We start from the raw sequence: 144,179 nt of genomic DNA, 5'->3' as shown, positions 1-144,179 counted from the left end.
ACTGTTTAATAAACATATAAATACTTACTGTAATTCAGTTTTATTTTCTCTATATTTATTTATCATGTATTTTATCGTGCTGCTGCCGTAAAGTCAATGAACTTCATAACATATGCCAGTGATATTAAACCTGATTCTGATTAAAATTCACCCTGAAGAATTGTGTGTATTTTTGGCCATGAGGAGAGGATGCAGGAGGACAATATTTCATCTCAGATGTTGGATTTGTACAGAAAAACCAAGAAAAGTTGGGGTTTTTCATCTGAAAGAAGGTAACCAAGAACAAATTTCATTGAATGCAGATAGTCATGTGCGTAGTAAAAGGAAATAGAGAAATACATCTTGTTCAGCTGGATGGACACACATTTCATTAGGCAAACTGCACCGAGGCTTTAATTACATTCAGTCAGCCCCGACGGTAAAGTGCAAATATCGATGCCATGAAGATCTTTCCATATAACTGATCGATGTCTGTTCAATGTTGAAATTTTTTGTATGCTGACATTTGGAATTGTAAACATTAGAGACATATACCTAAGCAAACATATGGTAATGTGATATAAATGTTTTAAAGCTTAGCTTTATTTGTCATAAGTACATTAGCACATTGAAACATACAGTGAAATGCGTCGATGGTGTAATTTTCGGCCTACATAGTTCAATGCAGCCCATAAGCATCGCCACTCTTCTGGTGCCACTATAACATGCCCACAACTTACTAACCCCAAACTGTACATCTTTGCAATCCGAGTGGGAAACTGGAGCACTTGGAGAAAACCCATGCAGTCTCAGGGAGAACGTGCAAACTCCTTACAGACAGCAGCGGGAGGAACCGCAGGTTTATTGTGGATGAATATTGTTGCTTTGTAACTTCAAAACATTAAACTAATTCACAGGAAGACACAGGAGTCTGAAAAGCAGATCTAACTTAGAGTTTACTTTAAGCAAGGTGCTCATGTAGTAGGTGGTAGCGTGATGACATACACAATTCATGTATTTATACAGGTAACCCGTAATGAATTGTTTTAATGAGAAAGAATGCTCAATCAAACAACATATATACAAGATTACTCAAATATTATCAAAATATAAAATACACAACAAAACACTAGGATCAAATGAATAGACTCTATTTAAATTAGTTTTTACTATACCTTTATCTGAATTAAATAAATCTCTTTGGACCTCTCTGAATTACCTTCTTGATATCTGACTTGTCCTAATTTTCACATGTCACACTCCTTCAATGGTGGGTCAAGTTGTGGGTGATTCTGCTGTAGGCCAATGTTCTACCAAAAGGCTACAGTTTCTTAGTCCTCTCTCTAGCTGGGTGGAATTTTAGCAGTCTCACTCCTGCAGAATTCAAATGCAAACTTCTTATTGTGATTATTGCCACTGAAACAACTATGTATTTTTGCCATCATCTGACATTTTGAATGTGTAGATAGGCATTTTTTATTTACAGTCCTGAGTTATTGTACTCCCTCAGGAAACTTGGTGCCGGTGATACCTTTCAACAGATTCAGAACATGTTCTCAGTGACAGTGTTATATTATTGCTCTAAATCATTTTCTTCAGGGTCTATGGTCATTACCATTCCTCAGGTTCCTGTATCTGTCTTGAATGAATGATCACCTAAGGGTCACTAGTAAACACAATAGTTGAAAAAAAAACATTTTACCACTGATTTTAATGTCAATCTGCAATTTTCAATCTCACAGTTATAGGAAACTTCAGCAGTCCCACAGAGATGAGCTGGTGCTTCTGAGCAGTGTTGTAATCTTGGCAATTTCTGCAATTCATTTTAGCCTCTTCATTTTTATTGGAAAATATATTTGTTTGGATTGACATCTACTAGTCTTGATTTGGTTGCACTTTCAATTTTTTTAACCATCTCTTGGATATAGTTAAATCAATTGCTGCTCCCGGAACTGGAAAGTCACCCTGATACTGGATGCAATATCCAGTATCTCATAATATTTATTTCTATTTTTTGACTTGTAATGTTAGGTACAGTGGCACAGCTGGTAGAGCTATCATCTCATTGCTCTGGTAACCCGTGTTCAGTCCTGACTTACAACACTTTTGGCGTGGAGTTTGCACCTTCTCTCTGTGACAGAATGCGTTTTCCCTCGCTGCTCCGGCATCCTGGCACATCCTAAAAGTTGAGAGGTTAACACTTTCGTTCATTATGTGCCGAGTCATATGATGTGGGTGATCATAGTCTTATCCATAACCATGATTGCTCTTGGCAAATTTTTGTACAGAAGTGCTTTGCCATTGCCTTTTTCAGGGCAGTGTCTTCACAAGATGGGTGACCCTAGTCATTCTCAATACTCTTTAGAGTATGTCTGCCTGGTGTCATTGGCCACATAACCAGGACTTGTGGACGTGATACGCTCCAACTGCTGATAGGACCATCCACCACCTGCTCCGACGGCTTTACGTGACCCTGATCAGGGGTGGGGGGTGGTTAGGCAGGTGCTACACCTTGCTGAAGGGTGACCTGCAGACTAGCGGATGGATGGAGTGCCTTATACCACCTTTGCTAGAGACCTATCTCTACCCCGCCACCCGAGGAAGTTTAACTGACCACTTTAAATGGTCCCTAATGGTAGAATTGGAAGGGAGCCAATTGAATAATGGGGCGATTTCAGATTCACTTGCGATTTATTGATCACACATACACCGAAACATAGTAAAACATGTTGTTTGTGTTAACAGCTGACACCCCCAAGCATGCGTTGGTGGCAGTCTGCAAGGATCGCCACACATTCTAGTGTCAATATGTGTCAACATGCCTATAATGTTCATCAGAGCAAAGCAAACCAAGATAACAGTAAAACATTTGTGTTTCCCACCCTCCCACCCATCCATCCAATTAGGCAGGCCACCAACCCCAGGACAGACCATCTCCAAACCTTCAGTCTTGGCTTGGACTCATATGTTGTGGTTTGGGATCTATTCTTTTCTAAAACTGCAGTATGTTTTCATTTTGTATTTGTGATGTCACTCTCAAAATATTAGGCATCCTTTTTCATATACAAAATTAGACTGATGATAATAAGGGATGTTATTTATGAAAAATATTATCTTTTTAACATATACAGTTTTCCCCCACTATCTGAAAGTAGAGCATTCCTATGAAACCTTTCATAAGCCGAAATGGCGTAAAGTGAAGAAGCAATTACCATTAATTCTCATGGGAAAAATTTTTGAACGTTCCCAGACCCAAGAAATAACCTACCAAATCATACAAAATAACTCATAAAACCTAAAATAACACTAACATATAGTAAAAGCAGGAATGATATGATAAATACACAGCCTGTATAAAGCAGAAATAATGTACGTACAGTGTAGTTTCACTTACCAGAATTGGGAAGACTGCGAGCACACTGGAAGGTTCACGCATTTTTCTATCATACAGTTCTTTGTAAGCACTGAGAACATCCTGCAAACCTGCCCTAAACCTACGTGCGCCTTTAAAAGTAAAGTCATACCTTTCTGTAATCATTGCAGCACTGTCAATCATAGTGAAAATCTCACGCAGTTCAAAGCTATGGCAGCTTGATGTTGAGTGTTTCGCTGAGAGCAAAACAAACGCTGAACGCTATTTTCACTTTTTGCCACTCTCGCTGCTCTGGGTGCACGCTGCCTCTATAACGGCTCGCTGCAAAACAAACGCTGAACGCTATTTTCACTTTTCACCTTTTCTTGTAAAAGCCAAAATCCTCTTCGGATATCTTTCAGTTAGCGAAAACAGGTACTAAAGTAGGTATTTTGTAAAAGCGAAGTGACATAAAGCGAACTTTCGTAAAGCGGGGGATACCTGTACCTTCTATTTTGCCTTTTCCTAGGTTATGTCTATTTTTCATATGTCAGGTTATTTTGTCAGAAGGATAGGATTGTTTGGTCAAAGACCATCCCCACAGATCTATTAACGCAAATTCCCTAGGGGAATTATTGAGCATAATGAAACAAGTTGTTCCTCCCACCCGCAAATGGCCTACTTAAAAGTGGCAAACCCTGGGGAAGCCCAAATATGAATCGATTGAGTCTGAGACATCCATTTCTTAATTCAATATCCTGGGAGTAGTGTTGTGATGAAAAGCTGAGGCCCTGCAAATTCAATAACATTAGAGACTGATACTAATACTTCTGCTGAATTTTTATGGCTATACAATTATTCATAAGAAAGGTTTTGATTAATATGAAGAGAACAACATACATAATAAAACTAAGAATATTTCTGATGTTTTTTTGTATTTGAAGCATAACAAACTATCGCCTGCAATTAGTGCAAAGTGAGAAACAGGCAGAAATCTTTGCAGGATAAACTCCAGTTCTTGCTCTACCCAATGGGTAGAGCAGTTGATGGTTAGGCCCAGAAATCTAACTACAAAATATCCAAGGCCACAACTGTCGGTCTCCTTGTGGCATGCTGTGGCACTGGAGGACTGTGTGACAGATTATTCTTCAAAGGAAGCAGAAAGAACAGGGAAAATCATCAAAATACAATTCTTTGTTTTCTGGAAATAACCTCCAAAAATGATAACATGCATGTTTTGTCAGAATCAGAATCGGGTTTATTATCATTTGCTTGCGTCATAAAGGTTGTTGCTTTGTGGCAGTGGTACAGTGCACTTCATAAAATATCATTCTAAGTTACAATAGAAAATATTTTAAAAATGAACAGTGCAATAAAAGAGCAAAATAGTGGATCAGACAAAAATCTGATGGCAGTGGGAAAGAAAGTATTCCTAAAACATAGAGTGTCAGTCTTCAGATACCTGTATCTCCTCCCCGACGGTAGTAATGAAAAGAGAGCACATCCGAGATGGTGAGGGTCCTTTAATAATGGATGCCACCTTCTTGAGGCGCCGCCCTTTGAAAATATCCTCGATGCTGGAGAGGCTAGTGCCCCTGATGGAGCTGGCTGGGGCTACAATCCTCTACTACTGATCCTGTGCATTGGAGCCTCCACACCAGGCAGTGGTGCAACCAATTAGAAGGCTCTCCATGGTACATCTGTAGAAATTTGCTAGAGTCTTTGGTGACTGAGCAGATCTCAAACTCCTAGTGAAGTATAGCCAATGGGGTGCCTTCTTCCTGATTGCATCAATGTGTTGGGCCAAGGATAGATCCTCTGAGAAGCAGGCACTGTTTGATGCTGCACATTCCTTCCTCTGCCGACCCCTCGAAGAGGGCAGCTGAGTGCCCTCCCGAATTCTGTTTGTAGTACTGATGATTATGGTCACAGATAACTAAGTCTCTATTGGGCAAAGCAATGACATAACAATTACTTAGGCCTTACAGCTTCTATAAAAGGACACAGAGGGAGACAGGGAAGAGGACCATTGTGAAATGGATGTAATCTCTACAGTCATGAAATATCACAGAATGGGGAGAGACAGATTTAGTGAACCTGGTTCTCCTTCATCCAGTTCATTCCTTTCCCTAAGCTTGTGTTGAGCAGTGACGCACCACCACTCAGGCTGAACTCTGGCAGGGCAGACAGCTTTGCTCTACTCTCTATGCAGATATGGCTTTGTGGCCGAGCACAGCCCCAACGGCATCTTCAAATGTGTCAGCAGCACTACTTCTGCTGGATAAAATCACAGGTGGCGAAGAGCCAGATTACCGGAGTAAGAAAGGTCACCTGGTTGAGTCATGCCATAAAAACAACTACTTTGACATCAGCAAAACTAAAGAGCTGATTGTTGACTTCAGAAAGGGGAAGGAGGACAAATGTTGTTCTTTGTCATCTATATCAACAATCTGCATGTTAATATGGTAAACTGGATCAGCAAATTTACAGAAGAGTGGGGGTGTAGTGGACAGTGAGGATGGCTATAATAGTTTACAGCAGGATCTGGACCAGCGGGAAAAATGGGCTGAAAAACGGCAGAAGGAACTTAAGCCAGACAAGTGTGAGGTATTGCACTTTGGGAGGACCAACCAGGGTAAGTCTTACCCAATGATCAGTAAGACACTGGGGAGTATGGTGAAACAGAAAGATCTACAGATACAGATTCATAATTCCTTAAAAGTGGCATCACAGGTACATAGGGTCATAAAGAAAGCATTTGGTACTGGCTGCCATCAATCAATGTATTGAATACAAGAGCAAACATGAGGAAATCTGCGGGTGCTGGAAATTCAAACAACAACACACACAAAATGCTGGTGGAACACAGCAGGACAGGCAGCATCTATAGGGAGAAGCGCTGTCGACATTTCGGTCAGGACGAAGGGTCTCTGCCCAAAACGTCGACAGCGCTTCTCCCTATAGATGCTGCCTGGCCTGCTGTGTTCCACCAGCATTGAATACAAGAGTTGGGATGTTATGTTGAAATTGTATAAGACATTGGTGTAGCCTAATTTGGAGTATTGTGTGCAGTTTTGGTCACCTACCTACAAATAAGATTGAAAGAGTGCAGAAAAGATTTACAAGGATGTTACCTGAGATTTGATAGAGGTATTCAAAGTTATGAGGGGTATAGATAAAGTGAATGCAAGCAGGCTTTTTCCACTGAGGTTGGGTGAGACTAGAACTAGAGAGCATGGGTTAAGTGTGAAAGGTGAAATGTTTAAAGGGAATGTGGGGGGGAGGGGGATCTCCTTCATTCAGAAGGTGGTGAGAGTGTGGAATGAGCTGCCAGCGCAAGCGGTAGACGTGGTGTCAATTTGGATAGGTATGTGAATGGATGGGTATGGAGGGCTATGGTCCTGGTGCAGGATGATGGGGCTAGGCAGTTTAATGGTTCACCAGAGACTAGATGGGTCCAAGGGCGTATTTCTGTGTTGTAGTGTTCTATGATTATGACCAATCCACATTGAGGAATCGACAACGGAGCTTTAAATTAATTTCCCAGGCCCAGCACATAAGGAAAGCACAACAGCCTCTTTCTTAGGAGGTTATGGAGGTTTGGCTTATCTCCTAACACTCAAACTTTCACAAATGTCCTGTTGAAAGTCTTCTGACTGGTTGCATTATGGTCTAGTACAGTAATTCAAATGCACAGGAGTGCAAGAAGCTGCAGTGCATTGTGGACTCTGCCCAATATATATCACGGGCACCTTCCTCCTCACCATTCTAATCAAAGGTCTTTACCACGCGGGCTATGCCATCTTTCTGCAGTGACCCTCAGGCAGATGCACCATGCTACCAGGCCCAAAAACAGCTACTTTCTTTCAACTATTTGGTTCTTGACCAACCTGGCAAAATCCTAATCACTACAGTTTAGATAGAAGTTTTGACTACTTTGCACTAAAACGGATTTTTTTTTGCTCTTATTGTGTTCTTATTGTAAAAAAAAGTGTATACATTATGTTTAATTTAGGTTTTCCTTGGGAATGTTAATTATTTGATGCTGCTGCGGTTAAGAGTTTCATTGCACCTGTGCACGCAGGTGCTTGTACACATGGCAATACAGTTGAAGTTGCCCATTGTTTAAATGACCAAGGTTTAGTCAGTGGATCATGAAACCATTGCCCCAGAATATCCTGGTGACCTTTTCATAGCTTTTCAAAGTCAAAAGCCCTTGAACTATTTTAAATGTCTTTCAGAATCAAGTAACTTTAAATCAGTTTAAACCAATTTAAGTGATTAAAACATGTTTTTAAAAAAGTGAAAATGCCGCATTTATTGAAATCATTTGAAATTCTAAAAATTCATTGGAAACTTAGAAACTAAGGAAAATTAAACACGTTATATACCTGCTTTTACACTTTCCGTCCAGGTTGATATCTCATTCAAATTAAGAAAGTCACATTCCGATGGTCAGAATGGACTCCTTGGGTTTCCATGCTTGAGCTTTTTCTGGTTCTGAAACATCTGATGTTTCAACCATGGCTGGTATGAAGCCAAGGGCTCAAATGTGAAATGTATCTATGCTCTTAGCTTAAGGTACTCGTAAATTGATTTGGACTCAATGGTGATTCCATTTGTGGAACAAGATATCACTTATCCCATGGAGCTACTGGAAAAAAGGTTGAGTGTATTTCGGCTCAAAATTCATGAGACACTGGAGGAGATCCTACAGATTGGAGGGTGACAAATATATGTCCACTGTTCAAAAAAAAAGGGCGAAGAGAGAAAAGTAAACAGAGAAAAATGATGTAATAAGAGACACCTGAAAAGCATTAACAGGATTAACAAAGTCAGCATTGGTTAATGAAATGGAAATCTTGAGGTTTTTTTTTGTCAGTCTAATTGTAGAATAAATGAGGTAGAAATTTTGAATGTGGTGTATTTGGACCATTGCAAAAGGTTTTTGATGTAAAAAAATACTGGTGATCAAAATTAAAGCATGTGGGATTAGGAATTATATATTGGCATGGATTGAAAACTGCTGGTGAGAAAGAAGAATGAACAATTTTTTTTGATGACAGGTGTGGGTTTACTCAGAGGTTAGTTCATTTCCCCTGTTATTCACTTTATTTATCAATGATCTGGATAGGGTAAGTAAATGTAACATCTCTTATGTTTGCTGATGACACAGAGCTGAAAGGAATGGATGGATAGGGGTCACAACCTAAGCTGTGAAGGGGGTGCAAAGAGGTTCCAACGTGCTTTAGGAAAATTGGGTGCGTGAGCAGGCAAATATATGACAGATGTGGGTAAGTGTGAAGTTATCCACTTTGGTTCTGAAAATAGAAAGTTCATTTGAATAATGATGGATTTGGGAAAGGGAAAGTACAACCAACTCAGCTTGATTCTGAAAGGAAGCATTCGGATGCAACAAACAGTTAGGAAGGCAAATGATATGTTGGCTTTCATTACAATGTGATTTGGTTGCAAGAGTATAGTTTTTTTTACAATGGTGAGTCCATAGCTTGACTGTTGTATATAATTTGATCTCCCAGTCTATAAAAGGCTATTGAGGCATAGGTTCATAGTCTAGTTTCTCATAAACCGAAATAGTGCAGAAATACTAGTCCATTGCAGACCCATTCCGGAGCTGAGTGTGCAGATTTGAATCAAAATCAGAATCTGGTTTATTATCACCGACACATGTGGAGAAGGATTTGTGGCAACTGTATTGTGTAAAACATAAATTACTCTAAATTACAAAAACAAATGAATAATGCAAGAGAGGAATAAAGAGGTAGTGTTGATGAGTTTATGGACCATTCAGAAATCTGATGGCAGAGGGAAAGAAGTTGTTACTAAAATGCTGTGTGTGGGTTGTCAGGCTCCTGTGACTCCTTCCTCATGGTAATGAGAAGAGGACATGTCCCAGATGGTGAGGGTCCTTAGTGATTTATGCCACCTTCTTGAGGCACTGCCTGTTGAAGATGTCCTCCATGGTGGAGAAGGTTATGCCTCTGATAGATCTTGTTGTGTCTACAAACCTCTGCAACAGGGTCCCTGAGCTGGGGTCCACAGATCCTTGGGTTAAAGGTAAGACTCCAAGGCAGGGAACACCTGCTCTATAGCCCTTATCTATACTGCACATTGAAGCCTCCATACCTGACATTAACCATATAACAATCACAGCACGGAAACAGGCCATCTCGGCCCTTCTAGTCCGTGCCGAACTCTTAATCTCACCTAGTCCCACCTACCCGCACTCAGCCCATAACCCTCCACTCCTTTCCTGTCCACATACCTATCCAATTTTACCTTAAATGACACAACTGAACTGGCCTCTACTACTTCTACAGGAAGCTCATTCCACACAGCTATCACTCTCTGAGTAAAGAAATACCCCCTCGTGTTTCCCTTAAACTTTTGCCCCCTAACTCTCAAATCATGTCCTCTCGTTTGAATCTCCCCTACTCTCAATGGAAACAGCCTATTCACGTCAACTCTATCTATCCCTCTCAACATTTTAAATACCTCGATCAAATCCCCCCTCAACCTTCTACGCTCCAATGAATAGAGACCTAACTTGTTCAACCTTTCTCTGTAACTTAAGTGCTGAAACCCAGGTAACATCCTAGTAAATCGTCTCTGCACTCTCTCTAATTTATTGATATCTTTCCTATAATTCGGTGACCAGAACTGTACACAATATTCCAAATTTGGCCTTACCAATGCCTTGTACAATTTTAACATTACATCCCAACTTCTGTACTCAATGCTCTATTGATGCATTGATGCAACAAGTCAGAATATTCTCCACTGAGCCTCTTGTAGAAATCTGTAGAGCTCTCCATTTTCAAAGGAAAATGTTCTTGCCATGGAGAGAGTGCAACAAAAGCTATCAACCTGACTTCTGGGATAGCAGGGCCGGTAAGCATGAGGACCAGTTAGGCATTGCAGTATTGGAAATGAGGGAAATATCTTTAAAACTTATAGAATTCTAGCAAATGCTGACTATGTACAGGGGACTCTCCAGATGTTGACGGCTGGAGAGTCCTGAACCAGAGGTCATAATTTCAAGATATGGGCTGTTGCATTTAGATCTAAGACCACATGAGTTTTCTTCAGCCAAAGAATGGTGAATCTGTTGAATCATCTTCTTAAGATGGCAGCAGTGGCCAGGAAGTTTGTAGCTTCAAATCCCTATACATTCATTGCTGCATAAACCATAATCACACAATTAAGAGTGTAAAATGATCAAGGAGTGAATTAGAAGATGACGTGTAATCAGTAGTAATGTCAAAGTAATAATAAAAACAGAAAATACTGGAAATATTTACCAGGTCAGATGGTAGACAAATTAAATTTTTAGAAGATAATTCGATTATTTTGTATCAAAAGTTCACATGGATTAGATGGGCCAAAGGGACTGCTTTATGCTGTATGGCTCTATAACCCTGTGAAATGTTAATCTTGTCTAGTCTCTCTATGTAAAATGCTCAAGATATTTTCTTTAAAGAAAATGAAAACTTTAGTTTGCAGGAAAGGAGAACAATATAATGAGGCAATTAACAAGGTATATAATGTTGGATTTGTAGTGTAAGCTGCAGAGGAAGGAAATTTCCATACTTCATAACAGCACATCTCTTCCTAATAAGCTTTAGGCATTCAATGCATGTTTTGAAGAGAAGGGGATTAGAACATCATCATCCTCCCCGACAGCCTCCAATGAACTTGCACCCACAGTCCCTGCTGCCGTCATCATAGAATGAAACCATGGAAGGCATCCCAGCCATTCCTTCAATCCTGCACTGTTGGACTGGTGTGGGTATTTGCCCAAACTTTTTAACCTCACCATACTTCGTTCTGAAGTTCCCACCTACTTTAGGTAGACAACTATCATTCCAGTCCCAAAGGAAAGCAAGGTAATGTTCCTTAATTGACTAATACCCGATGGCTTTGACTAACCATCATGAAGTGCTTCGAGAGATTGGTCATCTATATACAGCTACAGCATCCCAGCCAAGCTTGACCCACTGTAATTTGCCTACCACCAAAACAGGTCTACAATGGACACCATCTTCCTGGCCCTGCACATTTCTGTAGCACCTGGATAGCAAGGTCACATACATTAGATTACTATTTATAGACTACCAATCTGCCTCCAAAGTTATAATTCCAAGCAAACTCATTTCCAAACTTCTACACCTGGGACTCAACACATCCCTTTGCAGCTGGATCCTTGAATTCCTGACCAATCAGTAAAGTTGGACAACCAAACCTCTGCCATACTTAACACTTGTGTCCCACAAGGTTGCTTCCTCAGCCCCCTAAAACTCCCTATAAACTCATTGCTATGTGAACAGGTTCTCCTCCAGCTCCATCTACAAGTTTGCAGATGACAGAGCTGTGTGGTGCTGATTTTCAAATAACAATGAATTGGTACACAGGAAGGAGATAGACACCCCAGTGGCATGGTGTCATGACAACAACTTTTCTCTCAGTGTCAGCAAAACTAAAGAGTGGGGGTAGTGAGGGGTAGTGCACATGCTCCTGTTCACATCGGTGGTGTTGAGGGTGAGGGGATTGAGAACTTCATGTTCCCAAGAGTAAACATCGCCAGCAGCCTGTCTTGGTCTAACCAAGATGACACCATAGACAAGAAAGCTCTCCAGCATCTTGGCTTCCTCAGGAGGCTAAAGAAATTCGACATGTCCCCTGTGACCCTCGCCAACTTTTATCGATTCACCTATCTGGATGTGTCACAGCTTGGCAGGGCAATGCTCCGCCTGAGTTTGCAAGAAACTGCAAAGAATTGTGGACACATCACGAAAATCAGCCGCCCCTCCCTGGACCCAGTCTACACTTCCTGCTGCCTTGACAAAGACCTTCCTCCCCCCCCCGGACATTCTCTCTTCTTCCTTCTGCCATCAGGCAGAAGGTAGAAAAGCCTGAAAATGCATGCCAACAAGCTCGAGGACAGCTTCTATCCCCACTGTTATAAAACTATTGAATGGTACCCCGGTATGAGAGATGGACTTATGAGCTTACTGTCTTCTTCATAATGGCCTCTTCTTGTCTTTTTGTGCTGCATTGTCTCAATAATTGTGTTCCCTTAGTACTATCTCATTTCACCAATGTGATGAAAGGATTTGTATGGATGGCATGCCAAACAAAGTTTTTCACTGTACCTTGTTAGATGTGGCAATAATAAAGCTACTGATCAATCTTAATTTACCCGTTTTTCTGCTTGTCCCAAAGCATTTTGCAGTGTGTTTCTTAATCTGAAGCACATGAGTTATTACAATATAGAAAATGTGCAGTAAATATACTCATGGCAAGGCCCTGCAGATAGACAGTAATGAAATAATGGCCATATAATTTGTCCCAGTAACTGTGATTTAAAGATAAAGAATTGGTCACGGTATCAGGGATAACTTGCCTTCACTTTAGAATAATAGTTTGTGACATTTACCTGGAGAGAGTAGTCAGACCCTTAAGTCCAACATCTAATTCAAAAAATAGTATTGCACCCCTTGATAATGAGTTGGAGTTCCATCAGAAAAAATTGTGCTAATATCCCCAGAAAAGGAATTGAACCCGTGACCTTCTAACCTTCCAACTCTAAAGTGCAACTGAACCACAGCTAATGTGGTCATATTATGTTGGCAGTAACACAGACGTATTACAGTGCTGTAGTTATCCCATATCTTGAAACAAGTATAACGTATATATATTGATACAGTAAACAAGAAGAAATGTGTTGGGAAATTGATTTAAGGACAAATCTAGCTTTGAAAGAATTTAGGGCAAGAGAGAGGGAGGTTCCAGAAAGGATATAAATGTTAAATGACATGAATATTGTAAATCCAAAATATTAATCTAAAGTAATGCTGATGAACAGTTTCAGAAAACATAAAAATAGATTGGAGACAATTAAATTCAAATCAAATATTGGAAACAACTTCAGTCTAATCTGAATGCAATAAATACTGAAAACTATCAGGGCATCAAAGTACAATTGTTTGTTTATCCACAAGACTCTAAGTGATTGAATTTTGTCTGAAGTAAATAATGTTTCTCATGTCTTATTTTTCAAATAGTCTTATACATAAAACATTTTAAACACAAAAATGCTTTCTACATTGCTGCAAAAATAGCAAGCTGTAATTCCAACGTTCTAATCCCTGTATTTTTTTGCCTAAAAATCAATTAGAGTAAAAGGTCAGGAACCCAGAAAGCAAATTGACTTTCTCAAAAAAATGAAAAAAGTGGGAAACAGTTAAAAGAAATTATATATATGATAGAATCAAAGGTTGGTGGAACAATGGGTTTTATACAGGACGTTGCAGACTGGAGTACAAGAGGGTAGAATGAGGTTTTACAAAGCCTTTCTGAGCTCTGGTGTAATCACATCTGGAAATATTGGGAGTATCCCTGGAAAAGCACCTTTTGAAAGTTATAGTGTCCTCACGGGGAGTGTGTAATGGAATGATACTTTGACTTCATAAGCTAACTCACAAGCTGGGTTTACATTGGCTCCTTTTCCTATTCCCTGGATTTGAAAAGAAGTGATTTTGAAGTTTTCATGATATTAAACTGGATAGGGAGATATTATTTCCACTGGTTAGGGAATGCAGGGCCATATACCAAATGTAAGACCAAGTGTTCAACGGGGATGTTTTGAAATATTTACATATGCTAAAGCTGGTGGAGGTCTGGTACACCTTCCCTGAATAATAATTGATGTCCATAGCCTGTTAATTTTAAATCTGGGGGAAAAATGTTGATGAAATGAAATGAGGTTTAAAAAAAGGACAGCGCTGTATAAATGAAATTAAATCAGAGATCTAGCGTAAACGTGCTTGAAGGGCTAATATTCTGTTCCTGATCTCATATTCCTATACAATTACTTCGATTCTGAATCTACAGAAATGAAGAACAGAATTGGCACAGAATCAAATTAGTACATCCAGTATGCATTTTAAACATAACTGCTTCTCTCTAGTATTGTATTGAAAAATAACAATTAGCTGATAATATAATTTTAAAATATTTGTATTTATGGATTAATACTGTTAGTAGTATCAAATTGTTCTTGATTATCTTCAATTGAGATCTCCCTTCAGTATGTTTCAATTTTATCAAGGTCACTGTTTTAGCGTCAGTCATGTATGTGACATTCACAAAATGATACTATTTTACTGCGCCAAGATGGGTGTAATTAAATCTGCATGCTGAAATATAGATTTGCAATGTATGAATTTGGTCAAAAATTATCCATTAGTACCATCTTTCAGTGAATTTTCTTTCTGTTACTGTCAGATCTTTGTGTAACTCAGACAGCAACTGTAACATGAAACAGTGATGGAAATGTTTCATAAAGCACATACTACTTATTGAAAGCAAAATCTGCTAAGACCAAAAAAAGACCGTGACATCTCTGTAAAATATGCTAATACAATTTTCTCTTCAGTGGACTTGTCATGGTTTTATAACCATATAACCATATAACAATTACAGCATGGAAACAGGCCATCTCAGCCCTTCTAGTCCGTTCCAAATTCTTACTCTCACCTAGTCCAACTGACCCGCACTCAGCCCATAACCCTCCATTCCTTTCCTGTCCATATACCTATCCAATTTTACTTTAAATGACAATACCAAACCTGCCTCTACCATTTCTATTGGAAGCTCATTCCACACAGCTGCTTAAATAAGTAATTACTCTTCTCTATCAGTTGCCTCTGTTAGCTAGTCAGGTGTGGTGTTAAATTTTGCTGTTAGAAATGACAACATCAGGGAAGGCCTGAACTATGTGGTGCAGCTCTGTCCCTACACATCAGCCTGCAGAGTAGGTGAGGATCCAAGCCAAGGACTGGACATTTGCCCCATAGTGAAAATGCACCATTTAGTTTTCTTGATACTGATGCTTTGTTGTTTGAGAATTTGATGATCTTGGAGCTTTGAACATTCTCCTCAAGATAAGAATAAATTATTTTGCCTTTACCCATAAACCAGCCTGATCCCATTGTGCATAAATTATGACTTTCTTTACAGGTTCGGAATGATTTCAATTTAAAATGTGGTCATGTTGGAATTGATTAAAAGATAATGAAATATATTCCCCAAAGAAAATTAAGCTCCTGAAAGTAGTTAACATGCCTTTTCCCTGTTAGTAGAAATTCAGTAACATCCTTCTGTTTTATAAACAGAAAGGTGACCAGTATAGGTTTCTCCTTTTCCCATATAAAAAGGCAGGCAGTCTCTCTTGTCATTTTCAACAGCGCACAATGGAAGCTTCGATCGGCAAAATGGAGTTGAACATTGGCTTGCAGCCTTCTCTGCTACAGAGAGGGGAGACTGCCTTTTATCACTGGTGCGATCGCTCTGCTACAGAGAGGGGAGACTGCCTTTTATCACTGGTGCGATCGCTCTGCTACAGAGAGGGGAGACTGCCTTTTATCACAGGTGCGATCGCTCTGCTACAGAGAGGGGAGACTGCCTTTTATCACAGGTGCAATCGCTCTGCTACAGAGAGGGGAGACTGCCTTTTATCGCTGGTGAGATCGCTCTGCTACAGAGAGGGGAGACTGCCTTTTATCACTGGTGAGATCACTCTGCTACAGAGAGGGGAGACTGCCTTTTATCACTGGTGCGATCGCTCTGCTACAGAGAGGGGAGACTGCCTTTTATCGCTGGTGAGATCGCTCTGCTACAGAGAGGGGAGACTGCCTTTTATCACTGGTGAGATCACTCTGCTACAGAGAGGGGAGACTGCCTTTTATCACTGGTGCGATCGCTCTGCTACAGAGAGGGGAGACTGCCTTTTATCACTGGTGCGATCGCTCTGCTACAGAGAGGGGAGACTGCCTTTTATCGCTGGTGAGATCGCTCTGCTTGTGGTGAACTACATATACCTGTCTGGACATGCCCCCTGCTGACTGCTCCTGTGGCTCCTCCCACAGACCCCGGTATAAAGGTGATTGAGGCCTGAGCCCGGCCTCATTCTCCAGGATGTAGTATGGTGGTCAACTACTGCTTGTTCTTTCTTCCAGTCAATAAAAGCCAATATCTCGACTTCACGTCTCAGAGAGAGTTATTGATGGTGCATCAATTTTATTGACTGGAAGTTTTAAAACATGGAAAGTGTTTTACGTCCGGAAAGATTGGATTTGGACCCCCGAGACCCTGAAGCAGCTCTTGCCTTTGAACTCTGGCTTGCATGCTTCCACTCATACTTGGAGGAGGTTCGTGCAACTGAACCCGCTGTTATGCACCGAATTCTCCTCTCGAGGGTCACCCCGAAAGTTTACTCACTTATCAGAGGCCTGCCGACCTACGAAGGGGAAATGGATGCCCTCAAAAGACAGTACCTGCGGCCGGTGAACACCGTCTACACAAGACATCGCTTAGCTATGTGATGACAGCGGCCTGCAGAGTCGAGCACCCAGTTTCTCCGAGCCCTACAGACACTCGTGCGGACTTGCAATTGCAAAACACTCACGGCGGAACAGCATGCGGAGCTGCTAATACGAGATGCCTTTGTTACAGGAATCAGGTCAGTGTACGTGCGCCAGCGGCTGCTGGAAAATGCCGATCTTACCTTACGCTCGACGATCGAGACGGTCGACACGCTGGAGGCTTCTCTGCACAACGCTGACGCTGTCCCCCGCCGGTTCTGTGGACACCACAGACCCCACCATCGCTGGTTCCCGCGAGCGAATTCGCCAACGCCGCTGCCAGTCACGATTCCACGAACTCCCCGAACTCGACCACAGCTGCTGTCAGTCGCAAGCCCACGCAGTGTTACTTCTGTGGACTCGAAAAGCACCCCCGAAAACGCTGCCCGGCCCAAGAAGCGACCTGCTCCAGCTGTGGGAAGAAGGGCCATTTCGCCAAGGTCTGTAAGTCTAAACCACGAGCGGGGTCGGGCAGCGCTGCGTGTGAGGCATGGGGGCCGCCATCTTGCCTGCCCGCCTCGTGCGAGGCATGGGGGCCGCCATCTTGGCTGCCCGGATGGGGGCGGCCATCTTTGTCGGCGCCACCTCGCCCCGCCCCCGACCCACCAGTGCTTACCAAGATAGCAGTTCAACTCTGGCCACCGTAACCCTCGACCAAAGCGCCCCACACCAGCTTGCAAGGTCAATGATGGACATCCTGGTGGAGGGGCACAGGACAAGCTGCCTGTTTGACACGGGCAGCACTGAGAGTTTTATTGACCCGGACACAGTGCAACGCTGCGGACTCGTGACACGGCCGGTAAGCCAGAGGGTCACCTTGGCTTCTGGGTCGTATTCCACAGACATCCGGGTGGGTTGTGTAGCGACATTGGTGGTGCAGGGCACAGAATATCAGAACTTTGCGCTACTGGTCATGCCTCAACTGTGCGCGCCTGTGCTATTGGGGCTGGACTTCCAGAGCCACCTTGAAAGTGTGACTATGGCATATGAGAGGCCCCTCCCACCACTCACTGTCAGGAATCCTCAGTTTTGTGGGACCTCGCCATATACCCCGCTACTGACCACACACACACACCGACCCGCACATCCCACCCAGCACCATGCCGACAGCTGCGCCACTGACACCACTTGCAGCCTCTCCACCCTCAAGATCCCTCCCCCACCGCTGTTCGCCAACCTGACCCCCGACTGTAAACCTGTGGCAACTAAAAGCAGGAGGTACAGCGCAGGGGACAGGGCCTTTATTCATTCAGAGGTGCAGCGGCTGCTCAGGGAGGGGATCATTGAGCCAAGCACAAGCCCTTGGAGGGCCCAGGTGGTCGTTGTTCGGACCGGGCAGAAAAATAGGATGGTCGTGGACTATAGCCAGATCATCAATAGGTTCACGCAGCTTGACGCGTACCCCCTACCCCGCATCGCAGATATGGTCAACCAGATAGCTCAGTACAAGGTGTACCCGACAATAGATCTGAAATCCGCTTATCACCAGCTCCCCATCCGCCCAGAGGACCACCCCTACACCGCCTTCGAGGCAGGCGGCAGGCTCTATCACTTCCTGCGCGTCCCATTCGGTGTCACAAATGGTGTCTCGGTCTTCCAGAGGGAAATGGACCGGATGGTGGACCAGTGCCAACTGAAGGCCACATTTCCCTATCTGGATAACATCACCATCTGTGGTCACGACTGGCCGGATCACAACACCAACCTCCAAAGATTCTTCCAAGCAGCCAAAGCTCTTAACCTCACCTATAACAGGGACAAGTGTGTGTTCGGAACCACCCAACTCACTATCCTTGGGTATGTCGTGGAAAACGGGGTCATTGCCCTGATCCCGACCGTATGCACCCCCTGTTAGAACTCCCTCTTCCCACCACTCTCAAAGCCCTCAGACGGTGCCTGGGCTTCTTTTCCTATTACACCCAATGGGTCCCCCATTACGCAGACAAGGCCCGCCCCCTGGTCAAGTCTACCACTTTTCCCCTCTCTGCCGAGGCCTGCGCAGCCTTCAGCCACATTAAAGGGGACATTGCCAAAGCAACGATGCATGCGGTGGACGAGACCATTCCCTTCCAAGTAGAGAGTGACGCCTCCGATTTCGCGCTTGCCGCTACCCTCAATCAGACAGTAGCATTCTTTTCTCGTACCCTTCAAGGCTCTGAACTTCGGCACTCGGCGGTGGAGAAAGAAGCCCAGGCCATAGTGAAAGCTATTAGGCACTGGAGGCACTATCTCGCCGGCAAAAGGTTCACCTTGCTGACCGACCAGCGCTCAGTTGCGTTCATGTTCAGCAACCAACAGCGGGGCAAAATCAAAAATGATAAAATTTTGCGGTGGAGAATAGAACACTCCACCTACAACTATGATATCCTGTACCGGCCTGGAAGGCTCAATGAGCCCCCTGATGCCCTATCCCGGGGAGCGTGTGCCTGCGCACAGCTCGACCAGCTATATGCCCTCCATGCACATCTTTGCCATCCGGGGGTCACCCGATTTTACCATTTCGTGAAAGCCCGGAACCTGCCGTACTCCCTTGAGGATATCAGGACGATGACCAGGGACTGCCAAATCTGCGCTGAGTGCAAACCGCACTTCTACCGTCCTGAAAAGGCGCAACTTATCAAGGCCACCCGCCCCTTTGAGCGACTGAGTGTTGACTTTAAGGGCCCCCTTCCCTCCACCGATCGCAATGTCTACTTTCTCAATATTATCGACGAGTACTCGCGGTTCCCCTTTGCCATCCCCTGCCCCGACACCACTACCACGTCCGTCATAAAAGTCCTGCGCCAGCTCTTCACTCTGTTCGGATATCCCTGCTATATCCACAGTGATAGAGGGTCCTCCTTTATGAGTGACGAGCTGCGCCAGTACCTGCTGGGTAGGGGCATTGCTACTAGTCGGACCACGAGCTATAATCCCCGGGGAAATGGATAGGTGGAGAGGGAGAATGCCACAGTGTGGAAGGCCACACTTTTAGCCCTTAATTCAAAAAGGTTGCCGGTCTCTCGATGGCAGGAGGTCCTCCCTGAGGCACTCCACTCTATGCGCTCCCTGTTATGTACGTCCACCAATGCCACCCCTCACGAGCGCCTATTCTCTTTTCCCAGGAAGTCTGTCACTGGGACCACCCTACCAGCTTGGCTGACGTCCCCAGGGCCAGTGCTGCTCTGGAAACATGTGAGGAGCAATAAATACTCCCTGCTGGTCGAGAGGGTTCACCTTCTACATGCAAACCCCCAGTATGCCTACGTGGTCTAACCTGATGGGCGGGAGGACACGGTCTCCATCCGCGACCTGGCGCCCGCAGGAGCAGCAGACCACTACCCCGAACACTCCACGGTAATTAAGAACCCTGTACCCTGTACACCGCGCACACCGAGCCTGACACAGACTCCTCACGACACTCCTATACCAGGTGCCTCGCACACGCATGAGGGATCACTGACGCCTAGTGGGCTGACACCTCCAGTTAGGCTGGAACCAGCACAACCTCCGTCTCCAGTGCAAGCACCACCGGCACCTGTGCAATCACCACCACCGGCACCTGTGCAATCACCACCGGCATCTGTGCAATCACCACCACCGGCACCTGTGCAATCACCACCGGCATCTGTGCAATCACCACCGGCACCTGTGCAATCACCACCACCGGCACCTGTGCAATCACCACCACCGGCACCTGTGCAAGCACCACCGGCACCTGTGCAATCACCACCACCAGCATCTGTGCAATCACCACCACCGGCATCTGTGCAAGCACCACCGGCACCTGTGCAATCACCACCGGCACCTGTGCAATCACCACCTCCGGCATCTGTGCAATCACCACCACCGGCACCTGTGCAAGCACCACCGGCACCTGTGCAATCACCACCGGCACCTGTGCAATCACCACCGGCATCTGTGCAATCACCACCACCGGCACCTGTGCAAGCACCACCGGCACCTGTGCAATCACCACCTCCGGCACCTGTGCAATCACCACCTCCGGCACCTGTGCAATCACCACCACCGGCACCTGTGCAATCACCACCGGCACCTGTGCAATCACCACCACCGGCATCTGTGCAATCACCACCACCGGCATCTGTGCAATCACCACCTCCGGCACCTGTGCAATCACCACCACCGGCATCTGTGCAATCACCACCACCGGCACCTGTGCAATCACCACCACCGGCACCTGTGCAATCACCACCACTGATACCTGTGCAATCACCACCAACACCTGTGCAATCACCACCACCGGCACCTGTGCAATCACCACCACCGGCACCTGTGCAATCACCACCACCGGCATCTGTGCAATCACCACCACCGGCACCTGTGCAATCACCACCACCGGCACCTGTGCAATCACCACCACCGGCATCTGTGCAATCACCACCACCGGCATCTGTGCAATCACCACCACCGGCACCTGTGCAATCACCACCACCGGCATCTGTGCAATCACCAACACCAGCATCTGTGCAATCACCACCACCGGCACCTGTGCAATCACCACCACCGACATCTGTGCAATCACCACCACCGGCATCTGTGCAATCACCACCACCGGCACCTGTGCAATCTCCACCACCGGCATCTGTGCAATCACCACCACCGGCACCTGTGCAATCACCACCACCGGCATCTGTGCAATCACCACCACCGGCACCTGTGCAATCACCACCACCGGCACCTGTGCAATCACCAACACCGGCATCTGTGCAATCACCAACACCGGCATCTGTGCAATCACCACCACCGGCACCTGTGCAATCACCACCACCGACATCTGTGCAATCACCACCACCGGCATCTGTGCAATCACCACCACCGGCACCTGTGCAATCTCCACCACCGGCACCTGTGCAATCACCACCACCGGCACCTGTGCAATCACCACCACCGGCATCTGTGCAATCACCACCACCGGCATCTGTGCAATCACCACCGACATCTGTGCAATCACCACCACCGACATCTGTGCAATCACCACCTCCGGCACCTGTGCAATCACCACCACCGGCACCTGTGCAATCACCACCTCCGGCACCTGTGCAATCACCACCGGCACCTGTGCAATCACCACCTCCGGCACCTGTGCAATCACCACCGGCACCTGTGCAATCACCACCACCGGCACCTGTGCAATCACCACCACCGGCATCTGTGCAATCACCACCACCGGCATCTGTGCAATCACCACCGACATCTGTGCAATCACCACCACCGACATCTGTGCAATCACCACCGGCACCTGTGCAATCACCACCACCGGCACCTGTGCAATCACCACCTCCGGCACCTGTGCAATCACCACCGGCACCTGTGCAATCACCACCTCCGGCACCTGTGGAATCACCACCGGCATCTGTGCAATCACAGCCGGTGCTACGTAGATCGCAGCGACAGATTCGACCACCTGATAGACTTAACCTGTAAATATACTTGTAAGAAACTTCGCCCCATGGGGACTCTCTTTTAAAACAAAGGGGGGGGGGGTTGAATGTGGCAACTACTGCTTGTTCTTTCTTTCAGTCAATAAAAGCCAATATCTTGACTTCATGTCTCAGAGAGTTATTGATGGTGCATCACTGCTACAGAGAGGGGAGACTCTCTTTTTATCACTGGTGAGATCGCTCTGCTACAGAGAGGGAGAATGTTGCCCAGGTTTTCTTCAATTTGGATGTGGTCTCGTACTGTGGACTTCTTTTTAGCCTTACAGTTTTTTTGTATCCTGTGTTTTTTGCCTGATCTTTCTCTGTTTTTTTCCGTGTGCAGGGGAGTGTACTCCCGCACGCTGCCTTTGCCTCTCGGAATCCCAGCGGAGACTGCAGAGCACTGAAAACATGCAAACGAGCTCCAAAATGCAAATCCCGGGCTCCAACAGTTTCAGAATCACATTCAAGATGAAAAACAAATGTAAAAGACATAAAAGAAGTGAAATATCTAGTTTTATGATCTATCCAGATGTCGACCAAAAGAGCATTGCACACCGACGCAGATTTTAAGTGTGGTGTACCCATTGAACAACAGCTGAATGTTGCCCTGACTGAGTGAGTGGGGGCAATACAGCTGAACCCCAGCCTCTTGCATGGGTGCAACATGCATATCAAAGCATGTGTATAATATCATATTAAGATCATATCAAGAGACAACATGATAGAGGTGTACAAGATGATCAGGGGCATAGATCGAGTGAGTAGCCATAGACATTTTCCCAGGGAAGATATGGCTAATAAGTTTGTTTGTTATGTGCCCTGCTGTATGGCATGGGTGATCATGGTCTTTCCATGACCATCATTGTTCTTGGCAAATTTTTTTTCTACAGAAGTGGTTTGTCATTGCCCTCTTCTGGAAAGCGTCTTTACAGGACAGGTGACCCCAGCCATTATCAATATGCTTCAGAGAATGTCTGTCTGGCATCAGTGGTCAGATAATCGGGACTTCTGAAACGCATCAGCAGCTGATACGCCCATCCACCTCTGCTTCTATGACTTCATATGGCCCTGATCAGGGAGCTAAGCAAGTGCTCCACCTTGCCCCAGGGTGACCTGCAGTTTAGCAGAGGGAAGGAGCGCCTTACACCTCCTTTGGTAAAAGTGTATCTCCACCCAGCCACCCAAGGCTAATAGGAGGGAGCAACACATATAGGGGTAGGGTTTCAGAGATAGGTTTCAGTGGTACAGATAGATACATGAGGGACTTTTAAGAAACTCTTAGATAGGCATGTGGATGATAGAAAAATGAAGGGCTATGCAGGAGGAAAGGGTTAGGTTAATCTTAGGTTGATAGGTGGGCCCATCTTTGTGGATCTAGGACTTGTACTGTGCTGTAGAGTTCAATGTTATATATTAACCACAAACACAAGGCATGGTTTGGTTAGAAACTCTAACAATACCTTATGGAAAGATAAGTTGCTCTAGAGGTAGCTGAGTGCTGGGTACAGCAGAAAACCCATTGTCTAAAGAGCAGGAGGTGGGTTCAAACACTTCAAAAGTTTAGAAGTAAAATTATTATCAAAATGCATAAATGTCTCCATATACTAATCTGACATTCATTTTCTTGCAGGCATTCACCTTAGAACAAAGAAATACAATATAATCAATGAAAAAACTACATACAGCAAAGACTGAAACACAACCAATGTGCAAAAGGAGACAATTTGTACAAATAAAAAAGGAAAAGAAAATAATAATAACAAATAAGTAAGAAATCATTTTGAGATCTTCCATTGTAGAGTCCTTGAAAGTGAGCTTACAGGTTGTGGGATCAGTTGGAGCGAGTTATTCACTCTGGTTCCGGTTCCTGAACTGGGTGGTGTGGGACCTAAGTCTCCCGAACCGCATTCCCAATAACAGCAGCGAGAAGAGAGCAAGGCCTGGACAGCGGAGGCCCTTGATGTCGGATGCTAGTTCTCTGCAACAACAAGAGTCAAAGACTGGGAAGAATTCAGGTGATGAGCAACATGTATGGATTCTCCAGTTCCACCAAGACCATCTGCAGCTGAGACCAGTCTTACTGAAGTGTAGAACAGATGAGAGATTATCAGAGATAAAGGCAGTCGACTCTCACTGGAATGAACAATGTGCTGAACTATTCAAGCATAACTCTATCTTTGACATGAATGTCCTTGACTCCATCGCACAGCACTATATTCAGTCCACTCTCACTACCCCCTTAGTCTGACCACAAATTGCAAAGGACATTTGTCAATGAAAAGCAGGCCAGTTCGCTGTATAAATTCTAAACTTAGCAACAAGTTTAATTGCTGCCAAAAGAGCAATTTTTCACGCTCATTTGGAATTACAGCTGAAAGAAACAGCAGGTTAGTCTGGACCTGCATCCCCATTCCCACCTCTATTTCTTTCCTTGATACTCGAGTTAACCTAAGGAGCTAAGCCACAGAGTTGCAGGAATGAACTTGTTGTCTTAAGCTGAGATGTAAGAAGCCCATGTTATCATAGAAAAGGCTCACAAACTAATTTATTATGGTCCCCTTGCCCTCTACTTCAGTTACAGATGGATGCCTGGCACAAGATCTGAAAATGAGGTTAGCCCCTTATCTATTAACTTCAGGTCAGTTAGTTATCTCAGTCCAATAGGAAATGTACACGTGAGGAACTCAGCATTTTTTAAACCATTATTTGTTTGAATGATTACCCAGGCAGTTCCTCCAATCTCGACAAATATCTTAATCACCACCAACAAAAAATCATGGTATTTAAAAATATATTTGTATTTCTTAGATGTTATAATTCACTGGTAACTACCTCTGCTGTGCCCATTAATCATGATTATAATGGAAAACTATCAGGCTGGACTATAATTGGTGTTTTGCAAATACCACATAATAAACCTAGTGGGTCTTTTCTTGTAAAAATTCTATGTAATGAGGTCTATTTTTTTTTAAAACAGTACTTATGTTTTATGTCAAACAATAATCATTCTTTCTTTGATTAAAAACAAGCAGTGATATTATATATTTTAGATATCCATAAATGGCATGAGTCATTTAGGGCAGCAATTACCATTTGGAATAAAGTGAATTAATATTTATGTTTGCTTGCATAGAAGAAAGCATTAGTGCTTGTTTGAACATTACCTTACCAGCTAAACCTAAATTTTAATGCAAAACAACAGCCATTTTAAAGATTAGATTAGATTATCCTTATTTGTCACGTGTACATCAAGACATGAATACATATCACAGAATGAAACTTGTTGCTTGTGTCAATGACAAACACTGACCAATGATGAGCTGGGGGCAGCCCATAAGTGTCTGGCACAAACGTAGCATGTTCACAACTTACAAACCCTTACTGACCTGTACAACTTTGGAATTTGGGAGGAAACTGCAGCACCTGGAGGGAAACCATGTGGCTATGGGCAGAAGTACAAACACCTTACAGACAGTGGAAGGAATTGAATTCCGATTGCTGGCACTATCAGACGTTATGCTAGCTGTCAAGCTACCTTGCCAACCGTGCTTCTTCAATAGCTATGAACAATTAATCTACAAAGGAAGTAGCTAAATTTGACATATCTTTCCAAATTGACTTTTCAAGCAGTGGTATTTTGTAAAACTTAAGACATTTTGACAGTTCTAGTCCATGCTCTATCAGTTTAGAAAGTTCATTAATTTGAATTGTTTTTGTCTTTAGTGATGTGTTTTGAGTCAAGTTCCTAAAACATAGAAACATAGAAAACCTTTGGCCCACAAAGCAGTGCAGAACATGTACTTAACTTAGAAATTATCTAGGGTTACCCATAGCCCTCTATTTTTCTAAGTTCCATGTACATATGCAGGAGTCTCTTAAAAGACCCCATCGTATCCACCTCCACCACAGTCGCCAGCAGCCCATTCCATGCACTCATCATTCTCTGCATAAAAAATTTACCCCGACATCCTCTCTGTACCTACTTTGAAGCACCTTAAAACTGTGCCCTCTTGTGTTAGCCATTTCAGCCTTGGGAAAAAGCCTCTGACTATCCACACGATCAACGCCTCTCATCATCTTGTACACCTCTATCAGGTCACCTCTCATCCTCCGTTGCTCCAAGGAGAAAAGGCCGAGTTCACTCAAACTATTCTCATAAGGCATGCTCCCCAATCCATTGTAACATCCTTGTATATCTCCTCTGCACCCTGCTTCTCTGATGCCTGCACTACAAATGTGGGATATCCAGGAGAATCCTAGCCTCGATGAAACCACCAAAGAAAATAAAATGTGGTACTTATTATTCCTGACATACTATAGGTATGTTCGAGGCTGCAAGAAATGAAGAATAAAATGTCACTGGTACATTAAAACATGCTGGCGACTGTGGTGGAGGTGGATACAATAGGGTCTTTTAAGAGACTCCTGCATATGTACATGGAACTTAGAAAGAAAGAAAGAAAGAAAGAAAGAAAGAAAGAAAGAAAGAAAGAAAGAAAGAAAGAAAGAAAGAAGGAACGAAAGAAGGAAAGAAAGAAAGAGAAAGAAAGAAAGAAAGAAGGAAAGAAGGAAAGAAGGAAAGAAAGAAAGAAAGAAAGAAGAGGTTTCATTGAGGCACAACTGCGCAGGTGCGTGGATGTCAGTGAGTTAGACTGGCGGGAAGAACAGCTTTATAGTGCAGGCGTCAGCGTAGGAGGGCTTCAGCGATAATGGGTCAAGGCAAGGTAAGTTACTGTGAGGCCAGTTTTCTACAATGGGTGTCAGATGTGGGACTAACCATCATGAAGAATAAAAACTAAAGAATACAGGTATTCTATTCAGCCCATCCGCCATTCAATCAAATTCTATATCAAACTCACTTGCTGGCCTTTGCTCAATTTCCTTTGAGACTTACTCTCAAATCTCCCAATTTCAAACTTCAAAGGCACTTACGTTTATATGCTGTTCCTTCACTGATTCCATTGAAGAAGCTCAATACTTGGATTAAACACTATGTCTTTGCTCTTGTAAAATCTTGACTCTACATAATCTAATTGTGCTCATGCCAATTTATCCAAGTCCTCCTTGCATAAGACACTTTTTGTTGTATGTTTTAATGTACCAGTGACAAATAAAAAGCTAATCTTCCCAGGCTTATGAGTACAAGTCCCAACACTCTTCAGAATCATTGAAGTTCCAAACAGCAAGATAAATTAAAGCGCTGTCCTGTTGCTGGATCCCAACAAGTCTAAAGTAAGTAACGACATTGTCTTGCTGAAATCTGTTTCCCTGTCCTTGCTCCAGACTTTGGATCAGCCTGTTTAGTCAGGAGTCAGTTATGGACTGTGCAATGAATGACCTTACCCCAGCAGTCTTTGGATTGTATATTTGGCACATCCAGATGCAAAGATGGATTCTTTTGATATGCACGTGTTACACCGTACTCTGCCAGCTCATTCTGAGAGTTATTGGATGCATGAACTAGGGCCAATAGTATGTAGAGCTCCCATGCTATGTGATAGAATTTCTAGGCCACAGCTCTCTTGTTTATCGGGCCAATATCTAAAATTTAACTTCCTTTTTCACAGCAGTCTCTAAGCACCATTCTAACAGGTCTGATGGGCTACGACCTTACTCCAAAGGCATCTGTGATGGCTTATTCAGACAGCATTGGCAGATACCACATTTTCTTATCAGTTGCAGTTTCCTGTAATTGTTTCCTTTCAGTTCTTTCTGTGTATTCTGTTATAGAAAAATGGATTTTATTGGGATAGTTGTTGCTGAAAATTGCTTAAAGTGGACTTTGATCTGTCATGACTGTAAGGAACATGTCAGGATAGGAAGTCTTGTCTCCCAAAACCATTCTAAGTGCTTCCTTCTTGATGTGCATAGCCTGGCCATTCCTTGCAAGAGTGAAAGAAGCTGAATTAATAGCTTTCTCATTCTGTGATTCATTAAGGCACGTATACCATTTCTGATATAATACATGCCAACTCATGCATAGAATTGTAAAGAAGAGCTTCTATTGCTGATTCTTTTCTTGTATTTAGATGGACTTAATAAACACAAAGTATTCTGCTGAGGCTGGACATCTAGAATAACACACACAAAATGCTGGTGAAACTCAGCAGGTCAGCCAGCAACTGTGAAGAGAAATAAATAGCTGATGTTTCTGGCCATCATCCTTCATCAGAGTCAGGTCCTGATGAAGGGTCTTGACCCAGAATGTCAGCTCTTCGTTCCTCTCCATAGATGCTGCCAAGCCTTCTCATTTCCTCCAGCATTTTGTGTACGTGTAGTTGTTCTTATCTCCACATCCATTTCATTTATTTTTCCACAACTGATATCATGTAATTGTGGGGAAGATGGCATCATCGCAGGATCAACATTTGCTCTGCTACTTTTCTGACCTTAGCAAATTTGTGATCATCTCTTTTTTTCCCTTGCTAATTTTAGAGCAATAGCATCTCTCTTCAACAAAAGTACTCTAGTTCCTATCGCAAAGAGACGTATTTGCTTTGCTTCATTTTCACATTATGCTATCTCCTGTACACTCCATCTAAAACAGACATTTTTTGCTCGATATTGGTTACTCAAATAGTGATCCACTCCTTCCAAATTTCATCTGGTGTGGCCCAGAAACCTTTGGGCTTATGTTGGCTCCAAAGGATAACTACAGTCTGAGTAGATTCCACTGTGTGAGTTGAATGGTAAGTACTTCTGACAATCTTCATGCTATTTACTTGCACTCTGCAGACATGTGGGAGATCTAGTTTTGATTTTGTTAACACGAAATACAATTATTGCAAAGTAGAGAGCAGACTAGTTTCAATAGTTACAGTCGATTTTATATAACCACAAAACTCCACAGTTTTCCTTATCAGCCATAACTACAGTTTGTACTCTCTCATGTAGCTTCACCTATCACCTTCTTGTCTGTACTCCTCCCCGTCCCCCCTCCTTACTCCGGCTTCTTCCCCCTTTCTTTCCAGCCCCAATAAACGGTCTTAGTGCAAACATCAGCTGTTCCTCTCCAGAGATACTTCCTGGCCTGCTAAGTTGCTCCAACGTTTGGTATGTGTTCGTCTGGATTCCCAGCATCTGCAGAATCTTCTGCATTTACTGTTCATAATTTTCTAAAATAATATGTACCCACTCTAGCTGTCTATTATCTTTTTCCCCATTTGTGTTAATGTCTATCAACCTCAGCAGAGAAAATGTCCAGCTTAAAGATGTTTTCTATCAATGGGATCTAGTTAAATTTGTTCAAAATAGTGTATTGATTCATTATCAAATATTCAGAGTTCACACATCAACACATTGCTTGTTAATAAATATCGTTACAGAAATTTCTGTTTCTGTTCATACTACTTATAGATACTGTAAAATTCTAATACTTCTTCATCTGAAAGAACTATCAAATCATGAAGTCCTTCATTCTGCTGATATTTTGAATTGGCACAAAAATTATTCCTTATTTCCTTATTTTGTGGATCTGAAGTTTGTCAAATTGTGACTTTACTTTTGGCTTCTGAAACATTTGGCTTTTCTAGGTTGACCTGTCTGAGATGAATAATTCCAATTGATATGATAGAAACTGACTGAGCAGATTTCACCTGTATGATTTGACTTGGTCTTATAAAGTTTAAAAAAAGTTTAAAGATGAGTTTGTTGTCATGTGCACAAGTACACTAATGCACAGGTGTAATGAAAATCTTGCAGCAACATCACAGACACAGAGAATCATACCAGCAGCTATCACAAGAAAAACATAAATTAAACATAAAAACACTATTTTTACAAGAAAGGACACAATTAGAAAAAAAAATGAAGCCCATTTTAATGCAAAGTAGTCAAAGCGGTCAAAGTTTTCCTAACCTCTCATGACTTAGGTTGTGTCAGTTGGTTCAAGCACTGAATGATTGAAGGGCAGAAGCCGTTCTTGAACCTGGTGGCGTGAGACTTCAGGCTTCTGTACCTCCCATGGTGGAAATGGAGGAACTTATTTCCTCAGTCTCTGCTGTATCTGCTCTCAGGATGAAGCTTTCCATTTCTGAACTACTGAGACGTCCTCCTTCTTCAAAGAAAGGGACTTCCCTTCCTCAACCATCAACGCTGCCCTCACCCACATCTCTTCCACTTTGCACACAACTGCCCACACACCACACCAGGGATGGGGTTCCTCTTTTCCTCACATACCACCCCACTAGCCTCTATGTCCTGGAACTTCTGCCATCTCTGGTGGGATCCCACCACCATGCACATCCATCTTTCCCTCCCTCCTAGTTTGCACTTTCCACAGGAATTGCTCCTCACATGATTTGTCCCTCATCCCTCTTGGTACTTATCCTTGCAAGCAGAACAAGTGCAACACCTGGCCCTCCACCTCCTCCCTCACTAACATTCAGGGCTCCAAACATTTCTTTCAGGTGAGGCAACACTTCACTTGCGAGTCTGTTGGAGTCATCTGCTGAACCTGGTGCTCCCGGTGTGGCCTCCTGTATATCGGTGAGACCCGACATAGGTTGGGAAGCTCCTTCGCTCTGTCCACCACCAAATGTGGGATCTCCCGGTGGCCGCCCATTTCAATTCTACTTCCCATTCCCATTCCAGCATATCAATCCATGGCCTCCTCTACTGCCACAATGAGACCACACTCAGGTTGGAGGAGCAACACCTTATGTTTAGTGGTATGAACATCGATGTCTCAAACTTCTGGTAATTGCACTCCCTCCAGCTCACTATTCCCCACTCCTGTTTCCCTCACTCAACTTCTTACTTACCTATCGCCTCCCGCTGGTGATCCTCCATTTCTTCCACGGTCTTCTGTCTTCTCACATCAGATTCCCCCTTCTCCAGCCCTTTATCTCTTTCATCAATTAACTACCCAGCTCTGAGCTTCACCTCCTCCTCACTCCCAGTTTCACCTGTCACCTATCAGCTTGTACTTCTTCCTCGCCTCCCCCACCGTCTTACGCTGGCTTCTGCTCTTCCTTTCCAATCCTGATGAAGGACCTCAGCCAAAATCGTCAACAGTTTACTCTTCTTCATAGATGCCGCCTGGCCTGCTGAGTTCCTCCAGCAAGTTGTGTGTGTTGCTTCTGTACTTCCTGCCTGATACGTACTTACTTACTGCCTGTTACGCTGGTGGTGTTTAGGGTAGCAATAAGTTCCCTCCAGCTCTGTCTGTATAGAAGGATTCCTCATCACAGTTTCCGTAACAATTGTTTTTTTTTGATCAGTCAGGGCTGTTGGCCCTGAGCAGCACCCCGAAACCCGGAGGACTGGTGGACCACTCTTAGTCTGGCCTCTACCCTTTGACCTGTTTGGTATGGGTGAACTCACCAAGAACCAAGGCACAAGGCCCTGACTCCACCCAACATTGCTCTGAGACATGCAAGCCTCCAACCCCTATGTCAATGTTGTCGTTCTCTCGGTGGTCATGCAAAAAGACAGCATGCTTGGATGGTGGAGATCTTTGATGATTGATGTCACCTTCTTCAGCCAGCTTTTCTTATAGAGAGTACCAGTCACGGGAAGGGATGTGCCCATGATGTCCACTAATGTCTGTGCATTCAAATTGCCGTACCTGACCGTGATGTATCAAGTCAAGATTTTTTAGCGCTAAATATAGATTCCTCTCTGTTGCTTGGAGTTATGATGATCACCACATCAGGCAGCGTGTTTGCAAGTAATTCCCAATGATGTAGCAGATTAATACTCAAGTTTCAATGTCTGGTTTTATGTATTCAATTGATGACTGAATTAGTTTATCTACCAGTGTATATGCAAATCTATGGTGTAAAGCACAATCTACTATATGAACCCACCAACCATACAATGTTATGTTCCTTAATGAGCCGACTTATTGACTAATTGTCTCATTCTGCTTCTACTCTGTGCCCCAAATACAGTAGTGTGCAAAAATCTTAGGCACCTATATTTAGCTAGGATAGCTAACACTTTTGCACAGTACTGTAGTAATTTTATGTTTTGTACTGTACTGCTGCCAGAAAAAAACAGAAAAAAATCATAACGTATGTGAGTGAAGATAAAACTGATTCTGATACGGTCTCTAATGTGGACTGAGAGGGGAAAGGGGTAGGAAGAGGGGAACCACGGTTGGGAACATGGGAAGAGGGAGGGAGGGAGTGGGAGGCACCAGAGAAGCATTCTGTAACGATCAATAAACCTATTGTTTGGAATCAAATGTTCTTGCCTGGTATCTTAAGGGTAGGTGTGTCTGCACTCACAACACCCCCACCCCTGACACTCCTTCTCAGCCACTTGTCTCACACCTGCCCCGGGACACTACACCCTCACCATTCCCAATATCCTTTGCTCCCACCAGATAACAAACTCGCTCTCTGCTCCAAATTGACAAATACAATACTGTGCAAAAGACTTTTGCATCCTAGCTATAAATAAATGAATATATATATATATATATATATATTTATATATATATTCTATTTGTAATGTTTTGCAGCATGGTCATCAATAACAAACTGATGAATAACATAATAACATTCCATTTGATTAAACAGAGATTTTTAAATCAAAAGCAGGTTTCACTTAAAGCTATTTAAAACTATTTTTTAGTCAATATCATTTGTGCATAATCTGTGCTCTTCTAGTGTGTCATGAGTTATATACTGGAAGGACGATTTATATATGGAAAATAGCTGACCATGTTATAAGGCAAGGTCAATTAAACGGTCTGTAGCCAAAACCACAGCTCCAGAGCAGTATGACATTGGAATCACATTAACAGCTCCACTGTGTCAATACTGGACCAGGAACAAGAGTAGTCAGGGAAATATAGCCAATTAGAGAATGTCAAAGAAACTCATACTTTGCAATATAAAGCATCATGAAAAGACATCGTTTTTTTGTTCAACAAAAAAGCTCAAGAGCCTGGTTGCTATAGCCACGTCTGACAAATGTGGTATGTCTGAAGGAGAAAGGAGACTAAATCTGTCACTCCAAATGCACCTTAGAAAGACAGAATTCAGCATTTATGAATGAAGAAACAGACAAGCTATTGAAACACAAACCACAGAAAAAAACTTAAGCATTTTTGCAAATATGTAATGATAAAATTGGGAGAGGCAAACTAATCCTATCATTGCTGAATAATTTTTGCTGAATTCTAAGCTGCAAAATGGAACCACATGGCAAAATGACCAATCCTGCGCTCCAATGAATTTGGGTAAGATTAGTAGAAAGGCTTTTGTGCAGGTGTATCCTGCCAGTTGTGCTGGCAGTGAAAACCTCACCAGACAGATTTTAGGTCTCATGAATATTTAATTCTGGTCTGTTGACTAAACTAACATAACCTGGAGTTCCAAGTGAAGTAAGAGTGACATTCAGAGTGAAGCAATTTTCAAAACATTCATGCACATGTAAAATTTCCAAAATCATCCAGTATTTCAGAGCCGTAACAACAAGTAGCAGTCTTAATAAGCTACAATGAGTAACCTTAAAAGGAACATGAATACCGGTAGTTTGAACAGGAGAGATTAAGGATTCATTGTGACAGTAGAGATTTGGTTTGTAAAGTGAACAGACAGGATATATTTTCATTTGTTCCCCAAGCAAACTTTAATCAGACATTAGCAAATTATTGCTAGGCAAAACTTCATAAAATGTAATATTGTTTCCATAACAACAATTTCATATAAATTATTCATAGTACCATTGTAATACCATGTTTGCACTTTTTTACGCTGTCAGTCTTTGGTGTGCTGACACTAAATGTCTTGGCCTTTAACTGAGTCTTGATGATTACTTTGCATTATGCGACTTACACTTTACATGTCCTATCCAGAAAGCTTCAGAATCTTTAAGGCACAGAATGTTCCACCATCCAGTTTGCATTCGAAGTAATCATGGACAAAACTGGATGTTTGTTGTGTCTCCCCGCCTGCTTTGCATTTTGTCTGAAATGGATACAGTGTAGCTTCCTGGTGGCATCCTAGGCTATTTTAATCCAAGAGGGAATTGGTTGGGAAGAACTTGCATCTTAGCAAGTTCTTAGTGCCTTTTAGCACTTGAGGATGTCCTAAAATGTTTCAGTTCTGACGATCTTTTAATTTTCCCTATCACTTTTTCTGCAGAGGAATGCAACAACCTCACAAATAACACTGAGATAAATGATGCTTATCTGCACATTTAATAGCATTGGTTGAACTCCCTTATGCAATTTCAAGCTGTATCGTGGGATTTTACCTCTTATTGAAAGGATTGTTGACTCCCTATTTTAATGTCTTAGCTGAAGGGAGGAATCCCTTGCAATGCAGATTCCATCATTCCTGCTCTAGGGACCCATTCTGGATTATGTGCTCTTGCAGGTGATTCACATGACCAGTTTAGTGTTCGACTGAAGAAGGTTACAATTACCCTCTTGGAAAATTAGGCTAGTTATATGTATTGGTGGAAATGATTCAATCGCCTCTCTTATTACATGAACAATTCCCTATGGTGTGATTCAGAAAATAACAGAAGAAATGCTTTAAGCTTTAACTTAAATATTAAAAATCTTGCAGAGCAAGATTTGAATTGGAGCCTTTCCAGTTTCAACTCATAAGTCCAGCGTCAAGACTTGCAGATGGTAGTAATGGTCACATTGACTATTCTTTAAAAAAATTCATATTTAAGGTCCACACTACAGCAAAAAAAGATAGAATTTAAGGAATATAGAACAAAAATGCTTTAAAATTTTTCTAAAGGGAAATTTCCAAATATAGCTTGTTTTCAAACTATTTTGAACAGCCATATGCAAAGGTAGCATATTTGTTCCTGGAAAAGTAAATGGAAAAAGAAGACTTGAGGTTCAGGAATATTATAAGGTACCCAATTAATTAATCTATTCAGAGAAGTGGAAGGATTCTCCCATTTAAGGAACTGGGTTCTCTGTTTAGTTACTGGGATCTCGGTAACTTTACCTTTGAAGTATGCAGATAATTGCAAATCCTGGGCCATATCGGTGGGACAAGGCAAATTTAGGAATAAGAAGGAAATGAGGTGAACTTCGGGTCCACTGGCACTAGGAAGATGATTGGGGATGCTGCATCTTGTTTTGTTTCCTAAGGGTCGACCCATACCTTTTGAATGAGAAAACAGCATTTTAATCTCATCAGCAAAGGTTGCCCAACCAGCTGCCCAAGTTTATCTCCAGTGGACCCAAAAATCATAACTCCCTCTGAGCACTAAGTTTTCCTTAGTTCCCTATTATGAGAAGCTGGACTCTTGGCCTCACAATCTAAAGTATTATGGCATTGTTATTGTTTTGTCTTGTTCTACCTCAATGCACTGTGTAATGATTTGATCTTTATAAACAGTATACAAGAAAAGCTTTTTAATACATCTCGGTATACCTGGCAATAATAAACCAATTCCAATGCCCTGTCGAAATGGACAAATATATATATATATGTGTGTGTGTGTGTGTGTGTGTGTGTGTGTGTGTGTGTGTGTGTGTGTGTGTGTGTGTGTGTGTGTGTGTGTGTGTGTGTGTGTGTGTGTGTGTGTGTGTGTGTGTGTGTGTGTGTACAATTTATAACCCAAGTCCCTGAGCGACATGTCCCGCAATTTGATAGTGCAGTTCCCAGAAGTGCACAACAAACAGATGCGCACAATCCAGCCTGTCATTCCATTGATCGAACACTGGAGAGCAGCACCGACAGGAGAGGCCAACACCCAACCAGGCATGGACGCCATGTTACACCGCCTCCAGTGTGACCTCTCTTGGACTGCAGCAGCAGGCTAGTCCACGGCTTGAGGCCTAGTCCTCACTACAACCAAGGCCATGCAGCTCCCATGCCATCTGTCATCCCACCAAGCAAGGGAAGCAGGTCTGTGGCGTCTTGCATGGCTGATCTACACTGGCCTCTAATCCTCTTCTGAGCCATTTCTTCATACCATTCTATTTCTCCATCTAACAAATATTTATCCACTTCCACTTTAAATATTTCCAATGGTCAAGCTTCCACCATCTGCTGTGGCAGAGAATTCTGAAGGTTCACCACCCCATCAAAAGAAATTTCTATATATCTCATTTTTAAATGACTAGTCCCTTATCTTGTAGTTTTGTTCTCTTTCAAAACTTTTCCACGTCATCCTGTTCATCACCCCATCCTCTCCATCTGCCTGTCACTCACTCACTCCTCCCACCAGTTCGTCTCCTTGCCTCTACTACTGGTTGCCTTCATCTTCAGTTCCAAGTCACTTCCACCTATCACCTTCCAGTTTCTGACATCATCCCCTCCCTCTTACCCTCCCTCATCTACCTATCACCTCCTTCACCTGGATCCACCTGCCAGTAAATACTCCACCCTTTACTCCCACCTTTTCATCCCCATTATCACCAGTCCAGATGAAAGGCCTCAACCCAAAAATTTGGCTGGCCATTTCCCTTCTGATGCTGCCTGGCGCATTGAATTCCTTCAGCAATTTGTGAGCTATTGCTATTGTCAGCTAAGTCTCTTTTGGCAATGGAAATTTATGATTGAAACGAAAGGCAAATAAAGAATTTAATAGGAATTTCTTTGCTCAAATTACTGAGAATGTGAAAATCATTTTAATGTGACATTGATGAAACAGACAGAGTAGATCTATTTAAAAGTTGGTTTGATGCATATATAAAGCAGATGGTAATAAAGAGAAGTGACAAGATGGATATAAGTACTTAGAATTGGTGGAGGCTATTATTAACTATAAAAACCTTCATTGATCAGTTTGGCTAAATGGATTGTCAATGTATTTTCAATACTATGTAGAATGAAAGTAGTCTTCATACTTTTCCCATTGGAGCATCATGCTATTAGGAAATTTAATAGGCTAAAAGGAATAATGAATATTCAATATGAGTTATGAATTAGAACAATGGAAAATGAAGAAAATCATTAACCCTGATTTAGGAATTGGGAGGAAAGATTATCAGTTTAAAGTTTAAAATGACCATTAGAGGAAGGAGAGGAGTGAGGTGAAATTTAATTGCATGTATTATAATTGGAAAATATAATGTTTTTCTTGAGGAAGTGGTCAAGGCGGGCATTATTACTTCTTAATGGGGAAATGGTCCATATGTGAAACAAGGAAATATAAATGCTTATGAAAGAAGAGAAGTCTCAAGAATTAATTTTGATTGGTCCAGATAAAGCCTGCACAGGAGCAAGGGAGAGTCTAGTATATCTTGTTGCAAAGTCTTATGATCCCAGTGATTTGGCAAAAGTTTAAATTATAGTAAAATAAGGGAAAGCTGCAGATTAATAGAAACATAGATTGGCTCACCTGATTTCATAACTTAGAACCAATTTAAACAGTATATTAATTATAAAGTATCTGCTTCTTTTTAATTACTAGCCAATTAAAAGAAAAGTAATTGTCATATCTGTTCCTTATTATATCCCCTTCCATCTTCTACCTATTTTGACACTATTCCCTGTAGTTTCCAACTGCTCTTTTAATTACCTGTGAGGTGATGGTCATGCATAGTGATGCTATTGTAATTACACAGGTACATGATAAAATTTATGTAATTTGGCATGATTAATTGATGAAAATATAGCTGGAAATAAAAGTTAATAGTGTTAAAATAGGTCATTAATAATGCAAACATTATTTGATTTAAAAGATGACATATATTCAACTTGGTAATAATGGCTGAGCGCTGAATTCAGTCATGCACTTTCCTAGCTCAGTCCATTGTGTGGAGTTTGTCATTGTAGAATCATGTATAGATCAGTAATTTGCTTCCCAATAAATACTCATGTCCTCCGTGCTCGTGTGTTGTCTGACTTAGCATGTTGATGTCAATGAATTTGAAGAGAAAAGTCCTGGATAAATTATCTGCTTGGAGCAGAACATTATTTTAAATGCCTGGTATTAGACATTGTCGAAAGATAATAAACCAGAAGACATAGGTGCAGTATGAGGACATTTGGCCCCATCTAGTCTGCTCCATTATTCCATCATGGCTGATTAATTATCCTTCTCAACCCCATTTTCCTGCCTTTTCCCTATAACTTTTGACACCCTTGCTAATCAAGAAGCTTTCAACCTCCACTTTAAATATACCCAATGACTTGGCCTTCGCAGCTGTCCGTGGCAATAAATTGCACAGATTTACCACTGTCTGCCTAAAGGAAATTCCTCCTCATCTCTGTCCTAAAGGTATTCCTGTATTTGGAGGCTGTGCCTTCTGGTTCTAGACTCCCCATGATAGGAAACATTCTCTCCACATCCACTCTGTCTAGGCTTTTCATAGCTATTGATGAAATCCTCCATTATTCTTTTAAACTCTAGTGAGTACAGGCCCAGAGCCATCAAACACTCCTCATATGTTAACCTTTTTATTTCTGGGATCATTCTCATGAACCTCCATTGGACCCTTAACAAGGCCAGCACATCCTTTCTTAGATAAGGGGCCCAAACCGCTCACAATATGTCTGACCAATGCCTTATAAAGCATCAGCATTATATCCTTGCTTTTATATTCTGGTCCTCTTGAAATAACTGCTAACATTGTATTTACTTTCTGTATTACTGACTCAACGTACAAGTTAACCTGTAGGAAAACCTGCACGAGGACTCCCAAGTCCCTTTGCATCTCTGATTTCTGAATGTGCTGCCTGTTTAGAAATAAGTATTACTTCACATGAAATCAAGTTAATAGGGAAATCTAATGTTGCAGGGCACATCTTCTTAAAATATATACTGTATATATCTAAATCTATTAGCTCTCCTCAAATCTATGCGGTTTCACTGGACAATTGAAGAACAAGAATTCAGATAAATTTTGGTTACCTGTGCAAGCTTACTCATAAATTTCTTATTAATCTTCCACCCTGGCCTGTGCTGTATAGAGAGAAATATTATCCTCTTAGGCATTCAAAATATTTAAGGCAAGGCACAAAGTCTGCTGAAAATGAAAACTAAATTGTTCATATCTTGTACTGTTGTGCATTAAAATCTTGCCTTTAATTTTGAAATGAACATTTTGGGACAAAATTGCTGACTTCATAAAATTATAACAGAAAGTTTCCAGGGATCAGAGAGATTCAAATATAAAGAGAAAAATATGAAGACAAGCTTAAAAGAGAAATTAATGGAGAATTAATAATAAATTTCTGAACACAAATGTTGTTCGGAATGTGGACCTACTCTGCAGAAGTCGTCGTGAAGCAGGTCACACTAATTAAAAGGAAATTAGATTGAAAGAAAGGAATCCTAGTGAATCGTTTTCAAGACTGTTCACATTGATGACGATTGAAATGATGGGAGGAGAGAAGGAATTTGAGGCAAGTAGAAAAGTAAGTTCACAATATTAATAAAAAGTGAAAATCTACCTGGAAGAGACATACCAGTAACAGTGAATGAATGTGCTATGTTAGTCTACTACTGGAGTCAAACCAAAGTTCCCTAGATCAGGAGGAGAGTCTTTCAGTTCCATTGCACAACATTATGAACATGTCAAGAACTTTGCACAGATCATTGCAAGTTGCCAATTTTGTGTATCTAAGGGATGGTGCTTCCCCTTACCCCTCTATAAAAATGGGGTGCAGGCCTCTCAGCAGTTCTCACCCTTTATAATAAACATTTTATTTAAAAAGAATAATTTGATTGTTACTTAGGAATGCAGGCTAAGGATATCACAATCACTAGTCATCAACATAGTAAATTTTGCCTCATTAAGTCCCATGCCACCAATCAAATGCTGTAAGGACATTGCAACAAAGGTACTTGCTCTGTTGAGAGTTCCTGAGTCCCACAGCTTCTTCCCTGGGATACACACACAGCAGCTACTTTATTAGATACAGCTGAACATCTGCTCCTTAATGCAACATCTATCCAGCCAATCTTGTGGCAGCAAGTCAATACATAAAAGCATGCCGACGTGGTCAAGAGGATCAATTGTTGTTCAGACCAAACGTCAGACTGCGGAAGAAAGATGACCTAAGCAGATTTGACCATGGAATGAATGTTAGTGTCAGATGGGGTGGTTTGAGTATATCAGAAACTGCTGATCATCCAGGATTTTCATGTTCAACAGTTTCCTAGAGTTTATAGAGAATAGTGTGAAAAACAAAAAAAAATCTAGTGAGCAGCAGTTCAGTGGATGAAAACAACTTGCTGATGAGAGAGGTCTGAGGGGAAGGGCCAGACTGGTTCAAACTGAGAGGAAAATGACACTAACTCAAATGACAATGTATTACAACAGTGGTGTGCAGAAGTGTATCTTTGAACACATAGTACATCAAACCTTGAAGGGGATGGGCTACAACATCAGAAGACTGCAAACATATACACAGTGGCCACCAAGTGTACAGTATGTCAGAGAAGAAAATAATGTTTGATAATTTTCAATATGGAAAACAAAACAAACATGTGCTGCAGGAATAGGAAAGTCCGCCTCCAGAGGAGAACCATACATCAGAAATGGTGAAAAAGAGGAGTACAAGAAAGAGGATGATGGCAAGCCATTATATTTAATAAGAAATGCTGGAGCAAAGTGGAACTCATATTTGGCTGAAAGAAATAGTACATATTAAAGATAATAGCAAGAAACTAGAAATCTGAATTCAAAATGGAAAATACTGGACACAAGAGATTCTACAGATGCTGGAAATCTTGAGTAACATACACAAAATACACATCCTGGCAAAGTGTTTCAATTAAAACTATTGACTGTTTATTCCTCTTCATGGATGCTGCCTGACTTGTTGAGTTCCTCTAGCATTTTTGTGCGTTGTGCAAATACTGAAAACATTTAGTAGGCTAGGTAGCATGACTCTGAGACAAATGTTTACTTTACAGATGTGGACAGATCAGTAACTCAGCAGAATCTGTAGCCAAAACATTCACTCGTTTATTCCTCCTGTAGATGCTGCTTGATATGAGGAGTGTTTCCAGCAGTTTCTAGTTTTGTTGCATTTTACTGAGGTGAACTATAGGCTGAGGGGAAGCACAAAGAACCATGGATGGTCAAAATGTGTTCAAAGTTTAAAGTTCAAAATTCAAAGTAAATAATACAAACAAATCAGTGAAAAACTACTCATGAGGAGTGACAATCAATGCGCAAAAGAAGACAAATTGCGCAAATACAAAAATAGATAAATGGATAAAGACATAAATAAATAAAGAATGAATAAATAAAAAGAAGACAATATGAGCAAATGCAAAAAAAAGTATATAAATAATACTGAGAACATGAGTTGAAAAATCCTTGAAAGTTAATCCATAGGTAGTGGAATCAGTTCAGAATTTAGATGAGTGACATTATTCATGCTGGTTGAGAAGCCTGAAGGTTCAAGGGCAGTAACTGTTCCTGAACCTGGTGGTGTGGGACCTAAGGTTTCTATACCTCCTTCTCAATGGTAACAGCAGCAAGAAGTGTGCCTGGCCAAGATGGTGAGGATGATGCAGTGATGATGGTTGCTGCTTTCTTGTGCCAGTTTTCCTTGTAGATGTGAACAGTGGTGGGAAAGGCTTTTCTGTAATGGACTGTGCAGTGCAGTGATCATGGAACCTCCTCAACAAAAAAAATAGCATTGTGGCATCAGAGGTGGCTGAAAATGAACAATTGTGGTAAAATCTCCAGGATTTAGTATGTTATCTGGAGAAAGGGAAAAATACAGAAATAAAAAGACTTTCTGACAATAAAAGAAGCGTGCATGTATAATGAACCAAATGATTGTCTCATTAATAGTATCACGATTGCCACGAAACAACAAATTTCACCTCACACCGTATGTCAATGATAATGACGTGATTCTGGTTCTGATTCTATGCTATAAAAACGTTATTCCTTGGACAGGACCCAAAAAAATCCTCAGTAATCTCAGTATTAAACCTTTTTAAAATCCCCCAGTTTACATTATATTATGTTAGTGCAATTACAATTATGAGGAAATGATGTAATCAGTCATCTCCGGATATAAACCACAGCCTTTTAAGATTTAAGTTATGTTCCATGTCAGTTTTCTTCAAAGGTGCATGACCCAATCATTTTTATCACTGAAGTAATTATTACTTCCAGAGTTATTTGTATTCAAAAGAATGTCTAAATTATACTTTTGAAATCAATTGAATAATATGAGTTTTGTTCTTAGACATGCATTTTATTTTTGGGAAATTTGGGAGGATAACCTATAATGTGCACCGCATGGTTTATAAAAATGAGGACTAAGTTTTTAAATCTCCACAAGTATACTGCTAATTCCATATACTGTATGTGAAAAAGGAAGAGGAAGAAAAGAAGATTGATATTAAAGCAAGATTTAGCACAGACCCCAGCCACAGCATATACAGAGTGGTTAACCACAAGAGAGTTATTTTTGAATCCTTGGATGCTATGGTCTGATCTGAATGACTGAATAAACACCAGTGGAAAAGTAACTTTTGTGTGCATCAGAAGATTACAGGCAGCTGCACATCGTTTGCTTTCCATTGACAGAAAATTGCAATATCGCACCCGGGACTTGCTGGTACATTCCAGCAACGTGGAGTATCCTTGACCTGGTACGCACACACAAAGTTTACTCCTACCCGACCAAAAAGAAGATATGCCTAATCCCTGAGGAATATGAGATTAAAGATCAAGCACTTAAGGAAATGCTTGAAGGATTACTTTAAATACAACGGTATTAATGCCAAAAGCATCAGGGTTATCCTTTGGAATTTAATGGAACCATTGAATCAAAAACTTAGTTTTGAGAAATGGTGAAGATTTGCTACAAAAAAGGGAGGCAGAGCAAGATATCATTGTTCTGTTTGACAAAATGATGCATTTATGCTTGTGAGGAATCATTTATTGATTTATTTTTCATGCTGCTCACAGCACACATGGGATTAATATCGGAGATTGCCAGTTATATCTGCAGGCTGCACAGACAACACATGAGCAGACTGTTATGCTCTCGGCATCAATATGGGTGTGAAGATTTTGCAATAGAACAAAAGCCAGGTTTAATATGTTAATGTATGTTTGACTACAGAGACATCGCATCATTATTGTCAGTGTGTCTGAGCTGGTGTTAACTTTTTACAATCTACAATAGGTCTAGAAATTCAATCACACTACACTGCTTTTTCAGCACTAAGTGGATGAAAATTGACGTGAGCCAGAGTGAAACACAATAATGACAATTTCCAGGCCATTTCACATACTCTGGCGCACTAATACAGAAAGGTTACAAAATGGAATAATATCTTTGGGTTCATTGTTTCTGTGTTGACTCTACACAAGAATAACTTAGTTAATCCCATTGGCTCATTCTCACCCCATTCTGTCGTTCAGTCATTTAGCTGAGTTTGTGGTCTCATGGACCGTGGTGTTTTCATGGCAAGATACGGAAGTGGATAACTCCATGCCGTTACTGCTGCTGCCCAGATTGGGACCCAGCTGGGTTTTAACTCAGCACCATCTGCCTTGAAGTCCCGTGCTGGTGCCACTACACCACCAGCCGGCCCTCTCACCCCATCACCCTGCTCTTTTCTCCTGTCAAGTAATTTTCAGTTCACCTTTGAAGGCCATCATTGAATATATTATTCACGATCCCTTGGCAGTTTAGTCCATTGTACATAAAATAATCTTTCCCTCATGGATCCATTGGCCATTTTGGCATCCGCCCCAGTTCTGTCATTCTCTAGAGTGAGTCACTTCGCCATGCTGCCGGTAAGCTGTGCTTCAGCCATACCTGTCTAACATGGCCAAGTTGGTCCAGAGGTGACCGGTGTTGGGTTGCTCTTAGGATAAAGAGGTTTTAGTGCCACAGTACTCTACCCCACTTTGACACTCCATCTCATTCCCAGTAACTCCCCACAGAACACACCCCTAGTCCTGGTCCTGCAGTTTATTCTGATTGACCGCCTGATTTACTGAAAGTCAAGTGTGTCAAACAGTGTGACTCTAGTGTGAGGAACCATTCAACATCAAAAGATATTTTCTGATAAGTTGAGCGTTCAGTGACTGTAGGAAATCTGATACTTCTGAATTTGCCACTTCAGAGGGTTCAGAGGGTATTCACGAGAATGACTCTGGGAATGAAAGACTTACTGTATAAGCAACAATTGAAGGCTCTGGGCCTGTACCTGCGAGAGTTTAGAAGAACGAGGGGGTACCTCATTGAATCTTAATGAATGTTGAAAGACCTAAATAGAATGGATGTGAAGAGGATGTTTCCTTTGGTGGGGGAGTCTAAGACCAGAGGGCACAGCCTCAAAATAGAGGGATGTCCATTTTGAACAAAGATGAGGAAGAATTTCTTCAGCCAGAGGGTGGTGAAGCTATGGAATTTGTTGCTGTAGGGGGCCGTGGAGACCAGGCCACTGGATGCTTTAAGGCGGAGGTTGATAATTTCTTGATTGATCAGAGCATGAAAGGATACAGGGTGCAGATAGGAGAATGGGGTTCAGAGGGAAATGGATCAGCCATGATGAAATGGAAGAGTCTAATTCTGCTCCTGGGTCTGATAGTCTAGAGGAAATGCAGGAGAATGGGATATCCTCAGCTTCTTTATGTCCCAGCCCTGCTTTTACCAGACCATGGAGTCATTATATGAATCCAGGTGGGAGGGCTCATGCCTGGAAGTTAGAGAGTCATTTACTTAGAACCCAGTAACAGTGAAGCTCAAAACATCTCAGTTATGATCCCAAGTATAGTATTTAGGTATGGTATAATGGCCATTGACTTAGTGCACCAGAAAGAAAAGAAATTCAATAAATCAGATTAAAAAGGAACAATAAAACTGTTGAAATGATAGTGGCAATTTCTGTGTTTTCTAAACAATGGGGAATAAGACAGACTGTGGGGAATATAAATGTGATAATTATTGAGAATTTCAGTAATAATCTTAATGACACTACTCGTCTTTAATTAAGCTAATATGTTTTAGTTCACCATCATTTAGTTTACTCTCAAAATGTTCGATCTGTATCATTTTATTTGGCTCATATTTTCTATTAACACAGGATTCTGAAAACTCTATCACTCTGTGCTTTCTTAATGCCAAAGATGTCCTCTACTCGTCTTTCACTTCTCTGTAATTACTTCTCCAATGGTTCCACTCAACAATTGATCATCCCTTTCAGCTCACGCAGTCCGAGTGCAGACGACTCTTACTCCTGTTAACCTGCTGAGGCCGAGTCACAACAACTTAATCTCCCTGCTCTTAATGTATATAAAACAAAAATAATGTTGCCTGTTTAATTGGGCTTTGAAGAGGCATAAGGAGAAAGCTGTGTTAGAGAAAGGACATAAAACAGGAGGTAGGACTGTAACTTCCCATTCAAAGAGTCTACGTCAGATCTAGATAGGTGCTGTTAGTCAATATCAGAGGTATTTATGGCTGCTCTGTCAGTGTCTTTGGAAACAAAACTGTGCCTATGAAGGACAGCCGTATTTCCCTTTCAGGAGTCTCCTCACCCACCCCCCACATATTCCAGCTGTTTTGGCAATGCACGTCAACAATACTGATTTGTTAAAACAACACACACACAAATTGCTGGTGGAGCGCAGCAGGCCAGGCAGCATCTATAAGGAGAAGGGCTGTCGACGTTTTGGGCCGAGGCCCTTCGTCAGGACGCTTTTGTTAAAAGTGTTTCTCTATTGTTTGTGTCCTAATACAAAATGTAATTATTAAACAATGAACCAAAACATCCATTACTCAAAACAAGTAGATTCTTATGAACGAGTAATTCTATATGTAAAATCAAGGTGGGTCATATATAAAAATGAAAGACTTAATAATTATTCCCATTTTAATCCATGTTTTTCGATTCTCAAATTGAGGGAAGTCACTTTAAGGATGGAGTTCTTTCATTTCATCAGAAACTCCCTCCACGGCGTTTCAACAATACGCCTTCACTGGGAAATAGCTTCTACTTGAACAGCATTAATTTTTCTATTTCCTACTTCATACTTCGTCCACTTTGAACAAGATTGATGATCTAATGCCAAGATGGGCCAAGCTGTGCGCTGTTTGTGCTGTCAGCCCTGGCCCAACAGCAACTGGCCTGAGACCATCTGTGCACTTCTCACCTAGGACTTTTACAATTGGTAGTGACGGAGAACAGAGTCATCAGTCAGTCTGACCTGGTTTTAAACCTCATTCCCAGAGGTGAAAGGACAATGTATTAACAATCTCTCATTAGGCGGGCTTTATTTTCCTTGCTGTGCTGAAAAGAAGGAAACCTTACGCTTTAACTAGTTTTTACACATTTCCAAAACAGCATTTCTGTTGCACCTGACCTGTGTAACTGATAGGATACTAATGCATTTGGGTTTAGTCAGAACCCATTTTTGGACATCAGTCACTGAGTTGGAGTGTAACTGGTTGCCATGGAAATAGTGCAGCTCCAGGATCCAAATAAATTTCATCAATGAGGAATATTACTAGCATAGCGGTTAGCACAATGCTTTACAGCACCAACAATCGGGGATCAGTTCCTGCTGCTGTCACTTAGGAGTTCGTACATTCTCTCCAGGGTTGTGCGGATTTCCCGCAGATGCTCCGGTTTCCTCCCACATTCCAAAGAAATACGTGTTAGTAGATTAATTAGTTGCGTGGGTGTAATTAGGCAGTGCAGATTCATTGGGCTGCCAGATGAAATAAGGTGAAGGGAAGTGTACGGCCATGCACATTGGTAGAAGGAATTAAGACATAACTACCTTTGAAATGGGGAGACAATCCAAAAATCAAAGATGCCAAAGGACTTGGGAGTCCTCATGCAGGATCCCTTAACTTGCTGGTTGAGTCGGTGGTAATGAAGGCAAATGCAATGCTAGCATTCATTTTGAGAGAAATTTCAGTGACAAGCAATTATATCATAGTTACTGAAGAACAAGGGAGCAAACTATGGTTTCGAGATTAGTAATTTGAGCAATGCATGTGGATTCTGTTGACTTTTTTTCCATAATAATACTGAATGCTATTCATGTCAATAGTATTTTCAATGCAATATCTTGATATAATAAAAATATTTATTTTCTGAATTTGGTTGAGGGTTGAAAAGCAACAAAGAAAGACCTTTACACTCGATGGCCCCATTATTAAGTCCACCGTATATCTGCTTGTTAATGCAAATATCTAATCAGCCAATCACGTGGTAGCAACTCAATGCACAAATGCATATGGACATGGCCAAGAGGTTCAGTTGTTCAGACCAAACATCAGAATGCTAGATGGGGTGGCTTGAGTGTCTCATAAACTGCTGATCTCCTGGGATTTTCACACACAGCAGTCTCTGTACATTACAGCGATCATGCAAGAAATGAAAGCATCCCATGAACAGCAGTTCTGTGGTTAAAACACTTTGTTAATGAGAGAGGTCAGAGAAGAATGGCCAGACTAGTTCAAGTTGACAGGAAGGTAATAGTAACTCAAATGATCACAGGTTATAACGGTAGTGTGCAGAAGAGCTTCTCTCTGGAAACACAATACGTAGAACCTTGAAGCAGTAGAAAACAGCAGACTGAACTAATAAAGTGGCCACTGAAAATGACAGAATTTGCTTTTAAACATAGAAAACATAGAAAATAGGTGCAGGAGTAGGCCATTCGGCCCTTTGAGCCTGCACCGCCATTCAGTATGATCATGGCTGATCATCCAACTCAGAACCCTGTACTTGATTTCTCTCCATAACCCCTGATCCCTTTAGCCACAAGGGCCATATCTAACTTCCTCTTAAATATAGCCAATGAACCAGCCTCAACTGTTTCCTGTGGCAGAGAATTCCACAGATTCACCACTCTCTGTGTGAAGAAGTTTTTCCTCAACTCGGTCCTAAAAGGCTTCCCCTTCATCCTTAAACTGTGACCCCTCATTCTGGACTTCCCCAACATTGGAAACAATCTTCCTGCATCTAGCCTGTCCAACCCCTTTAGAATTTTATACGTTTCAATAAGATCCCCCCTCAATCTTCTAAATTCCAGTGAGTATAAGCCTAGTCGATCCAGTCTTTCTTCATATGAAAGTCCTGCCATCCCAGGAATCAATCTGGTGAACCTTCTCTGTACTCCCTCTATGGCAAGAATGTCTTTCCTCAGATTAGGGGACCAAAACTGCACACAATATTCTAGGTGCAGTCTCACCAAGGTCTACTGTATAACTGCAGTAGAACCTCCCTGCTCCTGTACTCAAATCCTTTTGCTATGAATGCCAACGTATCATTTGCCTTTTTCACTGCCTGCTGTACCGGCATGCCCACCTTCAATGACTGGTGTACAATGACACCCAGGTCTCGTTGCATCTCCCCTTTTCCTAATCGGCCACCATTCAGATAATAATCTGTTTCCCTGTTCTTGCAACCAAAGTGGATAACCTCACATTTATCCACATTAAATTGCATCTGCCATGAGTTTGCCCACTCACCTAACCTCTCCAAGTCACCCTGCATCCTCTTAGCATCCTCCTCACAGCTAACACCGCCGCCCAGCTTCGTGTCATTCGCAAACTTGGAGATGCTGCATTTAATTCCCTCGTCTAAATCATTAATATATATTGTAAACAACTGGGGTCCCAGCACTGAGCCTTGCGGTACCCCACTAGTCACTGCCTACCATTCTGAAAAGGTCCCGTTTACTCCCATTCTTTGCTTCCTGTCTGCCAGCCAATTCTCTATCCACATCAATACCATACCCCCAATGCTGTGTGCTTTAAGTTTGCACACTAATCTCCTGTGTGGGACCTTGTCAAAAGCCTTTTGAAAATCTAAATATACCACATCCACTGGCTCTCCCCATCCACTCTACTAGTTACATCTTCAAAAAATTCTATAAGAATCGTCAGACATGATTTTCCTTTCACAAATCCATGCTGACTTTGTCCGATGATTCCACCTCTTTCCAAATGTGCTGTTATCACATCTTTGATAACCGACTCTAGCATTTTCCCCACCACCGATGTCAGACTAACCGGTCTATAATTCCCCGGTTTCTCTCTCCCTCCTTTTTTAAAAAGTGGGGTTACATTAGCCACCCTCCAATCCTCAGGAACTAATCCAGAATCTAAGGAGTCTTAAAAAATTATCACTAGTGCATCCATTATTTCTTGGGCTACTTCCTTAAGCACTCTGGGATGCAGACCATCTGGCCCTGGGGATTTATCTGCCTTTAATCCCTTTAATTTACCTAACACCACTTCCCTACTAACATGTATTTCCCTCAGTTCCTCCATCTCACTAGACCCTCGGTCCCTTACTATTTCCAGAAGATTATTTATGTCCTCCTTAGTGAAGACAGAACCAAAGTAGTTATTCAATTGGTCTGCCATGTCTTTGTTTCCTATGATCAATTCACCTGTTTCTGACTGTAAGGGACCTTCATTTGTCTTGACCAATCTTTTTCTTTTCACATATCTATAAAAGCTTTTACAGTCAGTTTTTATGTTCCCTGCCAGCTTTCTCTCATAATCTTTTTTCCCTTTCCTAATTAAGCCCTTTGTCCTCCTCTGCTGGTCTCTGAATTTCTCCCAGTCCTCAGGTGTGCCGCTGTTTTTGCTAATTTATATGTTTCTTCTTTGGACTTGATACTATCCCTAATTTCCCTTGTCAGCCACAGTGCACTACATTCCCTGGTTTATTCTTTTGCCAAACTGGGATGAACATTGTTGTAGTTCATCCATGCGATCTTCAAATGCTTGCCATTGCATATCCACCGTCAACCCTTTAAGTATCATTTGCCAGTCTATCTTAGCTAATTCACGTCTCATACCTTCAAAGTTACCCTTCTTTAAGTTCAGAACCTTTGTTTCTAAATTAACTATGTCACTCTCCATCTTAATGAAGAATTCCACCATATTATGGTCACTCTTACCCAAGGGGCCTCACACGACAAGATTGCTAACTAACCCTTCCTCATTGCTCAATACCCAATCTAGAATGGCCTGCTCTCTAGTTGGTTCTTCGACATGTTGGTTCAGAAAACCATCCCGCATACATTCCAAGAAATCCTCTTCCTCAGCACCCTTACCAATTTGGTTCACCCAATCTATATGTAGATTGAAGTCACCCATTATAACTATTGTTCCTTTATTGCACGCATTTCTAATTTCCTGTTTAATGCCATCCCCAACCTCACTACTACTGTTAGGTGGCCTGTACACAACTCCCACCAGCGTTTTCTGCCCCTTAGTGTTATGCAGCTCTACCCATATCGATTCCACATCCTCCAGGCAAATGTCCTTCCTTTCTATTGCGTTAATCTCCTCTCTAACCAGCAATGCTACCCCACCTCCTTTTCTTTCCTGTCTATCCCTCCTGAATATTGAATATCCCTGGATGTTGAGCTCCCATCCTTGGTCACCCTGGAGCCATGTCTCTGTGATCCCAACTATATCATATTCATTAATAACTATCTGCACATTCAATTCATCCACCTTGTTATGAATGCTCCTCGCATTGACACACAAAGCCTTCAGGCTTGTTTTTACAACACTCTTAGCCCTTATACAATTACCGTATGTTGAAAAGTGGCTCTTTTTGCTTTTTGCCCTGGATTTGCCTGCCTGCCACTTTTACTTTTCACCTTACTACTTTTTGCGTTACCATTCAAAATTTAGCAGAGATTCACATACAAGGGACAGACAGAGATTCACCAATAAAGTGGCCACTGAGTGTATGTAACACCTTTACCTTCAAAAATGGCAAAACTTGCTTTTGTGTTACCGTTCAAAACTCAGCAGATTCACGCACAAGGGATGGTGTTGAAAACCAGGTCAGAAAAAAGACAGATGTTAAGGCATCTCAAAAGAAAGATGAGTAGAGGGAGAGAAAGAGGTTTAGGAAGTAAATTCCAGAGCCTAGATCCCTGGCAGCTGATGAAGGGGCCACATGTCTGGTGATACTCAAACACTCAGTCATGAAGGAGCTCAGATAATGCAGAGAGTTGTAGGGCTGGAGGAGTATACAGGAGGAGACAGAAGCAAAGCTGTGGAGAAATCTGTAGGTAAGAGTGTTGCCTTAATGTTGCTTTAGCAAGAGTCTGCAAACAGAGATGATAGATGAACAGGACATGGTGCATGTCAGGATAAAGATGGAAGAACTCCAAATGCACTTGCGTATGCAGAATGAGTGGTTAACTGGGAGTGTATAATTTGCCATTCTTCTTGTTCTTCCTGCCAACGTGCAAGCATTGATTTTACAGTATATTTCATTTAAAAGTCTAAACTTCTAGTGATGCTGTGTTTACTGAAGCACTACTCAGGGGGTTTGAATTATACCAAGAAGCACTGGTTCACAGGCAGAGATGCCAGGGAGTGAGCCATGTTGACACTGGAGCACAGACGTTAGGAGGGATCACATGAACCCTTCAAGTCTGATAGCTGAGGGTGTGTAAAACAAAAGAAAGTAAATGTATACTTCTGGTACTTTGAAAACATTATAACATTCAGCTGTCAACAAGCAGAGCACAAATTTCATAATAAACATAATAAACTTTATTCATATTAAAAAGATTTACTATAAATTATCCAATGCCTTGTCATACTTTTCATATATAGTTAATGGAAAAGAGTAGACAGTTGATGTTTCAGGCCAAGAAACTTCATTAGGACTGAGAGAGAAGGATTTAGGCATCTCGTTCCTGCCCTCTGAGTCCTGAAAAGGGCCTCAGCCCAAAATGTCAACTGTTTGCACTTTTCGATAGATGCTGACTGACCCCCAGCATTTTGTGTGTGCGTATGATGCAGCATCTGCAGATTTTCTCATGTTTGTGACACACAGTCGATGTTTTACACACTGTTCTATCATGTTCATACATATTAATAGCACAGCTGCCACTCATGTAGCAGGCTGGGTGGGTATACTGACTGTTACGATAATTGAGGGGCTTCCACCCTAACCCAACCTACCCTTCCCCTACCCCTCCATTAGGCGAACAACCCTACACCGAGGTCCTTCACCATCGAGCAGAGCACACGTAGTGTGATGAGGGAACATGAGCTCGGAGGCCAGGTAAATCTTTGAGTGAGGTAATGAGAGATAATTCACTTCTAGATGAAGTGGCAATGTCATGCTATACTGAATCTGACTACAATACAATTACTCAAGGAAATACAAAGTAAAGAGACTCCTCTTGCCTTGCCTATGTGTGGCGTTCATTTGCCAAGCGGAATATCGTAACATGAGTGTTCATACCAACCTACCCACCTGCTGCCAATAATCTTCCTTTGTTTGCTTTTAATTTGTTAAGCCGAAATAATTTAACAAACAGCTTGTACTTCTGGTAGAAAGCACTTCTTATTCTTCACTGGGAGGAGAATTACTGCCACGAGTTGTAGGGCACCGATCTCTCTGGGCTGTCACGGCTCACAGAACCGCTGCCTCACAGCTGCAGCGATCCGGGTTTAATCCTGGACTCCGGCACTGACTGTAACTGAATGGATTTTTCATGGTTGCTTCAATATTAAATAACTACACTGAATTTCCTTTCCCGTGTAGGTGGAGGTAATATCATGGGGTTGTGGGGAAGTTGGTGGGAACACAGGCAGAATTAAATGGGATCAGTGTAGGACAGCTATAGAAGGGTGTTTGATGGGATGAAGGGTCTGTTTCTGTGCTGTACGACTTTAAAACTTGTAGAACTCGTCTCTCCTTTCCTCTCTTCTCATACAACTGCCTGTTAAAGAACAAACTGTTGCTGGAAACACACAGCAATAACTAAAATTTAAATTTAAAGAGCTGAGAGTGGTGATCTGCCAGTATCTCAGTCATATATCTTGGCAAACAGACCCAAGGCTCAAAGTCTCCACCCTGTTATTCGAAATCCATAGAACATTGAACACCACAACATAGTACAGTCTCTTTGGCCCACAATATTGTGCCAACTTGTTAACCTACTCCAAGAATAATCCAAACCCTTCCCTCTCAGATAGCCTTCCATTTTGTATTCAACCATGTGCCACCCTAAAGTCTCTTAAAGGCCCCTACCTCAAACAACACCTGTGGGAGTATGTTCCATGAACTTATAGACAATAGATGCAGAAGTAGACCATTCGGCCCTTCGAGCCTGCACTGCCATTTTGAGATCATGGCTGATCATGAGAACTTATCACTATGTGTAAAAAACCTGCCTCTAGCATCCACCTATACTTCCCTTCAATCACTTTAAAAGTATGTCCTCACATATTTATCATTGCCACCCTGGGAAAAATTGTGCTGGCTATTTACTCTATTGACGCCTCTTATCATCTTATACACCTTATAAAGTCACCTCTCACCCTCCTTCGCTCCAAAGAGAAAGGTCAGCTTGTCCAACTTCTCCTCATAAGATGTGTCCTCTAAAACAGGTGGCATCCTGGTGAATTCCTTGTGAAACAGCTCAGTATCTGGAGGGAATTGACAGGAAACCTCATCCTATTAATTCCTGGACTGGATTAGGGCAAGAGTGTCACTAGGAAGCATTAGGATTGTTTTTTCACCATCCACATACAATGCAAAGGCACCTAGTAAGTGTGCTTCGCTAACCAGCAACACTCCCCCGAAGGTGTGCACATGTGCACGCACACTGCAGATATCTTTTTCTACTAGCACACAAAGGAATTTAAACTGCGCACAAAAGGTTGTCACCCTCTTCCTCGGTGGCATGTTAAGTATATTTTGCAATTGTACACAATCACATTTCCAGTTTCTGAAGCAGACAGCATTGACAACGTGGAGTTTGCAATGATTTGTCTGCAGATTTTAGAACTGGATTACTTATACCACTCTTATTGAAGAAATTATTGATACACTATGTCAAATTCCAAAGAAGCAAAGGACATGAATCGCAGAATAACTGCTGGTTCATTTAAACTGGAATAGTTAATGAAACAGTAGTAATTGCTATACTTAGTATATGAGAAATAAGGCTCATTGATGTGTATTATTTTATTTCTTTTAAACAATGAACAACAAGCTCGACTTGTAGTTTATTACAAACAAGAGAAGATCTGCAGATGCTGGAAACCCAAGCAACACACACAAAATGCTGGAGGAACTCAGCAGGCCAGGCAGCATCTATGGAAAAGAGCACAGTCGACATTTCAGACCGAGACTCTCCAGCAGACTGCTGGTAGTGTATTAACCTTAGAATGACTTCAGGTTTGCTTCCACTTAAAAATTCAGTCCACTCATGCCATTGTCACTGGGCAAAAAATTGCACAGCATAAGATAACCAGCACACTCTAGTCATTACAAATTAGAAGGATCATTCCTAACCAGTGATTATTAATTTATTTAATTTCCCTTCCATCTCTTTACAAGCAGGCTTACATCCTGTATTTTCCTATACCGTGCAGTAATCCTATAAAAATGGTGAAATCAACACATACAAATAAGCTGGATGAACTCAGCAGGTCGGGCAGCATCCGTTGAAATGAGCAGTCAACGTTTCGGGCCGAGACCCTTCGTCAGGACTGAAGAGGGAGGGGACAGGGGTGGAAGGAGGGTGGAAGGTGCCAGGTGAAAAACCAATCAGAGGAAAGATCAAGGGGTGGGGGGGGGGAAGCAGGGAGGAGATAGGCAGGAGAGGTGAAGAAGGAATGTAAGGGGAAAACACTATGGGTAGTAGAAGAAGGCAGAATCATGAGAGAGGTGATAGGCAGCTGGAGGAGGAGACAGAGTGAAAGAGGGATGGGTGAAGGGAGAGGGAGGGAATTACCACAAGCTGGAGAATTCGATGTTCATACCAAGGGGCTGGAGACTACCCAGACGGTATATGAGGTGTTGCTCCTCCAACCTGAGTTTGGCCTCATCATGGCAGTAGAGGAGGCCATGTACGGACATATCCGAATGGGAATGTGAAGCAGAGTTGAAGTGGGAGGCAGCCGGGAGAGTCTGTCTGTTGTGGCGGACAGAGCGGAGGTGCTCGACGAAGCGGCCCCCCAAACTGTGTCGGGTCTCGCCGATGTAGAGCAGGCTGCACCGGGAGCACCGGATGCATTAGATGACCCCAACAGACTCACGAGTGAAGTGTTGCCTCAGTTGGAAGGAGTGTTTGGGGCCCTGAATGGTGGTAAGAGAGGAGGTGTAGGGACAGGTGTAGCACTTACGCTTGCAGGGATAAGTACCAGGTGGGAGATCTGTGGGGAGGGACGTGTGGACCAGGCAGTCGCAGAGTGAATGATCCCTGCGGAAAGTAGAGAGGGAAAGATGTGCTTAGTGGTGGAGTCCTGTTGAAGGTGGCGGAAGTTGTGGAGGATAATATGCTGGATCTGGAGGCTGGTGGGGAGGTAGGTGAGGACAAGGGGAACACGGTCCCTGTTGTGGTGACGGGAGGACGGGGTGAGGGCTGAAGTGCGGGAAATGGAGGAGATGCGGGTGAGGGCATCATTGATGATGGCAGAAGGGAGACCACGATTCTTAACGAAAGAGGACATTTGAGATGTCCTGGAACGGAAAGCCTCATCCTGGGAGCAGATGTGGTGGAGATGGAGGAACTGTAAATAGGGAATAATTGTGATTACTATAAATAAACAAACACAGCCAAATGATCAATGTGAAAATGAAGACAAACTGTGTAAAAATATATCGGGAACATAAGTTGTAAAGAGACCTTGAAAGTGAGATTGACCATGTGTTGTTATTTTAGGTATTCATACTTCTTTACTGAATTTTAAATAATTCCAGTATGGCATACAGTGAACCAAGAACGTTTCTTGTCCTTCAACATTTTTTTAAAAGTATGTGGCACTGGACTATCCATGAATGAACGGTGGAACAGACTCGATGGGCTGAATGGTCGAATTGTGCTCTTATGGCTTAATTTCTGACCGGCCAGAAGCTGAGATTGCAGTCCCTTGGAGTGGATGAGCTGCTGGTGCTGATCAGGTCCTGTGTGTGCTCGAGCATGAAAGAGTTGAAATCATGTTCCTGCACAAGATCAGCTCATTTACTGGCTCTGCTGGTCCTTTTCCAGTAATGAACAGGCTGCGTCATCAGTGAGTTCACGTACAGAGCTACCGGTTACTCATTGTGTATCAAGCAGTGCTGGGTAAGAATTAGTCCAAGAGCAGTGTGAGAAATCAAGGGGAAAAAGTAGCACAAGGTACTTATAGAATGGCCAAATCTTTCGCTTCAGTACTTTGATACAGATGAATCTCGTGTTACTGTGGCTCCATGCAGATGCTCGCTCGGGTTATTCATTAAGAAAAGTCAAGAAAGAGCTAATGATCTCAGGAAACTTTGAGCTCAGCATAATAAAAAAATACTTTTCTTAACAAATTGTGAGCTACTCAAACAATGTTCAGGAGAATGGTCTTCTGGCACAGCAGCCAGAGATCTCAGTTCCCTCTTGGTATGTGTACAACCCACATGGATGGTTTTATAGGATTAACTGTCTAGCAAGTATTGGTAAGCATGAGGAAAATATTCACATTCAACACCAATCTCAATATGCTGGATTACAGGTTACTTGATGTCTGGTGTAAAAAAAAGGATCTGTGAGTGGCAGTACAAATGTTTCTGAAAATCATTTTCAAAATCAAATGTGTACATCATCATATTACGGACATTCATTCCAAACCAAATTTATACATTACCTTAGTCAACATGCCTGCAGTATTTTGACAGAAATTCCTTCATTTAGAAGCATTATTAGTTAGGACAGTGTGCCCAGACATACAAAGCCCAATACCATAGTCATTAATTGTGTATATCATGTGGTAGATTGTCTCATAAACTATTAATCCACATAAATAGTTTTCTTTAGAAACATCTGCATCTTCAAAGTTAATAAAAAAAAGCTCTGCATTATATATATTTTGGTTTCCTTTTCCTTTTTATAGTTTATTTGCAATTGCTAAGTTTATTTACAAGATCTAATTTTGAATTGGAGTATTATTAAATAGATGAAGATTTGGTAATGGATAAATGTAGCCTTTGAAGAATAAATGATAAGATATATTGCGTGAACTTTCAGATGGCTCCACAATTTAGTCAAATTGAATTATGGTTAATGTCCCAACAGAGGCAGACAGATTTCATATAACATCTACAAATAGCAATATCCTTCATGTTTCATTGCTTGCTCAATCCAACATTCCAGAAATAAGATATATTGGACAGAGTTCAAACAGTGTTTAATAAACTCCCTTTGTCATCACGTTAATCTGGGGAACTGCCACATAGTACAGAAAATTTGATTCTATCTGCAAACTAAATTCCAATCTACATAAGATTGAAAATATGATTAGCAGGCAGAGACAGAAAGCAAATGCTTAGTATAAACCATAAAATATATCCCGCCTTTGTTATAAGGTGGACATTTTACCTCATTATGACCTTGCACCTCATTTTCTACCTGCACTGTACTTTCCCAGTAACTGTAACACTTTATTCTGCACTGTTATTGTTTTACCTTGTAAAAAGAATGTCGTACAGCACTGGATAGGCCCACAATGTCCAGTGATCTTGATGCCAATTTATAATAAATATCCTCCTCCTGTGTATCATCTATATTCCTCCATTCCCTTCATCTTCATGTGTCTATCTAGAAGCCTCTTAATCTCCACCAAAGTGTCTGGTTACCTACTCCAGGAACTAATATAATATTCTTACCCCTCGCATCTCCGTTGGTCCTCCAGGATTGGGAGTCCAGCTCAGGGCTAACAATCCTGACTGGTCAACCATAATTGTTACAGAAACAACAATGAGGAATCCTTCTACATCTGCGTGCAATGGGATTCCTGAGTCTCCACTCAAGGACTTGCATGGCTGACGGTGGTGAAACCATGAGGAAACTACTGCCACAATGAATGAAGCCCTAAACAATGCCAAAATGGAGGTCCTTCCTTGCTGCCAAAAGTCTGCAGGTGTAAAGGGCAGCAAGTAAGTCACGTTGCCATTAAACTTCCCTGCTCTAACCTTAAAAGCATGTTGTCTTGTCCAACCTTTCCTTATAGTGCATATCCAGGCAATGTTCTCGTAAACCTTTTCTGCACCCCCTTCCGTCTTCACGTCCTTCCTATAATGGTGACCAGAACTTCAGGCAATACTCCAAGTATGGAGTATTTATGGAGTAAAGTTTTATACAGCTGCAGTATGACTTCCTTACTCTAACACTAAACACTGCTACCGATAAAGGCCACATGCTATACACATTTTATACCAGCTGTTCCACTAGGGTATCCAATTTCAGTGAATTATGGACTTGGATCCTAAGATCCATCTGTACCTCAATGCTATTAAAGGATCTACAATTAACTATACATATACTTACCCCTTTCATTTGACCTCCCAAAGTGCAACACCTCACACTTGAAGGTAAGTATTTAAAGATAAGCTTTATTTACCTGACGTACATCGAAACCTACAGTGAAATGCTGCATCTGCGTCAACGCGCAACACAGTCAGAGAATGTGCTGGGGGCAGCCCACAAGCATCACCATGCTTCAATGTCAATGTAGCATGCCCACGTCTTACTAACCCGAACCTGTACACCTTCGGAAAGTGGGAGAGAACCCACGTGGTCATGGGGAGAACAGACAAACTCATTATGGACAGCGGCAGGATTAGAAACTCAAATGTTGATCGCTGGCTCTATAAAATGTTACCCCAACTGCTACGTTACCAAGCTGCCTTTGCTAAGGTTAAACTCTATCTGCTACATCTCTGCCCAAATCAGTAACTGTTCTATATCCTGTTTCATTCTTTGATGGACCTTTACTCTATCCACAACCCACCAGTCTGTACATTTATTAATCTACCCATCTACATTTTCATTCAAATCACTGATATATATCACAAAGAGCAGAAACCCAAGAACTGACCTTTGTGGAACAGTACTTGTACTTCCAGCACATCACTCTCCACAAATTACACAATCTCCAAAGGGATCCTATCACTAAACATGTCTTTAACTCCCAGGCAACACTTCACCTGCAAATCTGCTGGGGTTGTCGATTGTGTTCAGAGCTCCCGATTCGGCCTCCTCTGCATTGATGAGACCTGTTGTAAGCTGAGGGACAACCTTGTCAAGCACCTCTGTTCTATTAGTCAAAAGTGGAACTTCCTGGTGGCCAAGCATTTTAATTCTGATTCCCATTCTTGTGCCAAGATGAGGCCACCCTCAGGGTGGAAGACCAACACCTTATATTCTGTCTCCAACCAGATGGCATAAATATCGATTTCTCCTTCTGGTAAAGAAATTCCTCCCCCTCCCCTCTTCTTTTATTCTCACTGTGCCCTCTTGTCTCTTCTCACCTGCCTATCACCTCCCCTTGGGTCCCTCTTCCTTCCCTTTCCCCTATGATGTACTCTCCTCTCTTATCTGATTCCTTCCTCTCCAGCCCTTTACCTTTCCCACCCACTGGGCTTCATCTAGCACCTTCTAGCTATTCTCCTTCCCTTCCCCCCACCTTTTTATTCTGGGATCTTTCCCCTTCCTTCCCAGTCTGAAAGAAGGATCTCAGCCCAAAACATCGACTGCTTGTTCACTTCCATAGATGTTGCCTGACTTGCTGAGTTCCTCTTGCATTTTGGGTATACTGCTAATTCAAGGCACCGTTGTAATGAATTGCTCTATATGAACAGAATGCAAAGCAAATTTTTCACTGTACCCCAGTACGTGTAACAATAAACCAATTTATTAATTTACTAATCTATCCATTTTTCTTCAGCAACCTATAGCTTATATATATAGGAAAACTTTTCAACATATGTAAAGGAAAAAATCTGCTATTTTGTTGACTCATGAAATTGGGATTTTAAGCTTCAAAGCATGGATAGTCTTCGATGCCTACAGACTGTTGTCATTAAATAATCATGATGTACTTAATTTCCTCTTTACAAATGCAGCATCAACTCTTTCACGTCCAAATCAATGTTTACAAGAACAGGTTGGCAATGTATCTGAAAGAGATACTTTCACTAGATTTCTGGCGCCGTAAGCACTATAGCATTCTGTATGATTTACTATTTAATGAATAGACTAGTAATAATTAATTCAGTGTGGTAAATTAATTCAGACAAAATTTCAGAGTTGTTAGAACATAGAACTTAGAACAGTGCAGCACAGGTACAGACCCTGAGGCCCACAATGTTGTGCCAAGACAATTAAATTAGTAATCAACTGGCCACTAAATTAATCCCTTCTCCCTATAGAGTGCAACTTTATGTATATTTTTATGTTGAAATCATAAAGTTTGGAACACACACTTCTGTCTGTAGTTTCACTCGTGAAAGGCAAAGGAGACTGGAAATAGCAGTGTGCGACTCAGAGCACCCAAACATACAACTGGCACTCACAGATCGAAGCTGGTATTTATGCCATTAATGCATCCCCCTTCTCTCCTTCTCTTCTCAGTTTAGATCATATCAGTTCTGTAGATACCACTTCAACTCCAACCGTTGTAATAGCACAAATGGCATACCGAAAAGAAATCTATGAAATTGTTGCGAGAATATATTATTATCTAAGTACAATTAAAGCAAACACTATTACATTCTAAAAAGAAAACACAAGGAAATCTGCAGATGCAGGAAATACAAGCAACACACACAAAATGCTGATGGAACACAGCAGGCCAGGCAGCATCTATAGGGAGAAGCACTGTTGACGTTTCGGGCCGAGACCCTTCGTCAGGACTAACTGAAAGGAAAGATAGTAAGAGATTTGAAAGTAGGAGGGGGAGGGGGAAATGCGAAATGATAGGAGAAGACCGGAGGGGGTGGGGTGAAGCTGAGAGCCGGAAAGGTGATTGGCAAAAGGTATACAGAGCTGGAGAAGGGAAAGGATCATGGGACGGGAGGCCTAGGGAGAAAGAAAGGAGGGGAACACCAGAGAGAGATGGAGAACAGGCAGAGTGATAGGCAGAAAGAGAGGAAAAAAGGGGGGGATAAAACTAAATATATCAGGGATGGGGTAAGAAGGGGAGGGGGCATTAACAGAAGTTAGAGAAGTCAATGTTCATGCCATCAGGTTGGAGGCTACCCTATGCTCGGTCCGCCAGAGGAAGCAGGATCCCCAGTGGCCACACATTTTAATTCCACGTCCCATTCCCATTCTGATATGTCTATCCATGGCCTCCTCTACCGTCAAGAAGAAGCCACACTCAGGTTGGAGGAACAACACTTTATATACCATCCGGGTAGCCTCCAACCTGATGGCATGAACATTGACTTCTCTAACTTCCGTTAATGCCCCTCCTCCCCTTCTTACCCCATCCCTGACATATTTAGTTGTTTGTTTTTTTCTCTCTCTCTCTGCCCACCACTCTGTCTGTTCTCCATCTCCCTCTGGTGCTCCCCCCACTCCCCCTTTCTTTCTCCCGAGGCCTCCCGTCCCATGATCCTTTCCCTCCTCCAGCTCTGTATCCCTTTTGCCAATCACCTTTCCGGCTCTCAGCTTCACCCCACCCCCTCCGGTCTTCTCCTATCATTTCGCATTTTCCCCTCCCCCCACTACTTTCAAATCTCTTACTATCTTTCCTATCAGTTAGTCCTGACGAAGGGTCTCGACCCGAAACGTCGACAGCGCTTCTCCCTATAGATGCTGCCTGGCCTGCTGTGTTCCACCAGCATTTTGTGTGTGTTGCACTATTACATTTTCATGGATTTGCATTCACTCTCAAGATGCCATTAAGTACAGCAAGGGGTCATCAAATTGAGCTTCATGGCTGTGATCATCATCATATGAAAGGGTAAAAGGGGTCAGATATTGGAGACAAAGCTCAAAAAATTGAAGTGCAGAAAATCTGAAATTAAAAATGAATAAACACTGGAAATCCTCGATTAAGCTGCATATGTGGAATGACATTTATTATTTTGATTTGAAGATGTGAAGTGTGTTAACTATCTAATAAGTTTCATGCATTTCTGTTTGTTCTATATTTAATCTGTGGCTTTAAATGGAGCAGCTATGAATATCAGAGATTCGAGAGGTGGGTGGATCAGTGAACTCTTTGATATAGTCCTAGACAAAGGAGTTGCCTTCAGAAAAACTTCTGCAGGATTTCCCAATTTCAAAATAATGGCAAAAGAGCCTTGATGCCAATTGTTTTCTGAATATCAGCTTCATGGCACTGAACCAACTTATGACCAGATCATAGTGGTATTTTTACCGGAGATATATCTGTACCTCATTGCATCTTTCTTGAAGTTCAATGTTCAAAGTAAATTTATTCTCAAAGTAAATATATGTCACCATACACTACCCTGAGATTCATTTTCTTGTGGGTATTTAGAGGAGAACAAGGAAATGTTATAGAATCAATGAAAAACTACATGCTGACAAGCAACGAATATGCAAAAGAAGAAAATCTGTTCAAAGGTAAATAAGTAAATAAATAAATAATCCTGAGAACATGAGTTGCAGTGTCCTTAGAAGTGAATTTGTAGGTTGTGGATTCTGTTCAGTGTTGAAGTAAGTGAAGTTAACCATGCTGGTTCAGGAGCCTGATGGCTGAAGGGTAGTAACTAATCCTGAACCGGGTGGTGTGGGACCTAAGGCTCTGGTACCTCCTTTCCGATGGCAGCAGCAAGAAGAGAGCGTGGTCTGGATGATGGATGCTGCTTCTTGTTGGAGTGCTCCTTGGAGATGTGCTCAATGGTGGGTAGGGCTTTTCTGCTTATAAGTATATAATGAGAGGAAATTCAAGACCTTAATTAGAAAGACTCTCATATGCATGAATTTAGGGAAATATTTCCTTATAATTTTATTATTTAATGTTACTTCAGTGGCAGAGAGCATTTGCACAGGATCTACTGTTGGACTGACATTTCAGATGAAGTTCAAAGTAAATTTATTAACGAAGTACACATATGTTACCATATACAACCCTGAGATACAACTCAACAATCCAATAACCATAATAGAATCAATCCAAAACTGCAACAGGGTGGACAACCAGTGTGCAAAAGACAATAAAGTGCAAATACAAAGAGAAAAACCATAATAATAATAATAATAAAAATAACAACAACAATAAGAATGGAAAAAGCAAGAAGTATGAAGAACATGAGATGACGAGTCATCGAAAGTCAGTCCATAGGTGGTAGGAACAGTTCAGTGATAGGGCAGGTGAAGCTGAGTGAAATTATCCCCTCTGGTTAACGAGCCTGATGGCTGAGGGGTGAACTATTCCTGAAGCTGGAGGTGTGAGTCCTGATGCTCCTGTACCTTCTTCCTGAGAGCATGACCTGAGTGTTGGGGGTCCCTGATGCTGGATGCTGCTTTCCTGTGACAACACTCCATGTAGATGTGCTCATTGATGGGGCGGGCTTTCCCTCGATGGACTGGGCCATAACCACTACTTTTTGTAGGATTTTCCGTTCAAGGGATGCTTGCCTTTTTTTCCCTAGGTAGCTGAGTTTCCCATTATTAGTAATGCACTAATCCTTGGAAAATATTTTCAGTCAGGTATTTTTCAAGAATGTGCTTTTTATCATCATGTTATTTAGTTATTTATTGAGATATAGCGCGGAGCAGACCCTTGCAGGCCTTCAAGCTGTGCCGCCCAGAAATCCCCTAATTGAATCCTAGCCTAACCTTGGGACAACTTACCAACCAGTACGTCTTTGGACTGTGGGAGGAAACTGGAGCACCTGGAGGAAACCCACATGGTTGCAAGGAAAACGTACAAACTACTTACAGGTAGAGATGGGAATTGAATCTCAGTTGCCTTTACTGTAAAGCGTTGTGCTAACCACTGTGCTACCATATTCCGTAAGTATACTTTAACATTCATTTTAATACTAGCTTACCCCTAACATGAAGTCAAAGGCAAGCAATAACAAAAATCAGCCATAGCATTTCCTTGTGAGCGAAACAAACTTTTTCATTCTCGTGTGGTAAAACAAGAACGTAGACGTTGTAAACATGAGTAAAAGCTATGGAATCTTTGCTATTGTTTGTCTTTGTCTTTATATTAGGGCAAGCTACTGAAGTGTTCATGTTATTAGAGACCTGCACAGTCAGTTCACACTGATTCATCAGAGAAAGCACTGATCCAAGCATCTGTTGGAATCTCTGAAATGGTCCAACTCACAGGTCCCCGTGGAACCTCATTGCAGATATAGGATGAACAGAAATTCAAAGAAGCATTTCTCACATCCGACAATGTCTTCAAAACATTAACTCTGCTTGTCCAAGAGCCTCATTGGGTGTTTCCAGCAATTTAAGTGTTTTTTTTCAGATATTCAGCACTTCCTGCTGCTTTTAGAGGCAATCTCAGCTGGTTAACGGCAACTTGAGAGTACATAATAGAGAATTCAAATTCACTTGAAAAAAAATTAAAAAACAATTAGTAAAAGTGACCATGAAAATGCTGGATTGTTGCTAAAAATCCTGATAGACATGTTGTCATAATTTGGCTTGAGCAGTGGAACTTTAACGTGCCAAGATAGTTAATAACAATACTCTGGTGGAGCTGGACAAGTCATTAATTTGTATTCATATTTTTTTCTTGAGGCAATTAGTCACTAAAGTAAATGCTGATACTGGTTTTGTCACCAATACCCTGCAAAAAGAAATTACCAGCAACAAAAGATAAAGTTCAAAATTTTGCCTTTCGCTGTCAAATGCACCTTTCTACTGAGAGGAAAGGTGTGGACTAAAGTGAGAATGTTTTTAGGTACTTTCTATATAAAGTAAATTACTTTGAATTGTAGTCACTGTGGAGGAAGACATGGCAGTCATTTTTTTCTGTTCTAAATAAAGACTGACTTTTTTAAGAGGTGAATTTGTTTCTCGTAGTGATGGATGAGGGCTAACTAGTGCTTTGAAAAATTTCCAACCCATCAAAAATGCCAATACAATGCCTTATGTTTATCAGTCATCTAGTTTCTCTTGGAATCAAGGTCATCTGTGTCAAATCACAGACAAGAGAAAATCTGCAGATGCTGGAAATTCAAGCAACACACACACAAAATGCTGGAGGAACTCAGCAGGCCAGGCAGCATCTATGGAAAAGAGTACAGTTGACATTTCAGGCCAAGACCCTTCATCAGGACTGTCAAGTTAAGTGAGGTCACTCACAACTTTGCCCAGCCTCAGCACATATCTCTATCCTTCAAGTTTTCATTATCTCTAAGCTCATCTATTCCAATGCCATCCTTTCCAGTCTCTTAGTTTCCTCCCTGCATTACCTGTTCATTTACAGTACTGAGCAAAAATCTTAGGCGCCCTAGATTTTTTTAATATCATTTCAGATGGTGTTGGCTCCACAGAGCCCTGATCCCAACATCATCGTGGCTGTCTAGGATTACCTGGGGAGAGACTGCCAAAGTTTGCAGAGGAACTGTGGCAAGTTCTCCAAGATGACTGGAACAACCTACCAGCTGATTTTCTTATAAAACTGCACGACAGTGTACCTAAGAGAATTGATGTCGTTTTAAAGGCAAAGGGTGGTCGCACCAAATATCAACTTGATTTAGTCTTTTACTATTTACTGCTATTTATTTTAATATTTTTGATACTTAGAAACACTTTATATTGTTATTTGAAAGCAAATTTGCTTTACAGAAATTTCTTACATGCACCTAAGACTTCTGCACAGTATTAGAGCATGTTATTTCTAGCATTCCTTGTCCTGCTTACCGATCATCCTCTTTTATAGAATCCTTGTCCCATCAAGGCAAAAAGAGAAAAACAGGAAACTAGACAGTGGATAATTGATTTTATTTGCAAACAGGTCAAATTCAATTCCGGTGAATACATTATTTGACTTTATAAAATTTATAAAATAAGAGACTACTGTGAACAAAGGGTATTTTCCCAGGTCCTTGCTTTTAAAATCAATATAAAATCTTAAACAAATATTTGGAAATTAGGAGTTGTGTGTGGATGACTGGGATGATAACTTGTGTCTTACTTCTTCGAATCAGACATTTACAGATGCAAAATGATGAACTAGCACTTCAACCCTGTCAAATGTCACCGGGGCAGATGGAACTGTTGGCTGACGTAGTCCATGCAAAAGACTGCTCTGAACTTTCAGGTTTGTACGTTGCAGGGCGAGAATTTCGAAAGCCTCATTCAAGAGATGTCCCATAACTTGCCGAGCTAATGGATCAGATTCATTTTATGCAAGACTCCTCAGCTTTTTACCTGTGATGTTTGTCATATCTAATGGAACATAAAGCATAGAACATGGCAGCACATTACAAGCCCTTCAGCTCACCATGTGTGTCAGCTTTTTAACCTACTTCAAGATCAATCTAACCCTTCACTCCTACATAGCCCTGCATGTTTTTATCGTCCATGTGTTTATCTAAGAGCTTCTTAATTACTCCAAATGTATCTACCCCTACCATCACCTGTGGCAAGGCGTTCCATGCACCCAGCCCTCTCTGTGTAAAGAATTTACCTTGACATCTCCCCCTATACCTTCCTCCAATCAGCTTAAAATTATGGCCCCATTGCAGCTCCATAACGTAGTCCCATTAATTTGATGGGGGTCACCAATATTAATTAAAATTATAAAGTGAAGATAATTTGCTTTATTTTAATTAATATTATAATTTTAATTAAATATTTCTGTTAAATTTTAATATTAATTAAAATAAAACAAATTATCTTCACTTTATAATTTTAATTAATATTCAAGTCTTACAATTGTTTCCAATTGCTTTGATAGTACAGGCCCTTGGACTATGGTGACAGCAATCCATGGGCAATTTTCTCTCATATTCAGCTTAGTCAAAGCTTGCTGCTCAAGCACCAACGGTGATTCTGGTGTGCATCAGGAGCTACACAATCGTAAACGCTGTTCGTGGCTGCAAGGTGTGTACAGAGAGAGGGGCCCGGGAGGCACATTCGGGTCCAATGAATCCAGCCTAGCATTTACCAAAACAGTTCTTGCTTATGGGCAAAATCTGTGGTCAATTCAAGGGTTAAAGTCAAGCTAGCTTTATTTCTTTCCCAGTTTGCACTTCATGGCATTAACCTTTCTCAGAATGTTTTTAAAAATGCTGCTCTCAATTACTTCTTTCACCCTGCTTCCTTGACACTGGCCTTAAACCTACAAACTCCTAAAATATCAACTTAAGCGATGCAACCTGGAAAGTCAGCAGAGTCCCACACATTAATGGCTCTGTAATTCTGCCTTCTCCAACAGTAGTGGTGCTCATGGAAAAGGGAAGTTATATTGTTTTTCACCAGACTTCATAAATACTCTCCTTATTTTGCTCTTTCATTCATCTCCTACTATATTCACACCAGGCACCAGCATTATTTTGTTAATACTTGTGTGAATCATGGAAAATGTCCGTAAAATTTGGTTTAGTTTCTTTGTGTTGATTTTCCTTCACTTGCCACACTTTGGCCGGGATCCAGGATTCCAGCCAGCGAGGATACCAAAGTCCCCCAAAACATGGGGCATTTCATCCTATCTTTGTCAGTGTGATAGAAACACAAGAGATTCTGTAGGTGCTGGAAATCCAGAATAACACACACACACAATGCTGGAGGAAATCAGCAGGTCGGGGAACATTTATAGACAGGAATAAAAAGCCAACTTTTCAGACTGAGACCGCTCATCAGGGCTCTTGTTGCCATACTGACGTGCTTGTCAGTATGGCAGAATTTGTGAGATATTACCTCTGCTGTGGAATGAAAAATTTGCCAAGAAATTCATCTTGCATAAAAAGCAGATAATGCAACTCCTGGAATTTCTCTGAGAAGATTTTATCAGTCAATTATCTTAATATTTGTTTTGATGGAATTAAAGATTATGCAGTCTAAATTCAACACTATTGCACCCATTCAGTCCCACTGAGGGAATCAGAAGTAATCAATTCGACTAAATTGCCTGAGGCATCTGTAAGGTGGTTTTTTGATAACACCTTTAATGAGTGTAGGACTTGCTTGAATTAACATCTGAATTAACTATTCATTAAAAAAGTGAAATATCAGAAAGCATTTTACCAGAAGTAATACTTGATCATGCAATTATTCTATCCTTCCCCTCATACCATGAAGGTCAAAACTTTGAAAAAGCATGTGAATGTGAATGCTTTCAGTTCACTTTCCTGAATGTCATTCAGTCACACCCTTGATATATTGTGCTGGTGTTAAGATGCCAATAATTCCAACAATCTGCGACCCAGGAAAGTGGTGAAAAAGAGGTTAAGGTTCAACAAGCAAACTTGTAGTTTTGTTTCTTAGAGAGGTTTAGTCTGTTTTTCTGTCAGTGAAACTTTCCAATGATAAAATGCCATTCTTTCCCAAGGTGAAGAATTACGATAAGGTTCGGATGGATGTGAAGGTACAAGCATGATTAATTAATTGAGCAAAAATAAGTTGGTCGACTGTACAAACTGAAACATTGTGACTTAGCTGCACATTTCACCCATGCTCAAGTCTGAAGTCAGTGGGATTTATTCAGAGATACAACACGGTAACAGGCCCTTCTACGCCATCCAATTACACCCATGTGACCAATTAACCTACTAACCCATACATAAAATCATAAGACATAGGAGCATAATTAGGCCATTTGGTCCATCGAGTCTGCTCTGCCATTCAATTATGGCTAATCCTTTTTCTCCCCTCCTCAGCCCCATTCCCCAGCCTTCTCCCTGTAACTTTTGATGTCATGCCCAATCAGGAACCTAGCAATCTCTGCCCTAATTACATCCAACGACCTGGCCTCCACAGCTGCCTTGGTAACAAATTCCACAAATACACCACCTTTTGGCTAAAGAAATTTCTCTGCATTTCTGTTTTAAATGTATGTCCCTCTCTCCTGAGGCTGTGCTCTCTTGTCTTAGGCTCTCCCATCATGGGAAACATCCTTTCCACATCTACTCTGCCTATCCCTTTCAACATTCAAGAGGTTTCAATGAGAAACCTCCTCATCCTTCTGAATTCCAGCAAGTACAGAGCCAGAGCCATCAAAAGTTCCTCGTACAATAACCCTTTCATTCCTGGAATCATCCTTGTGAACAGTGTCTGGACCCTCTCCAATACCAGCACATCTCTTCTTAGATAAGGAGCCCAAAACTGCTCACATACTCAAGGTGAGGCCTCACCAGTACCTTATAAAGCCTCAGCATCACATCCCTGCTCTTGTATTCAAGACCTCTGAAAATGAATTGCCTTCCTCACCACCAGCTCAAGCTGCAAGTTAACTTTTAGGGTGTTTTGCACAAGGACTCCCAAGTCGCTGGTGTTGGAATAGGCTACCACACATACATTAAGAGGATCAAGACAGGCTGACTTCCAAACTCAGTGGATGACTTTCAAGAGTTAAGTACGTGCATCCAATCTATACAAATTACATACAATGTTCCCTGAATGTCGGACAACTTCCTGGGGTGTGTGTCTGACAACCAAGTCATTTGTAAGGCAGCAGCAATAGAGAAAGGTAGTTTCCAGATTTCTGGAATTATTTTATAGCTTTGCAGGATGTATTTATCTACAGAAGATGAACTGGAAACAAGTTCATATGTGAGGATTTCTCAGTGGGGTGTATGATTATGTTCTCTCCATCTAATGGAAGCTAGCACAGATCTTGAAAAAGGTCCAGGAAGAAGTTACTGAGCTGGGGCGCTTTCAGAGTCTGCAGTCAGCATAGAAAATGATCCAAAGACCTAACCTCAGCAGCAGAGTTGAGAACAGGTAGGAATATCTCCATTTCTGTACACTATACTCAAAATGGCAGTGAACATATGGAATCAAATGTCAGACAACATCAAAACAAAATGAGGGAAGTCTCAAAGCTGCAGAAATGTGTTTTGTGAGAAGAATGATAAATGAGGAAGGGTTGCGAAAAGTTGGAATAGGAAGAGAGCTGATATCCTCAATCAGGAAATGGCAGATGGAAGTTCTTGGACATGTACTGAGGAAAGAGAAGCTTGAACATTTAGCAGTTACGGGAGAAATTAAAGGAAGAAAAAGTCGCGGTCGACAGTGCATGATATTCATGAGTTACCTGAAGTGGTGGATAGGCAAAAGTGCTGAAGAGCTTGTTTGAACTTCCCAGGTTAAAGACAGATGGAAGAGCACGATGTCCATTTCATACGACACAGCACAGAATGATGCTTGCTCTCCTCATGTGTGAACTCTCCTCTGTTCTCTCTTTCTGCGCATGAGATTGAATTCCAGCTATCACTAGAAAACTGTCTCCCTACTCTGTTGGGGCCTCAAGATTAGAAACATAGGGGAAGTATGTGGATGAACTTATAGCGCAGTTAGAAAGTGACAAGTATAACATCATGGGCATCAGAGAGTTATGGTTGAAGGAAAATAACAGCCTGGGAGCTAGACATCCAAGGATATGCATCCTATTAAAAAACACAGTTGGACAGAGGAGGGGGGTGGCTCTGTTGGTTAAAAAAAATTATACACAAGCACCCGAACAGCAGCCTAGATGTGTTGTACAAATTACAATGTGAGATAGAAAAGGAATGTGAAAAGTGAAATGATACAAAGGTCATGGGGGATTTAAATATGTAGGTAGATTGAAAAAAATCAGGTTGGATCTACATCCCTAGGGAAAAAATTTGTAGAATGCCAACTAGATGGCTTTTCAGAGCAGCTTATGGTGGAACCTACTAGAGAAAAGGCAATTGTGGAAAGGCATATTTGATTAGTGAGCTTAAGATTAAAGAAACCTTAGGAGAGAGTGATCATAATATGATAGAACTTACCATGTAGTTTGAAAAGGCAATACTAAAATCGTATGTATTGGTGACACAGGCAAGTAAAAGTACCTCCAGAGGGGTGAGAGAGGAATTGGTTTAAAGTTGTATGGACAGAGACACATAGGAAACTATATGGTAATGCATTTTGGTAGATAGATAGATAGATAGATACTTTATTCATCCCCATGGGGAAATTCAACTTTTTTTCCAATGTCCCATACACTTGTTGTAGCAGAACTAATTACATACAATACTTAACTCAGTAAAAAAAAAATATGATATGCATCTAAATCACCATCTCAAAAAGCATTAATAATAGCTTTTAAAAAGTTCTTAAGTCCTGGCGGTAGAATTGTAAAGCCTAATGGCATTGGGGAGTATTGACCTCTTCATCCTGTCTGAGGAGCATTGCATCGATAGTAACCTGTCGCTGAAACTGCTTCTCTGTCTCTGGATGGTGCTATGTAGAGGATGTTCAGAGTTATCCATAATTGACCGTAGCCTACTCAGCGCCCTTCGCTCAGCTACCGATGTTAAACTCTCCAGTACTTTGCCCACGACAGAGCCCGCCTTCCTTACCAGCTTATTAAGATGATTATTAGAAGGATTAAAAGCATAGATTATTTTCTAAATGGGGAGTGAATTCAGAAATTGGAGGTGCAAAAATTCCCGGAGTCCTCATGTAGGATCCCTCAAGTTTAACTTACAGATTGAGTCAGTAGTAACGAAAGCAAATGCAATGTTAGCATTAATTTCCAGTGTACTAGAATATGAAAGCAAGAATGTAATTCTGAGGCTTTAAAGGCATTGGTCAGACCACATCTGGAATATTTTAAGCAGTTTTGACTCCATAACCAAGGAAGGATGTGCTGCAATTTGAGGGGGTCCAGAGGAGGCTTACACGAATGATGCAGGGAATGAAAGGGTTAACATATGATGAGCATTTGCGGGCTCTAGGCTTATACTTGCTGGAGTTTAGGAAAATGGGGGAGATTTCATTGAAATGTACTGAATGTTGAAAGGCATAGATAGAGTGGATGTGGAGTGGATGTTTCCAATATTGGGAGAGTCCAGGATCAGAGGGCACAGCATCAGAGTGAAAGGACATCTCTTTAAAATAGAGATGAGGAGGAACTTCTTTAGTCAGATGCTGGTAAATCTGTACAATTCATTGCCACAGATGGCTGCGAAGGTCAAGTCATTGGGTATATTAAAGCAGAAGCTGACAGTAACTAGGTTAATTTAACTGTGACACAACTACATCATCTTCAGAGTTGGGCTTTCATGAATAACAAACTGTAACAGCAGCAATTAGACTGCCATACTTTTGAAATATTTAAACCAATCTGTGCTTTTGTACAAGGCTCAAGTAGACAGAATGTTACAGCTTGTAAATGCTTCAAACTGACCTCAGTGATGTTTATCAGTGAACTTCACTCTTGGATTTTTAATGTAAAGAAAAATAAATAGTTTTCAAAAGCTCAGTGTTGCACAGGAAGGAGGTACTAGAGCACAAAGATGCACATTCAACATTTTAGGAAGAGCTTCTTCCCCTTTGTCAGCAGATTTCTGAACAATTCATGACCCCATGAACACTACCTTACTATGAAAATGGATCTAGTGCTTTCCCGGTATTGAATAAATATTTCTCGGGCTTCCAGCCGGGTGCAGGTATCAATATGTCATTGAAACATCGGTTATAATTGATACCTATACCTGGCTGGAAGCCCGAGAAGAATTTATTCATCACTGCCTTACTATTTTACTCTTTTTCTGTGCTATTTATTTATATATATATTCTTATTGTAGCTAACTGTATTTCTGAATGGATTATGCTGTGTTGCTGCTGCAAAACAACAAACTTCACGGAGTATGTCAGTGATAAAAAACCTGATTCTGATTCCTTCCTGGTACTAATAACGTTTTTCTCTCAGCTGGTAGCAAAGCAAAGATATATTGTCCGCCTGAGGACTTATCTCTCACACACACACACACACACACACACACACACACACACACACACACACACTCACACACACACACACACACACACACTCACACACACACACACACACACACTCACACACACACACACACACACACACACACACACACACACACACACACACACACACACACACACACACACACACACACTCACTCACTCCTGTGTAGAGAAATCCAAACGTTTGTCATTTGGCTTGGAGGGCTATCAGTACCTCAGCAGGAGGCTGAGGCCTGAGATAGTTGCTGATATCACTGTGTGCAGGCACACTGGTCAATGGAGGTACAGGGAAAGCACTTTATTGTTTCAAAAGTGCGCAATGCTCAGTACATGTCCACTTTTTAAGGCAATGTGCATCTTGAAAATTGCAATATGTCCTAACCAGAGGATTATATCCTACCTGTCTAAAGAGTTTGTCCATATCCTGCTCAATGCCAGAATCCAAGGTATCTTCATTGACAGGAAACACTTGAGCAATTCAAACAGTCCACCAGTCTTCAATACACAATTATGCCAAAGAGATTGCACTGCAGCCATTATCTCGAGACATTTTTTGAGTGGCACGTTAGCGTAGCAATTAGCCATCGCTTTGCAGCACCATAGATCACCAGCTGGGGTTCAATCTCTGTCACTGCCTGTAAGGAGTTTGTATGTTCTCCCCGTGACTGTGTGGGTTTCCTCCGAATGCTCCAGTTTTCTCCTGCTTTCCAAAAATGTACAGTCGGGGTGAGTGATTTATGGGCAAGCTATGCTGCAACTGGAAGCGTAGAAAACTTGCGGGCAGCCTGGCACCGTTCCCCCAATTTGATTCAATGCAAGTGACATATTTCACTGTCTGCTCTGATGTACTGTCTATCTGACAAATAAATCTAATCTTTAAAAATGAGAATTTATGTCCCCAACACTACACAGCTCTGTCAGATTCTCAGTCTGCTGTCTTTCTGATTTGGAGTTTTAATATATCATGGTGTAGCATTAGGGAGATCAGACTCATTCACTGCAGTCTGCTCTGGACTCTTGGGTGAAGCTCAGAACGGTGGGAAGCTACAAGCATCATGAAGGTCCTCAGCTACCATCAGCCTGCAGAAGTCACAGTGAGATCAGCTCAAGTGTAATACTCAACGTGGGAATGAGCCACTGGACACAAATGCTGTAGGTTGGCAGATGATTGATACCAAAAGCAATAGGGAAAAATTTGTTCTCACCTTCCAGTACAAAATGCTGTTTCGATGAATGTGTATTTGAGAGGTGGAGTATAACACTCAGCCACTTTACTGATGGAAACACTTGTACTGCAGTTTATTTTTGAGTATACTTATGCAGAAGGAGCCAAGACTGCTTACAGCTGTAGATTTGTGCTCATCGATAAGACCTCACAGTACGTTAGGTCCCATGAGAAAATAACTCATAATGAGGCATAAAGTGCTACCAAAACGTAAAATGAATGTTGCAAAATCCCTGTAGAAACCAGGTGTGAAGGAGGAACTGCAGACAATAATCTTCAGGGTCTCGTTTTTCTTTTGAACTGTGAGTATTTTCCTTCTAACGTCTGGTCTTAAAAGAAACATTTGGCAAATATTACATGGCAGTTTGTGAAGAAATTGAAACCTGGCCTAAAGAAATATTTCTGATTAATGATTAACAGTTTAAATTACAAATTTAGTAGCTCATTGAACTCATCCACTGACTTGATGGAGAAAATGAATAATATTCAAATAACAAAAGACTTTTCTCACATGAGGGTTCCAAAGAAAATATATCACCAAAAATTTTGCTTTACCATTGGTCAATCTGAAGAAGTTTGTCAAAGCTTTAATTGCATTGTGCAAATTGACTTGTATTCTTTGAAATTACCTGATCATTCAGAAGTTTACAAATAATCCAGTATAAAGATTTTACAAACTACTCTATGATTATTATCACTGCTGTAAAGCCTTCTTGCAAATATTACTTGATAATATGAAGTCGAGGCTTTATAAAGCATTGGTCAGACTGCACTTTGAGTAAAGGATGTGTTGCCATTAGAGAGGGTCCTGAGGAGAATGATCCCAGGAATGAAAGGGTTAATGTGTGAGAAGTGTTTAATGGCTCTGGGCCTGTACACACTGGAGTTGTCAGGGCACTGGAGCAGGGATCCAATCACAGACCAGTACTGTGTACACAGTGATATTAATTGAGTAACAAATCCTGAGGTGCAAGCAAAGTTGGTGTCAAAGTTCAGAGATCAAAACATCCAGAGAAATCCAAAAACCTGAATCGGGAAACAGGCGGAGTCAATAGTCAGACAGACAGAGTACAGATTCGAATGCTGGAAAGGCTCAGGAAAATTCACTGGCACAATCTGGCAACAAACAGCTGAAAACACAGGACTAAAATACACTGAGCAATAAACAGAGAGGCAGATGATAGGTGGAGCGCAATGAGACACAGGTGGCAGCAATACAGGTAGTAATGAGAAGCAGATGAGAGACACAATCCAGGGGCCGGAGTAGAGCAGGAGTGGGAAAAGGGAGCACATTGCAATACAAAACCACAGACTGACAGCTAGGAAGAAACACACAAAAAGACAGAGTTCAACTGGACTTACTGACAGGAATTTAGAAGGATGAGGATGGATCTCATTGAAACCTGTCGAACACTGAAAGGCTTCAGCAGAGTTTACGTAGAAAGGATGTTCCCAGTAGAGGGTTGTGGACCAGGGACTTAGCCTTAAAATGCTTCAGAGCAGAGAGGAGAAGGCATTTCTTTAGCCAGAGGGTGGTGAATCTGTGGAACTGATTGCGTGGACACCAAGTCATTGGGTATATATTATGTGGAGGTCGACAGGTTCTTGATTAGTGTTAATAGTTATGAGAAGAAGACAGGAGAATGACATTGGGAGTGATAATACATAAATCAGCCATGATTTGGTCTTGTGGTCTTATAAAGCTTCTGATGTGGGCTAAGTTGATTGCCAGGCCTTTGAGCTTCAACCTGTTCTGGGTTTCTGTGATTGCTTGGCTAATTTTGGAAGTCCAAGGTGTGCTGAGCTCTGAAAGAGGTAGATCTGTCCTCCCACTGATGCTGGGCTTGCTCCTGAGCCCAGTGGTGGACCACTGACATGCTGAGGAGAGGAAATGGTTTCATTTGAATCCTGACCTCTCACCTCTATAGCAAGGAAGGCTGTAGAGCAGTGGTTAGCAAAACACTCTCCAGTACAGGATTCAATTCACCCGGTGCCTGTAACGAGTTTGAATGTTCTCCCCGTGACCGTGTGGGTTTCCTCCCACAGTCCAAAGGTGTTCATTGTAAATCACCCCATGGTTAGGCCAGGATTAAATCAGGGGATTGCTAGGCAATATGGCTCAAAGGGCTGGAAGGTCCTACCCTGCACTGTACCTCAATCAATCAATAAATAGTCAGACCCATAGCATATCCATCAGCACTCTTTGCTGAGGTGGTTCATATCAAGTCAAGTTTATTGTCATTCCGACCATAGTCTGCTGGTACAATACACAGTAAAAATGAAACAACGTTCCTCCAGGACCCTGGTGCTACATGAAACAACACAAAACTACACTAGACTATGTGAGACTGCACAAGGCTACACTAGACTACGTAAAACAACATAAAAACTGCACTAGACTACAGGCCTCCGCAGGACTACATAAAGTGCACAAAACAGTGCAGGGCAGTACAATAATTAATAAACAAGACAATAGGCACAGTTGAGGACAAATTACAATGTCAGTCTAGACTCCGAGTATTGAGGAGTCTGATGGCTTGGGGGAAGAAACTGTTACACAGTCTGGTCGTGAGAGCCTGAATGCTTCGGTACCTTTTGCCAGATGGCAGGAGGGAGAAGAGTTTGTATGAGGGGTGTGTGGGGTCCTTCACAATACTGTTAGCTTTGCGGATGCAGCGTGTGGTGTAAATGTCCGTAATGGTGGGAAGAGAGACCCCGATGATCTTCTCAGCTGACCTCACTATCCGCTGCAGGGTCTTGCGATCCGAGACGGTGCAATTCCTGGACCAGGCAGTGATGCAGCTGCTCAGGATGCTCTCGATGCTCATACTGTGCCAGAAGGAAGACTATAATTGTGATGCTTCCTTGACAAGTGGATGCTATCGTTGACCTGTGCAGTGACTGAAAGCTGGAGTAGAGCGGCACAGCGGAGCCCATCTCCATGGTCTCACCTCAGGTTTCGTAGGGCCACACTCTCCACTCCGGAGATGATCCACACCCTCTTGCAAAGGCTCAGCAATGTCCATCACCCTTGTAGTATCTGCAGCAGAAGTAATATATCTTCCTGCCACTGGGCAGCCCCACGCAGAGTTTGTCTGGTATTTACCACAAGACAGCAGAGAAATGCCTTAAAATACTGGAGAAGTGAATGGAGTTGGCAAGCCAGGATTTAATTTAATGGCTCAGATTTTAAAGTTGACTACCTGAAGGGAGGGGCATCTGATGGATAATGGTAACTTGTTGGTCCGCTTTTCCAACCACCAGCGTGCTTCCCCAGATCACTGCTCGCTCACTCTGTGGAGCACGCTGCTTCTTCCAGCATGACGCTACGTTCATTCTTCTGAATAGGAGGCAGTCTTCGACAAATCAGACAGGTCCTGCAAAGTCCAATACCTCCCCGCCTGCCCACTACCCTACAGATCCTTCTGGGCTGGCAAATCCATTCACCACACTCACCAGCTGCCCAATATAGGTGAGTTTATGACTTTGAGTGAATCCTTTTTATTACTGAGTAATGCCAATTGCTTGTCTGCATTTAATCATTTAAACCTCAGCATCTGGTCAAAATGAAAGAATAATTTTTCGTAGCAAAATTTTCTGGAATATTGCCTACTGGGGAGGACAGGGTAGTTGTTAGAAAAACAGTTTGCAGTCCACACAATTCCTGTCACTGACTGAAAGTGTAATGCTCCAATTTGCTCTGAGGGCACCAAGGGCTCTGTGAAATGTTCAGTCGGCGAAGCTGTGTGACTGAGAGACAAGTGTTTGACCCTCTATTGTTTATGAGCTACAATATTCATAAGTCCTATTTCAGAACCTTTAGAAATGTTAATAGTCAAATGTAATTGATTCATATGACATATTTTATGTCAAAACACCAGGTTAGTTTAATTCAACAATAAAGAGCAGGTGCTGGGAAGTTTTCTTTGAAAAGTCTGTTTGATCATCTGACATGCATCAAATCGTTAATGTATAACTCCATTTAAAGTGGTTTCTCATCTAAAATCTTACTGGAGTAAATTAGCCAACTGCAACAGTGGGAGTCATGTTTGACTACTTGGAATCTAACTGAAAATTTTGCCGACCATCACACAGGCGAACAACAGATGCCATTTCATTGGCTCTTCACTCAGCCCTGGAACATGAAAATGCATACATCAGGATGCTCTACATTGACAACTGCTCTGCTTTCAACACTATCATCTCCTCTAAACTAATTAATAAGCTCCAAGGCTAGGCTTCAATACCTCCTTGTGCAATTGGATCCTCGATTTCCTCAGTTGCAGACTCCAGTCAGTTCAGGTTGGCAACGATATCTCCTCCACGATCTCCATCAGCAGAGCTTGCCCCACAAGCCCCAAAAGGCTGTTTTACTCGCTTTACACTTATGACTGTGTGGCTAATCAGAGCCCCAATGTCATACTTACGTTTGCTGGCGATGCCACTGCTGTTGCTTGAATCAAAGGTGGTGACGAATCAGCATATAGGAGGGAAAATGAAAAATTGGTCAAACATTACCACCATAACAACCTCTCACTGAATACCAGCAAAAGCAAAGAACTGATTATTGACTACAGGAGGAGGAAACTAGAAGTCCACGATCCAGTCGCTATCAGAGGGATCAGAGATGGAGAGGTTCAGCACTTCAAATTCCTTGGTGTTCTCATTTCAGAAGGTATGTCCTGGGCCCGCATCCTTAGAGGTGTGTGAAGATTTGGCATGCCATCTAAAACTGACTATGTTCCATAGATGTGGTTGTATCATGGGCTGGTATGGAAATAGCAATGCTCTTGAATGGAAAAGCCTGCAAAAAGTAGTGAATACGGCCCAGTCCATCACAGGTAAAGCCCTCCCCACCACTGAGCACATCTGTTCGGAACACTGTCACAGGAAAACAGAATCCATCATCTTGGATCGCCACCGTTCAGGCCATGATCTCTTCTCACTGATTGCATCAGGAAGAAGATGCAGGAGCCTCAGGACTCACACCTCTAGGTTCACAGTCAGTTATTACCCCTCAAACATCAGGCTCTTGAACCAGAGGTGATAACCTCACTCAACTTCACTAATCACAGCACTGAACTAGTTCCACAACCTATGTACTCACTTTCCAGCACTCTACAACTCACGTTCTCAATATTTATTGCTTATTTATTATTATTATTATTATTATTATTATCATTATTATTATTATTATTATTATTTTGTTTCTTTTTCTCCTTTTGTAGTTTAGTTTGTTGTCTTTTGCACATTGGTCATTGTTGCACTGTTTTTGTTGTGAGTGGATTTTCGTTGGTTCTATTGTGTTTCTTTGTATTTGCTGTGAATGCCTGCAAGAAAAGGAATCTCAGGGTAGTATATGGTGGCATATACAATATGTATTTTGATAGTAAATTTACTTTGAACTTTGAAATCGTAGTTTTGTAACATTTGTAAAATGCTGAGCTGGAGAGTAAAGAAAGGTGAATATATGTGGATGCTTTAGAGATCCACAAGTAAACTGATAAATGCTGGGTTGTGTGATTGCAAAGTTCCCGAATCGGCCTACTGGTTTAGTCTTTTTAGTAATTCAACTACAAGGCAATATATTGTAAAAGTTTATTTGTCTTTCTTTATTGTTTCATGACCAAATGTGAATGTAACGGAGTAATGTGAATGTGTTAATCTCTGTTCATATAGTGTGAGCGAGGAGAACTCATTTCAAGGTCTAGCCTATGTGTGTTTGGAAGTTAAGCACATGTCTGCTAAATGGGAGTATATCTCTTAGTTAAGATGAGATGTATTTATTCATATTTTCAATGTGTATAAGGTACAGAGTTGGTGGGATTCTAATATTGTTTGTATTTTTTTTTAGATTTGCCACTACCATATTGGTTTTGTATATTTTGTTTTAGTTATTTTCATACTGCATATGTAACAAGGATATGGTCTGAAGTTAAGCTGAGATTGTAATCGTGGAAGCTGATTTTTTAAAATTATTTTGTCGTTTTTATTTCAATACCCTCTTTTTGCAATAAAACATTAAAACAGATAAAAGAATTTAAGATTCATAAAAGTATTTGTTGTCCTGTGTGCGTATCTTTCCCCAAGCTACGTATACTATCTACATAATATACTGCAATACTCACCCAGGCTACTCTGATATCTTCTCCCAGATCTGTGATCTCTTAACATCAAAGAAGAAAATGGCAATAAGCAGATTGGAATACCATCAACTCCAAGTTGCACACTATCTTTACTTGGAAATATTCCCTTATTATTCTAAGTTCTAAATCCTTGGAGCCCTTCCCCAGCAGCATTGCTGCAGCAGCTGTGTCAGAAGAATTGCTATAGATCTTGAAGTCAGCTCATCACTTTCTTCTCAAAGACAGTTGGGGATGGACAATAAATGCTGTCTGTGCCACAAGGTCCAGAGCCAGGCACGTGATAAATAAACAAAAAGAAGCATTCTCAAATAAATGATAACTTAATGCATCATTGACCTAACCTACATCGACAAATTGTAAAACATTTTTTTGAAGAGTCATCTGCTAAATGTGCCTGTGAACTCAAATAATTTTAAGACAGCTTGCTGTTATAAATAGGCTGGTCTTGGACAGAACCTTTGACGTTGTTCTCTCCTGTGAGTTGAATCCAGCAGCTGTCTTTCTGTTGTCATTCGTCCATCCAGTCTCCTGCAACTTCGGCTTTCCATTTAGTACTTACCCTGATTTGGGTCACCCCACTGTCTCCAGTAACTGTTTTTGTCAAAGACCTGGGTATTTCCCTCAAACTCTTTCTGGGCTCTTCCCTTCTTCCACAATGATGCTGAAATTGCAATTGATTGGAAAGTGGTAAGGATAAAACAAAGAAAAGCTTTTTTTTAAAAACTGTGGTGTAGAGGTATTCTAGTTTATGTTTGAAAGGATTGTTTGTTTTTTGGAGATAAATTTGCAATTGAAGTGTTTTTTTTTAATTATTTCTTTATTGAGATACAGCTCAGAGTGGGCCTTTCTGACCCTTCGAGCTGTGTCTCCCAGCAACCCCCGATTTAACCCTTGCTTAATCATAGGACAATTTATAAGGACCAGTTAACCTACCAACCCATACATCTTTGGACTGTGGGAGGAAACTGGAGCATCTGGAGGAAGCCCATGGAGAGACGTATAAACCCCTTACAGACAGCGGTGTGAATTGAACCCAGATCACTGTTACTGTAAAGCATTGTGCTAACTACTGTGCCTCCAAGCCATTAATAATAAAGTTTTATTGATGTTGACAATAAAAGTTCAAATATTGAGGTTATATATTAACATTTGCCTTGACCCCACAGGAGGTAAGCTGTAACTTCTCATATCCTGTTAACATCATGGTGTATCTTAAAACCATGAGTGAAAATCTGTTGCTGAATAAGTGTTCAAACTGAGCTCATGAGGTGACAACTCTATTATCTATAAAAAGGAAGATAAATAGAAACGTAGATTATAATTCAACAAAATGTTTTAAAAGTAAACTTTAAATGGTTATCTTTCCTTATTTTGGCGTTGTTGACATACTTCAACTCGAAACATCGACTGTTTACTCTTTTCCATAGACGCTGCCTGGCTCGCTGAGTTCCTCCAGCACTTTGTGTGGATTACCCAGAATTCAGCAGTGATGACCTCTCCCATCAAATTGCCACACCAGAGGCACACACAACTGCTCCATCAGCGGACCTGACAGTGAATAATGCCATAAAAGCATTCTCCTTCCTTGCACTCATTCTCTCCCTGTCAGTTAATCGCAAAGGAAAATAAGGAGCTGCTCACTTCGATGCAAACTGATACCTTGGATACAATTCTGCCAAACCAAATGGGAAAATTGTTTTAAAGGGTCGCTGCATTGCAATACTTGAGACTGCTTCCTGTGACTGTGCCTTAAATTAATGCACGTGTGACTTAGTCATTTTTCTCTTTATACCTGAAAATTGTCTTCCAGTTGTCTGGATTTTAATGATAGTTATTGAAAGCTGAAGAACCTTGCTGTTGTTCCTTGCTCCTTTTCATTAATCTACTCGTGAAAAAATCAATAAGTAGAGGAGTTTGATTTTGGAACTCTGTGCCCATTACAAGAGCTAAAAATTAATTATTTTTGTCATTAGGAATACTAATAATGATAACTGAACTGCATTTGGGTCATAAGTGGAAGGAAATGTTAAATAGCAAACACTGCTAATTGCTAGTGTCTGAAAGAATGGTGAATGCTTAAAATATGGTGTGAACAATTCACACAGACTTTAGCCGTTGCTCCACACACCATTATTTTTCAGTTAACACTTAAAGCCTATTACGTTTCACAAGCAAAGAGAATTGCCAAAAACCTGAAGAGGATCACACAGGGACACTTCTGACGGTTGAGGTTTTAGCGGAGCAGCTGAGAAGCTTCACACACTCTTGACGCAAATGCTTGTGAAGGCTTTGCGGGAGAGGGACTGTTAGGGAGCGTGTCAGGGAGGTCCAGCAGGTTTTTGTTTTCCCTGTAATTAGATGCCAGTGACAACTCCAGTTATTGCACTAGTAGCTGCCAGGTTATAGTTATAAGGCTCAGAAGTGCAGTTTTGTTCAGAGGAAGTAATATATCTGTGATTTTTTTCAATAATTATTTACTTGAAAGTATCCTTGTGGTGTAAGCTACACACACAAAATGCTGGTGGAACACAGCAGGCCAGGCAGCATCTATGGGAAGAAGCACTGTTGATGTTTTGGGCCGAGACCCTTCGTCAGTGCTTCTTCCTATAGATGCTGCCTGGCCTGCTGCGTTCCACCAGCATTTTGTGTCTGTTGCTTGAATTTCCAGCATCTGCAGATTTCCGCATGTTTGTGGTGTAAGCTGCCTATTCATTATAGACTGTTCCCAATCTTCTGAGAAGGTAGTTCTTTAGTGATCCTTTGTTATTTGGGATGGCTTGCTTCTGCTTCAGTCTGTGGGTTTTGAGATAGTGGATGAGGCCAACGTGGCATGCAGAATTGGCCACTGCTGGGGCAAGAGGTGCTTGGTAGGGTGGGCAGCTGAGTAAAACTCGAGTCCGTGTACCAGTGCTCCTTGGATCATTGACATTGGACTTTTCTGAGCTCCTGGCACACAGATTTCAGAAACCATCCTGAATGTCCCCTCTTATCTGTGACCAGTCCTCGGACAGGGATTCCCAAGAATGGGAGATCCTGCATTTCTGCAAGGAGGTTTGAGAATATAGAACAATACAGATCCTTCGGACCACTATCTTGTGCCGACCTTTTAACCTACTCCAAGTTCAATCTATCCCTTTCCTCCTACATAAACCTCCATTTCTTTATCATCCACATGCCTATCTAAGAACTTTCCCACCTCTACCAAACCCCCTGGGTGGTGGAGTGGAGATACGTCTCTACCAAAGAAGGTGCAAGGTTCCCCTTCCCTCCGCTAGCCTGCAGGTCACCTTTGGTACGCAAGGTGTAGCACCTGACCCGCTCTGGGTCACGTGAAGCCATGGGAGCAGGTGGATGGTCATATGGGCAACTAATGCATATCCCAGGTCCTGGTTATGCAACCACTGATGCCAGGCAGACAGTCTCTGAGGAGTATTGATAATGGCTGGGATCACCCTTCTTGAAAACACACTAGCCAGAAGAAGGCAATGGAAAAACCACCTATTCAGAAGAATTTGCCAAGAACAACCACAGTCATGAAATGGCCCCAATTCGGCTCCTATAACTTATGGTCTTATTACCCACATCATATGACACAGTGCATAATGATGATGATGATGGCCACACCCCTAGCAATGCATTCCACACCCCACCGCTCTCTGTGTAAATAAAAACTTGTTTCTGAGATCCCTTCCCCTAAAATTCATGTCAGAAGTGGTATTCAAACTGCCACTTTTGCTGGAAAACCAGAACTGCCACACTATTCCAGATGGATTTCCCCCCTTAAGTCTGGTGCCATAGACTACTCAACCATCCTGCCACAGAAAATGAACAGATAAGGGATGTATCAATTTAAAATGATGAAATCAAATACTACATTTGTTCTTAGCAGGAAGACCAAGAAACGATCAATTATGATGGTAGTATCAATCTTATCCCCTGTCCACCTACTATTCTCTTTCCAATGGTCCTTCATTGAGTCCTGATCCAAAACATCACTGGCAAGCTGAGGCCCTCCAGGACTTTGAGCATGTTACTACCAGCATGTTTTTGGTATGTGGGGAGCACCCAGCAGAAACCCACGGGGAGAACATGTAAACTGCAAACAGAATAGCATCAGAGTTCAGGATGGAATCCAGGTCCCTAACATGTGAGATCAGTGCATTGCTACAGCCCTGCTTCCATGGGTGGTGCTGATGTCCCCCTCTGAAATGCCAGTGGGAAATTGCGCAGGTCTTGTTTTATAAGGAATAGAAGAAGTGGTTGGACCTGTGCTCTCTTATGTCCCTTTTACATTCATGAAGATCGTGACTCCTCTGACGTAGGGCTCAGGTCCACTTTTCTTGCATGTTCCTCATATATCCCTGACTCCTCTGCCAACCCAGAGTCTTTCTGTCCTGGCTTAAATACGCATCACGGATTCAGCCATTATAGTTCACCAGTGTAGAGAATTCAGAATATCCATAATATTCTGAGAGTCAAGATCCCTCCTCACCTCAGTCTTAAGGAGCCTGTGCTGTATTTTGAATCTACTCATGCATCTTCATACCCATCTCCTTGGTGAATACCGACCATCTGGTACAGGAATAGCAAGGCATCTAACTGCAAGACCCTACAAAGGATTGCAAGAAGCACTGAAAGAATCATCAGGGTCTCTCATCCAACCTTCCAAGATATTTACCGGGAGCACTGCATACACGGGGCCCTTAGCATTCCCATCCACGCTACAATCTCTTTGACCCCCCCATCACCATCAGCCAGGAACTATCATAGCATTAAGACAAGGATTATTAGGATGGGAAACAGCTCCTTCCCCAAGGCTGTGTGACTGCTGAACGCCCCACCACCACCCGGGTCTCATCACTTATGAAGTGCCAGTAGCATTATACTGGTTACTTTGTATCTTGTGTCGTAAATGCACTTTATGCTAAACGTCAATCTTCTGGTACATACTTTCTTATTTGTTAATTTATTTGTGATAACATTTCTTGATGTGTTGTGTGTGAGTGTTATGTACTGTGTTGTGCACCTTGGTCCGGAGGAATGTTGTTTCATTTGGCGGTATATGTATAAACAGATGAATGACAGTAACCTTGAACTTGAACTTGAAGTTAAAGAAAGTACTCTTTTAGTATTTCTCCCACTTCTGACTTCACACATACGTTTTCTCTTTGTCCAAATGTGGTTCCACCCTCTCTCTCTCTTGATTTTTAACGCAGGTTAAAAAAAATGCCTTATTGTCCTTAATCCTATTCACCAAAGGACATTTCATGGGCCCAGTTGGCTCCTCTGATTCCCTCTTCCTATCCATCATAATTCTCAAAGAATTAAATAAAACAAGGATTTGTTAGGCATGTGTGTGCTGTGCACAGGAAGTTTCTTTACCAAATTGCAAACTGAATCAATATCATTACTTACTGTATTTACTTTAATGTATTATAATTAGTGTCACCATGGTCAAGTTTATCAGCTAATTCCATTAATCTTATGCACATGAATTCCATCAGCCAGGCGCCTCCTGTCTATCACTTAATGTTCTGTATCAACAATCTTGTAATGCTCCCAAAAAAATATAATTTTTCATTTTACTCAGCAGCTGCTGCCCTGGAAGAAATTGTTATGGGTTTGTGACCAGTCAAGGCCTTCTTTATAATTCTCTGATATGTGGCTTTACCTAGAGATGATGAAAATACACAAACTAATGTCCCACTGCCATACCACAGTCTGATTTCTCAGTACTAGCACGTGGAAACTGCTCCTGCGTTTGCAGTGATGTTGGCCAAGAGTCAAAAGTAAAACACACAGTGTCTGTCTGCTCAGAAGCACAGTAACACCTTCAGCTCCACCAGTGTCTCAGATCCTGCTCAGAATAAAGTGATCCCAATCCCATTTTATCTCAAACTGGAAGCAAAAGGTTAAGTAAAATAACCATTCCAGCTAACCCTTTTGCAAAGTAGTTACTTTTTCCACAATGTGATTATTCTCCCATCTAATTTCTTCAAGTTATAAGGTCTTTTACAAATTCCTCCATGCGAAGTAAATGCAAAGCCAGGCACAAATATGATCTGCTAGTTATTTCTGTTTTTCAGGTATGCCCTTCCCAGTAGTTATGCTCTTGAACTAGCAACCAGTCCATACCTCCAGACCAAATGGAAAGTTTTAATTCAGCTCATGAAAGAGACTCAGCTTCAGGAAATAGTGACAGTGAAAACACAAGATTCTTGTCCAAGCAAAACTCACAAAATGCTGGAGGAACTCAGCAGGCCCGAAACATCGAATGTACTCTTTTCCATAGATGCTGCCTGGCCTGCTGAGTTCCTCCAGCATTTTGTGTGTGTTGGTTGGGTTTCCAGCATCTACAGATTTTCTCTTGTTTGTGATTATATTCGTGTCCAAGTTCATCTAACCAAATTCCCTTAAGAAAGCTATTTGTTCTGCATTGTCTAGCCACGTGTGAAATCAAATTCATCCTGTTGTTGGTTCTTCGTAACTGCCCTCTGAATTCAAGAGCCATGAGGTAATGTTGCAGTCCTATGAAACCCTGTTTAGACCACACTTGGTTCTAAAGAGGGGTCTTGCCCCAAAACGTTGACTCTTTATTCCTCACCTTAGATGCTGTCTGACCTGCCGTTCCTCCAGCATTTTCTGTGTGTTGCCTGGGTTTATTGTGTTCAGTTCTGGTCAACTCATTAAAGGAAGGATAGGGAAATTTGAGAAAGGGTGCAGAAGAGATTTACCAGGTTGCTGCCTTGAGTAGAGAGCATGTTTGATCAGGATAGGTTAAACCTGCTGGGGCTTATCTCTTTGCAGTGAAGGAGGATGAGACATGACTTGATACAAGTGTACAACATTATAAGAGGTATAAAACTAATGTGCACCCAAAGACATTTTCCCAGAATGGAAATAGTTAATATGAGGGAGCATAATTTTAAAGTGACCAGAGGAAAGTGTAGAGGGGATGACAGAGGTATGTTTTTTTACACAGATAATGGTGGGTACATGGAATGCCTTGCCAGGGATAGAGGTAGAGGCAGATAAATTAGGGATGTTTAAGAAACTCTTAGATTGACACATGGATGATAGGAAAATGGGGGTCAAAGTAGGAGGGAAGGGTTAGAGTGAACTCAGAAAAGGATTACTGGTATATCTTCAGCACAACACTGTAGGCCATAGTGCCTATACTACTGTACGATTTGATGATCTATGAAATACACTTAGTGATGACTTTATGAAGTACCTCTGTATGTATCAAAGTGGCCCACTGAATGCATGTTCATGGTCTTCTGCCACTGGAGCCCCTCCACTTCAAGGTGTGACACGTTGTGCATTCAGAGATGCTTTCTGCACACACTATCATAACACAGTTAGTCGAGTTACTGTTACCTTCCTGTCAACTTGAAGCAGTCAGATCATTCCCCTCTGACCTTGCTGCCTCTGTCGTGAAACAACAAATTTCACGACATATGCCAGTGATATTAAATCCTATTCTGATTCTCCTTACCAAGGCTCTTTTGTCCATAGAACTGCTGCTGAAATAATCAAAACAATAATTATTCCACAGTCAAAGTCACTGGGATCACATTTATTCCCCATTCTAATGTTTGGTCTGAAAAACACCTGAATCTCTTGACTATATCTGCATAATTTTGTGCAATGAGTGCTGCCACATGATTGGTTGATTAGATATTTGGATTAACAAGCAGGTGGACCTAATAAAATGGCCACTGAGTGTATCTCTCACGTTATTAAGTTCAAGAAGAATTAGGGATAAACAATAAATGGCCACTTCATAATCTGGGAAAGAATGAAAAAGAGAACAATAATATTTCCAATCCTTTTTAGTTTCTAAAGTTTGATAAGTTATGTATACATGTAAGCAGAATTGATATATTCCAGTTTATACATAGAAATCCAGCCCCAGTTGTTTGAATTAAGCATGTCATTTAGTTACTCTATCTCTGAACTTCACATCCACTAAGGCAATGAGCTGAAATGAACTTCATTGCCCAGCCAGGTAGAAGGTTTAACACTATCAGCAGGGATTAATTTCTGGATAAGTGTGATTAACCAGGGATTGACACAGACTGGTGTTAAATTTGTGAGCTTTGCTTTGTGTGGTGATTTACAGTTTGGTGAAGACATTGATCTAGTAAACTACAGCACATCTGGAGTGACTGGTGTCTGGTCATTAACCGAGTAATTATGTCAGTTTATTGCTGGATATGTGGATTGTTTCATCCACCTGAAACATACAACTGCTTTACTGGTGGTGGGGGGGGCGGGGTTGGGAGTAAGCTTCCTATTTACAGCCAGGAAAGATCTCTTCTGATCACTGAATTCCCTCTAATGATATTTGTCCAGACAGGTCAGTGCTCTGGACTAAGCCCAGGCCCAATACTTTTCGCTTTTTTTCTCTCACTATTCAAGTTTCTTATTCCTGCATTCCATATTTCTTTCGCTTCTTCGTAGTCAAGTTGTATCAGTGTGGTGAACTACATATACCTGTCTGGACTCGCCCCCTGATGACTGCTCCTGTGGCTCCTCCCACTGACCCCTGTATAAAGGCGATTGAGGTCTGAGCCCGGCCTCTCAGGCTCCAGGATGTAGTATGGTGGTCAACCACTGCTTGTTCCTTCTTCCAGTCAATAAAAGCCGATATCTCGCCTTCACGTCTCAGAGAGAGTTATTGATGGTGCATCAATCAGTTCAACTCTGTTGCCACTCCACCTCCTAGCTCAGTCCTAATAAATCCACTCAAGTCTAGGTCTGCGCAGGTATTGTTTGGGACCTTAAGTAGGCCTCAACAAGCTGTGACAGAGTGTCACTTGGCACTGGATGATTGATTCAGAGATACCATGCTGAGTAGGTATCTTCAAAATGCATTGTCAGGCAACTCCTGATTTAACCCTAGCCTAGTCACCAGACAACTTACAATGACCAACTAACCTACCAACTGGTACACCTTTGGAACGTGGGAAGAAACCGGAGCACCTGGAGGAAACACGTGAACTCCTTACAGACTGTGACGGGAATTGAACCCGCGTTGTTGGTGTTGTGCTAACCACACACCTTTTACTTGTGGCAGAGAGCCACATCACTTCCTGTCTGACAAGCTGCAGTGATAATACGTACAACCCGTGGTTCCAAGCATTCTTAGCCATTTGACTCTCTCCTGGAGCTCCACCATAGTTATATCCACTGACCCCAAAATATCAACCTCAGCACTGGCCAGCTGAGGGTTCTGCCTGAGCTGATTGCCTGTCTCTCTCCTGGGGTTACAACCTTGCCCGTACTTCACTGGAGGAAGAACACACAGTGTCCATGGACACAATGAGGGGCTTCCGGGATCACTGGGCACGTCAGGATTTCAAGTGTGTTCTGGATAGTGCTAATTGTATTATAAACTGAAACTGTGCATAGTGTGCATCACAAAGTACTTTAATATTGTATTCTGTGATAGCATAATCAAGGAATAAGCCACCTTTGGAAAAGGAAAAATAAAGCCATGCCAAGCTCCCTCTCCCCCTGCACCCCCCCACCCTCGGAATAGCCAAATCCAAATTCAGCCCTTTGCTGCTGCTGGATTCTGACGCTTTTGCGAAGCAAAGGTTTCTTAGAAGTCAAGAATGAGGCATTCCTATTGCTTACGGCCATTTTATTACAAGTGTTACAAGAGCAAAGAGAAAAGAGGAACATTGAGAAAACAAAGAGGAAAGCAGGCTAAAAAGTAATGTGGTCTTCTCTTACCAGACTAGTGATGAATAGATATTCTATTGATAACAGTTAACCAGATTCAGGCAACATGACACTCACCACTGAAACCAAGATGCTTCCAGAAAAATATAAACATAACTGTACTGTAATTACTGGAAAATTCACTGTTGATTGTATAGAAATACTAGCTAGCATAGGAACATTAAACTACAAGAACAATAATTCTACAGGCCAATTGAACACTGCTTTCTAATGTACTGCTGCAGTCACAGATTCACATCCCAAGAATACAAATTTCCCATCTCAAAGAAGGGATCATAACAACACTCAGTGGCCACTTTATTCGGTGCGCCTGCACACCTGTTTGTTAATGCAAATATCTAATCACCAATCCTGTGGCTGCAACTCAATACAGAAGAGCATGCCAACATGGTCAAGAGGTTCAGTTGTTATTCAGACCAAACAGCAGACTAGGGGGGAAATGAGATCTAAGTGACCTTGATCCTGGAATGATTGCTGGTGCCAGGCAGGGAGGTTTGAGTATCTCACAAACTGAAGACCTCCTGGGATTTTCAAGCATGATAAGCCTCTAGAGCTTTCAGAGAACGGTGGAAAAAGAAAGAGAAAAAAAAAACATCCAGAGAGCAGCATCTCTGTGGGTGAAAGTACCTTGTTAAAGAGGGAGGTCAGAGGAGAATGGCCAGACTGGTTCAAGCTGTCAGAAACTCAATTAACCACATGTTACAACAGTAATGTACAGAAGAGCAACACTGAATGCTCAACACATTGAACCTTGTAGTGGATGGGTTACAGCAGCAGAAGATCTTGAACATACACTCTGTAGCCACTGTATAAGGTACAGGAGCATAGACATGTTTTAGGTGAAAGGAATCACACCAAACACCCTTTAATGAATGTGCAATTTTCATAGACTAACTAGAGCTTCCCTTTGACCTTCGACTCACTCTAGCCATGCCACCACCGAGCAGAAGCATCCGTTTCTGCATTTTAGAGTCTTCTGCGTTCTCAAGTGATGATTGTAAATGAAGAATGAGAATGGTTGCAAACTCCAGATCAGATATAAATCAAAACCTGATGCCACAAAGGGCTCCAATATACAGCTTTTCTGCACATGTAATGCGCATCGTACTTTACCAGTTCTCTCGAGAATGTTGTAACTGTTTGCACATGCATGGAATTATTTTGAAGCAATTACTATATCACAGCTATTTTGCACGCAAAGCACAAATGGAGCTGTTTTGAAGGCAGAGGGCAAAACATTGAGGTTAACGTCAGAACTCTGCTCATTTCTGAGCAGTGTCATGGGATTAAAAGAACCAAGCTGACAGCTAAGCCATTAGGTTAATACCAATGAGCCAAATAATTCATTTGATTTATACAGTATATTTATTGAGTCAAGTCTCATCTTTGCTCGGTGTAGTTTGTAATCAGATGTGTTTAACTGGGGGATGTCTGAAAAAAGAAATTCCTCCATCTGGAATATTTTAGAATATTCAGTCGTCTTGATCAATATCTTTGTTTTCAGAATGAAATATGCTCTGCTGTGAAACAGTTACGACTGTCACAGAAAATTGAATAATCCACTCTTCAGTTCAGGCAAACACTTTGAACTGTTGAGATTTTGTCAACAATTCAACTCTCTAATAAGGTTTCCACATCAGTTGTAACTACTGCAGTATATCCTGTATCAGGAATGCAAGAGAGAACCAAAGCATGTGTGGAAGATCAGACCCGTGGTTCCAGCTAATCAAGTAAAACATTTTGAACATTCTAGTTCAGCCTGCAGGGGATTTCAGTTCTAAATAACCATGAATAATTGTGCAAGACAAATTAAAAATTTGAAGTAAAGCCTTATGACGCAATGTCTTGAACAATCGTCATATGCTCTTTTACAGTGAGAGTGAGTGACTCTCTGGATGACAGCATGGAAAATTGCATTCTTTCTGTGTTTATATGAATCTGTACTTTATTAAAGGGATTTTAACATCAACAATTATTTCCTTTTGACAGTTTCCTATTATTACATCTTTAGTCATTCTTTATTACAGTCAAAGAACAATACAGCACACAAACAGGCCCTTTGGCCTATCTAATCCATACCAAGCTATTAAACTGGTTAATCCCATCATCCTGCTCCTAGACTATAGCACTTGCATCCATGTACCTATCCAAATTTATCTTAAATCTTGAAAACAAACCTGCGACAACCACTTCCCTGGCAGCTCACTCCGCATTCTCACCAACCTCTGAGAGACAAAGTTACGCCCTCATGTTCCTCTTAAACATTCCATCTTTCACCCTTAATCCATGACCTCTAGCCTCATCTAAACGCAATGGAAAAAGCAGGCCAGGCAGCAGCTATGGAAAAAAGTACAGTCGATATTTTAGGCCAAGACCCTTCAATGGTCTTGGCACAAAACATCACTAGAACACTAGAATACTAGAATACTACAGGCCCTTCAGCCCTCAATGTTGTGCCGACCCATATATTCCTTAAAAAAAGTACTAAATCCATACTACCCCATAACCCTCTATTTTTCTTTCATTCATGTGCCTGTCCAAGAGGCTCTTAAATACCCCTAATATTTTAGCCTCCACTATCATCCCTGGCAAGTCATTCAAGGCACCCACAACCCTCTTGTGTAAAAAACTTACCCCTAATGTCTCCCCCAAACTTCTCTCTCTTAACTTTGTACGTATGCCCTCTGGTGTTTGCTATTGGTGCCCTGGGAAACAGGTACTGGCTATCCACCCTATCTATTCCTCTCATAATCTTGTAGATCTCTATCAAGTCCCCTCTCATTCTTCTATGCTTCAAAGAGAAAAGTCCCAGCTGTGCTAACATTGCCGCATAAGACTTGCTTTCTAATCCAAGCAACATCCTGGTAAATCTCCTCTGCACCCTCTCCATAGCTTTCACATCCTTCCTATAATGAGGTGACCAGAACTGAACACAACACTAAGTGTGGTATCACCAGAAATTTGTAGAGTTTCAACATGACCTCTCTACTCTTGAACTCAATCCCCCATTAATGAAGCCTAACATCCCATCGGCCTTCTTAACTATGCTATTAACCTGTGCAACGACCTTGAGGGATGTATGGATTTGAACCCAAGATCCCTCTGTTCATCCACACTCTTACGTAACCGACCATTAACCCTGTACTCAGCCTTCTGGTTTGTCCTTCCAAAATGCATCACCTCACATTTATCCGGATTGAACTCCATCTGCCACTTTTCTGCACAACTCTGCATCCTGTCTATATCTTCTTGTAACCTTCGACAACCTACAGCTCCATCCACAACTCCTCCAATTTTCATCCGCAAACTTACTCACCCATCATTCCGCCTCTTCATCCAGGTCATTTATAAAAATCACAAAGAGCAGGGATCCCAGTACAGATCCTTGTGGCACTCCACAAGTCACCAACCTCCAGGCAGAATACTTTCCTTCCACTACTATCCTCTGCTTTCTTCCTGTAAGCCATTTTTTTTTAATCCAAACAGCCAAGGTTCCACTTATCCCATGCCTCCTGACTTTCTGGATGAGTCTCTCATGAGGGACCTTGCTAAAACCCATGTAGACACATCTACCACCCTACCCTCATCAATTTCTTTTTTTACCTCTTCAAAAAACTCAATTAGGCTCGTGAGGCATGACCTTCCCTTCACAAAGCCATGTTGACTATCCTTGAGTAGACTGTACTTCTCCAAATGCTCGTAGATCCTATCCTTAAGAATTCTTTCCAATAGTTTGCCGACACCGACATAAGACTCACCGGTCTATAGTTCCCAGGATTCTCCCTATTAGCTTTTTTAAACAAGGGAACTACATTTGCCATTCTCCAATCCTCTGATACCTCCCCTGCAGCCAAAGAGGATGTACTCTTTGGATATACAACGTCGTCTGTACTCTTTTCCATAGATGCCGCCTGGCCTATTGAGATCTCCCAGCATTTTGTGGATGTTGCTTGGATTTCCAGCATTTGCAGATTTTCTCTTGTTCGCAATGGAAAAAGCCTGCATGCTTGTCCGGGGCCTATCAGTGGCGTCAACAGAGCTCTACGAATTAATTAAAAGTACAGAAGGGATAAGCGGAGTGGCCATTGTCGGGAGTAGGCTGGTGGTAAGAGTAGGAGCGACAGGCTTTGGCTCAAAAGAGGCGTTGGCTCTGTGTAAAGCGTCTGTTAAGGTTCCCTTGTTATCTTTTTCCCCTCTTGCTGTACCATTTAAATGGCCGTGATGTGCTCTTCGTGCTGGATGTTGGAGAACAGGGAGACCCAGAGTCTCCCAGGGAACTACATCTGCATGAAGTGCATCTGGCTGCAGCTCCTTGAAGACCATGTTAGGGCTCTGGAGCAGCTACTGGATGACCTTCGGCTTGTATGGGAGAGTGAGGAGATCATCGATCAGAGATACAGGGAAGTAGTCACCCCGGAGTTGCAGGAGGTGAGTATCTGGGTGACTGTTAGGAGAAATGGAAATAGGCAGTGAGAGCAGAGCACCCCTGTGGCTGGGTCCACTTTGGATACTTTTGTGGGGGGTGACCTCCTGGGAGAATGCCATGGTGACTGGGTTACAGGCACTGAGCTTGGGTCCGTGGTGCAGAAGGGAAAGACAGTGCAGAAGGGAGTGGTAGTGATAGGGGACTCGATAGTGAGGGGAACAGACAGGAGATTCTGTGAACGTGAACGGGACATCCAGATGATATGTTGCCTCCCAGGTGCCAGGGTCAAAGATGTCGCAGATCACGTCCACAGCATTTTGGAGAGGGAGGGGGAGCAATCAGATGTCTTGATACAAATTGGTACCAACATCGTAGGAAGGAAAAGCAATGAGATCCTGAAAAGAAAATTTAGAGAGCCAGGTAGAAAGTTGAGAAGCAGGGCCTCCCGAGTAGTAATTTCTGGATTGCTGCCTGTGCTGCACGCCAGTGAGGGTAGAAACAGAATGATTTGGCAGATAAGTGCGTGAGAAGCTGGTGCAGGGGGCAGGATTTCAGGTTCTTTAATCATTGGGATCTTTTCTGGGGGAATTATGACCTGTTCAAAAGCGATGGGTTGCACCTGAACCCAAGGGGGACCAATATTCTCGCAGGCAGTTTTGTTAGAGCTGTTGGGGAGGGTTTAAACTAATTTGGCAGAGGGGAGGGAACCAGAGTGAAGGGACTCAGGATAGGACAGATGGTAAAAAAGTAAAGATAGCGTGCAGTCAGACTGTCAGGAAGGGCAGGCAGGTGGTGGGACTTAGTTGCAGCCAACAGGCTGAGTATCAAAACATTAGGGATACAAAACCAGAAAGGATAGCAAATATAACACTTAAGGTGTTGTATCTAAATGTGCATAGTATAAGAAATAAGGTGGATGATCTTGTTGCACTATTACAGATTGCCAGGTATGATGTTGTGGCCATCACTGAATTGTGGCTGAAGGATGGTTGCAGTTGGGAGCTGAACGTCCAAGGTTACATATTAAATTGGAGGGATAGGAAGGTAGGCAGAGAAGGAGTGTGGCTCTATTGGTAAAGAATGGCACCAAATCTGTAGAAAGATGTGATAGAACATCTTGCGAAAGATCGCAAGATGTTGAATTCTCGTGGGTTAAGTTAAGAAACTGCAAGGGTAAAAGGACGTTGATGGCAGTTATATACAGTCCTCCCAATGGTGGCTGGGAGATGGACCACAGATTACAATGGGAAATAGAAAGGGTGAGTCAAAAGGGCAATGTTATGGTAGTCATGGGAGATTTTAACATGCAGGTTGATTGGGAAAATTAGGTTGGCAATGGATCTCAAGAGAGTGAATCTGTTGAATGCCTAAGAGATAGCTTTTTAGAGCAGTTTGTCATTGACCCTACTCGAGGATCAACTATACTGGATTGGGTGTTATGTAATCAACCAGAGGTGATTAAGGAGCTTAAGCTAAAAGAACCCTTAGGAACCGACGATCAGGAGACAGCGAGTGGGAATAAAAGAATTCTTTTCTGGTTGGCTGCCAGTGACTAGTGGTGTTCCGCAGGGGTAGGTGTTGGGACCACTTCATTTTATGCTGTACATAAATGATTTCGGTGATGGAATAGATGGCTTTGTTGTCAAGTTTGCAGATGATATGAAGATTGGTGGAGGGGCAAGTAATGTTGAGGAAACAGGTAGGATACAGAAGGACTTAGACAGATTAGGAGAATAGGCAAGAAAGTGGCAAATGAAATGCAATGTTGGAAAGTACATGGTCATGTACTTTGGTAGTAGAAATAAATGTGCAGACTATTTTCTAAATGGGGAGAACATCCAAAAATCTGAGATGCAGAGGGACTTGGGAGTCCTTGTGCAGAACATCCTAAAGGTTAACTTGCAAATTAAGTCGGTGGTGAGAAAGGCAAATGCAATGTTAGCATTCATTTGAAGAGGTCTAGAATACAAGAGCAAGGACGTGATGCTGGGACTTTATAAGGCACTGGTGAGGCCTCACCTTGAGTATTGTGAACAATTTTGGGCCCCTCGTCTTAGAAAATGTAAACTAGCATTGGAGAGTGTCCAGAGGAGGTTCACAAGAATGATTCCAGCAATGTAAGGGTTATCATATGAGGAATGTTTGATGGCTCTGGGTTTGTACTTGCTGGAATTCAGAAAGATGAGGGGGGATCTCTTTGAAACCTTTCAAATGTTGAAAGGCCTAGACAGAATAGATGTGGAAAGGATGTTTCCCATGGTGGGGGAGTCTAGGATAAAAGGGCACAGCCGCAGGATAGAGGGGCAGCCTTTCAAAACGGAGATGTGGAGAAATTTCTTCAGCCAATGGGTGATGAATTTGTGGAATTTGTTGCCACATGCAGCTATGGAGGATAGGTCGTTGGATGTACTTAAGGCAGAGATTGATAGGTTCTTGATTGGACATGGCATCAAAGGTTACAGGGAGAAGGCCGGGAACTGGGGTAGAGGAGGAGAGGAAAAAAGGATCAGCCATAATTAAATGGCAGAGCAGACTCGATGGGCCAGATGGCCTAATTCTGCTCCTTTGTCTTGTGGTCTTATGGTCTTATCTGTATTCTTCATATTTTTTTTATATCTCTGTCAAATCTCCCCTCATTCCCTGATGGTCCAGGAAATAAAGTCCTAACCTATTCAACCTTTCCCTATAACTCAGATCCCCAAGTCTTGGCAACATCCTTGTAAGTGATCTCTGCACCATTTCTTAGCAACATGCTTCATTGTAAATTCCAATGCCTGCATTACTCTTTCAGTATCCAAACTCTGCTTTGGCCCATTTTATATATTTGCTGGTGGACTAAATGAATCATTTTAAATGCTCATATTTGGCCCAGCATCATCTTTTCTTGTCACTGTCCAACAGTCATTTGTAATTTTCAGGTGACCACTGGCTACGTTGTGCTGGCCATCTGCCTGTCCAAATGCTGACAATTCCCTAGAACTTTGAGGAGCCAACCTCATTTAAAGTTGGCATACTAGCTACACTACCAGGGCTCTGGGCCATTTGGATACAAAACATCAGTGCCAGATTTCCATGTTGAAAAAAGCATTTGCCTGAAGTAACCTGGCATTTTAATGTAAAACTAGCTTTGTTATGCTTATTTACTGAGTGATAGGTTCCAAACTGCCCTTTGAAAGTTAGGCCAATGTAATATTAAGACAATCTAAACCAAAGCTACATTTCATAACAATTCATAATTCACACTGTCACGATTAAATGCATCCATAAAATTGACCTTTTAACCTTTCATTGCATTCACTAAAGTTTTCACTTCAAATCTCACTCACCTCTTATGCCTGGGCTGCAACAAGATGGGTCTTGTTTACTTGACCTCAAGTTCTTTTTAAGAATTAACCTTTGTACCCATGGAATAACTTGAACTTAAGGTCAATTCATTCCTTGGGCACAAAGGATAGTTCTTAAAAAATTATTGTGGAGCTGCTTCATAGTGGGGGGGATATCTGACTTGAGTCAGAAGGTTATTTGTTCAAAAGCTGCTTCGGAGTCTTGACCACAAATACTAGGCTAATATGTCTACTGCAGTATCGAGGCTGTTCCTGTTTTGGAGCTGCCTTCACTTTGATTAGATTCCCACTATTTTTCCCAAAGATTTCCTCACAGTTATTTACCTCCTGAACCAACAAGAGTGATGCAGATTCTTTGGTCACTGGAACGTAGTCTTTTATGGGAATTTTCTGTGAACAACTAGCCGTGTTGTTTCCTACGTTATTAAGAGACCTTACGTCATTGGTTGTTAGTCTCTTTGAGAAGTCCTAAAGTCACATAGAGTACTATACAAACCTTTCCTTCTTTCCTCTCCTCCACTTCCTTTACATTGCTTGAAAGCCTGGTTAAGAGAGAAGATTTAACCTCCCTGCTTCCCCCACGTCTTGTTCATCTTAAATCAATTTTAAACAAATTGCTTGATTTTTCCCACATTTCATTCATTGCAAAAGAAAAATATCGGGCATCGTATCATTCATTATCATGAAAAGAGATAAATAATTTGCCTGAATATATAGAGGCATTCCCAGTCAATAGTTTCTCTACAGTGTGTGAAGTATTTTGAATTGTAAAACTGAAATAATCATTTGCAGATGGGTTAAGCCTTGTACTCTTCTGGAATTCATCATCTGAAAGCCTTATATTTCAATAGATAGATTAATGTCATTAAATATATGTGTCTTGCTGTTGGTATTCCATGTAATCTCTTTTGAATTTGGGATTTAAGGATTTATTTATTATACTCAAACAGTGTAAGCTTTCTGCCAATGACTGCCTTATAATGGCACTCTACTCCTTCATTTGTACACCTACATTTTACTCATTGCTTGCAGAAATTTCTGGCTGGGTTTGAGGATAAAGTTCATAAATGTAGGTAAAATTAGTTATTTCCTGCATATTCTATTCCTCCATGATTGTTAATTGTGCTTACATTTCTGCTGAGCAGTTCTTTTACTTTCATGGAAACGTTTACAATTTTAGATCATTTTGTTGAGCTGTGGACAATGAAACACACATATTTTATTTTCAAAAACATAACCAAATGGCTTCACCAGCCAAAAGGACATTATCCTCAAATATCATGGCCGTCCTACAGTGCCAGTGATGCCATGGTACTCAATTACTTCACAATTTCAGATTCAGCATTGGGTATTGTCATGCTTCAGTTCATGAGTGTAAGAAGATTGATTATTACTCTGGATCAGAATCTGAAGCAGCGTAAAAACAAAATAAATATAAGTATAAAAGCAATCCCATAAGAGCAATAAACAATTAACTTGAGTGTGGCTGTAAATGCATAAGATTAGCTTAAATATGCAGACTGATTGTATGGACATGAAGTGGGATTTAGTGAGGGGGAGTGCTGGGGTGGGTTATTGGGTGGAGCTGTTGATGGCTGAAGGAAGTAACTGATTTTGATTTTGATCCTGGAATGGTTGCAGCATATCCTCTTCCCTGATGAGAGTGAGACAAACTTTCCACAGGCAGGGTGTGTGGGATCCTTCATTACAATGGCCTTTTTCTGGCATCCTTCTATAGAAACATATCCTTGATGGTGCGTAGGCTGGTGCTGGTGAAGTGTTGAGCAGTGTTAACTACCCGCTGTAGGGGCCCAGTGCATGCTGAGTAGTCCAAGGAAAATCAAAGATCTATAAAAGACTTCAGCCTTATGAACCAAGAAATACATTCTGTAGAGAAATTGCTGCTTGATTGTGTTGCTGAGGTATCTGTTCCGAATGACTTTCACTAAGAGAGCGCAATGTACTGTGGGGTGCTCCAGTATCTAATATCACCACAGACCAGTCAGTTAACATTGATCTGATCACCCTTGTGAGAGAGGGAATGCTTCAGTACAAAGAGAGTTTAGAAGGTAAACCATTTTATTCATAATATGATGACATATTAACAATGCCTGGTGCTTGAAAATATCCCCTCAACAATGTAGATGCATAACTTTGCTCTAATCAATGAAAATATATTTAATAATGAGCGAGGACTTTATTTATTTATTAAACAAACAACTGTCACTAAAAAGGTAATTAGGATTGCAGAGATTGCAGTCACATTAGGACCAGAATCAATACCCTTGAGGCCCAAACTAATTTAGTTAGTGGACATCAAATAAATTAATAATGTTACTTTAAAAGCAAAAAAAAACCAAAAAATTAAATTGTCTGAAGTTCTCACGTATCTCCTTTACAGCCACAAATGCTCAGTGCAATATTGATTTCTTAAATGTACCATCCAGACAAGAGAGAGCAGCAAATGGGAGTTGGACAAATTTGTTCGATGCATTTGTTACGTTGGACAGGCACTAAAGCATTTAATCAGGGATTGATGGAAAGGATTCACTGGAAATTGCTTCAGCGGCAACATTTTGGTGCTTGTTGACTTGTGCAAGTTTTGAAGAAAATACTTTTGGACATCATCAGCATAAAACCCATATAGATAGCCAGCATCATTATCAATTAATTGAGCATTAACTAATGTTTGCAGTTAAACAGAAAGCTAACATGCGGCCTGGAGTAAGGAGAAATAGGTTATACTAGGCAGTAATTCAAACCACCTACAGCTCACTGTGCTTGCTATAATATTGAAAATCATACAGTTGAAGTATTTGCTGAAAATATAACCTGTACAAATGACAAAAGACCCTCTGGAAATATCTTGATTATATTCCTTTCTGCACTATTGAATTAAACAGTTAAAGTTTTCAGGAAAAATAATCATTAAACTAAAAGTTTCACAATCACACATTTAGTACTGATGGAGTATTAGGTGTCATAACACAAATCAAACAGTATACATGCCAGAACTAATATCTATCATCATTTAATGGTTTTGGCTGAATACTGTACTGAACCAAAATGATGTATTTCTAAGATACAAGTTACATATTATATAGGAAAAAAGTTTGTGCAACAATTCATTCAATACTACAGAAATTGAAGGTTTGATAAAGGACTTTAACTGCACCATTGAATCACGGAACTGAATGTCACAGAAAGGGGCCTTTTGGCCATCTCTTCCGTGCTAACCCTGATGTGTGTCTAAGTGAATTCAATTTGCCTGCATTAGGCCCTACGCCTTTCCTACCCAATTATCTTCTCAAATGTCTTTTAAACATTGTGATTCTATCTGCCCCCACCTTATCTTGCAGCTCAGTCCAGATGTTCACCACCTTCTGTGTGGGAAAAAGAAATCTATCACTCAGTACTGACCAACAAATGATTGACCAGAAAGTTAGGCCCTAAATTTTCCACAGCTGTGATCCCATAACCCACTGAGAAAGATATGACAACAGAAGAAATAGCAGGAACAAAGTTAACATTATTATTTTCGTCTTTTGTCACAATATTACCGCTTCAATGAACATTCTTATTTTAATTCTAAAATTTACATCAAAGTTAAAAGATATGCTATTTAAAGGTATCAACAAACAGACCTTCAAGACAAAGTCTAAAATGCTTCATGAAGTTAAATTAAATGGGGAAAATATTTAGAGCATTTAAATACTTAAATGTGGGAAGGAAAGATGAATGGTGCTTCTGTGTATAAATTCATCCCAAGTCACAAGTGCTAAATTTACTTAAGGGAGGTGGACAGAGTACATTGTGTTTCCACTGCTATAAAATGAAATTAATAGAGACAAATTTGTTGCCACTGTTTGGGACATTGTAGTTGTCATTTATCTCAGAAATACAACTGACAGGGTTGTGAAATCAAAGGAAACAATGAAAAAAAATCTTTAAAATTTTGAAATATGTTAAAAACAATAGAGACAATAGGTAGGTAATTGCACAAAAGGGACTGGGATTAAGATGTTTGTTTAAAGTTCAAAGTACATTTATTATTAAAGTATATATACTGTATGTCACCATACATTTTCCCCGAGATTCACCGGCATTTAACATCATCCCCTCAAAACTAATCAATAAACTCCAATACCTGGGCTTCAATACCTCCTTATGTAATTGGATCGTGGATTTCCTCACTTGTAGACCCCAGTCAATTCGGATTGGGAAAAACATCTCCTCCACAATCTCCATCAGTTCAGGAGCACCACAGTGATGTATGCTTGGCCCCCTGCTCTACTCGCTTTGCACCTATGACTGTGTGGCTAAGTACAGCTCCAACACCAGATGCAAGTTTGCTGTCACACCACTGCCATGGGCCGTATCACAGGAGGTGATGAATCAGTACACAGGAGGGAGATTAAAAACTTGGCTGAGTGGTGTAATAACAACAACCTCTCACTCAACAAGACTAAGAAACTGAGTGTAGTCTTCAGGAGAGGGAAACCAGAGGTCCATGAGCCAGTAATCATCGGAGGATCAGAGGTGGAGAGGGTCAGTAACTTTAAATTCCTGGGTGTCACTGTCTCAGAGGACCTGTCCTGGAACCATCATATAAATATAATTGCGAAGAAAGCACAACAGACCCTTTACTTCCTCAGGAGTCTGTGGAGGTTCAGCAAGTCATCAAAAACTTTGGCAAACTTCTACAGATGTGTGGTGGAAAGTGTGCTGACTGGCTGCATTACGGCCTGGTATGGGAACACCAATGCCTTTGAGTGGAAAATCCTACAAAAGGTAGTGGATTCAGTCTAGTACATTACAGGTAAAGGCTCCCAACCATTGAGCACATCTACATGAAACATCGCCTTGGAAAAGCAGCATCCATCATCAGAGATCCTCACCACCCAGGCCATGCTCTTTTCTCGTTGCTGCCATCAGATAGAAGGCACAAGAGCCGCTGGGCTCGCACCACCAGGTTCAAGAACAGTTACACCCCTCAATCATCAGACTCTTGAACCATGCAACACTTGGGCTATATTCCCTGGAGTTCAGGCAATGAGGGGGGATCTCATAGAAACATTCTGAAAGATAAAAGGCCTAAACAGATTAGATATGACAAAGTTATTTCCCATGGTATGGGAGTCTAGGACAAGAGGGCATGACTTCAGGGTTGAAGGATGTCTATTTAGAACAGAGATGCAGAAAAATTACTTTCGTAAGAGGGTGGTAAATCTGTGGAATTTGTTGCCAAGAGCAGCTGTGGAGGCCAAGTCATTGGCTGCTTTTAAGGCAGAGATAGATAGGTTCTTGATTAGTCAGGGCATCAAAGGGTATGGGGAGAAGACAGGGGAGTGGGGATGACTGGAGAATTGGATCAGCCCATGACTGAATGGTGGATCAGACTCGACTGGTCGAATGGTCTACTTCTGTTCCTATATCTTATGGCCTTATGGTCTAAAAGAGGATAACTACACTCGATTAAGGATTCTGTTATATTGTTCTTTCATGCTCGATATTTATTGCTGTTTATTTATGTCTGCATTTGCAGAATTTGTTTACAGAATTTGTTTCTGATCTTCACAGTTTACACTTGCTCTTCTATAGATTTGATAAGTATGCCTGCAGTAAAGGAACCTCAGGGTTGCATGTGGTGGCATGTATGTACTCTGATAATAAATTTCAATTTGAACTTTGAACTGAAATAAAGAAATAGAATATACACACAAACAGCCAATGTTGAAAAGATGACAATCTATGCAAATACAAAAAAGTAAAAGAAACAAACAAGCACACAATTTAATTAATCAATTAATTAATTAATTGTGGAGAATGAGCCTAACATGGATTGAGAGGATTGGCAAGTATTTCTCTGGCTGCTCACAAAGAATTTCCTGTTCTAATAATGATTAACTTCACAAGCTCTCTCTTCCAGCCCTAGCTTGATCTCTCTCTGTAAAATCGCCCCTTTCATGAAGCTTCTAGTAGATTCTGTACATATTGTATGTTTTATATTTGTCAAATTTCCATATTTTTTTCAGTTCCAAGTCAGTAACCCCATCTGTTGAGAAGCTCTTTCATCTCAGTCAGTTTTCACTGAGTTGTTCCCTCCAGGTGGTGGTGGAGGGTGGGGTCAGTCCATTCTGACTGACATTATCCTTGCATATCCTAAATACTTTCTTATCAGCATTCAGGACCTAACTCAGCTCGGTCCTAGTCTGTTAACCCCAGCTGGCTAACACATCAGGATCTTTCATTGCGTACCCTCACTGAAAAAGTACCTCACGACTATAGCATTTTCATCATTTTGTGAGTGGTTGGAAGAATGAATAACAAAAATGGTTGAAGACTTGATTTAGGGCCTCAAAATCTTCTGGCAACCACCAGAGAGTCAAGAGTGTCATGGACCGGGTGCGTCAGATTTCATACTGCATCTTGAATCCTCACTGAACAAGCATTTTCTACTTCGATGTTTCATGCAGCTGTCTTTAAAAGAAGTCTCCCCTGAAAATATTCCGGAGGTCTCTGTTAGAAAACCACATTTCATTATCACAACAGATCTATCAATAGTTCTAAGTCCAAAAACACAGTCAATCCCTTGGGAGAAAGCATCATAATCTTGAGCTTTGGGGGAAGAATTGAAAGAAAATGCGCTGGTAAACATTGTGAAAAATGGAATTTCAAGTGATATCAAAAGTGCATGATCTTGCTGAGAAAAATCAATTCCCTCAGGGACGTTACTAAAACTTGTGGATGGCAGCCTAAATGTTCGAATGTCGATATAATAGTCAGTGCATTCTGCAACAAAATGACTTTTTAGCAACCACAAGAAATGTCAAGTGTATGCTTTAGAATTCCCACAAGTGGGTACACTGTCTTGCAGGTTATATGTCCAGAGCTGAGTCAGCTGTGGAAACAGGGAAATAGACATACTTATGGAGGTACAGTAGTTGATTTCTAAATGGATTTTACATATTTAATTATAGAACAGAGAATTCCAATTCAAAGACAAACTCATTGCCAGCATTTTGGCTGATGTTCATCACTTAAATCTTAAGAAGGATTGACAATGATTCAGCATTAGTTTGTTTCTGCCAAATCTTATGTTTGTTTTATATCCAACATGGCTAACAGAGAACTGGGGTCAACAGCTGGTGTAAGTGTCTAGCCAGCAGGAACAACTGATGAAACCTTATCACTCAAAGTATAATTGACAATGCTTTATCGTCGACTTGTGCAAAACATTTCCAGATCTGTATGGCGGGTGCAGTTTGGATGTGACAGGCCTCTGTTCTCCACAATACTTGAGAGACTAATCATTGGCTCCAAACCCATAATTGGAAGAGTCGTAAGTCAGCTTCTACATGGTTGGTAATTCATTAAAAATGGCTTGCTACTGAGGCTTTCCTTGCATTGGCATTATACTAATCCTTAAACCACTTCAACACACACAAAATGCTGGTGGAACGCAGCAGACCAGGCAGCATCTATAGGAAGAAGTACAGTTGACGAATCAGGTCGAGACCCTTCATCACTGCATTGGTTTGCCTTTCCTAACAGTTGGTAAAGTAATGGCAACATTCTTTCTTAGCCATTGAACAAGTCCTCATTGTGCCAAAGGATGTACAGTTGAAATATTAATGATAGAAGGCTGAGAACAAGACTGAGTTGCCTCCAAACCAATTTGGAAGAGGAAGTGGAAATAGACAGTGTGGCAGCTACTTGAAAAACAAACGAAAACTGTGGTGAGACTGAGTGGGGGGAATTGACACTGTGGGGCACACTTCTAAATAGCAGAGTTCCAAGTTGAAAAAAGTACATTTAATCCCTTAATATGGAACCAGCAAAAAACGAACTATCAAAAATCACGGTAGTGAAATTAGCAATATTAACAAAGTTTGTGGAATTAACAAAATAAGTCATAAGCAGACAAAAAAAGTAACTAACCCCTCCTCAGTCTGGCTCCAATTAAGCTAACAAGGACAAAGGGTGAATTGGTGACTATACTCATTTACTTCTACCGCGTGACAAATCACCGTAACCCATAATAATATGTGCAAGACAAAATACAATATAGACAGACAGAAAACAGGTACGTGGCTCTTACAGACAGCGCAGGTGGCATGACTGGAGTCACAAGGAGAAAATATTCATTCTGCAAGATAGAATTTGAGTACTGGCATTTCCTAGCAGGCCAGAAAAGCAAGGAAGGGATATTGGAAAGAGTGGATGTGCATAGAATGGGGGATTTTCCAGTGAAAATAGGCAATAAATTGCATAAAGTTCACCTTGATAATTTACTCCATGTGCACCATACCAAAAAGCAATGAGAAGGAAGATGTTTCTGATTTGAGAGCCTGATGTGATCAAGAGAAGTAAATCAGTGTTATTATCAAGAACCATAATTAGGCAATATCCTTAAGTTCAGACTCAACAGCATTTCCACAATAACTGGAAATTCTAGGATCACAATGCAATTGACACTAGCATCATTGAGAGAATCAGAGTATGAAAACCACAGACTTTTGCAATTTCCATAATGTTTGAAAGTAGGTTAAGTCAATTTGAATATTTCGTTTTACTTAAAAAAAGGAAAACAGTGTGGAAAATGAATTCTAGGGTTCAAAGGTCAAGTTTGATGTCAGAACAATGTATACAATATACATCCTGAAATGTTTTTTCTTCACAAACATCCACGAAAACAGAGAAGCACCCCAAACAATAGACGACAGTTAAACATGAGAACCCCAAAGTAGCCCCCAGCTCCCCCCCCTCCTGTGTGTAAGCGGCAGCGAGCAACGATGCCCTCTCCCCCCACCAGCAAAAATAAACGTGCATTGGTACAATCACCAAGCCCAAGTGTGTGCTTAGCAATAGCAAAGACACAGACCTTGCATTACCCCAAAAGCTTCGCATTTCATTTGAATTCAACAGCCCACAGATTCTCTCTCTCCCTGGCAAGGGAGAGGGAGGTGTTCCCCATTTTCACAGCGAGCGGGAGATATAACTCCAATCTGCCCGTCTCCAGAGCCCCGAGATCTTAGGCTTCCAAACACGATTGAGATTTTCAGGCCAAACCCTTGGCATGTCAAATAACGGCCAGTCGTAGAACCCCGAGAACGGGTCCCATTCTCGCAAAGAACCGAAGTCAGCGTGTAACTCCAGGTCAGGGTCTTCAAAAGAACCCTGAAAGGAAAAAATAAAGATATCAAAGGTAGAAATAGAGCTGTTTCCGAAGATGTAAGCAAAGGGGTCGCCATTAGGCGCCATCATTCCTCCTAGTTTATATGCTAAGGCTGCTACTTCTTTGAGAACTGTATCATCTGCTCTCTAAAACGCAACAGTGGTGAAAATTGGTTGGGTTATTATTACAGTCACATGTACTGTTGTATTCTGTTCATACTGATCAATTCATTACAACAGTGGTGTGACGTAAAACAATAACAGTGTGCAGAATAAAGTGTTACCATCACAGGGAAAGGACAGTGCAGGTAGCCAATAAGGCTCAAGGTGGGCTGTGTACTAGGAAATGGCTCAGAAGTCTTATAACAATGGGATAGAAGGTGATTGTTCTGCTGGACATTGTGGGCATACTACGTTGGCGCTGGAATCTGTGGCAACACTTGTGGGCTGCCCCCAGCACCACATCCTTAGGCTGTGCTAGTTATTAATGCAAATGACGCGTTTCACTGTATGCTTCAATTGACAAGTGATAAATAAATGGATCTGAAACTCCTGCACAATGGGAGGGCGGAGAAGAGAGAATGTCTGGGCTGGGTCGGGTCTTTGATTATGCTGGCTGCTTTGCCACGATGATGAAAACTGTAGTCAGTGTCAATGGAGTGAAGGCTGGTTTTGCCGGTGTGCTGAACGATGTCCACCAATCTCTGCTCTTTCTTGCGGTCACACGCAGAATAAAACTATAAGACAATAGGATATAGGAGTTAGAATTAGACCATTTGGCTTATTGAGCCTGCTCCACAATTTCATCATGGCTGATCCATTTCCCTCTCAGTCCCAATCTCCTGCCTTCTCGTTGTAACCCTTCAAGAACCTATCAACCTCTGCCTGAAGCTTGACATCCACACCCACCTGTGGCACCAAATTCCATAGATTCACCACTCTGGCTAAAGAAGTTGCTCATCTCCATTCTAAATGGGCCTCCCACTATTCTGAGGCTGTGCCCTCTGGTCCTAGACTCCCCCACCACAGGAGATATCCTCTCCACATCTACTCTATTGATGCCTTTCAACATTAGATAGGTTTCAATCAGATTTTTCTAAATCTCAGAGAGTAGTTGCCATACCAAATGTGACATATCCAGAAAGGATGTTCCTATGGTGCATTAATAAAAAATTTTGAGGGCCAAAGGTAAGTTCCAGTAGGAGCTATTAATACAGAAGATACAGTTTGTTTTGACATTCTTGTGCCTCATGCTTATTGGCTTGCACACTATACAAAATCCTGGCTATACCACGTTTGGAATATTGTGTTTGTTCTGGTTGTCTAATTATAGGAAGGATGCAGTAGAGAGAGTGCAGAGGAGATTTACCAGGATGCTGACAGGATTAGAGAGCATGTCTAATGAGGATAGATTGAGCAAGCTAAGACTTTTTTTCCTTGGAGCAAAGGAAGATGTCGGATTATTTGATAGAGGTGTACTAGATGATAAGCAGCATAGACAGAGTGGACAACCAGAGACTTCTCCCAAGGGTGAAAATAGCTAATACAAGGAGACATTAATCTTAAGGTGATTGGAAGAACATATAGGGGATATCAGAGGTAGGTTTTTTAGACAGGGAGTGGAGAGTATGTGGAATGCCCTGCCACAGGTGGTGGTAGAGGCGTTAGGGGCAAACAAGTAACTCTTAGATAGGCACATGGATGATTGGAAAAATGGAGGATTATGTAGGAGGAAAGCGTTGATCTTAGAGTAGGTTAAAAGGTCAGCATGACATGGTGGACACTAGGCTCTGTACTGTGCTGTAGTCTTCTGTGTTCTGAGGTCTTTGAAGCTACATTTCTGCTGATGAGCAAAATCTGTGCTGCACCTCCGATAAAATTGTAAGAATGAAGTAGAAGTAAATCTCATGAAATTCCCAACCTTGAAGCTATGTTGTGAATGAAAATTCCTGGGGCCTTATAACACTGTAGACTTTCATCTTTTAACTTCACTGTTTGATGGAATTAAGATCTGGTTGATGCAGAGTTGCAATTAGTGGAAGACTGCATCTAAAGCAGAAGACGGTCACATATAAAGCTTACCTTATTTAGCCCACTTGCTGCTCACAGCAGAGCTACATGAGGTTGGAGGTGAGATGGTGGATAAACAGGGGGCCTTATGAGTCTGATACAGAGTCAGTTGAGGTCCTCGTGCTCTTGGAAATAAGTGCAAACTTTAGTTCTGTCTTTTAATAAATGAATACAGCCTGGTGTGTGAGCTGAAACCAGGTGGTACTGCATATAAACCCTTGAGGTTGCATTTAGTTTGACCCTCCTGATTGGAAACGAACAGGAGCTCTGTAGGAGACGTCTTGTCAGTGAACACTTGTTGATTCAGGCATGACAAATGACTTTCTTAGGAAGGCTGCCCTCTCCCTCACAACGAATTAGGATTGGCAAAACATAAACAATTTGAGATGTAATTTTATGGACTTTAAGCAGCAAATTCTTATTTGTAAATCCGCTGCTTTTTTCATCTTGTGCGCAGCAGTGTTGCTAAATGATTGTGTAGTTTTTCCCCTAGGACTTTCATCAGCCACTCATTCTTCCTTCATTTTCTCATATAGCAGTGATTGATTATCACACCTACAAATGAAACACCCACAGATACTATTATTCACTGTTCTGCCTTTCATAGTCTGCCCCGAGGCTGGCAGTCAGTCAGAATTGACCAGAATAAATTATAACGTAGTGGAGAGAATCTGTGATTCCATAGTTGAAGAAGTGGGAAATTGTGTCTCTCCACCACAGTCAAAACTTCCCTTGGTGTTAAGGCAAATGGGCAAAAGAAAAAAGATGTCATCTTCCCATACACAGACCAAGGAGCTCCCATTAACTCATGTAGATATAGAAGTTCTGAGATGACTAACAACTTTTGGAATTGTTGAAGTTGTACCTAATAGTCAAACCAAAATCATCGTTTCAATGAAGCATCCGAGGGAGCCCAGATGTGCATCTTTCATTACTGTTCTCTTTCCACTCTAGAAGATAATGTGACAGAATATCAGTAGCTGTTGACACAAAAACAATATATATTCACAAGAAGTGAAAGCTGACTAAAGAATTGGCATAATTTTATTTCTTACATTTTGTTAAACAAGGTAAATGTAGTGAAAAATATTTGCACGTCAACCTTTCCCAGCTTGAATACTTTATTGGCCAGATCTGAAGATAAACATCCATTACTCACATCAAACTCTTCTTAGCACTGGATTAAAGAAGGCAAATGCCATTGAAGACAAAGGTATTTGACATATGTATAATGAAAGATACAGTGAAATGCATCATTTGTATCAAATCAAATTCAGTGAGGATTGTGCTGGGCACAAGTGTCACCGTGCTCTCATCACTAATGTAGCATCCCCATAAATCACCAACACCAACTGTATGTCTTTAGAATTCTGGAGGAAACTAGAGCACCCTGAGGAAACTCATGTGCTCACAAGGGGAATGTACAAGCTCCTTAAGGACAGCAGCAGGAATCAAACCTGATCTTATAGCTAATTAAAGACAGCAGCAGGAATTGAACCCAATCTTACAGCTAATTAAAGACAGCAGCAGGAATCGAACCTGGTCTTACAGCTAGCGCTGTAAAGCTATTATACTGACGGCTATGTTACCCTGCCACCACCATGTTTGCTGCGTAATAAAACTAGCAAGTTAACTTCTGTGACTTTAAATCACACCATGAAAGTTTTTAGAAGTTGGATTTACTAACTCTGATTATTTGTAAACCTGAAACAAAAAAGAAGAGCCACTAAAATCATTATGTTGTTATAAATCCCACATTGGGTGATGTGCAAACTCATTGCAACTCCCGTTTGGTGGAAAAATGATCAAACACCACATGGTAGGGATACACTCAGTGGCCACTTCATTAATGTTAATATCTAATATCTAACCCTAATCATATGTCAGCAACTCAATCCATAAAAAAGCATGCAGGCATGGTTAAGAGGTTCAGCTGTTGTTCAGACCAAAAAGAATGGGGAAGAAATGTGACCTAAGTGACATTAACCGTGGAATGATTGTTAAGGCTAAATGGGGTAGTTTGAGTATCTCAGAAACTGCTGATTTCCTGGGATTTTCATGGACAAATTTTATAGAGAATGGTGCGAAAAACAAAAACAAAACATCCAGTGAATGGCAGTTTTGTGAGTGAGGACGCCTTGTTAATGAAAAAGGTCAGTGGACAATGGCCAGACTGGTTAAAACTAACAGGAAGGAGAGAGTAGCTCAAATAACCATGCATTACAACGGTGGTGTGCAGAAGCGCATATCTGAATGCACATCATGTCGAGCCTTGAAACGGATGGGCTACAGCAGCTGAACACCACGAGCATACGGAAACACCCTCAGCATTTGATATTTAAAATGTAATTAATATTTTGTGAAGAAACATAATGCCACTGAACACCTACTTGATACAAACCCTATAAGTTCCTTCACTTAATGCCCCTTTGTATAGTTAGAGAAATATCAAATTATGATGCTTTGCTTTCAAATAATTTAAGCAATTAAAATGCACTTTTTTTTACTTGAAGCTGATTCAAGTGCTTTGGAAATAATATTTAGAAAAAAAGCTGACATTTACATGGTGGCAGGCTGCCCAAATTGTTAGTGTTTCTAGAAGTAGATTTTAAAATAATAACTTCACATATGCGACCCAGAAGATACATCTGGCCAAAACGGTGTCATCTCTGTTAATGCTTCATTTCAATCAATTAAATTCTAATACTAATGGTTGATAATAAGCACAGTTCAAATGAATTCCAGGAGTTTCATTTTCAATCTTAAAATTAGTAATAGAATTAATAGCCTGAAAACTTCACTGTTTAAATAATCAATAGTTACAGAGCAGGATGTCACTGTTTGAGGAATGAGGAGAAATATAATGGAAAAGCCCACTAATGTTGCAACTGAGCTAAAGTCAGGAAAGCCTTGTACTGCTTTCGTAATACCCAAAAAATCAATTGCTCAGCACTATCCTTTATTATATTAACCATAAGAAAAGTTATTAGAAAACGTTCCATATTAGGGTTACAGCAAGTTCACTCCACTCTCAAAATGATAGTTTTGGGACGACCATTTTCGAGGAAATATTGTTAGCATGTAACCTTTGCCATTATTGATATAAGATGTAAATAACGAGATGACTTCTAAGTCTTTAATTTCTTTACTTAATGAATTTACGTGCTCATTGGATATGATAATCTGAAAGCCCACTTAAGTGCATTGAGTTAATACAGCAGAATCATTACCCTTGTGAACTTATCACTGGTACTTTTTGTTCATCCTTAGCACTGCAGGGTCACACCACACAGTTCACCCTCCAGCTTTCCCGCTATTTGCCCTTGTTTTTGAACCAGAAGCTGTCAGCAACTGTTTACGTCTTTGTATTTACAGCTTTATGCCTTTGTCCTTATCACATGTATTCTAATTCATACAGATATTTTGAATATTTACATTCCCGACTTGCCCTTCTCTCATTATTAATGCTTTTTCCAGATTCAGAAGGACAGATAAGCTTGGAGAATAAAACCGGCTCTCATGAGTGCTCATTTGCTTTCTGAACTTTGGCATTTTCATTTATCACCATATGGTTTTACTTTGACATTATATGCCGCTAATGATGATAAACCAATTATCCGGCTTCGTCGACCGAGCCTTGGAGACATCTGGAGCATTGGTCAATGCCTCCTGAATCTCTAATGGAAACAATAACGAGGGAAATCTTCAGATCTTTCCTTCTTCCTTAATTATTCATTTGTATAACCTCCTATATATTTTCCTGAATCCTCCTTGCCATAATGTAATAACTCAAAGTTGTTTTAGTAATTCCTCAGAACTCTTAGTTTATTATAAAGTTACTACCACACAAAACTTGAAAATAATTCCTTTTCAAGACATATGGTTGAGTAATAGTATGTTACCTGCAGCAGCTAAACTTTATTTTGGTTATTGAAAATTAAATAGACTTTGCTGCTATATTATTTTCAATAAAGTCTTTAATTACTATTTTTCCTCACTATTACAGTAAAGATTTCATTTATAAAGATTATCATTATTTGTCACACATGCATCGAAACGTCGGACCATAAGGTGAAATGTATTGTATGGACCAATGACCAACACAATCCTATGTATGCTGGGGCAGCCCACACGTGTCACCATGCTTCTGGCATCAACATAGCATACCCAGAACTTACCAACCCTAACAGTAGGCTTTTGGAATGTGGGGGGAAACCAGAGCACCTGGAGGAAACCCATGCGGCTACAGGCAGAATGGACAAACTCCTTACAGACAGCGGCAGGAATTGAACTCTCATGTTGCAGCTGGCACTGTAAAGTGTTACGCTAACCGCTACGCTACCATGCCGCCCTTTTAGCTTGTGTTTATCTCATAATTTAATTGAATCAATGTCTACTGACTCACTTTTTCAATTTACCTTCAAAGACCTGATAATTTTCCACCATTTGTTTCGCCCTACACCTCCCTCCACTGACCAATTTCACTTCCCTGTATTTTTAGAAGTTAGAAACAAACTGAAATGTAATATTATTTTTGGCTGAGCGCTTTCAATGTAAATTGGCTAACAAAGTCGATCTAGGTGTTACCAACCAAATATTGCAGACACAGATTGAGCAAGACATTAGGTCATAATGGGTCAATGACCTCAAGTATTTGTTTCAATAATTAGTAATGTATTTAACAACAAAAATGAAATGATGGCAAAAATGACCTTATGACAGTGCACTGTGTTTCTCTGTAATTAATATATGATTTACATTAACTTCTATGCTTCTGCTCTTCAAATTAATCATTGCATTTAATTTTTTAAAATAAGGTTTATGTTCTATCATATTCTATTCACATTTACTCTGTTATAAGTTAACTTTGAAGCAGAAAACTTTGCAGATGTTTTATCATCTAAACCACATACAGTTAAGTTCCAATAAAGTTTTCAATTTCTATTAAAGGAAGCATCTGTGAACACATTTATACGATTTGAAAAATAAGGAATGGGTGTAGAATTATGCCAGTAACCAATATCCATCAGACTGATGAGTCTTAAAAAAAATAAAGAATAGATGCACTCGGCTTGCCAATTTTTATGGTTAAAAGGATAGCATATTTCTCATCGAGAAATGTATATTAGACTTGAGTGGCAATCAATCATGATCCATTTCATTTCTACTGTTTGTAGTAAAAAGCCTGAAGTGCTTGAATCTATAACTCAGCTGTCATAATCTTTCAGCAAAACCATTGACCTTCCTTTGAAATCTCTGTCAAGCAACAAAGAATGAAGTTTGAACCCCAGTAAATCACAGCAAGCCAAAATGCACAACCATTATTAGCATTCATCAGTCACACCTTTAATCACAGCGAGGCAAGACTCTCATTTTGAAATATTCACACACCGAAAAGTTCTGTTTGTTATGTCCTGATAACAATACCTGACAAGAGCCCACAATATTGTTTAATTACATTGGTTATTGGCAGACAATTAACTGGCTTTGGCAGTATATTTGCTACTAAATATGCAAGAAAGTAAAAATATAGCAACATAAGGTCAAAAGCTGCTGTTTAAAGTTGAACTTCATTTCTTGAGAACAAATTAAATTAGACACGAGTGTTTAAAAGGAACATAATAAAGCTGAAATTAAAAACAGGCAAGACAATGTTAATTAGCAAGGAAACACTCAGCTGAGCCTATGGCCTTTAAGATATTTAACTACATTCTCTTACAGTGTAAATCGTCCTTACTGAAATGTTAGGCATAAACTCAGCAGTTAATTCATCCTGCCAGGAAACAATGTAGATTTATATTTACAATATAGAGTAGATATGTACATCCAAATAATTCCAGATGATTGTATAACTCTTGCTACTCTGTATTGCTAACAGGCTATGAGGTGTTCTCAATGGAAATATTCATCTGTTTGGACAGTGTGAAGAGAGATAGAGTTTGGTTCAATAACCTTTCATTAGGACTGGGAAAAAGTAGGGACTGATAGATGTTTAAATGACCAGAGCAAAAAGAGAAGGTTTAGGAATTTAAAAAAGTTGACAATTGGTTAGAAGTCAGTGGAAATAGTGACAGGTTCGGTGATGGTCGAAAGCAAATCCCTTTCTCATCCTCTTTCAGTTTGCACCATCTTCCCTTTTGTCCGATAATCTCCACCACATCACAGATCTTCCGCTTCATTCTATCCTCCTAATACCCTACCCTCACAACATAAAATGTATTTAGTCATTAATATTTTACATTTCTGATCAAAGTCATTGAGCTGAAACATTAACTCCTTTTCCCTCTCGGCTGCCATCACCTGGTTTTTCTGCTACTTTTTTAGTTTCATTTTCATTTTTGAATGAGTTTCCTCTTTTTCCCTTGTTTGTGATGTGCTAAGAAATAACCTCATATTTTTCATCCCCAAGTCCTTCTAAAGCCTTCATCTTTGATGTATTTATAGTGAGTGATGGGGTAGAGGTAGTCTCTACCAAAGGAGGTGTAAGGCACTCCTTCCCTCTGCTAGCCTGCAGGTCACAAGGTGTAGCACTTGTTTACCCCCCCCCCCCCCGATTAGGGTTAGGTGAAGCCATGGGAGCAGGTGGAGCATCGTCATATGAGCGACTGGTGCAAATCTCAAGTCCCGGTTACGTGACCACCCACTGATACCAGGCAGACAATTTCTGAAGGGTATCGATAATGGCTGGGGTCACCCATCTTGTAAAGACACTGCCCAGAAGCGTGCAACGGCAAACCACTTCTGAAGAAAAATTTGCCAAGAGCAATCATGGTCATAGAAAGACCATGATCACCCACATCATATGACATGGCACGTAGCAAACAATAGTCTTCCAAACACACACCCTTCTTCCACAATATGTTTATATAAATATCGAAAGTAATAGACCATAGCTGAATATACTTAAATGATTGTGTCTGCTCCAAGAAAGCCCACATTCTCCAAATAGATTGGATATGCTGAGGAATTAACTAGTATCATCTTTGCACATACCGTCTGTTAACTTGTTTAACTTCAACAAAATCATCTTGCTCAAAGGAGAAGCAATCCCTTCCTTTTGGCACTGCCCACCAAAGGTTTGCAAGATTGAGCAAAAATAGAGTGAAAAACATACTTGATTTTTATTCAAAAATTATTGTTGAAGTTGATGCTGCTCTTAGTGAAGATATCTTGTCAAGAGTACTACTAGCTGATACCACTGATGTAAGTCTGCTTATGTGGAATCTTGTCTGCATTGTTCAGAGAAACCTGCCAAAGGGTTCTCTGAAAAATAAAGATGCTATTTATAACACAGTTTTGGATATATAAGAGAATAGGACCACTCATTAAAAATACTTGTTCCCATAGTTACCTTCATCATGAAAATGTAATTTGATATGCTTCATTGACAGCACCATTGCACAGTTCAACACAGGTAAAAAGAGGCTATAGTGGTAAACGGTCTTTCATCTCACTATGAATTTACTCACGACTGACAGCTAAATAACAGAATCCTAATGTAATTGATACACAGCTATTAAGGAATTACTCTGAGGCATGGAAACTGAACTTTGAATACCAATATGGTTTATTTTTTTAGTAACATCAGGCTAAATTGGACGTTAGGCACATTGTGCTTACATAACTGAGCTATGTAGCTATATTTGGTCCCGTGACTGCCTTTTAGTGACAATCTTAGCAGTTTACATTTATGTTATTATAAGTATCTTGATGTATATAATGGATATTTTGCAAAGGTTCATAAATACCTTGAGGGAATGTAAATAAGTAACAAACTCATCTTCACTAATGAAATAACTTGTTTTAGTAAACAATATAAAATTTAAATTGTCAATCAATGCAAATCCATGGCAATAAGTTGTAAAGTTTTAGCATTCAAATCAAAAGCACAGGCATAATGCTTGCAGCTTTTAATTCTATTGGATACATAACAGACATTAAAAAAATGCACAGATGATAAAAATGTTCATCTCAGAAGAGACAAAAGATGCCAATTAATTAATACCAAATTATCAATGAGTCTAAAGAAATCAATTCTTATACAACATTAGGCTATGTTCTAATGGAAATTTGCAATATTCATTATGAGACTGATACCTCACAAATCATGAGTGACAATGTTGCGCAAAGACATGCAGAACTAATTTCCCATCTTGTCATTCTATCGAAAGTTGGGAAATCAGAGGATTGCAGCCCAGAAATTCCATTCTTTGTATCACAATAGTTTCCTGTCTTCTACAGGCATTCCACCTGCCATGGCATTTCAGCCTTGAGAAGGGTGTGAGCTTGGTATTTTTGTTGGAGGGTGATTCCTGGGGGCAAGGGGTGTGTGTGTGTGTGTGTGTGTGTGTGTGTGTGTGTGTGTGTGTGTGTGTGTGTGTGTGTGTGTGTGTGTGTGTGTGTGTGTGTGTGTGTGTGTGTGTGTGTGTGTGTGTGTGTGTGTGTGTGTGTGTGCATGTCATCCTCTACCTCATTGGCATGTTCAGTATATTTCACGATTGTACACAATCACATTTCCTTTTCCTGTTTCTGATGCGGACAGCCTTAACCATGTGGAGTTTGCGATGATTTGTCTGCAGACTTTAGAACTGGCTTATTAATATTGTTTTTATTGAAGAAATTATTCAGTGCACACATGTCGATGTCACTGGTCAAAAAATTGCACTGCACAAGATTTTTGCGCACATTGGTCATTAAAATTTAGAGGGAACATTGGGGACAGGTGGCCTGTTTAAAACTATATGTGGTTCAGGAAGCCATCTCCAATTTGTCGATTTCAATGTTCAATGCAAGCTTTTGTGTTGACTATAAAGTGAGAGGGAGGTTGTATGTGATATAAGCAAATTGAAATATTAGAACAGAGTTTCAACTTTTAATGACATATTCTTTTATTTCCCAGGCTCCCGGAAGCTTAGCATTAAAATAAGGTGAGAGCCCTATGGGAATTGCAGGATGATTGGACTCTCCAACTGCCACACTCTTTCCATTGGCATCGAGCATGGGAAATGTAAGAATATGTCATTGAAAGTTAAAATGCAGCTCTAATATATCAATTTGCTTATTATCATACCTATTGTCTATCTATCAGTGAGGCCCATGCACATGAACATTGAAATGTACACACATTATGGATAGATTTTAAACTTCGGACAACGAGTAAGGAAGTATGCCATCCTTCAGTCATTCCTCTGGTAGGGGCAATGTCACAGTTGGCAGAGGCTCAGCCTTTTTTGATACTAATGAATTCTGCATAGGTAGAATGTGGAGAGGAGAGGCAAGTTTGAACAGTACAATCCCAGGCTGGTAAATATAGAATAGTACAGGCCCTTCAACCCACAATCTAGTGCCAGCCATCTAGCCCACTCCACAATCAGACACTTCTCTCTCACATAGCCCTCTATTTTTCATTCATTCTTGTGCCTATCCAAGAACTTCTTAATGTCCTTAACGTTATATAATATTAATTGGTCTGCCAAGCATTGTGGGTATGCTAAGCTAGCACAGGAGTGTGTGGCAACACTTGCAGGCTCCAGCCAGCACACCCTTGGGTATGTTGGTTGTTAACACAAGCAACACATTTCAATGTATGTTTTGCTCTACACTCAGACCCCGCATAACGCTGATTCGTTACAACGTAGTTATTCTGTTCTTTATTGACATTTTTGAAAATGGTGAAAATTCATTCCAATGAACACATAAAACTTCTCGAGCGACCGCCATTACCATAAACATTCAATTGGGCAATGCAAGCGCTTTACATACGCTCTGAGCCACTCACAGCCAATCATGTATTAGTTTATGCTTTGCCTCCCTCACGTGTATAAATGCTTTTGCTCCCTCACCAACTTATTCCATTCTTTTCACCTATAATGTCTGGAAAATGGCCTGTAACTTCCAGTGGGGGTAGTACATCGAAGAAGTTTAGGAAAAGCATCAGCATGGACGTGAAATGGCAAGTGATACGGCGTTTGGTAGCTGGTGAGCGTCAGCTTGATGTTGGAGCCTCTTTGAAATTGGCTATGTCGACGATTAGAGCAATTTTTTTTTTTAAATGAAGACAAGATGAAAGCTTCTGCAATGATGACCTCAAAGTTATCATCATCGAAGGTGACTTGTTCAAGGAGCCATTGCTTGAAAAGATGGAAAATAGACTAAATATATGGGTGGATGACCAAGCACAATGAAACATGCCCCCTAAGCCAGCTGATAATAATGGAAAAGGCAAGAAGCATCTTCAATCATATTCAGGAAGAAGAAGAAGATATGTCGGTAACATTCACAGCCAGCAGTGGTTGGTTTGATAGATTTAAACAGCACAGTAACCTCCATATCATACATATCTCTGGTGAAGCGGCCCGTGCAGACAGCAAGGCAGCCCAGGATTTTCCTGCAACGCTGAAGGCCATAATTGAAAAGGACAATTATCCTCCCTAGCTTGTCTTCAATGCGGATGAAATGCGTCTATTTCGGAAAAGAATGCCTTCTCATAGTTCCATCTCTCAAGAAGAGAAACATGCGTCTGAGAAACCTCAGATGAACGTATCCTCAGCGTCTGAGTATACATATGATAAATGAAATTGAATCTTAAATCTTCATTCTTGTGTCTTGTCTCTCGTCTCTGCCTCTACTACCACCCCTGGCAGTACATGCAATGCATGCTCCACTCTCTGTAAAATATCCTACTCTGACATCACTCCTATAATTTCTGCCAATCAGCTTAAAATTATGTCCTCTCTTATTATCCATTTCTGCTCTGGGAAGAAAGTGTTGGCTGTCCACTCTATCAATGCCTCTTCTCATTTTATACATCACTATCAGGTCACCTTATGTCCCCCTTAGCTCCAAAGAGAAAAGCCCTGGCTCCCTCAACCTTTCCTCATATAACATGTTCTATAGTTTAGGCAGCAACCTGGTAAATCTCCTCTGCACCCTCTCTAGAACTTCCACATGCTTCCTATAATGAGGTGACAAAACTGGAACAGTACTTTAAGTGTGGTATAACCAGAGTTTTATAGAGCTGCAACATTACCTAGCTCTTGAACTCAATACGCCAACTAATGAACGTCATGCCTTCTTAACCACCCCGTCAGCCAGCATGAAAATGTTGAGGGATCTATGGACGTGGAGCCCAAAATCCCTTTGTTTCTCCACACCACTAAGAATCCTGCCATTAACCCTGTACTCTGCCTTCATTTGTCTTTTCAAAGCATGTATCTTCACACTTTTCTAGATTGGACTCCAGTACCAATAAAGACAGTAATCTTATTGACCCAGGAAGGGTATTTCTACTCCCTGTCACTCCGTAAAAACACAAGTTCCTGAAGAAGCAGTGCCTAAACACATGGGCAGCTGAATGGCACCAGATATTTTGTAGTCTTCCCCTGAGCCCCTTCAAACTGCACACAGCAGTGTGATCTGAATCCAATTTGCTTGCTTCAGGCAAGTACTATAGACAGCCAGGATAAAACAACTTGCAATCTCCTAGGGGTGGAATTAAATTTAACCTCTTTGTCTATATATCTATACAGAGCTTTTGTCTGAATCTTTTTTCTTGATGTCTGATGCTCTCCAGCTGACTCTCTCTGCATGTTTCTAGTTCTATTTATCTATCTTTTTCTCATTTTCCTTGACTCTCACGTTCACTGACACCGTGCGTGCCACAGAATAATCTTATCACATGCACACTATACCTTATGTGGTGCTGAGTGGTAGGGATCGCATTATTTGCTGAAGGCTCCCCAATGATTCTGTCACTATGGGGTGCTCGCATCACCTGGCAACCTGAAACAGAGGCAAACTATGTTATCAATCAAAAGAGATGGTCATTGACTTCAGAAAGTGGATGAAGGGGAGATGCACATGCTCCTGCCTTTATCAGTGATGCAGAGATTGAGAGGGTTGAGAGCTTCAAGTTCCTGGGTGTGAACATCACTAACAGCCTGAACTGTTCCAACTACATTAGTGTCACAGCCAAGAAAACTCACCAATGCCTCTACTCCTCGGGAGGCTAAGACATTCAGCATGACCCTGTTGGCTTACCAATTCTTTCTGATGCTCCATAAAAAACATTCAATCTGGATATGTAATGGCTTGGTACGGCAACTATTCGGCACGGGATCACAAGAAACCGCAGAAAGATGTGGACACAGCTCAGCACAGGATCAAGTATCCTATCCACGGACTCTCCCTATATTTCTCACTGCCTCTGTAAAGCAGCCAGCATAATCAAAGACCCCACCCACCCCAGACACTCTCTCTTCTCCCCTCTCCCATCGGGCAGAAGATACAAAAGCCCGGAAAGCACGCACCTCCAGCCTCAAGGACAGCTTCTATCCCACTGTTACCAGACTCTTAAATGGACCTCTTGTACAATAAGACCGGCTCTTGGCCTCACAATAGATCTCGTTATGTACTTGCATTTGTTGTTTGCCTGCACTGCCCTTTTAACTCAATGCACTGTGATGATTTGAAGTTTCAATCAAGCTTTTTACTCTGCCTTGGTACATGCGACAATCATAAACTAATACCAATACCAAGGTCATTACCAACAAGCAGCAGACTTCCCAGTAAGAGAATTGTCACAACACTACGCCTTTCCACAAACCAGTCTGCCTAACGTTATCCTCTAGAGTCAATAAAGCAAGATGAAGTTAATGCTCACTCAGAGAAAAAGTTTAATAGAGTCAGCCAATACAGATTTGTAAAAAAATATGTTGCACTTGGCAAGTCCAATGAAACTATATGGAATATGCGATAAGTAAAAGGCACATATCATGTTGTCCACATAAAAGTTAATTTTACAAGATGCCACGCTGTAAGCTCATTGCTAAATTTAAGACATCTGGCACTAACGGGAAAATGGTTAAAGGACATAAAGCAGAAGCAAGTTGTTGATAGATGCCTTTCCGTTTGAAAGAAGAGAACTATCCTGGGGTCAATACTAAACAATTGTTTTCCAGAATATGCACATGAACAGGAAGTTGCTGAAGAATCGTTAGGCCGGGGTAGCCCAGCAAGATCAAAGAAACCAACAAAGTCTCAGCTTGTCTCATCGCGTCTGGTCCGGACAAAGATATTGACATTTCCTCTTCCATGCGTTTGAGGTAAAATTTATGTTAAATTATTTTATTTTAGACATTCATTACTAACAATCATTGAACTTCTTTTTGCTGAGCTAGTTTGAGGCCGTGTGGATAATTAATTTACCACAGAAGAGCTGTGTTCAACTGTATAATTGTTGCCTGTGGCAGTGAATGAGGAGAGATAGAAATTGTGCTGCTTTCTTAGAGCAAGATCACAAGACAATAAATACCAGTGAGGTAGGAATGAACAGTAGAGTGAGGAATTCAAAATTAGAAGAGGCAACAATGATCTCTCAGCACACGTGGCAGTGCCTGCGTAAAAAGGAGCAAAGCCGATGTTTCAAGTCGAAGTCCCTTCAGCAGAGCACAGTCTGACAAGAAATTATTTTGACTCTAAATTAATAATGGGTTAAACATAGTTGTGTTAAAGGGTTAATAGATTCTTGTGAGTGTTGAACGTTAGTGGGACATCAGGCTAATGCTACTTACGTTCTGAGTGGTACGGGCTTTAACTGGATTAGTAATCCAGAGACTGACCCCAGAGAATTCAGATTTCACTATGACAGCTGGGAAATTTAAATTCAGACAACTATGTAAATAAATTAAAAGTCCAGAGTTCAAAGTAAATTTATTATCAAAGTACGTATATGTCACCATATAAATACCACCCTGTGATTCAGCTTCTCACAGGCACACATAGATCTTCATACATCAATGTATTGAGGACAGGAGATGGGATGTTAGGTTGAAGCTGTATGAGACTTCGGTGAGGCCTAATTTGGAGTATTGTGTGCAGTTTTGGGCATCTACAGTGGTGCTAGAAAGTTTGAGAACCCTGTAGAATGTTCTCTATTTCTGCATAAATATGACCTAAAATGGGAATAGATCTTCATGTAAGCTCTAAAACTAGATGAAGAGTTAAATTAATACAAATAACATTATACTCGTTCGTTCATTTATTTATTGAGAAGAATTACAGTGAGGGCTCATGGATCATGGGTGAAAGGTGAAAATTTTAAGGGGAACATTGGGGGTAACTTCTTCACTCAGAAGGTCAGGAGAGTGTGGAATGAGCTGCCAGCGCAAGTGGTACATACAAGCTTGATTTCAATGTTTAAGAGAAATATGGTTAGGTACATTGATAGTAGGGGTATGGAGGGCTATGGTCCCAGTACAGGTTGAGTAGGCAGTTTAAATGGTCCAGCATGGACTAGATGGGCTGAAGAGCCTGTTTCTGTGCTGTATTTCTCTATAACCCTATCACTCTATTCACAGCAGAACAAAGAAATGCAACAGGATCAAGGACAGACTATCAATGTGAGAAAGAAAGAAAGAACGTGGCCTTCAATTATCTGTCACCTTGTTGTAAATATCCATTCTCTCTTGTTTTGTGACCTCTCATAGCTTGTTATTTTGCAATTTATTATAAAAGTGATTGCTCACTGCTAATTCTTCTCCACTGCTCTGTGTTTGGGCCAAGCCTCCTGACAGGATGAGTGAACCAGTGATTCACCCAGCAGAGTTTGCTCACCTGAAGGGAGCTGTCTGGTGACATAGGTACACGATTCAGAATCAGCAGGAAACCATTGACCATTTGCTCGCCACTCTCAAACAACCATCTGTCTCATTACAGCAACCCCACACCAGTCAACCTATTCCCTCGAAGCCCTGGGTTCTGGTGCCTGAATACTTCAATAAGCCCTCAAACTGATCACGTCAGTGCGTTTTGCACTTCTAGCTGCAGCCATCTCTGTACGCCATTGACCGAGCCAAGATTGCCTTTGTCATCTCTCACTTCACTAGATGACCTATGATCTAGACTGCCACTAACTTGGACAATAAAACCACCATCTCCAATAAATATGAGGATTTCACTGCTGAGATGTGCTGGATTTTCGATAATCTGGAACGGGAAAGGGAGGCAGTGGATCAGATACTTTGCCTGTGTCAAGGGTCACACTCAATGCTGGATTATACCGTAGAATTCAGTACCCCAGCAGCGGAAAATGGAAGCACTGCTGGCCTATTACCATCACGGCCTCTGAAGTACTTGAAAGTCGACGTGTCTTTGGGTCTGGGATGGTCGGAGCACCCACTGACCTTCACAGACTCATCACTCTGGCCCTCTGTGTTGACAAGCATCTTATGGAATGACCCCCCAGATCCCCAGCCAGAACCCCAGAAGCATTTCAGGCTCCCGGACCCTCATCGTTAACATCTTCGGAGCCCACGCAGTTGGAGACAGCTCACTTAACATCTCCTTCCCTGCCAAGAGCCTGAGCATCAGCGGCGAAACAACTTGTGCACCTACTGTGGATCAGGCAGTCACCCATGCCCACTGCATCCAGGAAAATGGCACCATCAGATAGAGAGGAGAGGCTTTCTGTCTTGGTGGCTTTCCCCAGTCCCTCGTTCCAACCCCACAGCCCAACTCACTCCCCCCGTCCTCCTCCACACCCCAACGGCTCGACACACACAGGAGGCTCTGGTGGATCCCAGCACAGCGGGCAACATTCTGTGTGTGCAGTTTGGACTCCCTAACTAATCTATCGTGCACCCCTTCAGCACCTTATCCTTTGACTCAGGTCCCTCGGGATTTGGAATGGTCAGAGCCTGGACACAGCTTGTGAGCATTACAGGGAACTGAGTGTCCATCCAATTCCTCCGTATCGACTCATCCAACACTCCTCTCATTTTGGGTTACTCAGGGCTCTCTCCTCATGACCCTCGCTTCGCCTGATCCTCCAGTTCACTGCCAGGTAGGGGACCCACCTGCTTGCAGCCTCAGGTGACAATACCCATGGAGTTGATGGAAACCCCCAAAGTGAAACTCGCAGAGGAATACCACGGCTTAGCCATCGGCTTCAGTAAAAGGGAAACCAGCGCCCTACCGCCTCACAGACCAGAAGACTGCACGATTGACCACCTCCCAGGCACCTCCCCCCCCCCCCCCCCCAAGGTCATCTGTTCTCCATCTCCCCTCCTGAGACCGCAGCTATGAACGATTGCATCACTCAGGTGCTACTGCTTATCTTCATTTGACCATCCCAATCCCCAGCTGGTGCAGGGTTCCTCTTTATCAAGAAGAAAGATGGGGAGGGGTGGGGCGGGCTCCATCCCCGCATTGACTACAGTGGATTTAACTAGATCACAACTAAGAAGAGCTATCCTCTCCACTTGATGGAAAGCACATTTGAAACACTCTGCAGGGCCCAGATCTTCACTAAACTGGATCTTTGGAGCGCACGCAACCTAATCCACATTCACCAAGGGGATGAATGTAAGACAACGTTCATAACACCCACTGGCCACTACAAATACGCGGCGACACCTTTCAGCCTTTCCTGCAGTCCGTCGGGTTATCCGTGAGGCGAGTGAGGTGAGAGGAGTGGTGATTTGGCTAAAATCCCTGATGAAACGTATCAAAATGGACTCCATCTATGAACAGCCAAAGAAACACGAGCCAATATAATTCAAAGGTCAACTGAAGGGGTCGCCAATCAGAGCCAAGACATCAGAATGGGAGGTGAGGGCTGTATAAATGTGAGCACGCCCAGAGAGAAACATTAACAACTGCGTTAGGGGTGTCACCTTGACTGGTGATGAAAAGTCTGCAAGCTAATTGCCAAGCTCGGCAAACGCCATGACATCAAACACTTCAACCCTAACTATTAACCACTATCCTGTCCAACCATTTTCCAAGCCTTCATTCACAAGGTCCTCTAAGACATGCTATACACATATGTGATCATCTGCCTCAACAACACCATCATCTTCACCAAGGATCCCCAAGACCATATCTGTCACATCCGTTCAGTCTATCAGCGTTTTCTCGAAAACCAGCTGTACTGCAAGTTGGGGAAACACCAATTCGACTCCCAAGTCGTTTCCTTCCTGCTCTATGTCCTTTCATTCCAAGGCATAACCCTGGAGCAAGAGAAAGTGTGCAACGTTGTTGATTGGCCCCAACTGTACTCCCTCACACAGCGACAGCACTTCTTGTGTGTCTCCAAATTCTACCGCCATTTCATCAGGACTACAGCTAAATCCCCACTGCTCTCACTTCACGCATCATATTACCTTCCTCATGGATAACCTGTCCTGTTGGCATGGACCACACTTTTGAGGAACTCAAGAGATGCTTCACCTTTGCTCCTATTCTCCGCCATCCGACCCCCTCTGGACCTTTTGTGGTAGAGATGGATGCATTTGATGTGAATGCTGGGACCACCATCTCCCAGCGAGGACTGGACAGGAAGCTCATTCTTGTGCCTTCTTCTCACACAAGTTCAACTTCATACAGTGTCATTATGGAGCAGGGGACAGGGAGCTACTTGCCGTTAAATAGGTCTTCGAAGAATGGAGATATTGGCTAATGGGGAACACCAAACACCTCCTGATCTGGATTGACCATCAGAACCTCACGGCCATACAAAAGACCCATCAACTCAACCTACGTCAGACTTGCTGGGCCCTCTTCTTCAAGCAATTCAAATTCACCATCTCCAACTGACCAGCTCGAAGAACATTAAGGCAGAGACCCTGTCACAACAATTCAACCCAGCTGAATCAAAGATTAACCCTCATCTCATCTTTTCATCCTCGCGGACACACACCCCAATCATCTAGGATCTTGAGAACCAGATCTGCCAGGGCCTACAGCATGAGCCTGCTCCAGCTGACACACCTGACGCCCACATACACGCGCCGGTGACCATGCACTCTGAGGCTCTGGAGTGGGCCCACTCCCTTCTACTCTCCAGCCATCCAGGTGCACGATGGACCCTGGATTTTCTACAACGACAGTTTTATTAGCCCATCATGATTGCAGATGTACATCAGTTCATCGCTGCCTGCCCTCAATGTGCCCAGTCCAGTTCCTCCAACCAGCAGCTCTCTGGTCTTCTGTGGATCCTACTGGGGCTGGGGATTTTAGTAGCTGGAACAAAAATCATTACACCTGAATGATAGATTTTCACTTTCTGCAATTGGAGGGAGACGAGAACACCTCTGTTGTATGTAGTACAAGGCAGGGACAGGGACAGCACAGTAAGTGTAGAAAAAAGTGATGAGTCCCAGTTATGGGATCATTTGATGTAGAAGGGTGCGGAAAAATTATGGAACTGATAAATGAATAAGTAGTTGAGGCAGGCAGAGCCTAAATATAGGGACATAGATAAATATAGCACAGAAACAGGCCATTTGGTCCATCTAGTCTGTGCCAAACCAACTAAACTTCCTACTCCCATTGAACTGCACCAGGATCATACTATCCAAGCCCTGACTATCCATGCACCTATCCAAACTTCTCTTAAGCATTGAAATCGAGCTCACATGCTCCACTTGTGCTAACAGTTCATTCCACACTGTCACGAGCCTCTGAGTGAAGAAGTCTCCCCTTAAACTTCTCACCTTTCACCCCTAACCCATAACTTTTGGTTGTAGTCCCATCCAACCTCAGCGGAAAAAGCCTGCTTGCATTTACCCTAACTATACCCCTCATAATTTTGTACACCTCTACCAAATCTCCCCTCAATCTTCTATGTTCCAAGGAATAAACCTTATAGCTGAACTGTTCCAGACCAGGCAACATCCTTGTAAATTTTCTCTGTACTCTTTCAGCTTTATTTGGGTGTTTTTTTTTATGCTTAATAGAGGAGGTAAATTTAACTTTATTTTCTGTCTTGATCGGTAGACTTGAATGGTGTCCAGAAAGAGTAGGTGAATAGACGACATTGTTTGTGCTTGAGCCAGTGTCAAGATGAATGTATGGGGGGGGGGGGGGGTGCGTAGTTTAGGGAGTTTGTTACTGGACTGAAGAAAATCACAGCTGGCATGGTAGCATAGTGGTTAGTACATCACTTCACAGTGTCAGTGATCATTGATCAGGGTTGAATTCCTACCACTGTCTATAGGAGGTTTGTACATTCTCCCTGCGACTGTACTGGTTTCCTCTGTGTGCTTGTTTCCTCTCACATTCCAGACGGAGTAGGTTAGTGAGTGTGGTCATGCATTGCTCGCGGCAGAAACGTGACAACACTTGTAGGCAGCCCGACATAATCCTCACTGATATCATTAGACGCAAATGGCGCATTTCACTGTAGGTTTCAATGTTTCAAAGTACATTTGACAAATGAAACTAATCTTTAAACTGTTATCGCAAGTGTGTTAATTTCTATTCCACCGCTACCAGGTGTATTTAGAGAAGGAATATTAGCTGTCAGATTATGGCTATTTCACAAGAACAGATTTAACATTTGGAGTGAATTCTAGAAGAACAGAAGACAGCCTGGTCATAGGTTAAGACAAATATTAAGTAACAGTACTGACGGGAAACTTGTTGTATGTACTGGCAGAAAAGAGTTAATAAAAAACTAAGAGAAATGTTTCTGCATTTATAGAACAAATGACAGTCTTAGCAATAGATACATGAATGTTATTAAGTAGGCTTTCAAATCTTTGGAAAATGCTCGTTAGGCAATAGTCAACAATAGAGCATCATAACTATTCTAGAGAACAAAGGAGAGCATATAATGCAGTGACCAGGTACACAGAAAGAAATTATATGGAATCTGAAATTACTCACTTGTGGAGCAATCCTTTAAATTTTTGTCATGGAAGCCTTTGATATTTTGCTCTCTCTCCCATTTTACAGCTGTCTATAAACATCCTGAAGGAGAAATAGAAATTGCTGGAGATTCAGGAGCTCCATCAGTAGCTGCAGTGAAAACAAATACATTAATATTTTGAGGCTCACACTGTATGTCGTTACACAGAACCAGCATTTAAGAAGTATATTTGAAATGTTCAAGCAAAGGACAAAAACACAATAAAAATACATGTGTAAGAACGTGTATGTCTCTACACACCCACACTTACATTACAAAGAAAAGGAAACATCTCGGAAGAATTTCAAAGAAAAAGGATGGTATACTGAAAGGAGTGGTGTAAACATTGACAAGGGATCACACAGGCTGAAAGACAGAGCAAGTGTAAGCCACAATATAGTGGTGGATGATATGCTGATGGAAGTGAGCCGAGGGCACACAATTAAGTGGCCTTTAGTGCTGAGGAACCGTACAGAGAGAGAAAAACAAAAGAACTTGAAACAAGCCCACCATACCAACATGATGTCTATTCCTTTGTCCTTGAGGTCATGGACAGCAAAGAATCTGGGAGAAAAGCAAGAAATAGTATATTCTATAACACACGCAATCGTCTGTCGCACGTGTTTAAGTTCCAAGCAATACAACATTTTAGAATTTTGTAAAGAAGTCTTTTTTAATTGAATTTGTATTAAACTATGACAAAATTGAGAATAGACCAACAGATTGCATGAAAGAGAACCCCAAAGCCTTCTGTAAGTATTTAAATAATAACTGACTAGTAAAGGAATGATGGGACAAATCAGGGAACAAAATGGTAAAAGCTGTTCGTGAAGACTGATGAAATGCAAGGTTAAAAGTTCAAAGCAAATTTATTATCAAAGTACATATACGTCACCATATACAGCTGTGAGATTCATTTGCTTGTGGGCATACTCAATAAATCTATAGAATGATAACTATAACACAGTTAATGAAAGACCACCCAATTTGAATGTTCAACCATAGTGCAGGAGACAACCAACTGTGCAAATACAAAAAGAAGAAATAATAATAATAAATAAATAAGCAATAAAATATTGAGAACAAGAGATGAAGAGTCCTTGAAAGTGAGTTCAAAGGTTGTGGGAACATTTTATTGATGTGGCGAGTGAAGTTCACGAGTCTGATGGTTGAGGTATATTAACTGCTCCTGAACCTGGTTATGTGAGTCCTTCTTCCGGATGCGGCAGTGAGAAGAGAGCATGCTCTGATGATGGATGCTGCTTTCCTTTGTCAGTGCTTCATGCAGGTGTGCTCAATGGTTGGGAGGGCTTTACCCTTGATGGCTGTGCCATAACTATTACTTTTGTAGGATAAATTATTAAACAAATGTTTTGTAGAATCTGTTTTTACCAAGGCAGATGCTGCCAAGTTTACAGCTAAGGAGGATGCAATTAAAATGCAAAAATTGATTTAAAAAAGAGGTACAAGGAAATAATCTCTGAACATAAAAGAGCTAAGTCTTAGTTTGTGAAGGGTTTGGTAATAATTTTCTATCATTCTTAGATGTAGGACTGATACTAGAAGAATGGAATACTGCACATTTTCCATTTTTGTTTAATAATGAAACTGATAATAAATTCAAAGTCGCCAGCCAGCTTCATTGCAGTCAGGTAAGAGATTTTAGAAACAACAATCCAAGACAAAATTAACAGTCATAGAGACATGGAGTTGTACAATTACAGACAATTACATCAATACCACTCTTACATCTGAATTAGAAATATTTAATTTTGAGGTCATCACCTGCTTTTCAGAAGACCACTGTCATCCCAGTACCTAAAAAATAAGGCAATATGCCATAACGACAAACATAATGGTCATCTGACATCCATCATCATAAATTGCTTCGAGAGTCTGGACATGACACATATCAGGTCCAGCCTCACAGACAACATAAGCGCACTGCTGTTTACTTCCCTCTGAAACAGTTCCACGATAGCACCAACTCCCTGGTCCCACGTTCATCTCTCACGCAACTGCACAGTAAAGATACCTACATTAGACCGCTGTTTAATGACTGCAGCTCTGCCTTCAATGCTATAGTTCCAAGCAAACTCATCTCCACATACCTAGATCTGGGACTCACCACCTCCCTTTGCAGCTGGCTCCTTGAGTTCTTGACCAACAGACCATAATCAGTAAAGGATGGATAGCAACACCTCCACCATAATTATCCTCAGCCCTGGTGCCACACATGGCTGTGTCTTCAGCCCCATGTACACAAATGATTGCTTTCAGCTCTAGCTCCATCTACAAGTTCGCATATGACTCCACTGGAATGGGCTGAATCTCGAATAATGATAAGCTGATGGTACAAAGATAAGCTGGGAGGAGAAAGAGAGCCTAGTGACATGGTGAGCTGGTCATTGACTTCAGGAAAGGATGTTGCACATGCTCCTCTTTACACCAACCCCTTTGACATTGAGATAGTTGAAAGCTTCAAGTTCCTAGGGGTGAACATTACTAAAAGCCTGTCTTGATTCAGCCACAGAGGTGCCAAAACCAAGAGAAGTCACTAGCATCTCTACTTCCTCAGGAGGCTAAAGAATTTGGCATGTCTCATTTGACCCTCACCAACTTCTGTTGAAGCATTTTAGAAAGCATCCCATCCAGATGGTACAGCAACTGTTCTGCACAAGGCTGCAAGAAACGGCAGAGCTGTGGACACAACTCAGCAGCCTCCTCTCTATCGAATTTGTCTGCACCTCTTGTTGCCGTAGTAAAGAAAGCAACATAATCAAAGACCCCACCCTGCCTCGGAATTCCCTCTTCTCCCCCCCTCCCAATGAGCAGGAAATACCAGAGCCTGAAAGAATATGCCACCAGGCTCAAGAACCACTTCTGTTCCACTATTATAAGACTAATGAATGTCTAGTACAATAAAATGGACCGGGAGACAGCCAGGGCTGAAATAGTTACTATAACTAAGATGTTGGGAGGGGAGTAGAAGGGAGATACCAGAAGCATTCCTTTGACACAGAGAATGGTGAGTGCATAGAATTCCCTGCTAGAGGTGGTGGCTGAGGCAGATACATTAGGAACTTTTAAGGCGCTCTTAGTTAGGCACATGGATGAAAGAAAAATGGGAGGGCTATGTGGGAGGGAACGGTTAGATTGATCTTGAAGTAGTTTAGTAGGTTAAAGGGTCATCACAATATTGTGGGCCAAAGACCCTGCAAGGTCTGATGGTATATGTCTGATGCACCATCAATAACTCTCGGAGACGTGAGGCGAGATATCGGCTTTTATTGGCTGGAAGAAAGAACAAGCAGCAATTGACCACCACACGACATCCTGGAGACTGAGGCCGGGGCTGTGTCTCCAATCGCCTTTATACCGGGGTCTGTGGGAGGAGCCACAGGAGCAGTCAGCGGGGGGGGCGTGTCCAGACAGGTATATGTCGTTCACCACAATGTCAGTGATATTAAATCCAATTCTGATACTGATATTCTATAATGTGTGATACTGATGTGTAGAGTTAGACACCACAAAATTCCCTGTTTTTTTTAATTTCTGAGGAGGTGTTTGTTCTATTAGATCCTTAGCTGTTCCTGGATCTTCAGCTGCCACTTGATCCTCAGCGGCTCCTGGTTGATGGGGCCTTTTGGGGGCATGGGTACATATGTGAGATGAATGTGCAAATCAGCCTCTGAGAGGAGCACAGAATCTCTCGTCTTTTCTTCGGTTGCCTGCAGCTGAATTGGAACTGAAGGGTAGGGGTAATTTTAGAGTCATGACCTGAGTTGAAGTTTGGTCAGTGGTGACTGCTCCTTCCAGGAGCCAACTGACACCAGGCATGTCACAAGCAAATGGCAAGGACTGTTTACAGGAGTCTGCTTTTAGTGGTCAAAAAATTAATTTTGCCAAAGGTGAAACATCCACCAGATTAACTTTAGGTGGGAGATCCAGCATGGATCCCGGCTGAACTGAGAAATGTTTCTGGCGTCAAATATACTGTGTAGTTTGTTGCATAGGTAATCCTGGCATGCAGTTGGGAACGATATTAAAATGTAAATATGGAAAGGACCTAGTGTTTGTAAATTATTAATGTTTTCATCTTATAAGTTTTTTCTGCATGCTATATTAAAAGATGTAATTTTTACATAAAAGCTTCAGTTAGCTTGGACTAAGAGGAATGCTTGTTTAACATTGATGTAGGTAGTTTTTCATCAATCAGAATGCAGAATAAGGAATCTATACATAATGCATAGATTGGAAGAGACGGTATGAAAAGAAATTAACATTACAAAATAACCCTAGTTACATTGCATTTGATGTTTGTTTTCCACTGTTTATCATTATACCCACCGACAAGCACTACATCTTTTCTCCTTAATCCAATGCCCCAAGTGTTTCTCTGTTAGATGAAGTGCCCACTTGCCTGTGTGTTCTGGCCACATTACAAGGCACAGCGTGTGACAGCTGCATCCAAAATCACAGAAAATTAACCAACTGATGAGCAATTTGACTGACTGTACCAAATGAAAATCAGCGCAGCTCTGCAAGAGGCATTAAAGCACAGGGCACCATAGCAGAGGCAATCAATTATTGGCAGGTTGCAATGGCTTCCCTAATCTTATATGAAAATTCTTCATACTCCACGATCTCTCTTATTTGTTTCCTTTTTATCATTTTGATGATATTGCTATTCACAAAAATAATATTTTAGCTGTACTATGAATCCAACTGTTGAAAAATTAGTCAATAATAATTGAATATCTGTGGGATGTATGGTCTTTACAGTTCATTAACCCAGTCCATAGGATTGCACTTGAATACCTAGGCTTGAGTTTGAAATTTATCCACCTAATGGCAGAAACTCTGCTGATTGAAATCACGTAAAAGCAAGGATAATCAATTTTATGTTGGTCTCTGGTATTGCTTTTTTGCCATTTAGCTCACCCAAATTAGAAAACTAGTACAATACCAAAAATTCACCTTCACCAAAACTTTCATTCATGCTGGTCTGAATCGTAACTGTCTCAAAGTTCGAGATAAATAATATCGAAGTACATATATGGCATCATATATTATCCAGAGACTCATTTTCTTACAGGTGTTCACAGTCAATACAAAGGAACACAATGGAATCAATTAAAAATTGTGCACAAACAAAGACAGGCATAACCAATGTGCAAAAGACAGCAAATTGTGCAAATACAAAAAAATTACAATAATAATAAATAAATAATAGATATTGAAAGCATGAGTTGTAGAGTCCTTGAAAATGAGTCTATAGCTTGTGGATTCAGTTCAGTATTGAGGTGAGTGAAGTTATCCACTCTGAGTTGGGAGCCTGATTTTTGAGGGGTGCTAACTGTTCCTGAATCTGGTGATGTGGGACCGAAGGTTGCTCTACCTCCTTCCTGATGGTAGAACCGAGAAGAAAGCATGGCCAGGATGGTGGATTTCCTTGATGATGGTTGCTACTCATTTTTGGAACTAACTTTTAATATTGTTGACCAATCAAACTGAACCCCAGTTAAAGGGTTAAACACATCTCTTCTGCAATTATAGATGAATTACTGAGCAAATCTCAGCCAAACAAAGCAGAATCTGAATCAAATTTACAGTCACTGTCCTATGTAGTGAAACGTGTTCCTTTGTGGCAGGAGTATAGCACAAGCATAAAAAATGCTGTACATTAAAAAATTTAAATAATGAGAAGTGCAAAAGAGGAATAAACACAAACAAGTCTGCAGATGCTGGAAATCCAAAGCAACATACACCAAGTGGTTGAGGAAGTCAGCAGGTCAGGCAGCATCAATGGAAAAGAATAAACAGTCGATGGTTTGGGCTGAGGCTCTGTTCAGGACTGGGGAAGGAGGCTGGCTGGAGAGTGACAGGTGAAAGCTTGGCGGATGGGAAAGGTCAAGGGCTGGAGAAGAAGGCATCTAATAGGAGAGGAGAGCGGGCCATAGGAGAAAGGGAAGGAGGAGGAATCCCACGACAAAGTGATAGGCAGGTGAGATGGGGTAAAAGGCCAGAGTGGAATTGATGAGTTTGTGGATCATTAAGAAATCTGATGAATCTGCTCCTAAAACACTGAGCATGGGCTTTCAGGCTCATTTAGCTCCTTGTTGGTAGTAATGAAAAGCGGGCATGTCCTATATGGTAAGGATACCACTTTCTTGACGTACCACCTTTTAAAGATACAGTATCTTCGACAGTGGAGTTGCTTGTGCCTATAATGGAGTTGGATGAGTCTACAATACTCTGAAGCACCTAATGATCCTGTATATTGGTGACTGTACACCAGACGGTGATGTAAACGGTCAGAAAGCTCTCCATGGTAAGTAGTTTGACCCAGTCTGGCCCCAGGGCTCTACACTTACAGTTGATTTCAACACATTTCTCGTCATAGTTAAATGGCCAGAAATAACAGGGGACATCCAGCTTATAAATACTTATATTTTGAGGAACCCTGATTTTGCAGCCAAACATCCCTTCTAAGTATAAATGTTGAAGTCACACTGACCAAAAATGTAAGGTCTCCGATTTTGTCAGCGCAATACAGTGATGTGCACTAAAATACCATTGAAACTAGAATATTGAACAGTACAGCACAATATAGACCTTCAGACCATGAAGCTCTGTCAACATTTTAACCTTTCAGATCAATCTAATCCTTCCCTCCCTCCCACATAGCACTCCATTTTGCTTTCATCCAATTTCATATCTGAGTCTCCTAAATGTCCCTAATGTATCTGCCTCTACTACCATCACTGGGGGTTTGTTTAAGCACCTACCATTCTCTGAGAAAAAAGGCACCGGTTACCCACTCTATCAATGGCTCTTATCTTGTAAACCTGCATCAAGTTACCTCTCATCCTCCTTTGCCACAAAAGGAAAACCCCAGGTCACTCAACCTTTCCTCACACGTGGCTTTCCTCTCGAGGGCAGCCTGGAAACATCCTGAAGCAAGGCTTCCGAGGGAGAGGACATTCCTGACTTTGCCACTAAAGAGACAACCTGGGTACATCCTGAGACAAAGCTTCCAAGGGAGAGGACATTCCTGACTTTGACCATAAGAGTCGTCCAGACATTTATTTCTGACTCAACCTTTGTCTGTGACCTTTGAAGGCCATAATTGCAATCATTAAGTGCGTTCACAGCCAAGATGGATTTTTTGGCTGTAAGCAAATCGAAAACTGGGGAATGATTTAGGAAAATAGCTCTGAAGCCTATAATTAGATTCATCAAGATCATTCTAAATGGTGAAGCAGGCTTTCTGAGAGGTTGTAAGGTTTACTTTGGAACCTAATTCTTATGTTCTTATGTCTTAATAAATGATTGCAATCTTATTATGTCTATTATTAATTACAATGTTGCTTAAAAGTATAGCTTGTAACTCTTAACAACAATGCAGCATAATTTGGTTAACTACATGTTCAGAGTTCCGCCCAGTGTATCAGTCTGTTTCTAATGGATTGAATAAACACTCATTCACTAAATAGTAAATAAACATAATATCCATTCATTATTCCTTCTTTAGATAATCATTATTTAGAGAGATACAGACATCTCATATAAGACAGTAACTCCTAGCCAGTACTGCCTGAACACTCACCTACAACATGGCAGTATGGTGTTTCTAAGTTACTAAGACATACTTCAGGCTCATCTGGATTTTTGCACCTTTTCCCACTATTTCACTGTGCGGTGAAGAAAATTAATGTTCCTCTGCCGTTGCATATTCTGTTCAAAATGGAGTAATGGTTCGCCTGAACAAATTTCTCTTTCTTTGGGTAGGAGATTATTGAAGATCTTATATTTAGCCCTGAGTTATTTGCAAGCAAATCTTTGAATATGTAATCTGTTGTCCTGAAACCTGGTCTTGTACTTCAAAATTGATCCTGAATAACTTAGTCACTTACGGACGACAGGGCTGCTGTGAGGAACCTGCACATGCACCATCTGAACGGCCAAGATTACGTGGGTTTCTTAATAAAACAATTTCACTGTTCCCTAGAGCAACAATTTTAACACAGATCATTTCACAGATCAATAGGAAGTTTATAAAAAATGTATTGGATTGACATTCAAACTAATTTGCATGATTGTTATTGTGTCAGCCGGCCTAAATATGTTTGCTCCCATAGTCAAAGGGCAGTCTATGGTGTCAGTATGTGGGCTGCATAACAATTTTCAATATGTTTTCTTTTCTTCATGCTTTTGGTGTAGTCTTGGGGATATCCATACACTGTGCAATATAGAGAAGTAACCGCACAGTTTCCCCATCCATGCATAGCCAAATACTTGAAAGGGTAACATAAATAATTCAAATAAATTAGTGAAATTACATTTGCTAACATTCTATCAGAATAATTAGAACTTCCATCACAGCAGGCTTTAGCATATGTGAAATTAGCACTTAAACCTTTTGATATAAATACTTGGCTTCATGTATTTGCTCTCTTCATTTGAAAACATTGAAAAAGGTTCTTGCTCATCTCTTTTCATTGAAAGAATTCTTCAGGAGGTTTAATTACATGCATTAGAAATTAATATTTATTTCTTCCCATAAATGGGCAAACCTCTGGTGATAAAATAATCATCTTGACTGATACAAGGATTGTGTAGCTTCTCCTAATCTTCCTCCTCTTTTTTCCTCATTCTCTTCTTCCACCATCTCCTCCTTTTCTTACTTCTTCCCTTCTTTCTTTTTCTATTCTTCTTCCTCTTCCTCCTCCTTCCTCTTCCTTTTTTTCCTCTTCTTCCTTGCTTCGTCTTTACCCACCATCCTACAATTTTATTTACAGGCGAAACTCCAAGATCTAACTGCAAAAGGAGGCAGATCGGGCAGGGGGCTAGCAATCCCATCCCGTAAAAACCCTGAGCGGCAGAAGCTCCAAAGACGTCATCCCTGGGAGAGGAGGGAGCTTTGAAGATTATTACACCTGGGACCACTTCAAGGATTTCCCAAGACAGAGGACTCTGGCAAGATGCTGTTGGCAGCTTGTGCCGCATTTGGGGTGATGGGTTTAAGAAGAACACATTTGCAGTTCATGTTGCATCTATGTAGAGGAATAAACAGTTGACGTTTCATTCCAAATCTTTTCATCAGGTCTGGAAAGGAAGGGAGCAGGTGCCAGAAAAAATGTTGGGGGACGGGGGATGGAGGGGAAGAAGCAGAAACTGGCAGGTGGTAGTTCAAACCAAACGAGGGGGAAGGATGGTTGGGGAGGGGATGAAATGAGAATCTGGGAGGTGATAGGTGGAAGAAGTATTTGATATTTAAAAGTTCTGATTGAATCTGATTTCATCTCCTTTTGAGGCAGTCCAAAGCAGATCACTACATCTCACTGCTTAAATACACGGTCAGTGGCCACTTCATTAGATGCACTTGTACACCGGCTCATTAATGCAAATATTTAATCAGCCAATCATGTGGCAGCACTCAATGAATAAAAGCAGGCAGACATGGCCAAGAGGTTCAGTTGTTGTTCAGACAAACATCAGAATGGGGAATAAATGTGACCTAAGTAACTATGACCATGGAATAATTGTTGGTGCCAGATGGAGTGATATAAGTATCTCAGAAACTGCTGATCTCCTGGGATTTTCATGCACATCGGTCTCTAGAGTTTACAGATAATGGTGCAAAAACAAAAAAAAAGCATCCACTGAGGAGCAGTCCTGTGGGTGAAAACACCCCGTCAACGAGAGAGCTCAGAGGAGAACAACCAGGAAGGTGGCAGTAACTCAGATAACCTGGTTTTACAACAGTGGTGTGCAAAAGAACATCTCTGAATGCACAACACATTGAACCTTGAAGTGGGTGGGCTACAGCAGCAGAAGACTACATCGGGTTCAACCCCTGTAATTAATAAAACGATAAAATAAAAGGATATTTGTTCTCTTATTTCCTCTGATCCTTTTGCCAGATGGTGGTGAAGCTATTATTTAATTTCTCTTATTGGTCCACGTGGGAGTTTTATGCTTATTGGTCGGCATTTTTGAATCAAGTGCCTTATGTGCTGTCTTTCAGCACAGCCATTGACCTATTTACAATGAACAGAGCACCAAGAAGAAACTGAGCGCTCTCTGTGTTTGTTACCTGGCTGAGATCCCCGGCTGCTGATACTTCCCATCCTGTCACCAAGTGGTACCTGGAAGTGGCCTGTGGTGAGGGGGAACTGTCCTCCCCCAGTTTTCCATTCCCAGCTGCTCTGGAGCATCTGGTTCTTCAGAGCAGATCCGTGTGGTGACAGAACTGATACCAGAGCCTTTCCACGTCAGAGCTTCGCACTGAGGTACAGATGCTTGATTGGATTGTACTCTCGACCCATCACGCCAAGTTTGCTATGATATGGCAACCAATCATTGCAATCGTGTTTCTCGGAGATACCTCTTTAAGAAAATGGGCTGACAGAGAATTTACGCTGTTCCAAAACATTAATTTATGCATGAATCAACCAAGGTCGGCAAGGTATCCCTAAACTGCTGGTAAAATTGCACTTTCTACAATCCCAAATAACACCCTCTGTTCTGACTGAAACCGAAGATTCGTGTTCTCAGGATGACCCGGGAAGGTTTGAAAGTTTACTTTCTGGCAGTTTGGGTCTGCGTGGAGCAGTTACAGGTGCCAGAAATACCATTCTGTCAGTGAATAAAATCCGAAGTGTACAGAGCTTTCCTGACATCTGACGGCAGAGCCAGCCCAGTTCCTTACCTCAGCGGGTCGCTGGAACTGCTCCAAACACTGCAGACAGCAATCGCTGAGCTGCAGGAAGCTATCAAAATGGCAAAGCAAAGCAGCAGCAAAAACTGCCAACGGCAAAAAGACTGAGACACAAATTTGAAAAACAATTGACATCTGTTTTGACTAGGGCATGAGATAAACAGAGAAAAAAAAAGAAATGTAGTCAGAACCTGTAAACACCGGCTTAGGTCAATGTAACGAGTTTTTCTTAATATATCCTGATGGCACAGTCGTCCTCTGTGACATGGCTTCTGGGCAGAGGGTGGCCTTTCATACCTGGCCCAAGCAACTGTTCTTTACGTAAAGAAAGAAATATGCTGGCAATGTTCCACATTATCAGCCAACGTCCATGGAAAGGAAAAGGGAATTAATGCTTTGGCCTAATAGAGGTGTACATGGTAATGAGAGGCATAGATAGAGTGGACAGCCAGAGCAACAATGGCTAATGCTAGAAGACATCCTTTCAAAGCTGAGTGGAAGACTGTATGGGGGGGATGTCAGAGGAAGGGCTTTTACACAGGGGCTGATAGGTGCCTGGAACATATGACTGAGGCGTTATAAGGCATTCATCAGACAGAACTTAGTGTATTGTGAGCAGCTTTGAACCCCACATTTAAGAAAGGATGTGCTAGCATTGGAGAGGGTCCAGAGGAAATTCACAAGAATAATGCCAAGAATGAAAGGGTTTATGTATGAGGAGCAAGTGATAGATCTGGGCCTTAACTCACTGAAGGGAGATCTCATTGAAAGGCCTGGAAAGAGTAGAGCTAGAAAGAATATTTCTGATATTGGGGAAGTCTAGGACTAGAGGGCAAAAGCTTCAGAATACAATAACGTCCCTTTAGAACAAAGGTGAGGCGGAATTTCTTTAGCCAGAGGGTGATGAATCTGCGATTTCATTGCCACAAACAGCTGCAGAGGCCAAGTCATCAGGTATATTTAAACTGGAGATCGACAGTTTCTTGATTAGTAAGGGTGTCAAAGATTACGGGGAGAAGGCAGCAAAGTGTGTTGAGAGGGATAATAAATCAGCTATGATGGAATGGCAGAGAAAACTTGATGGGCCAAATAGCCAAATCTGCTCCCATGGCCTTATGGTCTTATGGAATAGGCTGCCAGGATACTGGTAGAGGCTGATGCACTACAAACAATTAGGAGACTCTTAGATGGACACATAGTTGGAAGAAAAATGGACGGTTATGGGCTATGTAGGAGAGAAGGGTTAGATTAGTCATGGAGTAGGTTAAAAGGTCAAAGGACCCACACTGTGCTGCATTGTTCTATGTTCTATGTTGATAGCTTTGTTGATCTAAACTATTTGTATTATTCCTCTCTCCGTGGATACTGCATGGCCTGCTGAGTATTTCCAGCAATTCTGTTTTTTTTTAATTTTAGATTTCCAATATCCACTGATTGAATTTTCTCTGAACCATTCATTTTATACAATTCCAAGTTGCTAATGGTGACTGTCATTGCTATCAATATTTCCCCTATCAGTACCACACGCAATTCATAATCAAAGAGGTGCTTTTATATGTTTCACCCCAAGAGACTTGCAGTAAGCACAAAAGATAGATCGTCATCTATTGCCATGGTGTAAGTTATGAAGACTCTTAGATGAGATACTAACCTAAGGACTCATCTGCCTCCCAGATACATATAAAAAAACTTCCTGTTATACTAATTCAAATGGTACAAGAGTTAATTCTGGTGTCCTGGCCAATATTTATCCCAAAGAGCAGATTATCGGATCATTTACCTCATTACCTCGCTGGGTGCAAATTGAATGCAGCCTTTGCTGCACATTACAATACTTCAAAAGTACTTAAGCAGTTATTAAGTACTTGAAACACACTGAAGGAATATGCAGAAAGATAAATTATTTTTCTTTCATCATGAGGAATGGGATCAGAATCAAGTGTAATCTCATAGACAGACAACCACTGAAGGGCCTATTTTACAAACTGACGAGCATAATCACTTTTCCCTTTCTGCTGACTGGGCAAAGACTGCCTGATAAAATTCTTCTCTTTTGTCCACATAAAGGGCTGATCAACAGCTCCCTCACCAGTTATACCCTGGGCAATTTTATAGAGTCATAGAGCACTTAAGGTTGTTATATCTAGGGATGGTAATTGGGATAGCCTCCCACTGCCTATTACGTGTTCCCAATGGTGTGAGCCTCGGGTAGCCTCTAACAAACAAATTCAGCTCGTAGCTTTAACATGTGGCTTAGCTACTAAGCCCAGCAGAACTGTTACTACGGACAGGAGAAGAGGCAAAGGCAGGTTACTGGCACATTAAAACCAGTCACTTTGAGCAGATGGGGCTTATCAGCCGTGATTGGCAGCTAATCTTGGAGAAGTAAAACTCTGATCTCAAACTTCTACTGCTTTGTGGCTATACCAACTTGTGGCAAATGCACAGGGAGTAAACCCTGAGGGAAAACTCCAGAGCTGGAGTCCCTAAGACAGTCACACGTTGAGGTCAATGCTGACTGGCAACTCCTGCGACGCTGCTGGTACCAAACTGTATCGGTCTCTGCCATTCCTTTGGGTTCATCAGATTTGTGGGGAAGGGGAGCTTGCTTCATGGGCAACAGCTTGCTCTCTGTATCGTTCCACCAAGATGTAACACTGAGCATCATAGGAAGTCATTCCTGCCTGTGGCCATCAAACTTTACAACTCCTCCCTCGGAGTGTCAGACACCCTGAGCCAATAGGCTGATCCTGGACTTATTTCCACTTGGTATGATTAACATTATTATTTAATTATTTATGGTTTTATATTGCTATATTTCTTTACTATTCTTGGTTGGTGCGGCTGTAATGAAACCCAATTTCCCTCGGGATCAATAAAGTATGTCTGTCTGTCTGTCTGTATCGTACTACCCTGCCTTGCGCATCTAGAGAGCCAGGACTCAACATCCTTGGTCAACCCTGACCAGCAGAGGCCCCTTGTTCCACTGTCTGTTTGAACCATCAAGCATCTGTTTACACTATTCCTACATATATCCCATTTTATTCTTCCTATATTTCCATCAACGAGGGCTTTTCTCTCAGGATCAAAGGAGTTTGAGAGGTGACTTGATGGATGTGTACAAGATAATAAGAGGCCTAGATCAAGTAGAGACTTTTTCCCAGGGCAGAAATTACTGATATGAAGGGGCATAATTATAAGGTGATTAGAGTAGAGCATAGGGAGGGATGTCAGAGTTAAGTTTTTTACACAGAGATTAGTGGGTACATGGAATACCCTGTCAGGGGTCATGGTAGAGATAGATACATTAGGGGCATTTAAGAAACTCTTAGATAGGCACATGGATGAGAGAAAAATGAAGGTCTATGTTGGAGGGAAGAGTTAAACTGATGTTAGAATAAGTTAAAAGGTCAGTTCTACATTGTGGGCCAAAGGGCCTACACTGTGCAGTTATGCTCATTGTTCAAACTTCTTGAAGATTCTACTGTTCATCTCCATGTGAGGGGCAATTTACTGTGGCAAACAAACATCTTTGGGATGTGGGATGAAACCAGAGCACTCTTGATCACTGGAATAACAGGAAAGCACCACACAGACAGCACAGAGGTCAACACTGAACCCAGGTTTGAAAAGGACAACTCAAATGGCTGAAAATAGTAAAAAAAAAAGTAGTGTAGTTGAGACTGGGCCTGGAGTACGTGTGCAGATTTGATCATTGTAGGAAAGAAAACACTTCACTGCGAAGTGAATACTGTAGAGATTCATCAGGCTGAGAACCCTAGGGTTGAGAGCCTCCTTTTCTCAGGACAGATTAAGTAAGTCTGGAGTTTAGAAGAATGACAGATGGAGTGTATAAAAGCCCCCAGATATGGAGTTAGAAATTAATAAGCACAATATATTCTGCATTGTTGTACAGTGAATGCTTGTATCTCACAGTAGTATATGGTGACATATAGTACTTTGAACATTGAACTTTGAGATGCTACAAATCTTGATCAACACACAAAATGTGGGAGGAACTTATCAAGTCAGGCAGCATCTATGGAGGGGAATAAACAGTTGACGATCCTTTATCAAGAATCAGAAATTAGAAATCCAATTGCAGTGCAAAACTCTTTAGCTGGAATGGTGCAAGCCTTTGGAATCCTCCATCCAGAAGACTGTGCCTGCTCATTTGCTGAATATATTCAAGACTGAGGTGATAGACGTTTGGACAGTAAGAACATCAAGGGTTGGTTTTGGCTGGGGAAGTGGACAAGGCATAGGATCAGCCAAACCGTATTGAATAGGAGAGTAACCGTATTCTTGCTTCACTTTGGTCAACTCCTACAATGAAAACTCCATGACACAATGCTTTAAACACAGGAATTCATTCCAGAAAAATTTGGACACAAAGACAACAGCTTTCTCTTCAGTTATAAAATGATGCAGGTTGATGATAATGTCAGATAATTGTGTTAATATATTTACATTGGTATACTGCAAGTTTCTGAAAATGGCTGTGACAAGAGAGGTTACGGCTTTGTTATTCACTTGATACACTCGGGCGATGGGGTGGAAATACGTCTTACCAAAGGAGGTATAAGGCGCTCCTTCCATTCACTAGATTCCAGGTCACGTTTGGCCAAGGTGTAGAACCTGATTAGCACCCAGCCCCTCCCCAGTTAGGGTCACGTGAAGCCATTGGAGCAGGCGGTCTATGGTCGTCTGAGGTGCTGGTGCACTTCACAAGTCCTGGTTATGTGACCACTGACACCCAGCAGATAGTCTCTGAAGCGTATTGATAATGGCTGGGCTAACTCATCTTGTAAAGACAGTGCCCAAAAGGAAGCAACGGCAAACTGCATCTGTAGATAAATTAGCCTAGAACAA

Source organism: Hemitrygon akajei, chromosome 2, assembly GCF_048418815.1.
Source record: "Hemitrygon akajei chromosome 2, sHemAka1.3, whole genome shotgun sequence".
NCBI classification, from domain to species: Eukaryota; Metazoa; Chordata; class Chondrichthyes; order Myliobatiformes; family Dasyatidae; genus Hemitrygon; species Hemitrygon akajei.
The sequence above is the reverse complement of the archived record's forward strand: the minus strand, read 5'-3'. Positions refer to the sequence as shown.